Source organism: Anopheles nili, chromosome 2 (assembly GCF_943737925.1).
Source record: "Anopheles nili chromosome 2, idAnoNiliSN_F5_01, whole genome shotgun sequence".
NCBI lineage: Eukaryota > Metazoa > Arthropoda > Insecta > Diptera > Culicidae > Anopheles > Anopheles nili.
Genome location: NC_071291.1, coordinates 1,600,426 through 1,736,378, shown reverse-complemented (window position 1 = coordinate 1,736,378; position 135,953 = coordinate 1,600,426). Strand labels below are relative to the sequence as shown.

Genomic DNA, 135,953 nt, shown 5'->3' with positions numbered 1-135,953 from the left:
ACACATTTTTAAGATTTTCCCTCTGCAAACGATTTTTTTTCTTTCTACAAACGCTTTTTCGGTTTTATTGAATCGTTAAAATAAAACTACGAACACTCAAGAATCACCATAAAACTTGATAGTTGTTCCGCACTGATGGGGGAAAAACAAGAAAATAGTTACACAGTTGAACTTAGATTTTAAACATGGAAATTGGGGGATAATTGTAGTCATAGTGCAACGATGAGGAGAAATAATTGCTTCTAATACTAAAATCGATTTGATTTCGATAAACCACCACATAAGAAGAATACTCTATTCTATGAGCAAGGGTAGCAGCTTCCTATGTTTAACAAAATTATTATTTTATTATTAAGCAACAAAGGATTTGTTTTGCACCATTTAGCACCACAACGAGTCCAGATTGTCCTAGCTCACACCGTCACCAGAATGAACCAACAGGTCACAATTTCCTGAATAGAGTAGAAACTTTCTGTTCGTATGCACTGATGAGGAATGCGTTCACAATTGCTGCTAAAATTATGAATCACACGATAGTTACTCTAGATCGTGAAATGTGCGGATCACTTCCATTTTTGGACCCATCTCGCAAAGTTTGATTTTTATCCTGCCTATGAATTTCCCCAAATTTCAATATAACACCATATTCGCATTACGTAACGCAAACCGTAACATTTGCTGAACATCAATACAACGCTACCGGAGAGGGTGCTAAATAATAGGGAAATGTAAATGTCGCTCTTACTTTGTACTTCCGACGAATTTTGTTCCACCATCGTCACAATCATTTTGTCAGCCTCCTCCTGCATCGCATGATCGAATGGAACAGTTTCGTCTATCTTGATCCATTTTTGAGATCGTGCCTCGAACACTAAAGTACCGTTTTTTTCGTCATTTTTGGCTGTGATGTTATCTGTAGCTGGTTGGTACTCTTCAGTACTACGCTGTATTCTTTTACTGTCTGATGTAACGTTATCCATTTGGAGCGGTCGGTCCGCTTCCGATGAAATGCTCTTGGCTTCAGATCGTGATTTGCTAGACCCTTTTGAATTATCATTCGAAGAATGATGCGTAGAAGACTTGTCCGAAGTCTTCTTTTTTGCTGGAGAATGTGGGGACTTCCGACCCTGTGGAGAGCTATCACTGTTGCTTTGTGTGCGTTGCTTCCGCTTCTCGGCGCTGTTTCGAGGAGAAGATGATGTTTTACTTTTCCCAGATGTTCTGCTGTTCGAGGAGGAAGAAGAATGATCTTTACGATCTTTCCTGGATTTAGTGTCATGATCGTGGCGCGATTTGTGTGGTGACGTTGAACTGCTAACAGAAGATGTTTTTTTGCTTCGGGAAATTCCTTCTTCCACAGCGGAGTCAGCTCTTGAGTTTCCTCCACTAGATGTTTCATTTCGACGAGGCCTTGCTCCAAGCCGATCTTTCACGTGAACGAACGATTGATTTGATGACGAAGAACCATGAGCCGGTGCTTCCATCATACCAGCCGCAAGGACAGGAGGAGGTAACGTCATTGGTCCCAGGGTGCTTTGGTTGTTCGCATTCGTTATTCCCATCGTTGCGGACGGGCCGACAAGCTGGGCAGCTTGTTGCTTAGCCAAACGAGGATCACGAGTCTTCACCATATTGATCATACTTTGCGGAACGGGAGCTATCCGACTTTTCGCATTAACTCCCGGAGGAGGAACAGCCGTTGAAATAAGGCCACTTCCTGTAACAGGACCGGCTATTGGAAGAGGTTCTAAATTTTTTCTAAATTCCGAAGGTGACTAAAAAATAAGACAACGGATGACATGCACAAAGGATGATTAAAATTTCTACTATTGCAGATTCAAATAATTTCAATCGTACCTCTTTCGCTATGCTAGCCGTTTGGATGCTCAATTGCTTTTCCTGTTCTGCTATGCGTTTTTTTGTTGTCAACAGTTCGAGCTCTAGCTTTCGAGCTTGCAACTCGAGCAACTCACGATGTTTGTCTCTGAGCTTTTGCTGCATTGCTGCTGCTGGTTCTACCGTCTGTATAGAAAAAGATAAAAAATTAAAAATGTTTGAAGGAGTTTTCGTTTCATTTCATAGTTACTTTTAGGAACATTGGATTAACATGAATAGTAGGGGCTACTTTTGGCTTCAACTGCGCCGTGATAGGCCACCCTGGATCGATCGAGTTGATCTTTACATCCAGAGTATATAATTTAGGCTGTTGAAACACTTCGTTCCACGTTTGTCTCAAGCTGAACATTTTTTCACGTATCTTTTCATTGACCTACAAAAAAATAGGAGACAAATACGACATAAATACGAATAGATACATTATAATTACGGTTGATTTAATATTTTCACGTACCGTTTGAAACACTCCGCAAAACATATTTACTATGACCTGACTGAAGAGCGTCTGATATTGCTTCCCCACATTCTTAACGATGGAATCGACGAGATAAAGTATTGGTAGTTTTACATCTGGAGTAACCTATATCAAAATCAATGCACGTTATAACAGAAGATGTGATGATTGCATTCTAGGGTTTTTTCTCTCTCTTCTTTTGATATCAACTATCGACAAAACACGTTGAGTTGAGATGAAAGATGCAAAAACCATACCGCCAAATTAACGACCGTCGACGTCGATCGGTGAAAAATAAACCAATTGTGCAAAGAACAAAACGATAAATGAATGTTGTGTGTGAACAAGTAATACTTATTATCCAAACATACTATGCAATTTTATCTCTAATTGTTTTCATCAAATACGAACTTTTCTTAAAGTCGCATAAAAGCACCACTTCCTATCGGGAAATACATTAACAAAAGGTATAAAAAACGAATCCTATTCTTTGATCTCATATTATACATGTCAAAATACATTTTAAACAATTAAGCTTCAACATAACATTAAACTTTCGATTTAATAACGACAAATTATTATTAGAATTCTTCTAATGAGTCTGCTGTAAGAAATGACGAGAAACTGTGAGCAAAATTTAAAATAAAAATGACAAAGCACCTATGAAGAAAACGAAAGAATTACGTTATTTTAATGCTAGTTATATTAGTTACACGTTTCTCACATAAATATCTACGTACAGCTTCCATAACGGAGTAAACTAAAAATCTATCGAACATAGCAAACACCTACGCCAATAGTCGTTCGGCAAGTTATGACTATGTATTTTATGAGTCAAAGAATAGTTTATTTCGTCCTGCCCATGTTCCGTTCTGCATGATCGACGGTAAAAATTATAAAAATACCATAACAGAAAAAACTGAGCAAATCGCTTTGTGACTAGATCGTAGGGAATTAAAAGATATTTCAATTCAGAATGATTTATTTTTCAACAGTCATTAAGTATGTCTTGTGATTTTACTATCTCTTTGGATCTTACTATTCCACCTGTTCTATATAGATTTGATTTATTATTTGTTGATATTTTTCTCTATCATCTTGCAGTTAATACTAATGAATTTTCATGTATATCTCTAACTGATAAGATCGCAATTTCGTGCTTTCTTATTTTCAAACGAACTATTTTCGGGTATTGAAAGCGAACATGTACGGTGTTTTGGTTTGCAAAATGGATTTAAACGTTCTATAAGCTCGTCACTATTTATTAGGATCACGATATTCTATTTGTAGACTGCTCATTGATGTTCGTAATTTTCCATCCGTCTTTTGTTGATCACATGTGTGGTATCATATACAAACACATAAGATACCGAAATGTGTCGATTTTACTAAACATAATTATTTTGGACGCTAGAAGAACATTCAATTTAGTAAAATCGATCATCGCTTCTTTGTGCTCAAATCCTTAATTTACATCATATTTGTAGTTTAAAAATCTGTAAATACGAGTTCAGCTTTAAAATCTGTAAATACGAGCCGATATGTTACGGCATGAAATTGATTATCATGAGAGCAAATAAAACAGTTCACAAATTAAAACTAATTGAAATGTGTAGTAAGCAATCGAGGCATCCGATTAAACCGTAAGTGAAACATTATGCATTTCCCAAGTACACTTAACGCTTTGATTTTTTTCGTTTGCTGAAAAATTTTGCACCGCACGGCATACAATTTGTAGTTAAATAAAAACTCCCGGTGCTGGGTTTGCCGTGATATATGTGCTTCAACTTTACGCAACTGATTAAACATCGAGTACTGGTTGTACTACTATATAATAAAAAATATAGAAAAATCTTCAATTTTGAGTTAGTTTAACTACTCAAAACAAAAAATCCTCTGCATTTGTGACTTTATGAATTCGTCTAGAAAATGTCGTCAGACATTTCATTTTCACAACTCTACTGTAACTTATTTTAAGTTGTTTACTTGTTTCATCTAATTGTTTCACAAACGTTTTATCCGATTTAACCCGTGAGCCACTCTCGTATCATTCTGGCATTTTTTTTACTTATATCTTTGCTGTCTTTGACAGAATCACCAATAAAACAGTTCACAAGGAACGATTTTATTTTAACATCACAGAACGTTGATTGCATATGAAGATTTAATACTAGATATTTCAATTGTAAGTATCGACATAAATTAGTTAGTTAACCTTTGCCAGGTGTTTTTCCACCGCGTTCACGATGATCTGTGCATACTCGAGGTTTTCCTCGGCCAGAATCGTCAACATGTTTATCAACGGTTTACTGTTGACATTCAGGTCGGCTAAACTGGAGAGGTATTCTTTCTCGATCTGCTTCGCCCGACTCTCAAGTACTGGTGGTTGTTCCATAGCTTTACTCCTTCCACAACTACCACGAACTCAGGCAAGCTGGATATAAGTAAGTAGATCGCCACACGGATGATATTGCCTTTCGACAAAGCAGGCCAGCTAAAAACAGGCTCCACTGCAATTCCGCTGTACGCTCCGTTACAGCGCTGTTTCCTTTGCGGCAAACGATGCAGTGGACGAAGGCCCTTGCTGTCTGCCGTGTTTGTATCTATTCGAAGAAAGAAAAAAGTAATATTTTAAGCTGCATAATTCATTGAATCCTTGGGATGACATTTTAGCAACACTTTCTGGAGTACGCGTCAATCTGTTTCGAAACCAAATAGTGTATATATGTTACTACATTTATCTTTTTCATTTTCTACTTTACATTTCTACATTACAAATTGCACTACAAGCATTAAGACCGGTAATTATTGTATTCGCAAAACCTCATTAGTATACAAACGAGGTATGGTAAAACCTTTCTATAAACATACGGAAAATATTGCCTACGTTCAAGCAATGTAACGCGCAAACTCGGCACACATTGACAAGCTTGAATTGTTGAGCGATCGCGCTTCTGACGCGGCACGTAATAATGATGAAGGTGACACCAACATCAACACACAAACTTCATTTTACATCTTGCGTGCTTGATAAATTGACGATTTTAGGTAGCGATTTTACATTCTTAATGTATATGGTTGATTCATCACACTTTCTTTTAGCCTCCACTGACTCATCCCGTCACAAGCCAATTCTACGCGCATATAACATCGCATTTAATCGCATCAGCGATGCCATCGACTCCACAGTCCTAAGTTGCTGTTGATTTCTTATTCTGTTTCATCTTCTTCTTTTAGGGTTGAGTCACACTGCTACACTTTTTCGATCAATATTTCACTTCAATAACACACTGTGAGCACAAAATAACATCATTTTCATAACTTACCTATGCCACAGATCGGATTGAAGGTACTTTTAATAAAAACTGGTTGAATAAACACATCAAATATCATCAATTATTTTTCAGATAATGGAGCGCGTGTCTGCTTGCTGTGAAAATTTTACTACCACCTTTCTGAAGCTCAACCCATCATTAGCTCTTTACTGTTTTTTTATATATGACGTCATTGTAGCTCATAAAAGCCAATTTACCATGTGTTAGAATGAAGCAGATGACTTAGAAAATGACGTTTGAAAGTACAGAGCGGAAGCTTAGATTTCACGGATGCTTTTCAATGGACATGTTGGACCATTTGTTCTAAACAGACAAATTCCTAAGCACCCATAAAGTTGCAATATTTTAATAAATTTCTAAGAAAAAGGACTATCGTAATAGTTTGCTAGTATCACATACTACAACTCAAATTTAATGGTAGAATTTCTTCTTTTTTGCTGCAAACATAAATACGGTTAAAAAAATCGTTGCTTCAAGCACGAAGGAATTCGATGTACTCTACTCTAAATGTTCTTTACCTATGAAAAGCATTAGAAACAATTATGCCGATATCGCAACAATACAATGATTATTTTATTGCTTGTCTGGGAATTTCCATACGTGTACAAGCAATTGACGGAAGCACAATTTCTTAACGTTTTTTGTGTCATATCTGACTTTTACTTTGAAGAATGGTAAGTGCGTGCTGTGCGCGTGTTTCTACTTGCACGCGGTTGTTTTGGTTCTTTTTTTGTTGACAATGTGCTATGTTCCATGTTTTCCCTCAAGTTACACATAAAATCGTATGTTTTAAAAATTTTTGTCGAATTTAAAAGTTCGGAATTACATTTGAGTGTGAAGGTGAGTTTTGGATTGACAATCTGTTAATCAGACAGGAACAACCAGTACATTTTTGGTATGAAACTACAAAATAAATTTCGTTCAGTGGTCTACGTTTTCTGCGTTCTACGTTCGTACAATTATCTGCCTATTTATTAATTATTGATCTCTATTTTCTAGGAACATCACGACTGCAATTATTAAAATAAAATTGTAAAAATGGTCATAAAATCGCATCGCCTTTTTATTGGAAATATCCCTGCGGGAACTAAAGAAGCAGAGTTGAGAGCTGAATTCACTGCTTATGGAACAGTTGAAGCTATAGAAATTAAAACCAAAGCTAATCCTCTCAATGAGTCAATCGACACGTTTGGATTCATCACGCTTCAGACCGACGATTATGTTGTGCCCCAATGTAAGCTGCCGACACATGTAAGCGATACATTTAATCAGTGTACATTTTACCATTTTAGGCATTCAAGAGTTCAAAACACAAAAGTACAAAGGTGTGTATTTGAATGTTTCAAAGGCTAAAGAATCTTTTTTAGATAAATTGAAACGAGAAAGAGAGGAAGCGGAGTCACAGAAGAAAAATACCTCGCTATCCAATTTTGACAAAAAGTCGGCGGAAAAAAGTAGCCAGAATGAGAACAAATCTCTGCCCGCGTTGCCGACCTTGTGGAATAAAAACGATGATGATTCGTCGGAGAGCTCGGAATCGGACTCGGAGAGCGAACATGATTTACCGGCAACTGATAACAAACAAAATACCAATTTCTCCCAAGACTCTCGAAGAGGTCAACTACAATTGGCTAAATCTGAAAGTGAAATTGTTAAGAAATGGAATCAAGAAACGTACATTGAGTATGGAAAATTAAAAATTGTTCCCATAACTGGCAAAGTAGCAGAAATTATCGATCGAACGAAATGCTATCAAAACCGTATAGAGGGAAAATCTCTTGGTGAAAACGCTCGCATAGCGGACGAAAAACGAAAGCAGGGCTTGAACAAACTAAAATCGGTCTACGAACAGCAGAAATTGGCCATTAAAAATGCTCTCGCCGGTGAGCTGCCCAATGATAAGAGAAAGATTACGTTTGACAATGAGGATACTCAAGAAGAGGAGTCAAATAAGCTTGTCCTGTTTGATGCACAAGAAGAAGACGATGACTTCGAAGGTAACTTCACCATGCGCAAGCAGTTGGGTGGAGAAGCAGGCCAAAAGTTGTTTGAAATGCAAACGACTTATCAAGCAGACAATCGATTTCGTTTGGATGCACGGTTCTTGGAGAGTAATCAAAACATGAATGAACCTCCAAATCCTCAATCAAAAATGAAGGATAAGGAACGAAGGAAACAGTTGGAAATTCTCTCCAACGTCACAGGCAAACCAATCATTGCAGAAAGAAATGTTGATAGGTAAGAATTTTGCCAATAAATTCTCCTACACATAGCATCAATCTTACTTTTCATACATTCCCTAGTAAAAACACTTCGCAAATGCAACGATTTGATCCCGTTCAAAAAGAAGAAATTGATAATGATCCCGAACCGCAAAAAAATACAAAGCTGCCGAATAACAAAAGAGCAGAACGTCGAGAAATTGATTATAAAGTTTCTGAGCAAAAGTTTTACACTGTATCGGATACCTTTACAATGAAGGTCGGGAAACAGGAGTCCAGTCAAGGATTCAGTTTAATTTCGATGTTTGGTAAAACTCCTGAAAATAATGTTCACAATAAGAAACAAGAAAACACCACTGAAAAACCCTTGGGAGACAAACCGTTTAAAAGCGATGCACGGTTTCAATATGAGTCATCGGACAGTGAAGATGGCGATAGCAGTGATAAGCGGAAGAAGCAAAATAATTTGAATTGCAAAACCGCAGACGATAGAAATGCACGAGGCGGTAAAAAGGCACGAACCGAAAACGTTGAGCAGAAGTCTTCCGGATACTATTCGAAACAAGGAATATGGAAAGAAACTTTTTTTTTCCTTCCCAAGGATTCACGATTTGACGGTAATGTAAAAAAAAAACAGGACGTAAAGTAAAAATCATTAATCCGATTGTTCGGTGTTTTTAGCTGGAAGAATGTTCCTCGGGTTTGGAGTTGCTATTGAAAATGAGGAAAAATCAAATGAAACTGAAAAAACGACTATAAGTTTAACCGTGAATGATGTACATGATATTAGGAAACTCTACAAGAAACGCCGATATCGCGAAAGCCGACTCGTTCAAAAGAAAACTAAAATTGGCATTGCGCGTATAAACCGCAAACCTAGAATGAAATGAAACGGTTTAAGCAAACTAGCTTAATTGTATTAGATTTTTTGCTTATCAAAATAAAGGACACCTATCTGTGCATATTGTTAAGCTACCGCCCTCGATGGGCAGTGTTATCAATGATTGTGATTGTGATTGAAGTGTCAGCCCTTGTAATACAGTAGGATTTGATGTAGTCTTTAACAGATTGAATAGAAATTTCTATCTTGTCCTCATACCGGCATTGAAATCAGACTTTATCGTTCACATTTTGCTTTATCTTGTCATTCTGGGTGGCCCGATTGTCAGTAGTCTATTGTAGTTAATATTTTTGAGTGGTTTCTCTCAATCGTTCACCATGCTTCGGATGAAGTTGACTTTCTTGAGTGCGCTCTGCGCGACGTTAATTTTGGTAGGCGTTGTCACGGCTCATGAATCCAAGTGCAAACTTCCTCGTGGTATTCGAAACGAAATAAGGCAGTATCAACCGTTGGTTGAATCCATTTTTAACCAAATTGTATCGGGTGAGTATGCCGGTAAAACGTGGGAAAGTTTACTGGATTTTACCGATCGATTCGGTCCGCGTCTTACGGGATCGAAACAACTGGAGGATGCCATCGATTTCGCTGTGGAGCAAATGTCCAATGAAGGACTCGATAACGTACACACGGAGGAAGCCATAGTGTCTCACTGGGAGCGTGGCAGAGAGTGGGCACAACTCGTGGAACCTTTCCATAAGAATCTACCGATGCTCGGATTAGGCAAGTCCGTAGGAACTCCTGAAGCCGGTATTTTAGGTGAGGTGATTGCAGTGGAATCCTTCGAAGAATTCGAAAATTTACCTGCACAGCTGGTACAGGGAAAGATAGTCGTTTTTGCTCCAGCATGGGTTAGTTACGGTGCCACTGGTCGCTACCGATACGAATCGGCCTCTTTGGCGGCTGCAAAAGGGGCCGCCGCCGTTTTGATTCGATCCATGACCCCGTTCTCGATCGGAACACCGCACACTGGTACCACTCAGTACGAACCTGGCGTGCGACGTATTCCCGCTGCCGCTATTACGGTCGAAGATGCAATGCTACTTTTACGCAAATTCCGGCGAGGAGATAAGATGGTAATTCATCTAAAAATGGATGCGATCAACCTTGAGCCAACAATATCTCGCAACACCATCGGCGAACTGGAAGGAACAATGTACAAGAACACCTCTGTGGTTGTGGTTTCCGGGCACATGGACAGCTGGGACGTGGGTACAGGAGCATCAGATGACGCAGGCGGTGTGTTCATATCCTGGAAGGCTGTCTCCTTCCTTAAAGCTATGGGTTTACGAGCGCGAAGGACGATACGTGCTATTTTTTGGACGGCGGAAGAGCAGGGATTGGAAGGAGTTGGTGTCTACGAACAGCAACATGCCGATAACGAGAAGAAAGAATTTAACGTATTCTTCGAATCCGATTCGGGGACGTATGAGCCAACTGGACTCGACTTTTCTGGAAATGAGGTCGCTCAGTGTATTTTTGGAGAAATTGCAAAGTATGTTGGTTGTATTTCATGGTTAATGATTTTTCACTAACGTTGGTTCCATGTTCTTGTCAGGTTAATGCCCGGATTCGAAGATTTTCGGTACACTGACGGAGTGGTAGGATCAGATATTGGAAACTGGGTCGAACGAGGTTTTCCAGGCGTATCACTTCGTAATAAGAACGAAAATTACTTTTGGTATGTCGTAAAAAGTGATTTTTTATTAAACACACGAGTAGTTAACTCTTTTACGATCGTCCCCTAGGTACCACCACACTGACGGAGATACGATCGAGCTGGAAGATTCCGGAGCTTTGGACAAAAGCACTGCCCTCTGGGCAGCTACTGCCTTCGTGATCGCGGATTTAAGCATCGATATTCCCAAAAATGTCGTAGATTATAGTTACAACACTGATAGGAAATGAACAAAAACCATCAAAATCTATGGGCTGTAAAATGTCGTTCAATGAATAAAACGAAAATAAAAAATATATTTGATTTTTTGCAATAAAAGCTGCTAGACAACTTAAAATAAAAATTTGAAAATATCTATATGAATTTTAAGCACTTGTGAAACATTGCTAGTGGATCACTTAACGAATGTATCAGAACGAGTAGCCGACCCTCCAACATTTCTTGCGAGTTCAAGAAAATGTACTTAGTAAAAGAGAGTAGGAGGAGTGAGCATCAGTACTTAAAAAAGCTCGCCCAATAGCATTTGGCCCATGAGAAAATTGATTAAAGGAAGGAAAGGGCAGAAGATCCATTACTCACCATTATTCCTTCGCACCGCGCGAATCTCTTCAATTACTTCCTCTTCTTTTTCCTCCTTTCTCCTGTTTCAAGAAAAGCTTGATGCTCGCTTTATTCGATGATTCTTTTCACTATCCCGTGAGAAGCTGAGGAAATCGGCAATCGCCGTTTTTTTCATTTCAGATTCACTCCAAGTTCACCATTATTTAAGGCTAATAGATCAAATCTTTTCTGCCATAATACTCGCTTTATTTAGCACCTTTTCTAGCTGCAGCGAAAAAAGCTATCCGGGCGAGATTTATTCTGCCTCGAGATATATTACCGCCCACCACATTCAATGTTTATTTTCGTTGCTGCGACAATAGCTGTGGAATGAAATTTTCATCGCCTTGATGTCTGAAAAATTAGCTATTGAGGTTTTCCTTCTCGGGCACGCTTCATTCAATCATTTCCTCACTATTGCGAAAAAAGCTTGTGAACGAGGCTTTCACAACTCGAAGCTCGCTCACTTTCACTTGGTGCTTTTTTCGCGTTATTGCGAGCATTCTTCCTTGCTGCCACAAATCCTTGATCATTCAATGTATTTTCTCGCTGTAGTGAGAAAGGACATTGAGTGAATTTTTTCTCCCTCAACGTCTGCATCATTCGGTGCATTTTCTCGCTGTCACGAGGAGAGATTTCGGACATGCAACTGCACTGTGCCATAACAAAAGTACCGCTTTCATACCCCAAAAAAAAGCATCCTTCCTATCTTCTTAAAACCATATGCGCCGTCTTACCCATGGACACATTACCAAAGAGGCCACATTACCCCACGGATGACACACAGATATCATGCCACAATATCCCTCCTCTGGCCCATTCAATTCTTTCTCCGACTGCTGCAGTAAGCCTGCTCATATCTCTATGCGCTTGGCGCACGCATAACGCCGACCAGCACTGTACCTACTAATCTACCATGTAAACGCCCAATGACTACGAAAGAGAAACAAAGCCAGAGAGAGAAAGTGGCCGGCGTTCTTCTTTGTCCTGCTTCCATTGTAATACGCATTAGTTACACTATACGACACATCAGCATCCCGGAGCAACTGTCATTATTAATTGTACCGCCTGTTGAGATAAGCAGTATAAATGCTTCTATTAAAACTGGCGATCGCAACGATCACCGATTGCATTTGTGAACGTGTTGTGGCCAAGATGGTTTCTGGTTTACTGTTTCTATACGCCATAGGATTGCTTGGATTTTCCAGCGCTGGAGTGACCAACAACAGGATCGACAAGTTCGGTTTAAACAACGATGGAAGCTGTAAATTGCCCGACGTTCTTCTGAAGGAGATTCACGGATATCAACCGATCGTAAACAAGATCGTCGATAAAGTTGTGAATGGTGAATTTGCCGGCCAAACCTGGGACAGGCTAGCGGAGCTAGTCGACACGTTTGGGTCAAGGGTTGCTGGTAGCGTGCAATTAGAGAAGGCAATTGACTTTGTGATCGAAAAAATGCAAGCCGATGGGCTGGAAAACGTGCACACCGAAAATGCGTCCGTACCGCACTGGGTGCGTGGATACGAGAGTGCGCAGCTAGTAAAACCCTTTAGTAAAAATCTTCCTTTACTTGGGCTTGGCAGCAGTATTGGAACACCTCGGGGAGGCATAATTGCAGAAGTGCTGGCAGTGGAGTCTTTCAGCGAATTTGATAAAATCTCTGAAGAGAAAGTTCGTGGAAAAATAGTCGTGTTTTGTCCACCTTGGGAAGGTTATGGTAGAACGGTGGTTTATCGCAGCCAAGCTGCATCCGTTGCATCTCGGAAAGGGGCCGTAGCAGCGCTCGTACGATCCATCACACCCTTTTCGATAGGTTCACCGCACACGGGTCAACAGCACTATCAGGATGGCGTAAAAAAGATTCCAGTCGCTTGCATTACTGTTGAAGATGCCCAAATGTTGTTGCGAAAGTACCGCCGCGGAGACAAGATGGAAATTCATCTTGAAATGGAGGACAGGCCGATGGGATCAGTTATTTCGAGGAACTCGATCGGCGAACTTGTCGGAACAATCTACACGAACACTTCTGTTGTCGTTGTGTCCGGTCACCTAGACAGCTGGGATGTTGGAGTCGGTGCAATGGATGACGGAGGCGGAGCTTTGATATCCTGGAAAGCTCTTACGTATTTGAAAGCGATGGGATTACGACCACGACGTACTATTCGTGCCATTCTGTGGACTGGTGAAGAGGAAGGGCTTTATGGTGGAGCGGCTTATAAGGAAGCACACAAACTTCAGGAACAAAAGGAGTTTAATTTTTTCTTTGAATCAGACATAGGAACATTCGAGCCAAGAGGACTTGATTTTGTTGGCAACGCAGACGCCGAATGTATTTTTCGAGAAATTGTAAAGTAAGCCCATGCCTATAAGCTAAAGCTGCAGTCAAACGACCGTACATTTCTTACCCGTTTTTGTAATGGTAATTTCTTAACTATCTCATTCATTTTTGTTTCACTCTTCAGGCTCATGTCCCCTTTGAACGCGACGGAATTCGAAACCCCTACTGATGGAGGACCAGACATAAGCCACTGGACTACACGAGGGTTTCCAGGAGCATCATTGCTCAACAAAAATGAAAAATATTTCTGGTAAATACAATATTGTTTCTCAGCCGTTTATTCCTTACACGTGCTTTCAAATACGTGTATTGTCGAAATTGTAGGTTCCATCACTCTGCAGGAGATACCATGGCGGTTGAAGATCCAAGAAATCTTGATAAATGCGCGGCTCTTTGGGCAGCTGCGGCATATGTCGTAGCCGACCTAAGCATTAACATTCCAAAGGATATTCAAGAGTAAAAGAGACCAATTACAATAAGTCTTGATATGGAAAACAAACCTATAGACATATCTAAAGAGATTCTTACATGAAATAATAAAAAAAACATTGCAATTTGTGTTTCACATTGCACATTGCAAGTTGTAAGGTTAACAATCAAAAACGTATATTTGTTATAAAGTGAAAAGTCGGAATGGGGGTTTGATTTATTGCATTTTATTTTTTCCTCCATGTTTTACTTTTTAACTTAGTAATGTACTTTTAGTGTTTCTGTTGCTTCATCTGTTTCCGGTACTCTGTTTCGTTTTAAACCTAATCCAGCCGCATTGCACTAGTATGCAAGGAAATACTTAGATTTAGATTTAGGTTCAATTATGAAAACTGCAACCCGGTAATGCAAAATTTTTTTTCACAATAATGTCACCAGCGTTGATTCACTGTCGATGTTTCAATATGATAACTCAACAGACATGTATGTATAATGTTTTTTGTTTAAGTTGAACTGTATAACCTAGTTACACGTCTCTGAATTTCTGTCCTGCATCTTCTCCGTTGCATGCCCGATCCATCTTTCCAGTGTGCTTTTGTTTGTAATAACTTTTACATATTCCTTTGCTTTCCACTTACTTTGTAATTCTTTTTTTACAATGTTGCAGAATGTTTTGTTTGTCTTGGCTACACACGTAAAGAAGTACACTGTAGAACGTGCGCATAGGTGGGTAGCGCTACGAGAAAAAATTGAAAAAGACGTTCTAGCTATGAATGTATATATATATATATATATATATATATATATATATATATATATATATATATGTATATATTTATGTATGTTAGGTGTATATTTATATAATAACTGGAGCATGATTTAGTTGGTTTTACTCAGTTGCGAAACACATTGATCGCTGCTGGTTAGGCTAATATCATATTTCTAATTCTTTGCTGTGATGCTTTGGGTAATTTGTGCTTTTGCTGTCGTCTCTATATCGGTTGGAATTGTAATAACCGGTAGTTATAGATGACCTATCGCTGGTAGACAAGCGGTCTGTAGTATTCCTTGCATTTGTATAGGTTTTTGTACGTTGAATCATTCTGTTTTTGCATGTTCGGTATACTACTTGTAATTGTTTGAATTGTGTTCCAGCGTCCTGATTGCAAATAGTTTCAGTGTTTATGGTTTGTAACAGTTTATTGCATATTTATCCGTTTATTCTATTTAAATTCTATGTATAATATGTATAGGTAAATATCACACTTAGAAAAGTCAAAACTTTTGTTCTTTATGGCCACCATTTTCAAGTCGCTGAAATGGCGCCATTCCGATGTGGGATGATAGTTGAATTGTGCTGCCAGCTGTTCAATGTTTGCTGGTAATGAATATATCGCGTTGCATTAATCGTAGAAATCGGATTTCCAGTTCAAAATATTGTTTGTTCTTCATCCATTTATTCATAAACATCATACTCACAATCATATCGGTAGTGAAAGTTTAGACTAAACTGTTGCTAACAGCATTGGTGGATCCATCGAAAGAAAAGTTGATTGCAACTTTGGTTCTTTAGCGGAAATAATGAACAAAAAGAAAAGGCTGTTTTTTAACCACAGCAGACTTTTGCGAATCATTAGAGTGACAGTGTTACAAAATTTGACAAATTTAATTTTCAGTTTGATGTTTTCTAATGGATGAATGGATTAGAACGTGATTGCATTGATAATGACTTTGCTTACAGTTGGTGGATGTGTGTAAATTAGTTTCAATTAAAGTATACAGCTCAACATTTGCGTAAATTTTTAATAGTAGTAACATTTCTCCTATCCTTTGGATCCCTTCGAGATTTCTCATATTCGGCGCTGATGTTTATGTTCTATTTTACCATTATAATTTTTATGTTACTCAAATAACAGCTTTAACAGTAAAATATCACTTAATTTTATGAAAGATACTGATTTCTCACTTGTTTATGCGTATGCGTACATAATGTCTATGCATATATATATTTACTGAATATGCATTACCCTTCAAATGTATCATGTCTCAAACGATGTTGAATAATTATGCAGTTTTTTATAGCTTTGAATGCTTGCAGCATTTAGAAAATGATAAAATACAATGTTATGTTCTGTTCTTCTTCTTGTTTTAACGCTTAACTAGTTGAATTTTTTGAACGATGAACATTGTAGAGGAATGGATATCATTGGGCGTTGAAACGGAAGCAATGAATAAAAATTCTTCTGATGAATTTTCAAACGATTACGAGCATTCTCTTCACTGTAAGTGAAAAGGATCCATGCACTCATTAACGGAAGAGACACATATGCGTCTCGCTGTATAAACCGCACATACATACGGTGCGTATGCAACTTAAGTAAAACAAACATCTTTTTTTATATATATTTTAAACGTAACGTGATGAGCTTTATCTTATGCCATGTAGCTGTTTTAGAACGTCATACCATCTAAGCATCCACTAAATACACTAGTTTTACTCATGGCACATGCGTCTATATCTTACAGTGTTTAAACATCTCTGTATAATCAATCGTTCCTATGGCGCTTCTGCGTAAAGTATAAAAAAATCCACATGAGAACTCATTCGCTTTTTCGGTTTACATTTTCGTTTTCTTACACTTCTCTTATATGCCGGATAACTGTCAAAGCCATCATGAATCCTTGATGGCCTAACTTACTATCTACGTTTCCCAGATGAAATCCATCAAATCGCTTATGCTCTCTAACAGGATTGATTTTTTCTTCATTCTTACACATTGTCGTTCGTGTTAATTTTAATGAAAGTTTGTGTGCCGCAAATTGCATTGCATTGCACGCTTGCGCTTTTATCAGATGAGATGAGATAATGAAAGTTGTTAGTGTACATCAGGATCAGAAAGAGGAAAGTGTGCAGATTTTACAGTGCCATTGAACGCGTTTATTCGTAAAAGAGAATGGTGGTCTCTGTTTTTCTAGATTAAATTACACACGATTCGGTCTGATTGCCTTTCCTATATCAGGTAGAGTTAGCTGAAGATCGTAGCATAAAATCGTCGCTTGCATATCTCATTTCTTTATACGATTTCATATATTGAGAAGAAACCCTATGCATCCTGTGCGTAGAAACGTGTTCCATTTCAGAGTATAGTAAGTCAGGATTCGCTGGGAAACAATCTTTCATGTACTCTTGTTGTTCAACATAACACGGGATATGGATGAATGAATTTTAAATTATCCATACATTCCTAGAGCTACAGTAAAATGGACCTCTTTACAAGTACTGATGAGGATTTGAAAATAAGTAACCTATCGTTACGAGATACAAAAAAATAGAATATACACAGATTGTCCACAGCTTCCGATGAAAATCAAGGTTTATCACCTAAAGTTTAGATGCTAATAGAATGGTCTAACTTAACTTAACGATATGTCGTTACCTGTTGTGTGTACGTTAGCTAGAGTGTTTTTTGCATTTTATCACATTTTTCACCTGCACACGTGGTATCGAAATCTAGTTTGGACATTTGAAAACACGCACTGCGATGTGTTTCTAGAGCTCTCATGGGAGAAGAAAAAGGATAACAATTTGTGAACACATTCGCGATAAACGCACAAAATCGACGGACGTGATTCCTGCAGGAAGGATGATGGTTAGATTGCACCGGAGAACAAGCAACTCGAACGGCTCCAACGTGCAATATGTACAGCGGAAGGGTGAGAGATTTGTTTGCAATTGGCTTTAGTCGTCCCATGTCGGATAGGAAGCTGATTCATTGTAAAACATTCCAAACCCGTCCTTTTTCACCTCAGACGTAGCACTGTTTGTAGCCGCTGGTGTTGGAACCGAAGGAGGAGGTTGGAAAATGTTGGTAGACTGAGGAGGAGGATCGTAGATCGTCCGATCGCCCCACGCATCATTGGGATTCCAACTGTAGGAATTGGTGGTGTTATTCTGCGGGTTTGATGTACTCCACTGATACTCTCCGTCATCATTCGTGGCCATGCGGTTTTCGTAGCCATGCCGATCCCAGACAGCAGTTGGTTCATTTTGACGCCGGCTGCTGGGCTTTGCGGTGGCTGAAGGAACATTGAGTTTCTGGTTCGGAGCAGACGAGCCATTGTTTTCGATCGTTAGCTCGAACTCTTCGCTGGGATTTTCCAACGAGCTGTGTGTGATGCCGTAGTAGAAGTACATAATTAACCCCAGAGTCATCCAGACGGTGAACCGCACCAAAGTCAGAATACTGAGTTTGAATATAAGATATATGTTCACCGTGATCGCAATCGTAGGTATAAATGGAAGTCCTGGAGTCAGAAATGAAATTGCGTATCTAAAAAGCAGAAAACGGTCGTTGTTGATCAAACATCAAATAATAGACCATGTGCAAATCAAGCAACAGAACAAACAATTCTGCATGTGTACCTATTTTGAGGTTGCCGGGAAATGGTAATCAGAATTGCGATAATTCCAAGTACCAACACTGTGTACATTAACGAGTAGAACGATCCTGTCAGCCCGATGGCCATAAAGAGATCAAGTAGAAATATGCAGACGTACATCAGCCCCACCAGCTTTGTCACGAACATCCCTGTAAGGTTAGGTATTTTTATCATTTTCTCGCCCACTTTCATGAATAATGTGATTTACCGGTTTCGTGAGTAGCTGGTCCTGGTCGTACCCATGGGAAAAATCCAGGACAAAGATAGGAGTACTGTTGAACTTTACGTCCAATGAAATCACACCCCCAGCAAGAGAAAGAGTTGGAGGTCGCTTGTGAAGCACCGTGCACAGCACCTGTAAAAGCGTTAAAATGAGTTCATCCGATATGAAGACAATCCATAAGCAATTTTACTTTGGCTAAATACTGGGCGATCACGTACCGTAAAATTTATTCTCCGAGCGATCTGACACCAAGAATTGATCGTCGCGGCCCATATACCCTTCGGGGCTATCTTCGCCGAAGCTGTCGTCAGAATCGGGAGATCCTCGGATGACTTTTTTCACCATAACGTTAGCCTTGACACGTTGCTGTGTGGTGGGATCTGGCGTGCTGGGTGGCTGTGGAGTACGTAGCTGTGCGGGTAAAAGATCCACCAGGGACGTACTGTGCGGCTGGTAGCGTAGAATCAGAACGCAGGTCGATACAAGCGTATACGCCAGCAGCGTTCCGATGGACATCATCTCAACAAGGACCTCGAGCTGCACAGTGAGAGCTACTATGGACGCCGCAATGCCACTGCCAAGCGTTGCGATTCCAGGAACACCCGTTTTTGCCCAAAGCTGAGCGAGCTGCCGGAAGACTAAACCGTCCTGGGCCATGGCGTAAATGACACGCGGCATCGGAAACATCGATCCGAACATAGCCACGCTAAGCCCGGCCGTGGCACCGATTGCAACCAACGCTCGACATTTAGGTGCTCCAACATAGGTCCACATTTGAACTAGCGCCGAACCAGTGTCGATGTGATCGTAAGGAACTAGTGGAAATATAGGATGTGCAGTGTAAAATAACAATAGCAAAGGGTTTCATTTGCGGCTTCAAAGACAAATACTCACCAACGAGTGTAAGAATAAAACTGCTGCTAACGTACACTATGAGGACGATCACTAGTGAGCCGACGATTGCTTTCGGAATGCTTTTCTGTGGATTGTGCGCTTCCTCACCGGTGGTTGCTATAATGTCAAATCCGATAAATGCGTAGAAGCAAGTGGCAGCTCCGGTAAACACCTTTACAGAAGAGAAACAATTCTCACTTTAAGGACCCTGTGTCACGTGGATGATTTAGGACGAGAGCTGCTACGCAGCGTCTGTTGTAGTCTACTTAAAAAATCTATTTCCAGTAGGACAGTAGCAGTACAGTTTTGCTAAAGTGGTTCTCTACACCAAAACCCAGTGGTTAAAAACGGAAAAACGAGATGCACGGCATGCATCATGAGCGATAAGGTAAAAACGAATGAACCAAAAAAAAACACGAATTTGAAAAACGACATAACTCAACCTACCCCACTCCAGCCAAATGGCAGAAAACCTTCGTGCTCGGTCCAGGTGTTGGTATCGACGTAAAACAAGCCTGCGGTTAGTATAAATACCCACGATGCGAGATTCACGGTGTTGAGGACGTTATTGAAGAGCACCGATTTGCTGGCCCCTAGGGCCAGTATACATGTCATTACGAGTGTAATGCCAAATGCGATGAAATCCGGTGGCCGCCCTGCGGGTCGGTGCAATGAGGAGCATGATTGGTGTTAAGCGTAAACGATTTTCAAATGAAAAACAATGTTCCAAAATCGCAACGAAACGTTCATTGAAAGGAATAGCCCCGTCGCAAAACGTTACATAAGTTACAGCAGTTATAACATAACTAGTAGCAGTTAAGATAGGATTAGTTGAGAAAGTAAAGAGTAAGGAAAAAAAGAATTGATGTCAACAGAACTTTGTATTAGAGAAAGAAAACAAAATTCTATATCAAAAAATCCGAAAATAGCACTAAGTAAAAAAAGGTTGAAGTAAGAACGTAGTATAAAGCAAACAAATAAGAAAGAGTTTTCATTATGTACCGCGGGTACGTACCGAATATGGTCCCCACAGAGGCCGCTATGCTCCTACCGATAGAACCGCCTGATAGCGAATCGAAGCTTGCACTGAGGGCACAGGCACACGCGCTCGTACCTTCACGATTTCGAAACAATTTACGTGCGGGAGATAGAAACAAATGAAAGAAATTAATGCGAGGCCCAAATTAGATTGCACTTGAAACGTGCCAAACTTATGGGGCCGTGACGAAACTGGCTATCGCGACACTAGACATTGCAGCAGAGATCTAGGGAAACCGCGAAACTTTCAGCATTCTCCCAACGTTCTACTCATTGTCCCATTGGAACGCTCGTAACCGAGCTGTCATGGTGCAGCTGGATTTCGTATGGCGAAAATTAGCTTAAAAGCTCTTTCATGCATTATGTGTGCCAACATGGGTGCCAGCGTGTGGTCGGTGAAATGGTGCCTACAGCGTCTGTAGCAATTAGTCACCGTCATGAGGTTGCATCCGTTGCATTGCACATTATACTTAGTCACGTTTCAGTTTGACACACGCCAAGCCAGTAGCGGGGGTGCTTCACATTTCAGTTATTTTTGCACCTGGTTCAGCACAAACACAAGTACGAACTCTGCAAGGACCTCTAGCGATGGGAAAAGAAGAGCTACCCTCACTACCGGCTGTTGGGTGGAAAACACTGGTCACTAGACACCGATGGGGTCGACATCGTTTTGAGCTAGAACTCATTCACAGTTATGGTCACTTGATGCGGTGCTGTTGAGCATACAAGTTGCGTTGGGATAAGAAGTCCTACAGTCCTATAGTCCTTTCAGCATCGCAAAGTCGACGGATTGTGATTGTGGGTAGATTCTTGTTAATATGTGTGTGTCGGATTTTTTTACATACATCGTTTTGCCTTCTGCCTTTGGAAAGCTTCCGTCTTTGGAAGCTTTTGTTACTCTGTCCAACAGCCAGCGAAATTGGTAAAGTAAATATTTTATTTTCTTCTGCCGGTCCGCACCACAAGTGTATCTGACCGGTTGAAGTGATCTTTTGTTCGATTTCCCCCTAAGGCGAACCCATCATCTTCGCCAGTTGAACGGAAGGTATGCTTGCCTAGCGCGAAACGCTGCTCTGCAAGGATTCAGGGACGACCGGTAAGCACAAGCATGACACTGTCCTAAAGTCAGTTGACAAGTGGGTTTGCTCCAATGAGGGCTGATTATGGGATCAAGTGCATTATAAAATATTCACACCCGCTGCTGACGGGCTTGTGTACCTTTCTGGAAGGGCCAGTTTCGAGTGCAGCACGAATCTGATAAGGCATAATGCGATTGGCTTCTTTGCACAGCTTCACACCATGGTAGAGTGTGGCCAGCGAAGAGATCGCCAACCAAAATGAAGCTGTAGACTTACCAATTAAATATTCTAATATCATGTTCCAACCTATAACAAATGCTACGAACTCTCCCACCGAAACGTACGAGTACATGTACGCGGATCCAGACGTGTGTGGCACTCGAACTCCGAACTCGGCATAGCATGCGCCTGGAGAATAGGATGAAACGGAGAAAGATTCAGCGCGGTAGGGCCACAGTCTTTCCGCGCAGGCTGGACACGATACTCACCGGAAAATATACTAGCTACGGCCGCTATGAAAAAACTAAGCACTACTCCAGGACCAGCGATGTTTCGCGCAACCATCCCTGCCACCAGATACATGCCGGTGCCGCAACAGGAGCCCACTCCCAGCGAGGTAAGGTCGAGTGTGGTGAGACATTTCTGCCCCAAAGAAAGACAAGTGGTCAGAAGGATTCGGCCAACGCAACAAGTGCGCTGCGAGGTATTACTCACGGTTAGCTTGGGTTTTGTACTGTTGGGGTCTTCCTCCTGCAGTTTACGTAGATCTTTGGTGCGGATAAGTTTCGAGAAGAGAGCTAGCCCGCTGCCACCGCCGGGCATGGGAATGGAAAACTTCATACTGCCGGCGTGGCGTCAGGCTGCGTCCTCCCGGACAAATCTCTACACTCGCAATTCACCCCAGTCGGTGTGGTCCGGGACAGGCGTGTTCGATTCAACAAAATGCGGCTGTGGACAGAAGAGAAGACAAATTAATTACAAATATTGTGCAAATAGTCGGCAATCCAAAGCTAATCAAAACGGGATCAGCCGCGCCACTCGAGAACCGTCAAGAGCAATGCCAGTTTCATTCAAAGGATTCGACAGCTCTACCCATTCGAAGGTGGTGGAATGCGAAAATTGGTCCTGGCAGATACCGGTTGCTGTTGGATCGCTCACATTTTCTTGGCAGAACCCACCGGCATTTGCACAAGCTTCTCGTTTTTGTCGGGCTCAAAGAACAAGGCGGTTCGAGTGCGACCGAGCTTCGTTATCGAATGGAGCATCCCAAGGACTCCGTAACGCTAAGGATGTGAATTGAACCACGGTTCGTGGTGGAGCGCCTAGCAGTACGGATCACTGCAAACTCGGTGGCTGGCAGATGTCAGACGCGTGATAACCATTTACCATGCCATTATCGCACTCGCGCTGAAATAACATCCAAACCTGGACCTGGATCGATATGCAGGTCGGGACCGCTGTCTTCCGGCGAACAGCGGTGGCTGGGTTGAATCTTACGAACATCTGCCTCGAATAAGAAAAAAAACCCTTTCGCAATGGTACCACTTCATTGTTCTACGTGTGCGTTGGCTTGTGCGAGAAAAGCACGTAGAGTGCTTCCACTGCTCGTGTTCCCGGAGTCACATCATCCGTGTTCTCGGCGACTTGTTGAGCAATTTTTAACAGCAATCGATTCAATTAGGTTCCACACATGGACTTTTGACTGGTGACCGCAAACGTACGTGCCGACGAGCGACGCATACTGGAACGTATTTACTTGGGGAAACGCAACAATTTCGTCTCGTATTTCGGCGATGCCGATCGAATTGACGCGAATGGCTGATGAGATAACGGCGTTATTGTGCCTTTATATTGGCAAATCACATTAGAATTTCAGTCGAAAGGAGCAGCGAGAATGTGGCCTCGATAGCTACGAGCTCAGGCGTGTTGTATCAATCATTGGAGCATGGGGCTTATTTTTTTGCTACAATTACCAAGCTGTTTTCCCATGCATCATGGCGCCGTATTGGTTGTATCTTAATATGCAAGACTTGATAAAAGCTTTTGATGTAAATGACTTTTTAAAAATTCAACACTATAATTTATAGTTAACTTTGATCTCTCAAAATTCCTCAACCAGCAAACTTTGAAAAATAAAGCCATTTTCTAATAGTTGCGCTTTTGCTTATCGATTCGAGCCGATATTCCTTACAGTATGGCAAGCTGTAACGTCTGTTGGATGGTGAATATAATTTAAAACGGCAGCCTGGACTTAGATTAGTAAAATCGTTTTCGTTTCCAGGACGATGGTAGACGCAATGGGTGCGGTTCCCAGGGAGGGTATGTTTCACTGTGTCAAATGGTCGGGCGATTCGGCAAAATGTGCATAACAGGGAAAGTTACTCTTTCTGGTTGGAGCTTAAACACTTTCAGAGACATCCGAAAATGGCCGCCTACGCAATTAACCGAGCGGTGTTTATGTATATGTGGTATATTTTTAGCAAAAGCCCTCTTTTTCGCTTCTATCGATTTTTTGCTGCGGGTAACTCTCGTAGGGATTTACGTGTTTGGAAGTTGGAGCAGACTGCAATTTATACTGTTACAAAAGCAAAACGATCTGCAAATGACCCTGCCAGTGTACGAAAAAATCACGGTCGACTGAAACTAAAAGACCATCACTATTAATTCACTTTGCTGCGACAGGCATGTGGAGAGTAATGCAAAGCAGACATTAGAGATTATCAGGTGATGGAGTCGTTCTGGTACGAGAAGGAGTCACCAACCACGACTAACTCAGAAGCACTATTTATCAAAATTTAAAACTACAAGGAGACGCGTTTGTACAGCTGGTTTCTTCAACAGTGGAAAAGTCCTACACCACTCGTCGCCTTCGTTGCAAAAACATTCCCACGGGCAGTACGGGTGGTAAATGTCTTGCACCGTAAATGAGCATTACTAGATTGCTTTCCATTTGCACATTCATTAGACAACGGTTTCAACGTCCGTCGGGTTTTGGTGGTTTTCCCTTATTTCTTTAGGATAAATTGTTTTACCTTCTCTAAAAAAATAGAAACGTATTTCGCAACGCAATCTTCATCGTTATTCCGAATGGTCACAAACGAGGGAATGCATTTTAAAATGAAATAACTCACAACGTCGGACGCAAAGCGGACGGCTAAAAGAGATTAGAGAATTTCATGGCAATTTGAAGCGTAATTTCTATTAAACCGACCACAACTCTGTCCCAGCCCATCTACTCTGACACCTGCGATAGTCATCCCAGTTATATCGTGAGACCGCTGGAGAGCAGCGCTTCATTGAGGTAGGTAGGAATTTGAGGTGTGTTATTGATCCAGCTTTATGCTAAGCCATCCGCCAAGGAGCTGGGCTCCACAGATCCGATATCAAAAGCGTTCATGCGAGCGCCAGTGACGTGTAATTTCAGACAATTTTCATCATGACTGAATGGGGCAATTATTTGCGACGGGGAACGGTGGAAAACATTGTGAGGTATTAATTATGACCGTCCCACCTCACAGTTCTGGCTAGGCTAGAGCAGCCTTTCTTTCTCATCCTTGCAGCCCCCTGTGGTTGTAATGAGGGAAAAGAAAAAACTATGTACAAATTTATGCCACATGTATGCCCCTATCACGTAGGACGGTAATTTTTACGGACTTCGCTGCATCTAGCACCGCGATACTGCAGTTTTCCCTAGCCCTACTGCCAGGCGTTTTCCCATTCCCAAGCGAGATTATTTCCCAATGGGATCGAAAACGAGTCCCACGGCGTTGTGGTACGATTTTTCATGAATGCACTTAACGATGCTGTGCAGTGCATGCTGCCGTATCGTGAATAACAAATAGATTGCGATGCTTCATTCGCATGCTCCGGTCGCTGAAAAGCGGTCCACTGTTTTGCGACGACAAATGGAAATTCGTCCTCCAGGACGCCATTTGGTTTGCCGCGGTAGCACAAGGACGATATGTGCCGTGAAGTGGTTCGAAGACTGGTTCACAATTATTGACGCGGGGACGTAACATACTGTCCATGGTCCAAGTTGTGCATGCAACGGCAACTAAGAAAGCTCAATCTCATCTAAATTGGGATGAATGCTCGAAAAAAAAACCGGACAGTAAAACAAAAATCACCATACCATCCAATCCGACCTGCCGTTACCGGTGCGACTTGCAACTTCATCGTGAACTACTGCAGCCTGCAGATGTAATGGAAGGAAAAACTTTACACGCTCTTCTTGCCACCTGAATGGAAGGCCACAATTTTTTACACCTTTGTTTCTGGTACATACAACCCGGAATGCCAGTGCCGATGGACACACTTCGGAACCCGTGTTCGTCGCTCCCGGCACAAACAAAAGCCACCGTTTTCTATATGCTCATAAAAAATAACCGCCCTCGGGAGGATTTCTTCATTGCCATACCATGCCACTGTTCACTGCCGCCCAGAGGCAATTGAACTACCGCTAGCAGTTTAGGGACCCAGAGCCAAAAGAAGTTTCGTCAGACCAACGGGCGGCGAAAGACACGAAAAAGCAACTGTAGTGCGAGAAGAGGGGCTAGAGCTGTGCTTCCTGGTGGCGGTTGAGTCCAAGTTTTATCAACGCCTGTGTGCGCTATGAATGGATGCATGCAGCGCTGCCATTTGACACCAACACGATACTTTCGGAAAGGAAGCAAACGAAGCTACGGAGTATGACATAGAGACATGTTTTAGGTTGTTGTTCCTGTTCCTGTTGTCCGAAGATAACCAATTCAAAAGCATATTTTCATTTATCAACTAGGCATTTAAAATGTAAACTAAAAATGCTACATCGTAGATTGTGAAACGTGCCATATTAATAAAAAAAGTAGTGTAAATGAAATGAAAACATAAACAGTACGAATGTCGCCGCTGAGCTAGGTTTACGAGGAGATAATGGAAGTCACCCCTCCCAGGCCACATGGCCCAGTTTCATCGAATCTACGCAAAGAGGGATCAAATGAAATGTCGATATTGTGTTCGAATCTAATGACTTTCTGTTTGCCTTTCCACCGGACCTTAAAGCAGTTGTTTATTTTTCCCCGACCCGTGCCTTTTTCCAGAGGAAATGTAGTTTTCCTGAGCCATTTGTAAATGCATTTGCTCGATCAATTTTCACCCCGTCAAATGCCTGCTATGTATCGACTAGACTTCTCTTTTGCTTCGGCTATATCCGTCGGCATAAAAACATTTTAAAACTTGTTGCGAGCATGTCATTTGTTACACAACCTCCCAAGTCTACACGGACAAGCCGATGTGATTGCTAAGGATACGAGAATGTTATGCCTTTCTCTCGGTACTCGAGCACGAAGTTTTAATATTTTACATCATGAAAATTGAGCAATATCGTCTCTTGCAATTGACAAAAAAATAATGGAGAAACGGAGAAACATAAAAGCCTTCTGTTCGTTGCTTTTGCCTCGGATATCCGCTGCGACCAAACCAACGTACAACTCGTGGGCATGGGGGTAGAAGAAGATTGATTGCTAATTACTCCAATAAGTCTCTCAGCAAAGTCTCTTCTCAATCATATCGTCACAAGGGCTTGTGGTGTAACCCGCCGCAAGTAACCGCAGGCAGAGCAAGAAGTGTAATGGACACAAGCGACCTCGCTTGAAGGAGTAATTGTTCCGTCTGCTTCCAAGCCGTTTTTCTTTCCATGTCCCATATATGTTGATGTTTCAAGACGCTTTTGCTTTGCATTTAACTTGTATCAAGGTAAATGAATCCTTATTAAACGCTTAAATGTCTTTCTGATGCAACTACTGTTTGAGCAATTGAGTAGACATTGTCCTCTCGGTCGACCAACAATACCTCGACAGCGGGACAGTTCTCCCTGACGACGGTGATGACAAAACTTAACGGCTTTAGATGTTTGTCCAGATGCAATTCAAGGACCCACGTCACTTGGCAGTTCTTCCTTGTGTCGTTTGGATGCCAATTAATATTAGCAACCTGCTACTCAGTAAAGGCGACATCTAACGTGTGATTTTCTCGTTAGTGCATTAGATTAATTTGCTGAATCTGGCAATCCTGCAAGCATCTGGCGATTTTGATAGGGTTGTTGATGAAGCCGGCCATATTTGTTATTTAACTATAACTCATGAATAAAGATATAAAAATGAAAGTAAATTAAATGAATAAATAACAAACACGTATATTGACAAGGTACTTTCAATGGATGCAAACTTAAAAAAATATTTAAATAATGCAGTTGGCTTGATACTCTTGATAGCTTGCAAAAAGTGTGTTTTTGTCTGGCAAAAAATGAATAGTTATCGGATGATTTTCCATTTAGAAATTCACCGAATATGATTGGTTGCGTGACAATTTCCGTATCAAAATTATCCTTGGTTAAGATTGAAACGTTTCCCATACATCGGGGAGGAGTTGTTCCCACCAATGCATGCACCGCCACCAGACGGAAGAGATTCATTTTTGTCTGAAAAATTGTCTGAACAAATTTTATTGCATAACAACTTTTTACTATTGGCCGAGGCTGGCAAAGGCGATATAATTTAATGTCATCTCGATAGGACGCAACCTTTTCTGAGAAATAGAATGAACAGTTTAAGTAGGACCTATTTTTCGTGCTTGTGATACCGATAATTTCTCAACAAATAAGCGAAAGTCTGAAATAAACAGAGATGTAGTTTCGCCGAAGGTCCGGAAGGTTGCTGCAGAACAAGACATTATTTCTTTGCCATTCCTGTGTTTTTGAGATCAGCTGATCTTCATCGAAGAATTGACGGGTAGGTGTTCTTCTAACCAGATAAGCTACCAAAAACGACAGAGCCCGAAATGCCTCGAGCCGTTCGCATGGAAACAAGACATTGTCGAAATTCGTCCTTTCTCCGGGTGTGGTCGGGTTATGTATGGTTTATTTGTTAGGCTATGTTTAGTTCGAACCGCTAAAGTGATCCCTGAGTAACCATTCTGTTCCGAGGAATACGCGGTGTGTTTGCTTCCATGGTGTACACAGGCGCTCCTAAGCTGATGGATGTTAACCTTCACATTCGGATAAAAGCGGCTTTTGCCATTAGACAAATCGAAATTCAATGGCAATGCGGGAAGAAAAACAAAATACTCCATTGCATCCTGGAAAACCAACCTATGAACCGACCTCAGAAGAGGCAAGCGATCGATTGTAATTCGTTTATCGCAGGCGCTTGGTTCGGATTTAGAAGCATTTTAAAAATTTATTGTAATGACACGGATTAAATTCAATCCAATTTGTATCAACGTTGTGGCTTTTCCTTCCATTTTCATGTTGTTCACACCACTGCTATAAAAGAGTGATGTTTTTTTTACTATTCCTTTGTAAATGCTTTAACGTGTTTGGTTTATTTTTTGTAATGCATGGAATTTTAATATTATTGTTCGACTTCTGTGACAACTTGAAGGGTGAATGGTAGCTTCATGTATTTCAAGCCCAACATCGTCGCTTGGATAGAGCTTTCATCCCTTAGGCGAGCGCATAATGTATAATTCAAACTGTCAATATACGGGAGGGTTAGTAAAACAGTGCCAGTAGTAATGTATATTAACATATACGCGATTCATCGATTGCTTCTTGTCGAATGACACTTAGGCAGTGGAACGAGAAAAGTAATTGCGAAAGGTGTTGGAGACGCAACCACATCACCTGAATTAAGTTATTTTCTATCAAAGTATCCGGAAAGCCGGATCTTCTACCCAAAGTGTGATGGTAGTAGGGCGGATGGTTGTACAGTGGTAATAATTCAAACTGAGACAATAACTTCTCGTAGTAATCCTCGTATAAGCTGCTCAACTGTTGCGTACCAAATATGAACAGTAATATCATTTAATTATGTTTTTTTCTATTAGAGCATAAATAGAAAAAAACATAATTAAATGATTATTATTGCTTTATTACCTCTATAAGTAAAATTATTCAAACTAATATACTCCTGATCCATGATACATTATAAGCACACCATGTAGGTTGACACTTGTTGCCTCAATCGTTTTGTCGTCAGAGTGAGTTCATATATTTGACCGATGTACTCAACCGGGCCTTTTAATCGATAACACCATCGCACTTCAAATAACCATAAATAATTACATCCAAAAGGTGAAAATCTAGCATGAAAATAGACTGTATCCTTCTTAACCGACGATGGAACATACATGGTGCCATTCCATTACACAAAAAGGTCAAACATTTTCGAAGGCGAACTACCTCAACCTTCTAGTCTTGGTAAAATGCTACAAAAAAAAATAAAATATAAATAACATAGAATAGAAAAAATTGTTGCCAATATACAGTACCGAAATATGGACCTAGACTCAAGAGATACTTCCGATTCTTCCATTACTTGTGTTAAGGATCGCCGTTTAGCAGTTTTTCAATACTCGCAAAACAAGGACGGGCTCCGAAACCATATTTCATATTTAACTCCTAAGTTAGTCATAATTTTTTTTCGATGTATACATTAAAATCGGTAGAGAACGTCGTTTTCTTTTCGGAAATGTTTCCATTTAACATGCAAAGAAATGTACTTATATTAATAAGTAGGACATTTTATTTGTTGCATTATAATTTATTTTATTTTCTGACGCATGAATGTATCTTGTCTATATATACGATTTATACGATACGAAAGGCTCGACAGGCCACTCGGTTCGATCGTTGGTAAAACCATCAAAAGTGTTTCAGCAGAGCCACCATCAGCATGTAAGTGAGAAGAATCTCAAAACTAGGAACATGGCAAATTGTTCGATCTAACAGACATCACTTTTCATGCGCCTGATGACGGTAAAAACCACTCATCGGATGTGTAAATGGAAAAGGTCGCTTAGAGGTGGCTGGATACTATTTATCATTCGTAGCGAGGGACATTGCCGTAAGAAAAGCATGTCCTCTAATGGGTGAAATGTTGATTGTACTCTATGATTTGCTTGAGCCATCTTATCAATATGAAGCATTTTGGAGAGAGTGAAAAGAGTGAGGCTAATGATAAATCTTTATCCAAGTGAAAAATACATGCACGCCCATCAGAGCATTCGAAGTCGAAATAACCATACTATCCTCCTTCAGTGCATGAAGATGGCATTTCAAAAACAGACAAAAAGTGTGCCACTAATATAAATATAAGTCATAAATCGAGTATAAAGCCTGAAACGTGAGATCGTTTTATGGACCGTTTTGAAGCAGTAAAGTTCATCGTTACTCTCTGTTTGATAAGTTTTATGTGAAATATATGCATTCTCTTTACATCTAAGGACAACAACATATCGTCTCAAATTACATCAATAAACCAATAACAGGTCGCTACTATATTGATGCTTTAATAAAAAAAAGCAAGTGACGTTATAGTTAGTCGGATGCTAAATGCAGGAAATACTTTAAAACAATTTTGTTTCATTTCCTTTCCACGCTAGCTAGAATCCGGTAGAACTAACAAATTGTTTCATGGAGGATAGTCATACGAGTGAAATATCTAGAAATATTTCATTGCATGCATAATGCATTCTTCATACACGTTTAAAACGATGTACATTGTTAAGCAAAGGGTATGATCAAAATTTAAGTAAAAACTACCATAGGAAAATTTGCATTATTTAAGAAAATTTATGATCCCTATTTTTTTTATAAATATCATTTGTTATAAATTTTAAAAAGGATGCAAAATAGATTGTATTTGCTCTTGCACCGGTTTGCATAGCTAATGTTGGGTAAGGTCTGCGTCCGGATACAGGATACAAAAAACGTCAAATAATGTTGGAATATACAACGACAAGATCGCGAGTATGGAGAAAAGCTTGCTCCATTTGTATCCACGACGGCACTTCTTCGCTCCGGAAAAGTTCTGAATGTTCCGAATTTCCTAAGAGTAATTCGATTTGAATTTCGGGGAGCATTTCAGTGAATAAAATGCCAGCGCTTGTCTTAGCAATTGAGGAGAAGAAAACAGTCACTCGACCACTGGAGCAATATATCAAGCAAAATTTGAATTTTATGAAAATTCTACCTACGCACAGATTTCGTATTTTTGCTCAATGAAGCAGTATTATTTCTGATAAACTAACCGTTTTTTGGCGTATGGTAAATCTAATTGAATTTCAACCTGCACTGTACCTGTCGAAGACGAAGTTACATTTTTTGAACAGACATCACAATCGCCATAGCTGAATAGTCTTTTTTATAGCAGTCATTTTTACTGCTTCGTTCTGATTCATGTCGTCATCCGCTCTGGACGAACCTATTCAAGGCACCCGTTGGTCTTGTTGGTGCCGCCCTGGCACGAGAACGATGACGTAATGTGTCTGGTGTTCTGTTGCGCATACGGCTTGTAAGAGTGTATAGCACATGCCAATAGCCGTGAAACTCACATTACTTGAATGGAAAAGTGTGAATGTTTTGTGATCCAAACGACAACTATTAAAATAAAGGGAATTTTAATTTAAGAGACCACACCAAACTTCGCAGCAAGAGTTTACAACCCTGTTTATTTGGGAACCAAACTGTTGATTTTTTCTATCGAACAACTATTCTAAGTCGTTCATTATAATCAAAAAAGGTACGAATGTTTTAAAGCATCAATAACGTGGATCCGATTACTACCCCAAAAGGCGGTATTTTTTTGTAACGGAATGTGATTCAAATATGTGCTACACTTTAATCCTCAGTTACATTTCAAAGCTGTTGTTAGATCTGGTTTATTCACGTTCAAATACTGAACTTTTCTTACTAGAGAACGTCCTTACTATAAGTCATAGGAAGACCGACCTCCTGGTTTGATTTCGAACGGTCAAAAATTATTCTTATAAACACAGTATCATTCTCAATGGGAGCACGGTTAGACGCATGCACATTTTCCATTCTTACTACACTGAAATCTCTCTGCCGATGAGCACCGATGGCGTGGAAACGTGCGCCCAATATCTCTTTCTCTCCTGTAACATTCTGTCTCAAGAGTTTTCCTTTCCGTCGTCACCGTCGACAAAAGCTTCATTCTTTCTTTCGCGTTCCCTCTCCCGCGCGTTTATGTATTCCTTTTATCTACTGTATGCTGTCTCTTTTCTTACTTTCGCTGGAAATCCATTTTACTTACACGTTCGGTCCACTGTCAGCAACAGCTTTGTGCCTCCCAAAGAAAAATTCACTCGGTTATTCCACGCCAACGTCGGCTTCGAATCCGGCCGTTCGGTTTTTGATCACCAGCACCCACGCACGCTCGGAAGAGTTTCGCTTTTCGTTTTTATTTGCTTTTTTCTCTTGTTTTAACCAAGCTTTCCTTTGATGAAATTGGCGACGTTACGCGCCTCATGCGATTTTCCTTATTCACTAATTTTCATGCACGTATTCCTCCACGCCATTCATTATACGTTCATTCCTAGAAATACGGGAATACACACACAAACACGCACACATCATCAAAACATAGCAGAAATTTACGCTGGGGAGTGGTATTGGACATGATTTTGAAGCAATAACCATCTTATTATAGGCTACACACATATTTTGTCATTTGAAAAACTTTCTTAAACAAAAGTAGCAAAAGAGGATCTGCAAGCAAAACACAAAAATTCGAATTCCTCAAAACTGAAAAACAGTACCACAGCTAGTACCAGTACCGAACGCATTCGTTACAGACTATGTTTTAACGTAAAAAATGCCATTGTTAGGTAGTCAGGTTTCAATCATGACCTGTTGTTATATCACTTGTAGTTGTGCTTCAAAAACATTAGTTACTCACTAAATACACCGATTTACATCCCATTAACCCATAACTGAATCATTTTCATAAGCAGGAAAAATAAGCTTTAAGGAGTACTGGCTATTTTTAGGGAAACACTTTTACCGCTTCGAAGGGGAATCTGATTCAACGAAGAATAAAATCGCGACAGGCCCAAACGACGTTCACAAACCATCCCACTACAAAGATTGAAATTTCGCCTTTGCGAGAGGCGACAGGGACTTGGAAAATTGTCAGGAAAAACACAGAGTGTGCTTTGCCTTTCGCTTTTATCCTAACGCTCAGAGCGATCCAATACCCCCCAAATATGAATAGAATGAAAGAGATAGAGCTTCTACAGAGAGCCGAAGTAAGAGGAAAGAATGGGAAATAGAGAGCTAGTACATGCTAGAAAGAGCAATGAGATATTGAGAGATATGAGAATCGAGAGCTTTTACGAAATCCTACGTTCAGAATTATATCGATGAAATAACAAAAGCTCTCTCTGGATAATCCATTTACATCAATTCGCACTAAGGAGCATAAAATAAATTTGCTTAACTATCGACAGTAAAACTTATTCACGTATGAAATAATTAAAAACCGCTTATCAATTATGCATATTTTGTACTCGAATTCATATAAGGCGACGACTAATAAAGTAGAAATGGCAGTTTTGATGTTGGAAATATTTGCATTAAAAATCTTTAAAAACAATTGAATGCAAAGTTCCCAAACTTCTTAAACACACACACGTTGACGCAACTTCAAAAAAATTACTTTAAGATATATATACTAGGCAATCATATTACTTTTTCTTCATGCAATATAGTAAAGTGCTATGTTTTGTGAATCATGAGAAATCATCAATTGATTCGTCTTAATTTTAAAGGATTAAAGAATGAATTTCCATATTACTTTTTGATTAATGATTTATTCCTTTTTTAACTCAAGAAAAATACGATAAAGTGAATCAAATGTAGGAGTCGAGTTTGGACCAGAAAATCTGGGTCTTGTAACGTAAATATTCAACAGAGAACTGCGCATAAGTTTGATATTTGGAAAGAGTTTAAGCTACTGAAATGCTAGCTGTAAACGCAGCTACCAAATGTCAAATGTGTCTGTTAGTCAATGGTGTCAGAAAAAAAATTAATGAAAGTGCGCTAACACTCTGTAAAAGTTAAAGTTAAAAAGGTAAAGTTAAAACAAAGATTTGAGAACTTGTTCTACGAGATATGGAACCATAAAACATCAACTTTGTGAAAGTATACGTCATGATAGTAATGTTCCATTAGCGCTGAGTGATTAGAGAGACCAAACTGTGCAGGCATCAATATCGTCATTAGCGTAGATTAGTTCATCGGAAAAAGAAGAAGAAGACATATTTTCGTAGGTGATTTAATGTTTAATCGAATAAACTTGATTAAACTAATCATAATCTTTGTAAACCATAAAGCTTAAAGTATTCTCTAGTTGTCACACGGTTATCTTATCACAATCCATAACATATTCTGAGTTCAAAAACTGTAGTATTCCGGGAGGCAATCGATTTTTCGTTTCTCTGTAATTCAGCTCTGCTGATGTGTGTGTTGACCGTGATATCAATTTCTCTAGTTTTATCAGCACAAGCGGCGACCAGTTCGAGGCTGAGAGCCACATCGGCCAATTTTTAAGGCCTCTTTGTTGTTCGTGCGAGCAAGATTAAATCCTCCCCTTCTCGTCAAATGATTATTTACAGGGTTGCGAGCAATATTTCGCACTTTAGTTAGTTTCTGCATTACAAAATTTATGATACGAGCGCCAGCAAGTCTCTACGCAAAACGGCGCCTATTTATATTTAGTCAGTTTTTGAAGCGATTCCAAAATGCTTTTCACTAGCAAAACGCTTGCTAAACATTATTCATGCAGTCTTAGTAATCCACGCTTACCCGTAGGAGGCATAACTTGCAAAATTGTTCGCTTGGCAAGATCGTGCTAAAGCATCGGTCGGTTATGCGCATGTTAGAGCAAGACCAGTGACGACCATCCAGTCGTCAACATACATTCGTTATTTACGGTTGGTTATCGTCCTTCTGTACTTCCATAGACGTAAATTGTGCCGTAGTGTAAACGCTAATTGTAGTTTTGAAAGACTTGCGAGTAGTATATATTTGTGACCATAAGCAAAATTTAAAATACAACCATGATACCCGTAGCCCCGATTCAGTAATGCAATTCTTGTTCGGCAGAAATGCCAAAGCACTTCTGCGTTGCAGTAACAAATCTGTTTTTAAACATATTTTCTTGATCTCTTTGCTTTCCCGCCAGGCTTCGTATATTTCATTCGCCCAGGATGACGGACTCAAAATACTTCACCACAACTAAGAAGGGTGAAATTTTTGAACTCAAATCTGAGCTTAACAATGACAAAAAGGAGAAGAAAAAAGAAGCAGTTAAGAAGGTACTGTGTTAGTTTTATTCAGCCGTGTTCGAGTTCTACAGTGACTATTGTGAGTCTATGTTACTCCAAATTTCTAGGTGATTGCCAGCATGACTGTAGGAAAGGATGTATCGGCTTTATTTCCCGATGTTGTGAACTGCATGCAGACCGATAACTTGGAGCTTAAAAAGTTGGTTTATCTATATTTGATGAATTACGCAAAGTCGCAACCCGATATGGCCATCATGGCAGTCAACACGTTTGTTAAGGTAAGTATTTGTTATTCAATCGTCTAGGCACATGCTCTATGCTCTTTCGAATCTTACCTCAAACCGAACTATTTTAACTTCTTGACTGTTCATGCCGTATCAATCTCATTAAATTTTTGTATGTTTAATTTTATAAACAATTGAGATTTATGTTTAATATTATCATTATCGCTTCTGTTGCTTCAGGCAAGGCATTTCATATCTCTTACTACTTGTTATTGGAAACCGTTGATAGACAGTTTTCGAAGTTAGAAACATTTGTGTTTACACTTCCCAATATTTGCATTGATGTCGGTAACACTTTTCTTTGTTGTAATGAAATGTTTTTGATGCAATAATGGATATGGAATTTTAGGAACGGTCTTTCAACAAAAGAAATTCAAATAGAAACAATTTAAATTGTGCACATAAGAGTTTTCTGTTGATGTCACCGGTATATGTACATCGGATATCTAAAAAAACAGTTAACTATAATTGTTGGTTTCACGGGCACGATGGAAAAGAAATCGTTATCTTTCACATTTGTTGTTTGTAATGAAATTCAGTTTTCAGCTTTTGCATTATGTTACGTTTATACAAGATAAAAAAGTTTTTTATTCTATTATTGCACACTAATCTATGAATATTGTTTTATGTGTATTTTTCTAACGTCGCCTGTGCTTAATTTTCCTATGTTTATTGAGAATTATTTGAAATATCAATAATTTGCTTCGCTTAGATCCATTGTTCTTCTGTCATTCAAATAATATATTCACTACAATGTTTCTAAATTTCTCTTCATGCTTATTATGACTGTTTCACTCGATATTTCAATATCTTTAATAAATTTTTACACGCTCATAGAACTAAACTCGGTATCTTTCTTATCTGTCTTGTTTTTTTTTATCTTCCACCAATTGCTAATGCCATCGCTCCTCTCCCTTTAAATAAAACTTTGCTCATCCGTTAAACGAATTTTTTCGTTTCTTCTGTCGAACCGTTTGAATCTACCACCTCTTCTATGATGAGATAACACTAAATCAAATAAAAATATAAAATCTATGTATTTGTTAAAATCATTGTTAAAAAACTATGTAAGGATTTGCCACATTCTCAACTCGTTAAGGTAATGAAATAACCAAAAATCATGCAAACAGAGTTGTTAGCTTTCAATTCAATATTATTATTTAAAGTTATGATCGTTTGCCTATTGGTTCGGTTTTTGGAAACTATAACTATTACCTTTATGTGTTGCAAACTTTTTCCCGAACATTTGTTGAAACAAACCTAGGTTTGGTTTTGAATCGATTTATCGAATTAGATATTTGCTTGTTAACATATAATAGTTGTTTGTGTAGTTCACATAGTCGACTGATAGCATATATGTTTAGATGCTAGTTTCACGTTTCAGCACACCGTAAAGCTGCAACAAATTTTTCGTTTCAAACTGTAATGGAAGAGAATGTTAGCTTTTAGTATTCATAGTACATTTTCATTCGTTCTTGGTCTTAAAATAGTTTATCTATTTTGTGTTTTGCTTTATTGCACATTACAACTTTAGATATAAGATGTTTTATCATTTATAATTCCTAGACGAAGCTTATTTTCGCAGGATTATTTCGGTGCACATGATATGCTGCAAAATTAAAATTTCATCTCGTGAAGTAGCAACACATATATTACTTAAAAATGTGTTTTTTTCGTTGCTCACTCTTTTCCTACATGGTGCTTGAACAAAATGCGTCTGTTGATTTCATGCGCGTTTTATTTGGCGTTAAATAAGTTATTTAATTTGAAATTGTATATAAAACCATATTGTTTAAATTTTTGTTTAATTTTTTTGAGAGTGCTTTTAGCTGGTTTTTGTTCATAGAATGTTTTGATATTGTTGCTGGCCGGAAGTCTTGGATCACCGTGAAATTAAACTAAAACTCGTGTTCGAAAAAATAGTAAAACCCAATATTTCATAATGCAGGACTGTGAGGACACGAATCCGCTAATCCGTGCATTAGCCGTGCGCACTATGGGTTGCATTCGAGTGGACAAGATTACCGAGTACTTGTGTGAACCACTGCGGAAATGTTTGAAAGATGAGGACCCGTACGTCCGCAAAACCGCTGCGGTGTGTGTAGCCAAGCTGTACGATATCTCCAGCTCGATGGTAAGCGAGAAAAAAAATCCACCAGACTAGCAATTGATTAATATTCGAATTTTCTGATAGGTGGAAGATCAAGGATTTCTGGATCAATTGAAGGATCTCCTATCGGATTCAAACCCAATGGTAGTGGCAAACGCCGTAGCTGCATTGAGTGAAATCAATGAAGCTAGTGCTAGCGGACAACCACTGGTGGAAATGAATTCTGCAACCATCAACAAACTGCTGACGGCGCTGAACGAATGCACCGAGTGGGGCCAAGTATTTATACTTGATTCACTGGCGAATTATACACCGAAGGACGAACGCGAGGCCCAATCGATCTGTGAACGTATTACTCCGCGATTGGCCCACGCTAATGCCGCGGTTGTGCTGAGCGCAATCAAGGTCCTCATGAAGCTGTTGGAAATTTTAGCCGGAGATAATGATTTTTGTTCAATGCTGACTAAAAAACTCGCTCCACCATTAGTAACGCTGCTCAGTTCCGAGCCCGAAGTTCAGTATGTGGCTCTCCGAAACATAAATCTCATCGTGCAGAAGCGTCCTGACATTTTGAAGCATGAGATGAAGGTATTCTTTGTGAAATACAATGATCCGATCTACGTGAAGCTGGAAAAGTTAGACATCATGATTCGATTGGCGAACCAGAGCAACATCGCTCAGGTTCTGAGTGAGTTGAAAGAGTATGCCACCGAGGTTGACGTAGATTTCGTTAGAAAAGCAGTTCGAGCAATTGGACGTTGTGCGATAAAGGTGGAACCGTCTGCCGAACGATGTGTTTCTACTTTACTTGATCTCATCCAAACAAAAGTAAACTACGTTGTGCAAGAAGCAATCGTCGTGATAAAAGACATTTTCCGCAAGTATCCTAACAAATATGAGAGTATCATTAGTACGCTGTGTGAAAATTTAGACACTCTTGACGAACCGGAAGCACGTGCTTCGATGGTATGGATCATTGGAGAATACGCGGAGCGAATTGACAATGCGGATGAACTGTTAGATGGTTTCCTGGAAGGTTTTCAGGATGAAAATGCCCAGGTACAGCTGCAATTGCTCACAGCCGTGGTTAAACTATTTTTAAAGCGCCCCGCAGACACGCAGGAACTTGTCCAACATATCCTTTCACTCGCCACACAAGATTCGGACAATCCTGATTTGCGTGATCGTGGATTCATTTACTGGCGCTTGCTTTCGACGGATCCGGCCGCAGCGAAGGAGGTCGTTTTGGCCGACAAGCCGCTCATCTCAGAGGAAACAGATCTGCTTGAACCAACACTGCTAGATGAACTGATCTGTCACATTAGCTCACTGGCAAGCGTATACCATAAACCCCCAACGGCGTTTGTAGAGGGGCGTGGTGCAGGTGTCCGGAAATCTCTCCCGAACCGTTCGGCGTCCGCAGCAGGCGAGGACAACACCTCCGTGCCGGAAGCCACTGTCATTCCCAACCAGGAATCATTGATTGGCGATCTGCTTTCAATGGACATTGGGGCTCCTGCAGCTCCAGCTGCTCCGGCTCCGGCGAGCAGCAACGTGGACCTTCTCGGAGGCGGACTTGACATTCTGCTCGGTGGAGGTACTGTTCCGGCTAATGATACCGCACCAGCATCAACTGCAGCTGCTGGGGGATCGGCTGCTGGAGGGTTACTTGGCGATATTTTCGGTATTGGCCCGGTGAGCAGCACAAATATGATCCAGATTCCGAAAATCACCTGGTTGCCGGCAGATAAGGGAAAAGGGCTCGAAATTCAAGGAACGTTTTCTCGTCGAGCCGGACAAGTATTCATGGACATGACGTTTACCAACAAAGCAATGCAAGCTATGACTGGCTTTGCTATTCAGTTAAACAAAAACAGTTTTGGACTGGTTCCGGGTGCTCCATTACAGGTAGCTCCGTTACAACCTTCACAATCAGTGGAAACGTCTCTCCCTCTGGCCACAACCGGACCGGTTCAGCGGATGGAACCACTGAACAACCTGCAGGTGGCTATCAAGAACAACGTAGACATTTTTTATTTCGCCTGTCTGGTGCACGGAAATGCGCTTTTCGTTGAAGACGGACAACTAGATAAGCGCGTTTTTCTGACAACCTGGAAAGAGATACCGGCTGCGAATGAGATGCAATATAATCTGCATGGTATTGTCGGCACGGCGGATACTGTTGCCGCAAAAATGACTGCTAACAGCATTTTCACTATCGCAAAGCGTAACGTAGAGGGCCAAGATATGTTGTACCAGTCACTCAAGCTGACAAATAATATTTGGGTACTGCTGGAGCTGAAGTTATCGCCCGGAAGCTCCGACGCAACACTCAGTTTGAAAACGCGTTCCGTTGAAGTTGGTTCGATCATTTTTGCAGCGTATGAGCAGATTATTCGTTCTCCATAAATTTCTCCAATTTCACAATGCGTAGAATTTAATTGAAAAATTGTTATATTCCAGTAGAATGTAAACGCTAAGCAAATATGCAATAGGGTATCGTTATGAACATGAACATATACAAAAAATGTCTGGGAATACCCTTTCTCTCCGTAGGGGAAGAATAGTTATCATGCAAAAGATCTATTTAAGAAACTATACTATTCTACGATGCAATTGTTGTACTCATTCATAGTGAACATCATAAATTTGAATATATATACTAATAAGCGTCTATCTTCGTAGCTCAAGATAAAAATCGCAAGATAATGCATAAAATAGTAATGATTTGATATGTAATGAGAGTCCAAATAACATCATGCGAAACAAAATAAAGATTATTCCAACGTATATACAAAAAAATGAAAAAAATGTTGTGGGTTTCATCGTTTAGAAATAATAAGATTCATTTATTAGTATTGCTTATTTAAACAGTTCAATTCATCACATTATATGACATGGGGAAAGTCGTCAGGTGTTCGATAGTTCATAAAAATCGTAGTTTGCTTGCCATATCCTAAATGAAAGCGATCCTGATCGGTTTACATTGCTGTTTGATCTCTAGATGTTAGTCGTGAAAATTGACTCCTTGAAGGAATAGAACATGTGGTCGAAATTTGGTTGTTTTATGACTTAACGATTCAATTTTATTTTTATCACCAATTTTCTCTTATTATCTTTTGGTTTTTTTATGGGGTTCATAAATCCTAACAAATGGCCTCGCTGCAGACACAAAAGCTTGTATGTTTTTCAAATCTGTCTTGATGAATAAAGTTATAAAAATACGATTCGTCTGATGGAGAGCTAATTAAAGCATTACACATCAGTTCAAAAGACCATATGCAATTGCGGTTACATTCTCTCTTATTGCAGTCTGTTCATACGCTCAACATACAGTTCGTATAGGACCTTATTTTTCGTAAAGTAATGGGGATTTTCTTCAGCACTTAACACTGGGCAATATTCGCCTAGAATTTCTCCGTTGATCGAAATCGTTGATGCTGGACTGGTGCTACCACTGTTGGCTGGGATTCCAAGTGACCCGTTACTGCTACCGTTGCTACTGCTGCTGTTACTGTTGCTGTTGGAACCGCAAGCAGCCATAGCTGTGATGAGGTGATGATTGTTGTGCAGATTAATAGAACAAGATGTTGCCGTGCCGTGCAGGTGATGACATTGGTGGGGCACACATTCATGTTGCTGGATCTGGCTTGTCACAAAAGGCACACAAGCTCCTACTACTTGCTCGGACAACACACTCCCAATACTGTTTTGGTTATTGTTAAGATGCAAATTGTTAATCCGTTTCGATAGAGGCATGAATTCGTTCTGTTCCTCTTCGCGAGATCGCTTTCTGGAGGGAAGAAAGGATTAATACACAAATTATAATAATTACTCGTTATCGATCCGTAGTGATCATCAACAGTGGGTGCAGCTGGTAGCATGTAATCGCCGTGAAGCATGAAGAATACGTTGCGCATAAACAAAGAGCTCTAACTTATTTAGCATTACTCTGTCTTACCTTGTGTCTACAGGTCCTGCCATTGTGCGTTTTGATTATTATAACATAGATGTCTTCGTATCATTTATGATTCACAAAAATCCAATAACTCAGGTAAACTGGTAAAATAAATTCTGAAGATAACAAGATACACAGTAAAATTGTTAATAATTCTTATATATCCTTAAATCTTCTTGCTTTCTAACTTAGTATAGATGGCAAAAAAATCCTGTGCTATATTTGTGTGTTAACAAGGATGTAGCAATTGAGGCAATCAAATTAAACGTAAATATAACAAGACTGTAAAAAGTCCCTACTTATATTTGATATTTGATAAACACAGTTTATCTATGTATGTAAACACCCTAAATTGCCACGCGAAAAGAAACCTCTCATAATACGATATTGCTTAGTGCACAATGAAAACGTTTTAAGACGTGCCTCAAGTTCAGTGTATTACATTCTTAAATCAGATTTTTACTAACAGTACTAGCCAGAAAAAAGAACTTTTCCACTCCCATGCTACTTTAGCAGAAGAAAATAAACTGATAAATTGTATCCCTAGTACGTTGGTCGAAAATTGAACGCACAAGAAAAAACTTCGCCCCAAAAAAGCTTTACAAGACACGCATTAAAAAAACAAAAGAAACTAATATATAAACTGTGTTTATGCTCACGCAACACTCGCACTTCTCTCCACGCATATGATATTCTCAAGTGATTCCTTCTGACACAGGGAAAAGCATCAACATCAGAATCTAAGACAGTGGTGAATATATCGCATGTGCAATGCAAGTGTATATATATGGATTCAAAACAGCAATACTTTCTTCTAAATCTATAATATTATTGAGTATTTCAATCATATTAAAAGAAAATGGTTTATTCGCTCCGTAATATGATCTTTCATAATAAATAGTGAATAATATCTATTTGTTTGTTTATGTCTTTCATATTAGGGTGTAATTCACCACAGTTTTTTCATAAATTATGGCATTTCTTTGTAAGGGCTGGAACAAAACCCTAATGGATGGGAGCTCTTATTTTAAGATTTTATATTTTAATAAACACCACCGGAAAATAAGTGACAAAAAACGAATCAATCAAGTAATTGAAAATATGTTGAGTCCAATCAACATCTTCCACATCGGAGAACAAAACTTTGCTAGTATAAACATTTGCTTCATCTACATTTACCATTGTTGTTGATGAGGAACTGATATTTTGAACCCAGATGTATACACTTGCATTACAATGCCATGTATTCACCACAGTCTTGGAGTCTGATGTTGTTGCTTTTTCCCTATGTCAGAACGAATCGCTCGGGAAATCATATGCACGGGGAGAAGTTCGAGTGTTGCGTGACCATAAACACAGTTCATCCCTTAGTTTTCTTAGTTTTTTTTAGTGAATGTCTTGTCAAACTTACTTTGTAGTGATATCTTTCTTGTATGTTTATCAAGGACCACTTGTTACCTGTTAGGGCAGTGCAATCGCTATGCGAACAATCGATCTATTCTATTGTTTTGACCGCAGTGTGTTCATTTAATCTGCAGTTTTTATTCTCATTTCTAAATATGGCAAGCAAAATAGAATTGTTAGTGAACGTCTGCTAAATAGTGAATTGAATCAATTATGTGTGCGTATACCTTGAAATTGTTTTGTCTACCCTTGCACTAAAAGTGTTATGCATGGGTTAAAATATTCAAAATATGCTAGTTTTCCGCTCATTGAAAGTGTTTATGCTTCTATGCTGTGAGAATTTTTAATACCCAACCAAAAAATGATTTTATGGCTACCTGTTTGCAGAGCGTTGTGAAGCATGTGAGTTAACGTTTATCACATGGTACGCGAAAGAGAAAAGCCATACTTTATCAAGAAGCTACTAGCTGCCTAAGTCTCGTGACAAGTGAACCAAAACAACACATTAAACTCTCGTTTACCAGCGACGGCGCCGGCATTGATCGCATAAGCATAGTGTAAACGAAGAAGAAACAAATAGGAGCAAGCCCAGGCGGCCAGGCGGTGAGTTAGAACATTTTACCCTAAAATAGTAAACATAAACATACCGTTTCCATAATCGTATCAGGATTTGGGAGAATGATCAATTCAGCCAAGCAAGTTGAAAAATGCCACGTTTCCATTGTATCAATTATTTTTCTCTCTGTACCCATCTCACCGATTGGCTATTCTGGCGTTTAAAACTCATTAATTCACTGTGAGAAATGTCGCCAGGTGAAATATATGCATTCTAAAATATACTCTCACACACACGTGTTCAAATAGCACACACACACACACGCACCCCAATAAATAACTAGATAATTAGTCCATTATAGCACGCACTGTCTCTTGTTTGCCACTGATGATGTGCTTAGAGAACTCCTATGCTTTAAGCGATTTGTGAAAAACATTTCGGTTTTCACTAGACAGATTATGGAATGCGAATATTACATGGGATAATTGCTGCAGGTATGCAGTGGTAAATTCCTCGACCAGTTCCTACCTCTATTTGATTCACGCGACGTCATTCGGTGTCGTTTGATTTCGTCAGTGCGTTAGAGGTTTATTTTTGTCGTACGGTGGTCGTATTCATTAATGTAGGGCCCGGTATGGGATGTGTGGTTGTATGTGAAGTCTCGATGTTTGATATCACCCTCAACAGGTCCCCGTGGAATATGCGTTCGATTAAAATTGTCCATTTTCTATGTTTTCAATACTATGATGCATTTTAAATGCAGATCGAGGCATTATTTCTGTAACATTACATAATAGAATAAGATTATGGATGATAAATCATCGTGAATGTAATCTTAATATTTTGTTAATGTGAAAATCTAGTGAAACATGCAAACAGTATCGCAAAGATGTGCTTTTAATGAAAAATGAACAAAAATTCAATTTATAAACTGTTATCAATTATATTTTATTAAACTTTCCCAATTTGGATACATCAATTAAGTACAAATTAGAAGCATTAATGCAGCCGTTATGATGTATCCCCTAAATTATACGTATGTGTTTCGTGCAAATTATCTCAATCATTATAATCATATACTTTTAACGAATGCAAACCATATACTTGAAAAGCATCTAATAAATATACGAAAGACATCTGTTTTATTTAAAAGTATGGAATAATTTTGTTTATTTTTCTACTAAAGTGGTATAGTTTTTGTAAATTTATGTTAAGGATATCTTAGGATATTTTTCATTCATTCATATTTTTTTTGCTTGTTGTTGAATTCATGTAAATTTGTTTTCCGCTGCTAACATTACGTCCAAAGAGCTTTAACAGATATCTAACTTAACGTGAGTGAGGTGGATGGAATTGGAGCGAGCTCGAGTTGAAAACGAAAGTGAAACTTTTGATCTTTCACGACAGCGAAGATGAAGAGGATGACGATCATCAAGCGTGTGAGTGGTACTGGCACTTTAGTCTGTGTTCTGCTGCAAACAAGCAAACAATCACAGCTTGTGGTAGCACATGCCGGAGGATACGGTGGCGCTGGTCTGAATCCGTGCATCAACCGATTCACATAAGTCTCTTCTTCTGGCGTAACGCGTAGACCTTTCGCATTTGTAAGTACCGTGCGAAAAAGCGACGTCCAAGCCAAATGAAATCGACAGCAACATAAAGTAAAACAAACAAAAACATCACGTTGATATTGCAAAACATACTATGCTGCTTTTGAGGTATACAATTTTTAGGCTTACATGATTCTGTTTTAAATTTAAACTTACAACATATTATCAGAAAAATAAAACTGCTGCCCAGTCATCTAATCGTCTAAAAGCAAATTGTAGTGAGTTGGTTGGAAATTTAGCGGAAAAATATTGGCCTCCGTTAAAGTCTCATCACATGTAACGGTAGGCAGGGATAGCTGAGTAAATGTTCTCTATTAAATGGTAAGAAAAGGGGAAGGGAGGACAAAAGTACAAATAAATCAAAATTAGAAAGAGATCAGTACAGAAATAGAGTGAAAGAGAGAGAGAGAGAGAGAGAGAGAAAGAGAGAGAGAGAGAGATAAACACACACACCGTGAGTAGATACCGAGACCTAAGCAACTACCAGACCGTCTACGATTGAATCGCGATTTGAGGTTTTGACCAGCAGCAGCGTGGATTATATAAAACTCTCTCCACTTTCTAAATTTTCTTTCTCGTCGCACGCGTTGCTTGAGTGTAAGGCGAACTGCACAAAGCATAAGGCATCGATGTGGCGTAGCTCTGGCATGAAGAATGAGAAAACCGTTGGTAAGGCAATGGGAAAAAGGGCCTCGCACAACAAACAAACAATCACGAGCGGAGACTTAGACGTATCCAATGAACCAATATCGCTGCTGGTGCAAAAACGCGATGTGCCTGTAAAACGCACACTTGCACCCCTATTTTAGCGTTGTTCATTGTTTTACCAGAAGGAAAGCCATAATTCTAGGATGCTGATCACCACCATCGCCGTTGAAAATGATGTAATGAAATAAGTCAAATCCTTTTTTTTATTCGTACTTTTTTCATCAATTTCAATTTAATTTAATTTTTCATTTTATCCTTTACTCGTAAATGATAACATTTGAAAAAGCTTGAATCAAAGCCTTGATGCCACATTGTACAAAGCGTTATGGACGTCTTTTACCACGAAGCCTCGTGTTGACAGAATGAAAGACTTCAACGACAGTGTAAGCAACGAACCTCGGTTCATGAAACACGCTCTTTGGTATGGTGTGCCGTTGATCGATATTTTTTGTCGTTTCTGTTATCCAAGCTTAACAAATTTATCACTTAATTAAAATCATTTGTATATATGTAGGATATTCTGCGACATAATCTCAATATTAACACACATATCTCTCAAACTATTCATGTTACGATATTTGCAAATAATGTATATAATGTAAAGCAGTACTACTTTATTTTTTTCCATCCACTTGTTGCTAGTGGTAAAGATATTTCTTCAAAAACGTCTGATGGGTGCAAGTCGGACGAGTGCCAGATCGGAAAATTAGTTTTTCTAAGAGTTTACTCTTATGACAGAATCATTATAAATTTCGAATCATTACGATGAAGGATAAACTTTAACCATTCTATGATCGCTACTATACTTTAAAGACATAGGTAGTAACCATAGATACAGTAGATGCAAGAAGTAAAATTATATAAGTTAAGCAAGGTAAACTACGTACAGCTTGTTTGTTTTTAAATGTTATGCTAGCTAGTAAAGTAATATTAGAAGGTAAAAAAAATTACACCAGGAAAACGCTGGTAGCTGATTCATCAGAGCCACTGGTCAGGAGCTGCAGAACCAGGCACATACACCAAATACATACAATCTAACCACTACGCCGTTATGATGAACCGATAGAGGTGGTTTATGTAAACATGAGATCCACTGTGCGTAGTACAACTTAGGTGCTTTTAAAAACTAGTGGCGTAGGGTTGTGGTGGTAGGTTCGTCTAGTAAAACGACTACTAGTGGAGTACTACCTTACTAGAGGGAATGTAAGTAGTTTTTGCGCTTCTCGCTCTGGTAACTGTTAAGCAACAACCACTAGTACACAATGGTGCGTTTGTTTCCATGGTGAACGTTACCGTGGGATCTTTATCACCACTACCAGCAGCGACCGAAGATCACCGTGTATAGTAATCAAGAAAAGCTCACGGACTTTGGTAGTACATGCAAGCATGATCCATCTTAAGGCAAGCATTTTCCATCAGCACGCTGAAATGCTGTAATTTTTTTATTTTTTCGTATGCCAGCTAAAACCGTATTATCAAATGGATCGTACTCGCCAGTGTACAAATCGTGGGGAATGCCCAAGTTGGAACATTTCACTTTCCTCTATTTCCGTTCGCCGAAAGTGCAAGAATACTATCGCCTTGCACCTCGCAGAGCGGGTTTACTCTTGCTGTCCTCGCGGGCAAACGTTCAGCACAGCGTGGCGCTTTTAGTCCTCTACATCCAAGCGACAGCATCTTGACGAGCTCTACAGCAAAGGGAAAGCCTGGCCAAGCTCGAAGCCACTTCGGCACGGTACCCGACGTAAACTGGTGGCCTCCATGCCACGCGCTGCATTTGGGGATTGCTTCGTGCCGATCGACGACGACGATTGCGATTGCCGATCGAGCGGCTACATCCGCATTCGCAGGCCTGGTCTGGAAAACGGTCTCGCGGGCGACGACGTCATAGTGGTTGGATCTGCGATCCGGGTCGGTTGTGTAGTTTTCAGATTTGCGTTGTTTTCGATGCCAGCTCGCTTGTGGCCCCTTGCGCACAAGGTAGACAAAATTGGTGGTGTTTGTGCATGGCCTCGGTGTGGTAGTGCTTGTTGAGCGCTTTCCTCCGCACGAAATGGAACGTGCCCCAGCATTGCGCATCGCGACTGAAAGTAGTTTCACTATCGATGTGAAAGCACTCGTCCTCTACGGGCAGTTCATGTAGGCTCGGAAGTGGCGTCTCACGACGATTGCAGCAGTACTGTTTTGTGTTACATACGCAGATTACTTTATAGTTCTCGTTTTAAATGCGCCACTTGAGCTGTACACCAGTCTCTTAAGTGAACAAAGTTTGATCATTCAAATCAATGTCGATTTAGTGAGGTTTGTGGAGTGCGGAAAATTTAAGCTATGACGCAAAAAACAGCTCTAGCTCCAAGTTGAAAATATTTCAAATTAGTCGTTTTAAGTTGTTCTAGTGATCTTCTAAGGTTTTGAAAATGTTATTGTATTGTGATGTCCTAAGATATCACATGTTAAAATTGTTCCCTGTTCCATGCAATGATCGGTTTTCTTCAATACAAAAAAGGTGCAAGTGTGACCGTAGTCGAAAGCGGAAATACAGCATAGAAGAGAAAGGGTTACGAAATGCTGTTGAGATTTGATTTCACACTTTAACATTTCCTCTCTATGGTGTCTTGGTGGTCAGTGAAAGGAAAGCAAAACAGCCTGTGCCTATGAGCTCAGTAATGTGTGAAAATGTGCATGGAAATGATACATCCGTATGTGCTGGGGTGCAGGAATCGCTCCTGAACAAATGCTATTGGTTGTAGGATATGCACGTGTACAATCCTTATAGGCAGTGCTTGCAATGTTTTTGAGAGGTTTTGTCTACATTTATTCACGTGAATCCTAAAAACTCAAGCTTGCAAACGTTGAAAGCTTAAACTGTTAAAATTCTGCCATTAGGAAAATTATAATGTTACGTGTTATGATTAAAGCGATTTCTTTTTGCAGTGAAATTAAAGCAAATCCAGTTAGATTCTACTGGTATAGATGCTGCCAGATAATGTTATTTGCTATGACAATGCTATTTGTATAAACTGTTGCATGTGAAGTTGCATGCATACAATCAAGCGTGGGCTAGTGAAAAATGATGAATAAAGTAAATGTGTCCTGAAAATAAAACACGACTTTGCCATCGTCCTCGTAGGCCTCAATGTGAATTTGAGAGCGCGAAAGAGAAAACTACCGCCTCCCGTGTGTACGTGTGTTCCATAGTTCCATGGTTCGCTTTTTCGCTAACTAATTGAAACCTTCAATCTCAACGCATGTGAATTACACCCATTTAAGTAGCTAAGGCTGCGCGAAACGGCGACAGCAACAACGGTTGTGAAACACAACCCAAGGGAGAAACAAAACGTTGATCGTTGAACGGTTCCATCCAAACTGAAACGTAAGCCTATAAAACCTGCGGTCAGTCGGGACCGGAATTTAAATTGAGTTAACAGTTTGCCAAACAAAAGCATTAATGAACGAATCGAGCATAACCGTCGAGCGGAAGGGAGCAGACGAAAAAATGGATGATAATGAAAATTATATCGAGGTAAAATTAGAGTTTTACTAAAGAAAGCACACAGCACAACACACTTTCATAATGCGTTGAGGTATACATATTTAAACTCGATCACTTCCTGCTCCATCTCTACTTCTAGTGCTCAAAGATGAACTTTTCGCAGTTCGCTAATCCGTTTGCTGGTTCCAATCAGTTTGCGGCTGGCAAGTTTCCCCAAAATCTTTCCACATCGGCATCTAATGGACAGGTAAGATGATATTGAATTAAAATGTACGCTTAAGAAAACCACATCAAAAACCATTGCAAATGGTAGTTTGAAAGATGGTTTAAGAACACGACAAATTCCACAGCGTCGCGATTCCCTGACCTGGGTCAGCATGATGCATATCGCCTGGAAGCTTTACAATCGACCTCCTTTGGCATCACAAGGGCTTTCAGCGCTAGTTGAAGCTTCATCAGCCGGTGAAGGTGGCGTATGAGAACAAAGAATTGGCACACATTCGCACGGAAGGCGAAAGATTTTTTGTACGCCATCAGTTCACCGTTTCCCATAATCTAAAGCTCTCCATGCTGAGATACCGCGGTTCTTCGGAACGAGTGATTTCAACGCCAGACGAGAACGCAAGCGAGAAACCTACGGTTCAATTGTTCAGATTTGCGTGTCTTACTGTTTGCTGTAACATATGGTACCTCATGCAAATAAACCGTCAAATAGTTCTGCAAAGAGAATTGTGTGAAGGTTATATAAAACAATAGCGTAGCAGTGTATCGAGTTGCTTATGTGAGAAAATCGATAACGAGTGCTAATAATGCAAAGAATAGGAACCGAGCCGTATGTTTCGATATCGAACGTACATAATTTATTGTAGGTCTCTTTTTATTTAATATTTCACCGTATGTTTGGCTCATGGGTAGTTTACAAATTTTGAATATTTGCTCCCATATTACCTGTATGTCATATTTTGCGAAATGTTACATAAAGTCAAACGGACTGTTAAGGAACAATTGAATTGATCTGTTTACGTTTATAGTTTTACCGTTGTAGTTTAGTGCTTTTAAGGTCTTTTAATAACTAAAGCATCATAAGCGCGTAGGACATCTACTCGAAAGCAGGATGCTTGGGTTTGTTGGTCTTAAGAAGGCGATCGCCATGTTGCAGTGGTTGGTTTTTTAGTTGGTGTTTTTTTTTTTCATGTAGAGAGTATAATATTCGGTACTCCATGGTGTAGCAACAGTGCTTCGCAGTATTACATTTTACCATTTCCTTTCAGGTTCCTTTCCGTTCCGGTCTATCTTTTACTCTTTGCCCCTGTCCCCTTTCAAACCATGCTTCCCCTCTAGCCGTGGTCGTTTTTCTTGTTCGAGTGCGAGTAAAGTTCATTCCACGATTGAGAGAGAAAACTTTCACTTTTGCTCAACTTTTTGTTGCTGCTGCGGAAAGCAATCACTCTAGCAGCAATGCAAAGAAAGAGAGAAAGGAGTGGAGACGGAGGGGGGGGGTGCCTGGGGTGGAAACCGAAACAAAGAAGAAAAAGTTCGCCACAGTGAAGTCATCGAAAGATCGCAGGGTACTCGGGGCTATCGCATCAGTTTATTTTCCTCGTCTTGGTAACCTTTGGGATCTGCTTTTGGGTAGATTGCACGAGTTCCTTGGCGCCAGTTCGCAAGAACCGTCGAAAGTGAATGTCATTTGCTAGGGAGCGATCCGAAGAAGCATGCAGCGAGGACCGTTTTGATGCACTTTGACATTTGCAAAGCTTTGAAAGCTCTGCTTAGCACATAACAGAGTGAAACGTGCCACCGACAAGAGGGGTGAATTCGTTAGTAGCAAATCTAAATATCACTAGCTGGTAGTATTGTGGAACCTATCTATCTAAAGCGCCTGTTTATCTAAACGCCTTTACATGAAATAGTTTTAATAAGTCATATGTGTTGCACTTTCACAGGTTCTTGGATTAGTATCCGGTGGTGAAGGAGCCATGCAGTTTTTACGACCAATGGACGGAACGGCAGTCAGTACGGCATCCGCGATGTTTCAGCAGCAGCAGTCCGGTCAGCATGGTCAGGTCGTAACGGCAACCGGTATACCACACCCTGCAATGGCATCGCCTGCGTACATCACGCTTCCAATCACCATGCCCGGTGCGAAGCCGGGCGACGCACAACAAACCGTACAAATACAGGTGTTGAACCCAAATCCTATGCCGTCGCAAATGGGTACAGGGGCGAACGGGCAAGGTCAAGCGGGTTCGGCTCCGCCAGGGGCACTTTCGACACCCAAATTTCAGATGGGACAAATGCAAATACCTATCCAGGGGTTTCAGCAAGGAACGACTGTACTGACGGTGGCCTACAGCCCCCAGGACGAGGAGATGCTACATAATCAAGGCCTCCCCGAGGGCATGACGATTGTGGCTGCCCTGCAACCGCAGGATTTGCAATTGCTAGCCGCGCAAAATCCAGGTACCACCACAATTCTTCAGCAGCAACAGCAACAACAGTCCAACCTGTCTGCAACAAGTGCTGCAACTACAGGTGGAGTGAAGATAGATAGCGAAAATCCTCCCCCGTTGCGACAAATTAAGCAAGAATCTCCGACGCTCTGGAACCAACCGTCGCTCGTTCCAACCTCCATACATTCGAATAGCGATCTTACGGAAATTATCCATCAGCAACAGCACCACCAGCAGCAGCAACAACAGCAACTACGACCAACGCAAAATCTCAACCTACAGCCATACCTAAAGTTTAACAGCAGTAACAACAGTGCTGCCAATCCCTCGTTAACGACGCTCATGAACGGCAGCCATCACCTCTCGCACTTGGTGCTTCCGTCGGGTGTTGCAATAGCTCCTGTCGGGATCATCAAGCAGGAAGTGACGGACGAACATTCGAACGAGAACACACAGTACGGGCCGGCGGACAGCTCGAGCCAGATGGAGAACGGTGCCAATGGCTCGCCGGATGGTGGCAGCGTGGGGGTAGGATGTGTCGACGGTGCAGATAACAAAAGTGGCAAGGGCATGAACGAGGGTGACAATGGGACAGACGGCGCAACGGCCAGCGGGAAAGCGCGGAAGAAACGCAAGTACAAAACGAAACTACCGAAGCCCAAGAGACAAAAACCGGGACAAGTGCACATTGCAACGGCCATCGATGGGACGGTGCTCTTCTGCTGCCCGGAATGTCATATGGCTTACCCGGAGAAGGAATGCCTGGAGCAGCACTTGGTGGTGCATAAGATCGAACGACGGTTTATATGTGATATCTGTGGGGCTGGGTTGAAGCGCAAGGAACATCTCGAACGACACAAGCTCGGCCACAATCCCGAGCGACCATTTATTTGTAATGTGTGCGAAAAAGGTTTCAAGCGGAAGGAGCATCTTAATCTGCATTATGTCATACACAGCGGTGTCAAGACGGAGGTAAGACAGGAAGAAGTTGCGTTGGCTGTTTGTTCGACTGTAAATTTTCACGTTTCTGTTTCTTTTCCCCAGATCTGTAACGATTGCGGGAAGGGTTTTTACCGGAAAGACCACCTTCGGAAACACATTAAATCTCACCTCACGAAGCGGTTAAAAGAGGAGAAAGCTTCCAGTCGCAACAATAACAACAACAACAACAACAACAGCATTAACAACAATCGAAACGCAAGCAGCGGTTCAATCCCGACGTCTATTACCAACGGGATGCCTAGCACATCGATAGCGACGTTAGCGACTGGAATCCCTCCTGGATTGACCATTACTACGACGAGTGCAAATATGCACAGTGGAGATGATGCCGACGGTAACTGTGTGCAGTCCACGGTCAGCCAGAATCTGCTCCAAAGTGCAATAAGTCAGCCGCAGGGTGTAACGATACATGTACGAGATAAATCGAGCATACATCCGTTATTGAGAGGACATAATTGAACGTTTTTTTTTTCTTCCTTCAGATACCAACGGCTGACAACCAAACGCTACCGGTACAAATTTCCCTACCCAATCTGGTGGCACAGCAGCAGACCGACAATGACGGTAGTACAAGAACGGTTTTAGTGTCGAATTCACCGGAGAATTTGCATCACCTGCACCTCCCTACTAGCAGCAGCAGTAACAACAGTATCACCACCTCCACTACCACCGTCAATAGTAGCACGGCCGTTGTAGCATCGACGGTGGCATTATAATGTAGACCGGACGTTGACGTTGCTGTAGCACAATTACTCGCGAAGCTTTCCCATCGCATGATGTACAAAACCACGGTTGCCAGGACCGAGGAATAAGCAGCCACGGTCTGGCAGAAATACTCAACCTACAGAGTAGGATCAACGAGCCAGGATACGCATTAAATCCGAATGAACGGATGAAACAATTCGCTGTTTCAGATAGTGGCATTTGTTGGTTTTGTCCGTTCTGCTGGGGTGCATAATATGCATGGTCGGTAAAAGAAATGTTCTCCCATTTTGTAGGTCATATGTTTTACCATCTCCCAGCGGTAATCTTTTACAAGAAGTGTCCTATTGTTTCTACCGTAGCATCGTTGAGCTGCAGTTTTGCTTATCAACGATAATGCATATTTTTAAGTATTTAACGAAGTACCATCTTTTATCATCACGGAGACTCATACATATATTTATTTTAGCGCAAATACATCACAGATCCGATCATCATTTGCTCGTGAAAGTTTAAGGAAACGTGTCGACCGTCCGCCAAATGTTACATGACCCAAAGGTTTAGCTCGGAGTACATTCGTTGAGGTTGGTTGTGTTTGATTGTTTCCCTTTTTATGGTTATTATTTTAATTTATTCACGCATATTGTTGATGAAAATTCGATGCTCTGAGGGGTTGTTGAAGGGCACGCAATATATGAGTAGGAATACGAGCAAACATTAACGAGGTGCTTTGATAATGATGGATGCAACTCTGGGAGCAGTGTAAAGGTGCCTCTTGTAAAGTAGGAAAGGCTAGGCAATCATTTAATACTCTTTCCAGTTTTATTTTTATATGTATTTTGTTCTTTCGGACTTAATGTCGCACAATAAGGAAATTTTGTACAATGTGAAATTGTATATATATACATATATAGGTAAGAAAAAAGAATGATATGGATGATTTCATACGAAAGATGAAAATAAAAAGAGAAGTATTATATTTTGATAAACAGTGTGTATTCTAATTGTGGTGCACGTAGGGGATTGATAACACTATTTTTGAAACTTTGAGACAACATAAGCAAGAAAGAAATCTATTTTTTTCTGACAGTTTCTTAGCACCGGACCATGGATGTGTTTTACATCGGCGACATCGCTGTTAGTTTCTTTATTCGCTCCGTCATTCACTACTTCTGCTCCCGGCTTCACTAGAGTCATCGAATTCGTTTCATTGTTCAACTGCTTCATGTCACGATTTGCTTTGCCTAGGAGACTACGAATATCAGAGAGCGCAGCCAAGAGATACAGCTTCCTGTACTTTTTTCCGCAGCAAGCTGGACCAGCAAAAAACATGCAGACGTCGGCTTTCAGCACGAAGTGAGTATTTTCGTCTGTGGGCAGTCCCTCAATTTGACACTGATTTACAATTGATTCAATTGCAAGTGCCTCAGAGTCAAACACCGCGCCACTTTTAAGGTTCAGGCAGATGCTTAACAGACAGTCTGCAGATTCTAAGGAATTTTCATAAATGTCGCCAAGAAAATACCGATAAACGAAAGAGTAAGCGGCTAGGACGTTGGCAATATTATGTCGTACCGTTGGTGAAGGCTCCTTTTTGAATATTTCATCGAATTTTGGGATGGTGCTGTAAATTTTAGGACAAGCGTTTAGTAATTCTCGTTCCTGCCGAGAGTTTTCTTCAACGGGCTGTATGAGGTCCACTTCATGGGTCTTTGTCCACCAGATGTCCGGTTCTGGAAGGAACTTAGTAATATCTCCGTTTTCTACAAGGCATTCGAACGTTTGTTTTTCTGCACTGGTGAGCCGTTCCCATACACTTTCCATGTCATCAAGATCCACTCCTTCCATCCTAGTTGCAAGCTCGCTTTCGCGTTCATCGTCATCCGAGTCTATTTGCTCTTCAGCATCGTCGAGTTCCACCGTTGAATCTTCAGACGAATTATCACCTCCCCATGGCTCCTGCGGATCCAATCGCTTCAGTATTTCAAGCATCGATTTTGTCGAATTAGTGGCGTCATCATCCGCTTTTCGTAAAGCGAGCTCTTGAACCACGTTTTCACGGAAGAACCCCTCGGAGCATTCTAGGTGCTGCTGGGATTTGTAGCATTGTACGGAACAATATAATATATTGCATCTGGGGCAAGTATAGCTCGCATGTTTGTTTTGGCAACTGTAATAGATAAATTGGATATAGCGTGAAATGTGGCTTCTAATTCTCGTGTAATAAGTACATTTTGCACAGCTCTTTATCCATGTGGATGATGTTGCATGGAGCACACCAGACTTTACAAACTTTCTTTACTCTAGATTTATTGAATGACTAAATGAATTATTTAGCAATCTGCAGTAAAGTGGTAACGAAACAGTCTGTAAACAAACAGAACGATCCAAACAATGCTTTCATCCGAAATTATACCTTATTTGAAATACTGTGGTGAAAAACAGATCATTTTGACGTTTCACTGATTTGACAGAATCTCACCACACTTATGCGAATTTCAAGCATAAACATAGCTTATTTCATCGAGCAGATTTTTTTATAGGGTAAATTCAAATTAGATAGAATATTATTTATAACACACCAATGATTCTTTAATAATATAATAATAAATATTTAAAAAAATATTTTTAGTACGTGAGGACATGTTTTCCTCGTTACTGTTAGGCAGTTCTGTCGAACGACCCGAATAGTTCTAAGCAATAAACACCAGAGAGTATGTTATTGCGAACGGCTATTGCTTTTGCCTTCCAGCGTACTTTCAGTTGTCCAGCCAACGTTCGTTTGAGAAATATGATCAGTTTCCCAAAATATCCTTAGAATTTTATAAAATACATACTTACCTACAGTTCAGAGTATTTCTAGTCGACGACATGCAACAACAACTAAAGTAATCGTAGAAGATCCAGAAGGTTTTTATTGCAACATTGTTCATTCATTCAAATCCACATAGTAATTTTGTTTACTGATTGCATTACCTGTTTACTGTAGTATAAGATAGTCAGATAGTCGGTAACATAATAAGCAGTTTTTGTTACTCGTTGGCCGAACAGATGAGGTAGATGTAGTTTCGCTTTTCTTGATACAAAAAAAAATATATATATATATATATATATATATATATATATATATATATATATATATATATATATATATATATATATATATATATATATATATATATATATATATTTATATATATATATATATATATATATATATATATATATATATTTATATATATATATATATATATATATATATATATATATATATATATATATATATATATATATTTATATATATATATATATATATATATATATATATATATATATATATATATATTCCCGATTTCATTTCAACTTGTTATAAATTTTACTTCAATACATTTTGTCAATCCGACATCATTCCCTACGAAAGGAATCGTCCTGGTGACTTCGCTGACCATTGCAAAACGGCAATTGTACGTGCGGTCAGGGTATACATGTACCTTTTTTCCTTTGATGCATTACATTCCCTCTGGGGTGTTCTCCTTCCGTGTCCGTCCTTCGTTTACGTTTGATGAAGGATCTCTCATCGCAGGTAGCGCGGAACACGAGGCGGCTCGTTCCTTACGGTTTAAGCAGTAGTACGTCAAAAGGATAGTCATGGGGGCCTTCATGCTTTCGAATTGCTTTGTCGCACGGTGCATCATTGCCAAAACAATGATCGATGCCCTGAACATCTCCTCGGGTCGTCCTTCGTTGAAGTGGGTGCGGGCTTGTTTGTAACGGTCGGAGATCTTTGTTTGCGATTTTTCAGATTTTCCGGAATGTACTTGAGTTTTTGAGAAGATCTGTAAGCTAAAAACTCAAGCAATTCGGTTCCTGTAGGCGATTTTTACTATCAAATCGCGTATTCAACCTCCCGACAAGCGAACATTATTACTCTCACTTCTATCGTCTGCTAGAAAAAATCTGATACTTTTCCAAGTGCTGCAATCAATACTAGTAGAAACAGATTGAAGTGTGATATAAAATAGCTCTAAGGAGCGTTTCGAGGGAAGCTTTTTTGTCGATGGCCATCAAATGAACAGAAACTGTGGAACATTTGGCTTACGCATGTTTTGTTGTGACCTCTCTTCGGTTTCCTTTTCTGCTCGGTAGGTGATATATGCGGCACTGACGATTCTAAGGACCTTTAGAAATAGGAATGAAAAATGAGCAGACCCAACTGTAGACCTCCTGGCTCCATTTATATATCCCTTGATTCGATGTGACGATCCCTTCAGTCTGGTAGGGTTCTGCATTTCGAATTCTTGGGTTCTACTTTTATGCTCTTCATACGCTTGCCAACGATCATTTCTAGTTCATTTCATTCTAGTGAGATTTTGGTTCGTTTCGAATTGAGAAAAAAAAACAGACGTCGAGCTGCGAATACAATAGACGAGGTGCTTCGGAATAGATCCTTCAGTTTCCTTCATTTGCTGCGCGGGACTACATTCAATACGAATGAGAGATATTTTAAAAGTCTATTAGCAAGCACAAAACCTGCCAGGAGTGTGTAGGATAGGCCTGAATACCGAAAGCAGGATGCCGTACTCTCCTCGAATTCAGTAACCGACCGTTTGTTTACGGACATCATGGTAAGCAAGTAATAATAAATAGTGAAAGGAAGCGAGCGAGAAAGAGAATATAAGAATAAAAAAAGCATGAACAATGCAATAAGCCACTTTACGATCATTGATGGGTGAAGGACTTTGGTTCCTACTGCTCATATTCCAAATTTTGTAGCTTGAGAGTGAGATCCAACACAGGAAGAAATCCCTTCAGGATGCACAAACAACACCTTTACGACAAATATCACATCAGACACATCGTTGTGAAACATGCTGCACTTCAACACGTTTTTCTCACATATGGATCGCGCCATCTTCATTCGAGACTCGTACAAATCTTCCACTCCTGCTCCGAGAACGACGAGGGTGACGATGGAAAAACAGAAATTGACAAGCGGGCGTTTAATGAAGTGACAGTCAATTATTTTTCCGCTTTCTCTTGCAACTCACGCGCGCTGCCTGCAATCGGTTCGTCGCCAAGAACAGCACGGGAGCCGTCGTCGTTCCCGAAATCCCCAGCGGTGCTTTGCGGGAAAGTTCTTCTTGTCCGAGCAGGACGTTATCTTGATGTGTGTATGTTGTCTTCACACGATGGTGGTTCTTCCTTTGGATGTTTCGATACCAGTGAAATCGCCCGTTGTATCAGGGTGTCGTTAATGATGTCTTCATCGCATATTATCAGCGATGGAGAACCTGAAATCCCTCATTTATCGCAGTAGCTCGATTATTTGGCCAACAAAAGATGCTCTTCCGTTGCAAAAGCCGTCAGAATTTGTCACATGTGCGAATCGATCTAAGTTACTGTCAGCGCGAGACGAACCATTGACGTTGGAAAATGGATGACCGTGTGTTTTGTCCGTTTTCGAGTGTTCAGCACATCATAAACGCCATGAAGGACAGATCGCTGGTTTTAGACACTCGTTCAAACGTCGAAACGCCTCGAAGAAGCTGGCAAAATTTTCCCGCCATTCCACGAAAAAAACCTCTCAGGCTCATCTAGGTCTAGCTTGTGATCCGTTAGTCTTCCACGTCTTCATTTATTCCACATCTGGTTTTCGTTCGACGCGGTCCCTTGAATCGTCCATATGCTCTTTTCCAAGGAAGATTAAACTATTCGTCGCTACATGGTGGTGGAACTTTTCGGGCCAAAAGCGAAATGGTGGGAACCGGCATCGCACGTCGGAGAAGAAGTAAGAAAAAAACGGTCCACCGTCAAGCTGCTAGTCGTAGTTACGCCGCATTGATTTAATTTACGACAATATGCAGATGTTTTTTTGTTCCTTCCCTACTTTGGTGTTTCTTTCCCATCCCGGCTCGGGTGCTCATTTTGTGTTTCTTGCGGTTCAAATGCGGGTTTTCTGTGCTCTTCCTGTAACGCTCTGCGTTTGGTCTAGTGCCCTGAACACCCGCCCCTGAAATGTGAATCCAGCCCAGACGCACACTTTAAACCAGACTCAGAAAGGACTGCTTTATGTGTGAAATCTATGATTTCTCTCGGTGGTTTGTAGTGTGTGCGCCGTTGGCTAATCGGTGGAAGTTCAAGTGGATTTCCCAGAGAGTGCACTCACTACACGGGATGATTACTAATTGCGTTTTGATCACATCCACTTGAGCCTCCGTCTGCTGGTGGTAGAAGACGGCGTTCGAAGCATGAGACTGGCCCATTTGTCCCAACACAATCGAGGATATGGCACAAAACTACGACATCACTCGAACGGACATCTGCCGCCGCCAGGAACTGAGGGTAAACCGTGACCGCTGGTTTTCGACCACAGATCCATCGTGGTCAGATCTCGCGATCTCGGCTTACATAAGCCTGCCTCGAGGCGTCGTTATTACTTCATCATTAATGATGACCCTTGCAGCATCCCCTACGAGCCCGCATAATTATCTATCGACAAATTTCATCGTGAACATCGGGATCGGCGTTCTGTTTCGTCCCGCCCTTACGATGCACCGGTCTACCTGCCGTGCCCACGCACACCGGAAACTGGGCCTTTTTGCCGGCGATCGTCCTGCGGCGGTTCGAGTATTTAGCGCCCCGATCCGGCTAGAGCGGCTACACCACGTTTTAATGATGGCCTGTGTGGATTTTTATGACCCTGTCCCTGCCCTAAGAGATGCATGCGGCCCTTCCAAAACGCCACACATTTCGGGCGTGGGCCGATATTCCCCCTGACACAACCACCTGATAATGAGGCGCATCGGTCCTCTGTTTCCTCTCTGTTCGGATGAAGCTTGCGTCCATTTCCCCGGACGGACAGCCTGCAATTATGCGGTTCGACACTCCCGCCACAAAACGCGCGTCGAGCTGGAGTTGTAGCTTTTGTAGAATAATTTATTTCTCATCTCATAATTACAGTCATTTCGGGGGAAAAGGGATAACAAATAGCATTTGAAAAGAAGGCTGAACTAAAAATAGGATAATCTTTTGGTAATCGCTGCGGAGTGGCGGCGTCTGACCTAACGCTGCGCCGTCTTCGCGAGGTCGAACACGGTCTCGTAGTCATCCTCGAACTTGGTCTTGACTACCAGATTGACCGGACGTGGCACGGCGAGCGGAACTGGCAGCGCTTCCGGCATCACCGAGTGGTGCACAATGAGGGCCCGCAGCGAGCTGAACTCCTTCTGGAAGCCCTTGATCCGGAACCCGTTGGCGGCCGTCCGTACGATGAGGTAGTGTGCAATCCGTGGACCAGATCCTGGCGGCACACGCAGCGACAACGCGTAGCAGTCGGGTTGCGTGGCGCTCTTGCGCACCAGAAAGCTTCCAGGCTGTTTGTCCATCAACAGCTCCAGTGATAGGTTGCGAGGCAGGTCCTCGTGGTACCAGCTTTCGCCGAGCAATCGCTGATACTCGCGTGCCTCCTCCAGGTCGCTCTGGATCGAGCTAGTTAGCGCGAATGGTTGCTCTCGTCGCAGGACCTCAGAACCGTCGCGCTTTTCATCACCGACCGCGGAATGCAGCATGTTGATGGCGATCTTCTTGATCTGCAATGGAACACGACGGACGCATTTGGCATCAGTACTTTGAGCGGGGATAGCAGCATTCACGCATGCAGCAGGATACTTACGAAGGCAGGCTTTTCGACGCATTTCGCCAGATTGACGTCGTACTCGAGATCGCGATTGCGCTTCTCCAGAAGCGTCTTGATCTCGCGGTAGTCGGCATTTGGCGAGCGAAGTACGACCGGAAGTCGCTGCCGTCCGGCCCCAGCGGGTGGCCCCCGATGGTCCTTGGCTGTGGTGCCTCCGGTGAAGGTGTTGCGCCGCAGGATGCGCTTGATGCACTTGTAGATGCGCGATTTGCAGGTGATCTTGCGCTTGCTGTCGATGGCAAATTTTCCACTCAGCAGCTTGAAGTTGGTCGAAGGCGATGATGGCTGGACGGCGGCGTGTGAAGACACTCGGGACGGATCGCTTTCGGACTGGTCGTCCACCACTAGCCGGAAGTTGGCGGTCGCGTGCCTCTTCTGCTCGGTTGGGCAGGACACATGAAAGGTATTGGTCTGTGAGCGGATAAACAGGCAACAACGTACAGGACACATTTTTAGTAATGGAAAGCAGTAATTGAAGAAAAAAGGGCAGGGATCGTCTTTTGTTGAAAGTGTCACAACATCGCTTAAACGCACTCACATCCGGGTGCGAAAGAACCGAAAAGGAAGCAGAAAAAGAAGGCCGGAACAGTGACAACCACAGGATCGACGGGAATGTTTTTGCAACGGTAGACCCGGGGATTGGGTTCCGTTTTCCGGTCGCAGTCATGTCACCGAGAGCGGATTTCGAAGAAGCGTCGAGCGTGGAGTTGTGTACGCGACCCTCCTCCAGAAATCAAACCGAGAATCGAGACGATGTGTGGCTCCGAAATTGAAGCATTTGCAGACAGACAAAACACACAAAAACGTCCTCCTTGTCGGGCGGGCCTTTCGATGCACACGATGGCCACGGAACACGGGACGCATCCTGGGCTGTGCGGGCTGTCGACGAGCATGAGAACTCAGCACCGGGCATTTTTGAACAGGCCATGAATGTGAAAGTGTCAATGGAAACGAGGAAACGGGCGCCGGAGCGTAAGTAGGAGAAATTCCTTCCGTTCCCGTCAGCACGGTACGTGAAATGCATATCGAACGATATTTGACGACGGTGGCGTCGCGGCTTCGGGGTTGTTTGTTCAACTAAAAACGGTAGGCCCATCTGCGCGCGTTCGCTGCGGTAAATAAATAACAATATTCCCGAGAACACCCCCGACCGCCCGTTGGAAAGCTGAGACACGGACCGCGAGCGAGATGACAGCCTTTTCCGCGTTCTTTTCCGCCCGCACTCGACGATTGGAATCGCATCATATCGAATTCCCGCCGGCGTCCATTCTGTCGTTCTCCCGGTGGCCCGGTGGCCCTGTGGCCTTGTGACTCTGCGCTATCGGTAGAAAGAGCGAATGGCAAGGGACGGAGGAGCCCAATGGAATGGAAACCCAAATTCGTATCGAATCAATTCGAAAATGCGCACGATAATTGAAGAAGAACGACCCTTTTTTCCTCCCGAAAAAGGGCCCTCTTTTCCATTGTTTGGCCGCAACGCAGCTGGTAGAGGCACTTCAGCTGGAAATGCAAACCCCTCGCGGAAAGGTCTTGCCAAGACCCCGACGGCACTTTTTCTCGAGTGGCCTCATCGACGACCGCTGGGATTTGCTCCGTGCGTTGTTATTTCAACAGCTCTCAGGTCCTATAGACTATAGTCCCTTACTCGGCTACGGGACAACGATGCAGGGAGGCCCGAAATTTTCACCAACACTCAACATTCGCAGACAAGCAGACCTGGCCCGGAAGGAGCGGTAATAAGCAGCTAATAATGACCCCGGATAGAATGTTATTCTTAAATTAAATGCACCACGACGACGGGTGAGCGAACGGTCTGTTTGGCCACGAGTTAATCGAATGGCTAATACAATTAAGTACTGTTTTCCAAACATTTCCCTCCCATCGGGCCGTGGTGCGCCCTTCCCAGCCCAGTTGCGGGTTTTCGGGGGTTGCTTTTTTTTTGTTCTCTTCCTCTTTTTGCGTGCGCCCATTCACTTCGGTTCGCTTTCCCGAGCGTGCGACAAGGCCGAAGGGTGCCGTGGAAAACCACGCTGACGGACGCCTGACGTGAGCGTCAGCAACAGCATCAGCATTTTTCGGGCGTCTCAGCAACCAGCACCGGGCTTAATTTGCTGTACGCCACGGACAGATTGTTTCGTCAAGTCACCGCACCATCATCATCATCATCATCATCATCATCGTCACCGTCATCACGATTGTGGAGGGCGTCATGGCGTCATCGCACCGACGGAAACGGGCGGCAAATCGTGTATCCAACGCCCGCATCGTGCATATTTGACGACGAGCCTGGCTGCCACGTGTCGATGTGATTTCACGTCCGAATGGGCGGTTCCCAGGAGAAATAGACTCGAAATTACATTCCGGCCCTGACGCTTGTCGGTGATGTCGTCGTGTTTCAATTTGCTGCCGCCTAGCGCGAAGGATGTGCCAGTTCCTTTGCGTCCGCACGTGTGGCAGAAAACACGCCAATCCTCGATCCAATTCGGTCGCCGACGACGACCAACCCAGCAACAGGCAAAGGGCGTTGCATTCATCGACCGGTGAGCCATGTTCCGATTGCGCTATTTGTTTACTTCTGTCCGCGTGTCCGTGTTTCTGTCCCTTCTTTCCTCTCTCTCTCTCTCTCTCTCTCTCTCTCTCTCTCTCTCTCTCCCTTTCCAGAATTCGCCGGCCAGAAGTCGGGAAAAACTGTAGAGTGCCCGCGTGCAGCGCCTTGTTTTTTCGCCGAAATTGCCACCGAATATCATTTCAACTTTGTTTATTTCCATCCGCCTTTGATGGGGCGGAACCGGGAATTAAGAGCATTCCAAGATGTTGCCAATCTGTGGCAGCCAGGAAGCGCATCCATAAAAAAGTGCCCGTGCTCCACCACATCGGCTGCTGTCAAATGTTATTAATGGCCCCATTTCGGTCGGCGGAAGCACCGGAACCCCGGATCTCTTGCTCCATCTCGCGATCGAACGCCGAATTTTCGGTATTTGGTCGGTGTTGGGAATGATATCATTTTCGTCTTTCTTTGGCTTTCTTCTTTACTGGCAGAACTAGCAGAAGCATTTTAAAAATAGTTCCATCACGCCCGGGTGGAAATTATTCATGCCCGAGGGTGCTAAAACATTTGCTTCGTGGTGGTGAATGCGCGTGATTGGCATGCTTGGGTGGCGCATTTCTCTCGTATCGCACTCCAACTGGTTGGACTGCCAGTCAATTAAACGAAGAAGGCATCCTCCGAGACGGCACGTTTGAGGAAGCTGCCCCTGGTGTGCGCCATGTTAAGTGGTTATCTTAATTCCTGCGCCATAAATTCGTTCCGTATTCGCTGCGGCCAGAGTGGAAACAAAAGCCAGCGGCTCGGCGGCGATTCTGGCAGAATGTGGAGCATGCTTGGCTCGCGCTGCATAGATTGGACTCCTAAAACCAAATCGAATAATTTATTGCATCGTGAAGATAAACAATTTCTTCGACGCCCATGTACGCGGGCGCGATCCTCGCCGATCGCCCAGCCCTTCGGCCGTATACACTCACTGCGATATGCAGCGTCGCGGGCGTAGGGAAAACCCCATATACTAAAGGCCCACGATAAGTCACAGCGAGGCGAGATTGATTGGACCGAGAGCAGGAAGAATGCGGCCGGGAAGAATGCGGCGGGGCATTTCCATGCTGTAAAAAGAAAGTGTCAACGGACAAGTTGAGCCATAAATTAGTCCCCAAGCGCATTATCACGGGTGCGTGGTGCACGAGCGACGGCGATAGGGAATAAAAAGGTCCCCTGTTGTCGGGGCTCGAGGTGCCAACCGCAATCGAGATACTGGCGCGTGAGGTTTGACCATTTTCGTCTCCATTCCGATCGGGCTGCGGGTCGTAAAATATATATCCCGTTGGAAAAAAAAACGCCCGAATGTCTGATGGTCTGCGGGATGAGTCCTGTTCCTTGTCGGCGACCACGTGAAGGGTCTCGCTCACTGCAGCAGAAGATCTAATCAACTTGTTCCGATCCTCCCGGCCAGTCCCGGCGGCGCAGAACACCCCGAGAACGTTATCTGAGAATTTTAATTATGCCAAGTCGTAAACTGTCACCTCCGGACGTCGCCAATAGAACAATTTGTCACGCACACACCCTTCGCGAGTGCATTGTGTATGGTGTTGAGGACCAGAGGACCAGCTTATCGGCAAGAACGATTCGGTATGACTCAACCACACAATGCTCAACGCGATAGTACGAAGGTGCTGCGAATGCACACCGCAAGAAGATGAGAATGTTTGATTTTGAGATGGGCTAGCTCGATAACGGCTCCAATGGACCGGGGCGAATCGCTACGCGCTACAAGGAGCGAATTGGAAGAGCTTTAAAAATGGATCCTGGGCTGAGCTGAGTCAGCGTTCCGTCCCGCATGATGCGACTCTCGGTAATCCTATCGAATCTGAATCGAGCCCAAAGTGGCCCCCAATCCGATCAAGTTTGATTTGGGTTTTCACCCATCCTTCAAAGCGTCCGGCCAACGGTGTAGCGGCAAGGACACCTCATGCAATCCGAAAAGGACGATCGTTAAATTTTATGGATTATTTCACCATTATTTCGCCTTCGCAGGCCCTTTCCAGCAACGAGTGCATGTTTCGAGCCGTCGGCTCTCCGGACGCTTGGGATGACCATAAAAACCCCTGGCCCGGGAAGAATCCCTACCGGGAATGCTCGAAAATGACAATACCTTGGAAACTCGAATCGAATAAACCGATCGTAGCGATGACCATTTTGGAGCGGCCGCTTCGAAACTGCCCTTTTTACGGGCACAATACGGGCGTCGCATGCCATAAATTATCCGTAAAAAATTCGTTACGCTAATCGACGGGCTCGTAGGTGAGTTGGTGGATTTTTTTTCTCCACCTGCCACGACCTACGGAGGCAGCCAAAAAAGCTTTCCCACCCGGCCTATCGGTGTCCCTGCGGCGAATGGGTGATGTTCGGTTGCTTCTAAAACCAGAAACATGTCAAATCTCGCCTTCGTATCACTGGACGGTCGGTTTTTGGAACGCTTTAGAACGCATTCCATCGTCACGGAGCGATAAAATGGGCCCAACATGGCATAGGTGCTGTCGTCGTCGTCCTCGGTCGGTGACGGGTGTGTGGGCATGTAAATTGAGCTTCTTTTGTTACTTTCTGTCATGGAGCTGTTGCTGCTGCTAGTGGCTTGCTAGGATTGTGCTTTCCATTACCATGCCGACACCGTACGCACGTTGCGACACGAAACCCTTCACCTGGGTCTTCAAGAAGGCGTGTTTCGCCTGGCTCGTGCATGGTGTATGTTTCTTCGCGTAATATTAAGTCGCAGCATAATTCCCCCGTTTCGTTTCCGGCTTCGATGCTGGGAAATGCGTACGGACGGTGGCGCACTTGGTGGCAAGGAAAAAAATGTGTTCGTGAAAGTCAATTTCTGTTCTCACCGCAAGCACACGCACACAGTCCCGCACGTAGCAACCGGCGGAGCGTTAAATTTTTCCATTAAATTAAATTAGAAAAATATTGTCACGAAAACCCCGTCAACCGGTAATGCTTAGTGTCAGGCAGGGACATGGGAATGGGAGTGCAGAGGATGAGAAATCTTCTTCTTTTTATTCAAGGCAAGAAGGCTCTCCTCCAACAGAGTGTCCAACGTCGAGGAATGCGCAGCTGGCGGAATGGAAAGCGAGAATGTTCCTGCCAGTTCTCGGCAATTCCGAGCCGTTGGTGCCGCTTCATTCCAATTCATCGGGCGTACAAATTTGTTTACTGATGCGTGATTTTATCCACATCAAATTTATATCTCCTTGCGTGACGCACGTGGCCGTCGCCAACAAGAGCGTGGTCTCTCGGGGGCACCACACTCGATTCATGATCGATAGAAATTGATTCAATTAACCTGCCGTTGGCAAGGGCTTCTTGGCCGCCAGGGTCGCTGCGAACGGGGATCGAGTTTTATTGGACGCAACGAATCAAATTCCCATTCGCTCTATTTTCCCTTGGGCTGGCCGTCGGTAGCTAACGAAGAGAAGATCGATGAATATTCCACTCGAGGCCAATACACCACGATGTCCAAGACCAATGCCCCATGATGCTTTCATCGCCAATCTGTACGATGATTTGACACTTTTGCTTCCACGAAGCGCTCCGCCGAGAAGCGAGTTGTAAGCAAGCAGATGAGCCTTGACAGAAAAGAACCAACGAGCAAACGAGGTAGGGAAAACATCTTCTCAAAATGATAAATCACATTCGGAGGGGTTCGTGCCAGCGGAATCCTTTCCGGAGCCGCTGAAAAACCAATTCGAGGAATAAATAAACTTCAAAAGAGTCTTTGAATGAAGTCAGCCAGTCTTGTGTGTTCCTGGTCGGCTGGGAAAAATCGAGTATCGAGAAATGATGCTGCTCATTTTTAATGACCGCAAACAGTTTCTGCTCCAGTGACGATTATTTGGCTTGTTGTTGTTGTCTTAAAATGAATGAAATGCCTTTTTCAACGATTCCTTCCCATTGATTGACTAAGACAAATGATCGTTACCGAGCTCAAGAAAGACGTTTTGGTGGATGTTACAAACCCACTGAAAGGTGTAATACATTTGCTGTTACAAGCATGGGATATTTTCGGAGTATTTGCAGACGGAAAAACGGACTAGTCCACTCAACCAATCAGTATCAAAAAGCTTTTACCGCTTTTCGCGTAATAAGCAAGTAAATTCGCGGGCCACCAGCCAGCCATAGCCAGCATTATTGCAAGAAGTTCCGCAACAGTGGAACGATAATTATCTGCGACAAACTTTTTCCCATCCACGAGTGTCGATTTTCCATCGAACAAAGTGCGAATGGGACTGCGTGGGTGATTAATTATTCGCAGCTTTGCCTTCTCGAATTCAATTACGGCCTTTTTCCAGACAAAGTTTGCCTCGGCATTGCTGCCATTCTTTCGCTTCGTGTAGTTTTAATAACTTTATCTTCTCCACGCCACACCGCTGGGCCGAGGGACTTACTTCTCGGACGACCAACGAGCTCTTATAGCCGTTGCGGGTGCGAAGAAAAACGGAGGCACATAATTATGAATTTTTAATCTACTACACACGGTACACTAGGCGTCGCTTTTTTCGGGATCTTGAGATGATGTTAATCTCGCCCACGCCGAAACCGTGGTCGGCAACTCCGCAATGCACCTCGAGTGGGAGTGAGCTATAAAAACAGATGCTTGTGCGAGGACGAAAACATGGAAGGCGCTGTAAACCAGCGCACCGGTGCAAACAACACCGGTGTAATCGCCTGGGAGCAATGGAAATGGAAGCAAAGGTGAATCCAGCTCGAAATGAAAAGAAAACCCAGCAACGAGCAACGAGCTGGCCATGCTGCAGTGGGTGTGGATCAAGAAAAGCTTCTTACATTTTTCATTGCGGTTCCATTCAGCTGATTGTTCAGTCGTTGCTGCTTCAGTGTCGTCGTAGTCGTCGTCGCCGGTGGCGTGGAATGTACCGATTTTTCCGGCTTTCCGTTTACCCGGGCGGGAGTGCTGTTTCTGCTGCTGGCATCGCTGTCCTGCGCTTCGTCGGCAAAGCCGGCATTATTCAATTTCTTATACTTTAGTCCTCCGAAGCGCAACATCCTTGGGGTGGTGCCGGAAAACGGTCGTAGAAATCAACACCCAGCGGGAAAACGTTTCGATGCTGGGTTTCAATAATTGAGCTGCTTAACGGCTGTGGTGGTAACCGTGCCTGCAGGAGAAGGCCACAAGACGTTGGTCTTTACACAGGCACACAGTCATCTACTTTCTTTTTTCACTTATTCACGCGTCCGCATATCACAGGCAGTTTAGAAAACTATTCAGTCGCAAATAACGTGATTTGCTAGGACGAGCCTTGACTACGACATTGGTTCTTGTTGGCACATACAGTAGGAACACAATACAGCAAACGTTTCGTGCGTGTATCAACCAATTTTTCTCTTTCTCTGGAAGCACCGTTTTGCATGGACGAAGACACAAGACGAAGGCGAATTTCCACGCTGCTTACACTCTGCTACTACACAAACTTCTCCGGCACGGTATTGCGAGCGTTGGAAATGGTTTCAAACTTTCATCTAACGGCGGTCGCATGCGTCGTCCGAAGCCCCTCTCTACTTCACTACGTGCAAACACTAAAACGTGCGCCCGTCCGCCAGGAATCCCGAAACGACGTCGAAAAGAACGCTTTCTTTAGAGCGGAGTCCTTGCAGGTCGCCACGCGCGTGAACAACCGTACTGCACGAGCAACAAATACCGAGTAGGCTGCGTTGGGCTGATTGAACCGACCGTACGGCGGCAGAAGCAACACATGTACCCTCCTTGGACTGCTGCGTTGTACAGTGTGTCCCGAAAATATGTTGCACCACGCGTACTGTGAAAGCCAGACATTGTAGGTCTAGTTGCCATTTGCCGTTGGATAAAGCTGTCCGTTCACACCAATTGGCATTTGGAATCAATGTACAGTGCCTGCACTGTATTATTTCACATCAAACTGTATCCTTTTCTTGTGCGGGTTTTGTGTGGAGAGCACTGTGCATGCGTTGGAGATAGGTCGCTGCTCGTGCGCTTGGAACGCGCGGGACACCAAGCACAGATATCACCGGTGATTATGGTTGGCAGGCTGGGGCTCGGTTTTTATGCTGCGTACGACCTTCCTATCCGAAGGAAAACATAAAAGCGAATCCCGGTAAAGAATGGTAAGAATGCCAAGCAGGACGAAGGAACAGCAAAACAACACGGAAAACAGAAAGGGAGCGGACTGGGTCCGTGCGCGTAAGTGAGACGGAAAGCGAGGGCCAGAGAAAGCGTGGAAAACTAGACGGGAGTTAGTAAGTTACTTCGCAGGTAGTAGACAAAAGTGTCACATTTCGTACTCATCGAAGCGTATTTACTTTGCCGATGCTCGGTAATCACGTTAATTTTACCCCAATTGGTATTGGTAGAACAGGATGCAAATTACTGTCATTGAATGTTGAACAATTTGACTTTTTTTTTTCTTTAAAATTTTTGAACAGTAAAAAAATGTACTATGTTTTGGATAGAAAAAGAATTATCTATTCCTTTTTTGGATGTTCTATACCATTTCTCTCTCTCTCTCTCTGACTCAAAAGTTCGTAAAATAACGCAGATAAAAAGTCACCACCACAACGCCTGGTTCTAGCACCAACATCATATCTTGGTGGTGTGGCAAGGGGCCGTTAGTGCACGTGCAAGGATAAGAAAATATCAAACAAGCGATATGCCAGGCATCGGAGCAATGGTGTTAGATAACAGGATTTCCCTGTTTCTCGCTGGAAAGGATGGTGCCGAGGACACTTTCCCGCTTCGGTTAGGCACCGTCCCGAAAGTGCCAAGGTGAGTAATCATTTTATGTTTATTGTTTATCTTTCGATTCCTATTTAACTTTACGCATTGCTCCCTCCCGTTTCTCGAGCTCAGGCGATAGTTCCAGGGGTTCCAGTTTCACCCTTCAATAAAAAGGATCCTCGTGCCCAGCGGCACCAGCGGCAGCGTAATGTTTTCTTTTATGCTTAGCGATAAATTTTATTACACCAAGCACGGCCCGAAAAAGACAATGTTACGTAGTAGAGCGTATGCTGCGATCTCCCAAGAATCATGCTTCCATCCTGACGTTTACATCGTCCCTGTTGTAAAGGTGCAGGCTGGCTGGTTGCTTTCAAAACATCCAGTTATGCCGATGTTTGGGCCACGCGGCAAACTGCGACTATCGTTCCTTGCGGCCTATCAGCCCATGCGCGTTATCAAACCGAAGAAATGTTGCTTCCCCCTACAAGAGAAGGATCATCACTAGACGTACAATTGGAGGTAGGCAGCTACACAAGCTCGTTATCTACGTAAATGTAATTTGTTTTCTCTTGTTGCCCATCGAATCGTCATTCCTCGGATGAAAGAACAGAAGGAGATTTTGTCCACACCCGTCTGCTAATGGACAATGTGAATCTTTCGGTGCGTCCGCGATGGTTGAAATGCAACTTTAACCTACTTCCAAAGGCTGGAGGCTTACTAACTTTATGCTAAGAAATTTAGTGAAACTAGTAGAAAGGAGTTTTGATTCACTCTTACAAATGGCTCACACGGCGTGGCGAGCAATAGAACATTTTACAGCTCCGTGTCTAAGGAAACGAGATACTTTTGCCGTGGGTTAGCGTTTCTCTCTCGCAAATGCTCATATTACGAATTTGAAATTGATATGCACCCTGTTTCCCTGGACCGTTTCCCTGGCGTATTTGGTGCTACTCACTGCTTTCCCTTTACAGCTCGCCTAGCTCCCGTCTCATAATTGTTGCTTTGCGTGGTTAAAATCACAATTGGTTTCATCTTTCGTGCGAATGCTTGCGGAACGTTTTCCAACGGAAGCACTTGACATCAACACGCTGGATGCACGGTAGCGATGGCCGCAAATTGAGGCAATTCGTCATTCGGCGATGGCTGCATTCCTTCGCGTTCAGCCACCTCCTTGCACCAGCAAGTGGTTATCAAACGGTCAGCGGAACGGCGATTCTCATTACAGTTTTTTGATATGTATTTGTTGACGTCGTAGTTGTGCGTGCCATTTTCCTATCGCCACAAATTAAACTTCTCAGAAAATGTGCGACGCATATAAGGAGACGTTGAACGGGTTGAAATTACGCTGCAGAAGCGTTTGATCGAGTTGGCCACGACCGCGGTAACGGAGGTTGCTTTATAAGGGTGTGATTTTTGTGACGGCTCATGATCAAATAAGGCAGGTTTTACAACGGCAATATAAAAATAAGCAAAACGGAACAAAAAAAGAATGCAGATTTGCATGATTTGCTGTCGTTGGTCAAGCAGCGTGCACTGAACTTGCGTGCGGTAGAACCTTGCAAATTTGTTTCCGTTATTTGAAGGGGTTGTTTACTTTTAGGAAAGAGCAAGCTTTAAAATGAAACTATTTGGTACAGTCGGTCCGTAGAATTAGAATGAGATGTGTCCCATAAAATCGGATGTTCATTAATTTATCTTTCCTAACCTCACAAATGCGACATGCGGTGAACACATGTTTTTGTCAGCGCGAGGAAAAAATACAACAATTTCACCCTTATACAACAACCATTGCAACCCTCTCAAACTTGTCTATTCCGGCAGAGGCGTTTTTCTTCGGACCGAAACCCGACCAACCCGTACCCTATAAATCTTAATCCACGCGCTAGAGCGGGAAAATGGGAAAAGGGGCCAACCGTCCCCAAAGAAAAGGGAAAACTCCAACGAACAAAGAGACTGATGGAAAACCGCACCGAATGAAAGCGTAAATTCTAGTGCCAAAAATGGCTGTGTAGGTAATGATGTTCGGCTGCTACAACAGTAGGGCAGGACACTAATGAATACCCATGAGAAAGGGGGCTCAAATTTTGGAGAACCGTGAAGATTTTCCTTCATCACACGTGTAAGGAGCTTCATGAAACCAACTCTCTCCTTTTCGCGGGCATTCACCCTAGTGAGAATATAGTTCGCTCAATGTATGGTCGAGCTGAAGTGAAATTTGTAAGCTTGGTTTCAATACCAAGCGGTTAATCGAATACAAAATTGGAATGAAAACGATTAAAGTTTGTCGATAATTTCAATGGAAGAGTTGTAAAATTAAATTAAAAATGGTTGAGTATTTACTGTGTTTTTTCGGTTTCTTAGCCTGCTCATGGCTGTTGTCGACTTTGAAATGTTTGTCCAGTCCGGTACGAAATAATAGGGAAACTTTTCGCACCAAGATAAAACATGTAGCAATCATCACAGGAATTACCACAGAGTTGCGGTGCACGTGACTATTAGTAGCAGTTGGTGCGGTTGTAAATTCGAGAATCCCCAGCGACCTCTTTAGTACGAGTCAGACATACTCAGTTAAGTAATGAAGCGTTATTCGACACGCGTAACCACCAAAACTTGGTATTACTCGCAAGCAATATTACCACGAAAGTATCACATTATTTGTGTTTTGGTTGCAATAAGGATTTTCGCATGACTTGATTTCTGTGCAACTCTCCATATGCTATTCACAAAATTCCCCTAAGCTATTCTTAGAAAAAGCTAGGCAAGTATAGACTATTTGATCCTTATAAATATGCACTACATAACTAGTGTTCTTTGGTATGCAACAGTGTCGGCTAAAAGATGGAATTAAAAATGGCTCGGTTGTCTCACCCGTAAAAGTGAGTAGCCAAGTTCAAGAGGATCACCGTCTAAGTATTACAAGTTCATCAACCGTATGTAAAGGGACGTGGTTGTCGTGTAATAAATGCCGCCATAATACTCCTGCGTGTCGGTGTATTTCCATCAGGAGGCTCTGTCCCACAACGGAAAGTTTACAGTTGAATGAAAGTTAAGTAGTGTGTTGTGCCTGTTTAATAATCTCCTAGACCCTCGTTATGCACCTTAAATAAGGATTACAGTGTCCCTGTGCCGTTCGGCAAAAAAGCGGTTGGCATGCGGTCGATCTGGCGGCGGTTATTAGGAGATTATGCTACCAATGTACACAATGTAACTCGTGTCACTCGTTCCGTGTCCCTCACGAATATTGGAATTGTGTGTCTGTCGGGATCGAAAGGAGCATGAGACAAAAGTGACGACTCGAACGGAAGTATAGCTGCATCTTCATTCGGCGGCGGTTTCAAAGTACTCTTTCTTTGCTTTTCTCCGCTGAGTTCGGCATACGTTTGTATGCTGATGCCGAAGGTCGATACCAATGAGAGTGTCCCGCTGTGACTTTACTAGGATTAAACCTTCGTTCGAGCAAAGTACGGCACGATTGATGCTCATGTCCTAGTTTTAACAGGCTATGTAAATTTTTTATTACAAACATGTAGCGATATCGCTATTTCACAATGCATCAAATCCCAACAACTGTTATAGTTATAAGTGCTACAAACATTGCTAAAGCTAACAGCTTAACAAAGTTAATATCTCCTTAATTATAACATTTTTTACAACATCATCTTCGTTTATATAATTACGATTGAGAGATATTGGAAAATATCATGTATATATATATATATATATATATATATATATATATATATATATATATATATATATATATCAAATATTTGTAAAAATATTTCTAGAATTAAAGCGTTAGAAGCTCTTCAAGTGAACTACACAACAGGAAATAATAGTTAGCTCAAATTCAAACTAATTCGTTTGCTCAAGCAAAGAAGGTTGATTATCCCTGCAACATGAGGTCTTGCCATATATGACAGCAAATTCGCCATGACAGCTGATTTGTTTGCACTTTTGTTAGCTGTTGTAAATAAAACAACATACAATCTTTTCGGAGCGTAAATTGTGGAAAATGATCGAGTTATTAAGAATGTGCTTATTTTGTATGTCATATATTGAAGTTTTCTAAAAATCTGATCCTTTAGTCTTTGAAAATGGATGCAGTTGTGCAAATCGAAACGAAATGTGCATTAGAACGATCAGATATTTGCCGTGCGTGCGGTGGGGCGAATGCCGTTAAGCCTCTTTCGGTGTATGGAAATATTTTTGAATGGTGTACTTCAGTTAAAGTATGGCATTTATTAATTTTAATTGTTAATGGCTTAATATTAGCATACTTTTCAGGTAAATCTCTCTGGTGATCTTCCCTCAAACATATGCAGCAGGTGTTTTCAAAAGTTGAAAATATCCTACAATTTTAAAATTTTATGCAATCGCACTGACAAACAGCTCAGAAAGAGTTCGAACCAGCTGCCTAGAAAAGAGAACTTTTCACTGGATGTTAGCGTTCCAACTGCAGAAAGTGAATTATCAGAACAAGCGTCTGATGATGACAATTTGGCAGAGGTGATTAAAGTAATAGTGTTGAAAGATAATAAAGTTTTAAACAGCGTTCCGATCATAAGTGAGTGCATAAAACCAGATACCAATTATGCAATAGATACGTTGGAACTAAAATCAGAACACAGATTCATTGAAAAAGAAGAAGCCAAAATAAATCAAAAATTAAATACTCAAGATCACGAACAGTATATCAAGAAAGATGTTCAGGTTGAACATGATAATGAACAAGTTTTAGCAGAAGCTGTACAAAGTGTGGAATATACGTTTCAAGGTATTCCAACCGCTGATAAGTCATTTGATAGTCAATCTATATTGATTCGTAAACGAGACATTCCGGAAACGAGAAGCAATCAAGTTGTACGTTTTAGTTGTTCGGAATGTAAAAAGGAATTTTCAACGAAAACTAATTTATATCGACACCAAATATCCCACGGAGGCGTAAAACCTTTTAAATGTAATATTTGCAACAAAGGGTTCACTCAAAGTGGATCTCTTAAAACGCATATGTTTACACATTTCAATATTAAACCCTTTGTATGTAATGTGTGTGGACAGCGGTTCACTCAGAACAAATCTGTAAAACTTCATCTTCGTCGTCATACCGGCGAAAGGCCATTTATTTGTGGCATATGTAACGCTACATTTCGTCAAAAGGGCGGTCTGGATCGGCATATGAAAATTCATGAAATATCGTAAATTATTACATCTAAAAACCGTATCGAAATAAAGGTGATTGATTTGGAGTCATTGGGTGTCTGTAACGCAAGCTGATGTAAGAGAGTTAATTTATCAATTTTGTCAGTATTAAAAATACAAGTTGTTAAATTCCAATAGATTTATGTTCTTTTGTTTCATTTAAAATAATTTAAAGAATCACGAATACTGAATTAATCAAAACGCTGGATAGCGCTAACTGAATAGACGCTATGTATACACTTGAAACATTTCAGAATGCAATTTCAAAATGTTTCGAATTTTCGTTAAGTGAAACTTGTCAGCGAGTTTTGAAATTTTAGTACAGTGGCATTCAGTTTGTGTTGTTTCGTCATAGTTTACGTATGTTCGTTGTAAAATATTTCTTTTTAATTATTATGATCTATTAATGCTTTTTGAAAATTTTCTTTGTTTTGCTAGAGAAATGTTATTCTTTTTCATATTATCTTTACCACTATGTAAGCTGTTGTGCATTTGCTTTTAAAGAGCACGTGCTCTAGAAATTAAAAATACAACAAGTTTTTTGAATATGTGGAATAATTTATATTTTGTAGACAACACAGATAGTTGGCACTTGCAGCCGTAGTGTGTACTGAAACGTAAAAGAGAAGCACAGCAAAAAATATAACTAACTTCTTTAACAGACTAACGTTTCAAAGCTTAGACGAGTATTGCAGCTCGAAATATAAACGTTGTAATGGGACAAAAGTGAAATATGTTTTTGTTTATGATAGAATACGATAGGGCAACGAAAACCTACAAGTGTTTTGTATTTTTCATCGAAAAATCGTAATGGGGCTGTGTTCGTCGTGCTTCAAAGGATCCACGGAGGAACTGATTACGCCCGATGTAGTGAGTTAAAATATAAATGTTTACGGATGTTAAGGATCATGTAAATCGAAGTAATATGTAATTTTTGATCAAAGGATGTTCGGCGACAGCAACAACGTGAAGCTGCGGAGCGACGAAGAATAGAACAGGAATCACGGGGAATCAAAGATATGGATAAAGTTCGTAGACAACAACAACGAGAAAAGGAGCTAGAGCGTCGAGAACAGGAGGCCAGTCGATTGGGTCAGATGGGACAACCTACGTTGAAGGTACCGACCGTGCATCCATCTTCTAACCCAGTTGCTGGACTCTGATTGTGGCATTTTATTTTTCATTTCATTTCAGTGGCAACAAGATTAAGTTTGGCAGTCAAAACCGATCCCCATTTTTGAAGTCTATGAAAAAGAACCAGTTTTACACCTTTGTCTGTTGTATTGTATGTATCGTGTTGTGAATTTTTGTTTGATTTCAAATATACGTGAAAGTAAATTTTAAGCTTTCAGAAATAGCCAAATTTAAGGATTTTGTTGTATTGTTAAAAAATGAAACAATCTAGATAGGTAATCACATTAAGATTTTTTTTTAATGCGATATGTTCCATCTGATTGTCATGGGCTCTCACGAACACTGGTTCAAAGCGTTGTTTACAAACGGGAATTAGATACTGCAAGCTGTCATGTTTGTTTTACTTCGGTTTTTGATTTTTTTTTCTTAACTGTTTTATTTTGGTATCGTGAGCTGGGTGCGACTTTTGCGGACACGAAGAGAAATCAGTTATCATTATCAACTAGAAGCTCTTAGACCGTGTCGTGCAAAGAAATCGCAAGGCTAAAGTATTATTCACATCGTTGGCAACATTTGGTTGAGATTCTACAGTTAATTTTGGCATTGAGGTAAAAGTTTTGGTGTTACTCCGGTTCGGCGTGATTTAGACTAGGAAGCCTAACCCGTGGGGTATACATAGCAAAATGCTGAATATTCCAAACGAAAAGGTAAGCCGATAAGATAATAAGTCATCAGATTCCGTAAGTAACTTTGATACAGTTCGCAATAATATGTTGCACAAAAGTAAGGGCTATTATCAGGGAATTCGAAGTAAGCATCGTATTCGATCCTCTCTAGATCGCACAGCAATCATCGATAACCTTGATCGACCTTGGCCATCGACTGTTTGAATCAGTCAAGGTCCCTCGCAATCTTGATACTGAAAACTAGTGCATAGGGTTCATCAAGTGGATGATCCATGAAAACAAAACAAAGTTTGAATACACTATTATTGATGATATTTCCACAAAAATAACGCCTTCCGGATCATTTACAACGTTTTAACACTGCAAAGACTATGCCTGATGCGTATTTTAAGTGTTTTTTTAATTACACTATGACTTGAAATAGATTTTGAAGACAAGTATCAACTTAATATACTCTCTACCTAATCTTTCATGATAAATTACCTGATTACGAGTACGTCCATACGCGTATTATCAGCTCGCGCGAGTTATTTACAAACATGAAGCCTCTTGCTCGTTCGATTTTCCGGTCTCTATCTGTGGCCATCTCCCGCGGCGCAAACTTTAGAGGGGAAACGGTTAAGTGATGGTGATTGCAGTGTTGTGCTGCGAGAGCTAACCATACGATGAAGCGTTATCATTCTCGTAAAACGGCAACCGTATCGCCGGTCACACGCGCCATGGGTCGCGGAGTTTGAGATTTGACCGTACTTGTTCGAAATCGGCATGCACGATGGCATTTCAGTCCCGTTCCGGTCGAGGAAGAGGCTGCACGCACCAGCGGGCTAAATTGAATCGTTTACGAGTGTATAATCGTGTCATTTAAGAGGCTGTTATCTTGGTTCTAGCATCGGCTTACAGAAAAAGGCATATAGTTGTAGTTAATTGAGTTCGTGGGTATTGCCCTTTATATTTAAAAATCGAGCGCATCCGAGCAGTTGAAAACACAATGACCGGAGCCATTGATTTACTCCTCAGTGTAAGTATCAATCACACGATAGATGATCTACGTCTCATGATCAAGAGCAGGAACACAATCCAACCAGCGCCTAGTGTGTCATTGTATTCCCAGCTGAAATTAAATAAACGACCTCTACCGAACGACAATGCATTCGGATGCGATTTGAATGCCAGCATGTCACTTATTTGAAGAACAAATGAAAGTCAAATAGCCAGAGTGTTAGAGATAAGGTAAGAACTTATTGCCCAGAAGGCTTTGGCGGGTAATGCGAGGCTAGATCGTGTGTCTGAAGAGTTTGGCGCCATTTTTGTCTAGCTCAAGATAGAAATCAATGATGGTAGAAACGTGGCAAGACTCTGATAGAAACTAAAAACATGGTAAATACTGACACCAAAAACATGTGGCCGCTGGGGATTGAAATTAACACGAGACTTTGGTATATCGTCTTGCAGCGCATATGGTAAAGTAATACCATCCAATTTTGGCCATGAATTTGATCGCTTTAGAAAAAAGTAGCTAGTTGGGAGATCAATCATTTATGCAGGAAAAGCTATCGCAAGGTAATAGTTGTAAAGTCAAGCAGACGAAGTTCAGTACACGTGAGAAGTATTGCTAACCTGCCTGAGAGGTTTATTTAGATAGCTGCCGCATGTAGCATGTGTTTAACTGCGAATAATGCACGATCATCGCTGGACAGTGGGTGTAGGTGATGTGGTCACGTTTATCACGTCCCTTCTAAGAGTGGCTGTTTATTACTCCCTTTCAGTCAACATTTGTCCCAATAAGGAAGATGGTTTATAACCCGTTGTTTTATGTCAGCTCTGTACCTGAAAGGCTTAATCTTATCAGTAGCAATATTATAAGCCAAATGAAGAGGTATTAGATCGAAGGATCGTTCAATTTCTACGCTTCGTTAATAATGACTGTTTAAAAAAACGTATCATATTTCAAAACTGGTCAGAAATGAGAGAATCTGAGACAGGTTTTAAAAAACACAACACTGCCATGTAGAAAACATCAATCATTAACATGACTAGACAGATTGAATAATGTTCGCAATCCACGGAAAACGGCTCATTCTGTAGATTGTATTTAAAAGAACCCACAGCTCCTCTCGCACACTTGCAATTTCAAACCCGAATCGCAGTCTCACAAAAGTGGCTAGATAGAACTGTTCAATATTCTTTTGGACAAGGTTCACAGTGGTTACTGCGTGTGCGAATAGATTGAAATGGCTAGCATTTATGTTGAATATACACCGCATTATGGATTTGAAAAAGCAAGAGAAGGGATATGACCCAGGTTAGCTGTCTATAAATCTCAAGCGCACGCTATCAAAAGCTCAGTATCGTTTGTGAATTGTACGCGTGTTGAGTGAAGAACGTTGGTAGTATTTGAAGGAAATGTTAACCTCGATCAGAGTGATTATCATATTGTACATAAGTTAAATTGTTCGAAAGCGTGGCAGCCTATTACTGGAGCATCACGTGAATAAACAATCTGTTTTCCCACTGTTTCCACGCAAGTATTTCGTAGCCATTGCGGTGATCGTATTGCTTGCGGTTGAACACATTGGATAAGTTTCGTTTGTGTCCATCCTCTCTGAGCTGTCGACGGTGATGCTGGGCCTACAAAACTCGTGCATCGTGCTAAACTCCAAGGCAGTCAACAGTGCAAATGGTGGAAGAGTGCATTTTAAAATGCTTAATCCACGCACCACCGACATTGGGCAGGTTTGTTTGTGATGCATGGCTGATGCAAGGTCATGGACTCACTTGTGATCACGGTATAGCGAAAAGCAGAGAGATTTGTTTATTTACATCTGTGCATAATTATGTTAAGGTTTTTCACTACCTCCTCCCATAGGTAGTGAGTGTATGTAGTGAGAAGCAAAACCTTTATCATCTTTTCACATGTACAATATATGATGCAATTGTACATCCGCAATAATAAACATAAATGTTACAATAAATAGTAATCATATTATTGCTGTTTTGATTATAAAAACTATTAAAAGCCGCGTTGAATAAAAACGGGATATAAATCTAATCGCAAACACGTACTATAATTTCGTTTCCCAACATAACCATGGAATCCATTCGTACAAAACTACATGTTTAATGACTTCCCCATTAGATCTTTGAAGGTCGTACGGTCCCCATTAAATCGTTGAACTACAATATTGAAATCAATGCAGAATGATTGTTTCACAGTTAGCAAATAAATTTAAACGAACATTAAGGTGGTTAATTTGTAGTTTAAAGTCATGATGAGTAATATAGCCGGTTTATTGCGCATCACATGTAAAATATTTATTGCAATTAGGTAACGTTTTCGCTGTTTCTTCACAATTGCAGGTTCGTGGGCATCAGCGTGTTCCGTCGGATACGAAAGAATTCCACGAAGCCACGAAACGTGATGCCTTGATGCGTTTAAAGAAGGACCTGGACCATCTGCTTGAGACGGTCGATGATTCGCGGCGGTCTGGCGTTCAAAAGGAGATGTGTGGATTCGAGGCGCTATACCACCGTTTTCTGCAAGAAGATGGTCCCTCTGTGGAATGGGATCGCATCGAAAAGCTTCCAGAGGGTGCAGTTAAGGATTACACAACTCTGAAATTGCCACAGGAAGCGCACATCCGGGACATGTTGGACAAGCTGGTTGTAGTGAAGCTGAACGGTGGTCTGGGAACTTCTATGGGATGCCACGGACCAAAGAGCGTTATACCGGTGCGGAATGACTTAACCTTTCTCGATCTCACCGTGCAGCAGATTGAGCATTTGAACAAAAAGTACAACGCCAACGTACCATTGGTGTTGATGAATTCGTTTAACACGGACGAAGATACGGAGAAAGTAATTCGGAAGTACAAAGGCTTTCAGGTGCAGATCTACACTTTTAACCAAAGCTGCTATCCACGAATCAGTCGAGACTCGCTTCTACCTGTAGCAAAGGATTTCGATATCGAAAACGATATAGAAGCGTAAGTTGTACCACCTGCCGGTGGTTAGGTAGTGTGAGCAGAAGTATTTCTAACTTGAAACATGCGTTAATGCTTTCAGGTGGTATCCTCCGGGACACGGTGATTTTTACCAATCATTCCAGAATTCAGGACTGCTCAGAAAGTTCATCGAAGAAGGTCGCGAGTATTGTTTCCTGTCTAACATCGATAATCTGGGCGCAACCGTGGACATAAAGATCCTAAACCGTTTAATTGGCGATGATCGACAGGGAGATAAACCGATCGAATTCGTGATGGAAGTAACGGATAAAACGCGAGCAGATGTAAAGGGTGGTACGCTGATAAACTATGAGAACAAGTTACGTCTGTTGGAAATAGCACAAGTGCCCAAGGAGCACGTGGATGACTTTAAGTCGGTAAAGACATTCAAGTTCTTCAACACCAATAACATTTGGGCTCGCCTAGAATGTATTGAGCGTGTGCTAAATGCAAAGACAATGAACATGGAAATCATCGTTAACAACAAAACGTTGGATAATGGTATGCGAGTGATCCAGCTGGAGACGGCCGTCGGAGCGGCTATGAAGTGTTTTGACGGTGGAATCGGTATCAATGTTCCACGGTCCAGGTTTTTACCTGTTAAGAAAACTTCTGACCTGCTTCTAGTGATGTCGAATCTTTACAGTCTAAAGTACGGCTCCCTGGTTATGTCTCCCCAGCGTATGTTCCCCACTACTCCTTTGGTGAAGCTTGGCGATAATCATTTCAGCAAAGTGAAAGAATTTCTAAGCCGCTTTGCAAATATTCCGGATTTAATTGAGCTGGATCATCTTACAGTTTCTGGGGATGTTACATTTGGTCGAGGTGTTTCGTTACGTGGTACGGTAATTATCATTGCCAATCATGGTGATCGTATCGATATTCCTGCCGGTGCCATCCTAGAAAACAAGATCGTTTCTGGTAATATGCGCATTCTGGATCATTAGAACACTGTGACGTGTGAGTGACCGGCCAGAAGGATGATACTCAGGAGCAATAGCACAAACGTGTGCAAGGAATGCGCAATGTGTTTTCTTAATGTTTGGCAAAGTTAACTAGTGGTTTGAATAATGGCAATACATATACATTAGGACGGATGTAAGGCTCTCATGTTTGGTAGATTCTTCAATTCATTTTTAAGTATCCCGTCGACGTGAGCTGCATTCGGGATCAGGTAGATGAAACGTTTAAATAGTATAATATGATGGGTTTTTAGTGGTTCAAAATTGTTATGCTTTAGAAGCTACTATAAAACATTTTCCTTTTGTATTATGAATGTTTGAATAAATCGTGCATAACCGTGAGTGACGGTTTTTTGAGTGACAAAACTGAGCGTTCATGAAAAGCGGTAATGCTTTCCATAGCTTCAGTTAATCAATAAATTACTGAATTATATTTCTCCGGGAAAACTACTAGCTCAGTAAATCTATTCGTTATTCGACATATTTAAACATGCTTCTGTACTTTCTTAAATATTTAACTTTCATAAGTTTGTAACATTCCCACCAGATGGCGCTATTGTGTTCAGCGTATAGGGGTTGTTTTTATTACTGTTGGTGTTCAATCATATGAGAAATGTCAGGTTCTTTGTGTGACATTTTGTTGTTTACAAAAATCCCGTTGCTAATAAAAAATCGTTTCGTAGGTCTTTTTTTTACTCATTTTCATTGTCGCGCTATCTGCCGGTGCGTTTTGTGGTCTACAAGTGATTCAATGTAAAAGCTAAACGTTGAACTCATTTCCGTCGATAAAATTTACTACAAAAGTTGTGTGCGAATCCATGTAAAATTACCTCACTGACGATTGCAGATACACGCAGCACATTGGAGTAATTGCTCGTTCCAACTATTAAGCAGTAATCACTAGATCGTGTACAGCAGCAGTGACATTATTGGAAGTTAGAAATATAGTGGTGCAATTTGTCCCGTACGGAATCAGGCTCGCCGCCATCAGTTGATTATGAGCGGAGAACCAGAAAATACGATGAAGAAACAAAAAACGGTAAGTGATATGGCACATATGGTAGAATAATTATTTCACTGTAGTAGCCTCGATGTAAAAGGTAGAGCAAGGGCATTCTCTTTGAAATTATTTTTGTTATTCATTTTACAGTTTTATGAAGAAACAAAATAAGATATCTGATCGTTTGAGGATCGTATCTCGAAGCACATTTTTGTGCGTCATTTTTTATGGTGCTAATCAGTTACTTAGTTATCAACTTATAATACATCACAAGAAGTAGGGCCGTGATTACTTTTTAATGATATGAACCTGAGTCTGGGAGCGACACGTGAATTATATTTCATCGTCAAGCAGATTTTCGTTTTCCATGAGTAAATGTGGCATTAACGGATATCAGGGTACTGATCATTCAACACTCACGCGAAAATGATCTTAAGTTCCGTTTTAATTCGCAAACATTTCCTGACATAAGGGTATGATAATTTGCAAACAGTTTTATTACACAATTCAGTCAACCGCTTACTGATAAGAGTCTTTCCAATTATCATCATACTCCAACAATGGACATTGGATCAAATTTTGCTTTTACAGATAAGTACATCTATCATGCATGTTTAAAATGGGTGTGATATGAATCTGCATGTTGGGAGAGACATCATACCATAAGTGGCGAGCACACATCTATTTAGCTTTAGGAATATTTATTATATTGAATGAACACCATATGGTAGTTTAATCTAACGCCCGTTTCATGGTAAAGTGGTATACAGGGCGATAGAAGTGGCCGACCCCTTTTGGAACAGTGTTAATCGTGTGGCAGGCCTGTGCTGTTCAGAGCTGTTGATAATTAGCACAACACACATCACTTACTGCCGCAACAAGTTTTTTTTTTGCTGAAGCGAGCATTTTTATAGTCACAGTAAGTCCTGCCTGCGAATCATGGGTGTGAATCGTGGAATGCAAGGTGCGCCGACGTTAAGGGTCATGCAATTTACGTCCAAATTGCATGAGGAAGCGTGGAATAGTGCTGCCGCAGGGGAAAATTGAGTTTAGCGCATAATTGAATCCCCTCACCCACTGCACATACACACCGACACAATAGGGTTGGAGTTGTTGAGCGATTAGGTTGCGGTTTGTCGCGCACGCGCAATATGCACCGAGAAAGTGTTGCGTACCAGATACTGCGACCGTTCATTTTGAGCTTTAGGCATGTTTGTAACCGGTAAGTGACAGTGGCTCTGAAGCGCTGTGCCAAGTTGCCACAACGAAAGCCATTGGGCTATAATAGTGGCGAACTTTAATAAATGCGGTCTAGCGTGCTCACGATGCGCTCACATTGCGCGAGTACCTTAGCGCAGTCGTTACCCTAAGATTGCCACGTTTCGAACGTTCGACGTCTGGCTGCCGTTGCCGTTAGTCCTGCGTTGGTTTTACGGTATTTCCTTACGTACGCCTTTGACTGACATGAAAAAAAAAACTACTAGGAAGTACGTAGAAGCGGTTATTCCACGGTGGTTATTCCAGTACATCTCGCTTCCCGTTTGCGGCGCAACAATAGGAAATCCATCATCGTAGCGTACTCGTACCCTGGTGCAAAGCAAACCCTGGTGGGAACCTCCAAAGAAAACAAAAAAAAAACAACAACAGAACGGAGAAATTTACGTACGATCACTCGGTCATTTCGGGAGATCGCGGCTCAAGGGACCGTGGTCCGCTGTCAACTTTCTCCACGATCGACGAGTGCTGTTATAAAAGCGATGATCTTCCATGACCGCCGTTGCACGAGCATCGCATAATCGGAGGAAGCAAAGCAGGCACAGCTTTTCTTGGCGCCATTGGCGATCGATCTGCCTTCGTGATCGGGTGCGAACGTTCCTTCGGTACGCTTGGTCGGTTGCTAGTGACTGTTTGGTGAACCTGTGTGGTGCTGGAGAACAAGTCAGGCAATTTATGCTACTGTGTGTTGACAATAGCGCCTATTGACTGAACAAACGTGTGTTGAATAGTGCAAAGATGTTTGTGAAACGGAGAAAAGTCGCCAATTTCAATAATAACTCTTTTCTGAGCAACTCCAACTACGAGAACGATGGAGTCGGCCGCTGGGCAGGAATGATGAAAATGCAATGCAGCAAACACAAGGACTGCACCGGCAACGTTTCGGCAGAGGTAAGCCAACGGCACTAACAACGGTGGCTGCAGTTGCAAGCCACCGTCACAGAGCGCTATGTTACGAAAGCGTTTATAATAATAGGCTCACAGCCGCGTCTGGAGGGCCCTACATCAGGATGGCTTTTAACGGATAGAAAGAGGAAGCTGTTCGTCAGACTTTCACTTCAGTTTTGTCGATCGCGATCCTCCGGTATGCAAATTGTCGAAGTCATGCTTGCAAAGTCTCGCGAATACTCTTCACATTTACTGGTCATCTTCGTGAGCAACTGCTAGAAAGGGTTTTGGATAAAAATGTAGTGGAAGAGACGGGGGCTAGATGGCAGTATCGTCTCTTTTGCAACCGACTGCAACGTTCCAACCCACAACCCATTTCAAATGTTCGATGTGTCTACGATTACGTAAGGTTGATCGGGCAGGTTATTGAACTTTGATGCTCAAAGCGTACATGTGCATACGAGCGTACGACTTTGTAACGTGATGTGAGGCACACAAATTCCAAAAGTAACCTATTATTATTGGTCGTAATAAATGGCGAATGTGATTGACATTGAATTTTAAGGAAAATTCTTTATCTTACATGACTACGTTAAGACTTACCAATCAGACATAAGCTATTTTTCCTGCAAACTACCGTTCAGCTAGCTATACAAGTAGCATGTGATAAAACCCGATAAGCTATACTTTTCAAATGATAAGCGTTGGCCTTTTTCTCTCTTTGCGCGGTTTATCATGACGGCTAATAATTGTAGCTACGACTGACGCTGTTCTCAGGCGATACATTGCAGGAAACTCATCTCATCTAATACGCCGAAGGAAAACAAACGACTTATCTTCGGACTTGCAACCGTAAATGTTTCCCTTCTGCATCGTACTTATAGGTGATGTTTCGGTAGCTCTCACGTCATTCGGTTTAAGTTTGTCGAGAGCTGTTCACCCAAAGCTGGCAATAATGCAGGAGGTAGTGTTCTTTCCCACCCCGACCCTTCCGTGGCTTCTATCTTTTGCTTTCTCTCTCTCTCTCTCTCTCCCCCTACCACCTCTGTTTCCTCTCTTTATGTATCTCTAGTGGAGTAAAGGAAGCAACCTTGAGGTCCTCGGGTTGTGCGTGTAACCTTCCAGATCCAGTGCGCGTGTGGTTAATGAATGGCTTGCTTTCTTCTCATCCGCAGTGTCTTCAGGTGGCGACGAACGTGACGGAACAGAAGCACAATGTGTCTCGGGAAGTGCGCGGCCAGAATCTTGGCCTGTGTCGTGGATTCCGCGGGTGCACCGTTTGGCTGACAGGGCTGAGTGGTGCCGGTAAGACGTCGATTGCGTTCGAACTGGAGGCGTACCTCGTTTCGAAGGGAATCCCGGCGTACGGGCTCGATGGAGACAACATTCGTACGGGGTTGAACAAAAACCTCGGTTTCTCGCAGATAGACCGTGAGGAAAACATTCGGCGTGTGGCTGAGGTGGCAAAGCTGTTCGCCGACAGTGGCGTTGTGTCGATCTGCAGTTTTGTTTCACCATTCGCCGAGGATCGAGAAATGGCTCGTAAGATTCACAAGGACGCCGATCTGAAGTTTTTCGAAATTTACATCGACACGCCGCTGGAAGTTTGCGAAACGCGTGACACCAAGGGTCTGTACAAGAAGGCTCGTCAGGGTGTGATCCAGGGCTTTACGGGAGTGACGCAGGCTTACGAGGCTCCCGACACTCCCGATTTGCGTGTCAGCACGGAGGGCATGACTGTTCGGGAATCCACCCTGAAGCTGATCAAACTGCTCGAGGATGAAACGATTATACCGAAGTTCATGAAGGAGGACGAACCGCTGGCGGAGCTGTTCGTGCCGGAGGATCTGCGAGCTGCGCTCGAGGTGGAAGCAAAAACGCTGCCCGGTCTGACGATCACTTCCGTGGAGCTCCAGTGGCTGCAGATTCTGGCGGAGGGCTGGGCATACCCGCTTAGAGGGTTCATGCGGGAGCAAGAATACTTACAGACGCTTCACTTCAACTGTCTGCTGAACGAAGATGAAACACTGCGAGTCAACCAATCGGTCCCGATAGTGCTCTCTGTCAGCGAGCCCGATAAGAAACGTCTAGAAGGAGTCAGTGCCCTTATGTTGCACTACGATGGGCGCCCGGTGGCCGTGTTGCGTAAGCCTGAGTTCTACTTCCAGCGCAAGGAGGAACGATGTGCTCGTCAGTTTGGCACGACGAATCGCGATCACCCGTACATCAAGATGATCTATGAGTCTGGCGACTATCTTGTCGGGGGTGAGATCGAGGCGTTGGAGCGCATCAAATGGAACGACGGGCTGGATGATTATCGACTGACGCCGAACGAGCTGCGCCAGAAGTTCCGCGAGATGAAGGCGGATGCTGTGTTCGCCTTTCAGCTCCGCAATCCTATCCATAACGGGCACGCGCTGCTGATGAGTGACTGTCGCCGGCAGCTGTTGGATCGTGGCTTCCGGAACCCGGTGTTGCTGCTGCATCCACTGGGCGGTTGGACAAAGGACGATGACGTGCCGCTGCCGGTGCGCATGGCCCAGCACCAGGCGGTGCTGGACTCGGGTGTGCTCGATCGCGATCATACGGTGTTGGCCATTTTCCCATCGCCCATGATGTATGCAGGCCCAACGGAAGTGCAATGGCACGCTAAGGCTCGTAAGTAGCAGCATCATCGTACGATATTGTACGGGAACCTCATGTCATTGCGTATATCTTTTTCTTTGGTGTAGGAATGAATGCTGGAGCCAACCACTACATTGTGGGGCGCGATCCCGCCGGTATGCCACATCCCGACAAGGGTCTCTACGCTGACGGCAATCTGTACGACGGAACGCATGGTTCACGGGTGTTGAAGATGGCCCCCGGTCTGGATAGCATAGAGGTAATGCAAAATATCCACTATCCCGTCCGTCAATTGCATGTTAGCATGTTTTTGCCTTCCAGATTCTTCCGTTCCGAGTGGCGGCCTACGATAAATCCAGCTCCCGTATGGCATTCTTTGAACCGGCACGCAGTCAGGACTTTGATTTCATTTCCGGCACCAGAATGCGTACTCTTGCGCGCAACGGTGAAAATCCACCCAATGGGTTCATGGAACCGAAGGCTTGGCAGATACTGGCAGAATACTACCAATCGTTGCAGAAACCACAGCAATAATAGGCTGCTAATAATGCGGGTGCGGGCAAAGCCACGAGTGCCCAACTGTTGCGCTTAGTTTTCGTACTTCGGGCCACGCAGTAGACGTATGGCGCGTTTGTTTAATTACTAACATTTTCTTTGTTATAACGCAGGTTTTGCTATGCATTTACCGAAGCATTTCTTACCAACGGAACAAAATAAACGACCTGTATCGGAATGGTACAAAGTATTAAACAGCAACGCTATTCCTCGGTTGCGTCCCGGACTTTAGTTTAGAGACGTAAAAACAGACATAATGTTATCATCTGAAGATATCTTTATTCACACAAACTTACAGGATGTCCGCGCACTATAGGTAATTAGTGTTTGTGTGCAATAATGGTGGCCCTCTGCATGCTTTCAGTTTTCCTTTTCAAAACGGTGAACTAAGGGCCTTAACGCGACCCAAAAACGGGATACATATAAACAGAGTTCTAAAAAACCATCTCCAAACTGAACGCATCTACACCGACGATGGGGCGGCATCGGTGGCCAAGGATGTTTTCCTTTTTGCTATTCGCAAAAAAAAAGGAAAAAAAGATTCAAACGTCTGTCACACTCAGAATTGTACACAGGAGACGGTTGGGCTTGGTAGACTATTAGACCTGACAATACGTAACAACAATGGAATATGCACTTTCCTCGTTGGCCACCAGCACATGTGTCTAAATAGTCATGCAGGGTAGCAGATTTGCCGTTTAGAATCTAGTATGTACAGAACATGCTTTAAATTACATTATAGACATCGACGCATCCACGCACTCGACGTTCACTCAGCTACAGTGCCGTCTGTATGATCGGGATTTGAACGCGCGCGAACGCGCTTTGCGTCGTTTCTATTTGGGAAAATCCGCTTCGCTCGAGATTATGCCTTTGTGGGCCATCATGTCGTCGATGTATTTTTTCACCTTTCGTTCCGCTGCAAAAGAAAAATCACAAACGACATTAGGCTCTGCCTGTTCGAGAACAAGCTAAAGAAACGTGCGAAGAACACGGTGCTTACCAGTTACATCGGCCTCGAAGAACTTGTGCGAAATCTTTCTCGCCAACCCTTTGAATAGCTCCTTCGTTTCGATTTTTTGATCGCGATAGTACGGCATCAGGAAGTGTATCACGCAGCTGGCCAGGTTCTTCTTCTTTTTCTCCATCTCGGCCAGCTGGGATCCAGACGGCGTAGAGCCCGCCGAATCAGGCTGAACTGGACCCGGCGTAAGGCCAGCGGACCCCGACACGAGTTGCTGGGCAGTGGATGCATTCGCCACATTGTTTACGGTCGATGTACTCATGCAGGTTTGCTTTACGCAAGCGGTTTGCATCATTCCTACACCTACCGAATTACCGATCACAGACGATCCTCCCGCTTGGGATGCGTTCACTGGCATTGACGGTTTGTTCTGTAAGGAATGGATTTGCGCCGCCGTCGTGAACTGCAGTGAGTTCAAGGTCTTCGCACCTATCACGGAGGAGGCGTTTGGTGTGCCACCCATCTGGGAGAAGGGTGGGCTTTTGGGCGTTCCTGCCAGCCGTGGGTCGAGTACACCGTCGTACGGCGACCGATGGTCGTAGGTACGCTTTGGGTGCTTATCGTGATGTATAGTAGACTGCAGTGGCAGCGGAGATGGTGACGGTGGGCGATGCGCCGGCGACGGTGGCACATATTTCGTGTGCATATATTCTGGTTCCGGCGACGGTGACAACGGTGCCGGTGATGATGGTGGCGGAGGCGATGATGGAGGTGGCGGTGATGCTGGCGGCGAAGGAGGCTGATCCTTTGTTCGGGTGTTCGAGGACGACGGCTCCGGTTCGTCGTCCCACATGTCTTCATTGTTTAATATTTGTGAATTAGCTCCGCCAGCACCACCACCTGCCCCTTTCATGGGCCCATAACTGTTGTACCCGGAAGACGACGCTCCAGCAGAACCATAGACTGCACTCTTAGAATAACCGCTGCCAGCAGTACCTGCGCTATCGACGTAGTGCGATATCCGTTTCTTGGGGGCCGCGTAAGTGAACTCCTCCTCCGGCGAGGGAGGCCTTCTGGTGGGGTGATGATGCTGCTTGTTGTTAGTTTCGTAGTCGTCATCATAGTTACGCGACTTGACTGGGGCTCGCTCGTACTCGCGGTCATACTCTTCATCCTCATATTTGCGCTTGCGTCGTCGGGCAACCTCATCTTCCTCCCAGTCCCTGGAGCGCGAACTGCCTGATCGATACGAATAGGATCGCTCCCGGGAGTACGATCGACTGCTTTCGCGTGAACGCTTGTAGGATGAAGAGGACTTTTGCTTGTTCCGAGACCTCTCACTCGAGTACCCTCTCGATCCGGATCGAGATCGCTCGCGATACGCACGATCTTTCGAAGTTGTCCGCGTATCTGACGTTGATCGTCTATGGCGATCACCGTGTTCGCTAAGTCTGTGGGATTGACTTTCCTGGTACGGTTCGTTCGATACGTACTCTACAGATGGGGAACGTGGTGACCGTGGAGTAGTTGGCGAACGCGGGGATCTCGGAGATCGTGGCGAGCGTGGGGATCGAGGTGTTCGAGGCGAAGCAGGAGAAGCCGGAGGTGACTGTGGTGATCGTACCCTTGACAAAGGAGCTGGTTCCGGCGGAGCCAGTTGAGTATTGCTCGATCGCCCACCCTCCTTTCTCCCGTCATCATCCCACATATCACCGTCGTCGATGGTCATTACTCCAGATCCTCCTCCACTCAGCATCGTAGCGGAAGAGGTGCTGTTTTTGGCGCTGAAGTAGGAATTTATCGACGGCTGGCTGAGACCGCTACGATCACGTGAGGTACCTGATTTTGACGATAGTTTCGTGCTTCGCTTACGATCTCCGTTGCGCTCGCTTCGGTGATGATGATGATGGTGGTGATGATGAGAGTCATGCTTTTTCTCGTGTCCATCCGAGCGCAATTCCTCCACGATGCTTTCGCCATATTTACGTTTCAGATCGGCTTCAATCGTCCGATAGTCACCGCCCAAGCTAGCACGGTGCTTCGGACAGTACTCTTTAACCCTTGGGTGTATCATTTTTTCTGCTACGGCCGTTTTCATCGACGTTACCTGTGAAATGTAACATTAATTATTTTAGCAACGGCATAACATGCTCTTTCCTGATTAAAATAAGAAAATTCTCTACATGTCCGAATTGCTATAACTCCGGACAACAATGTAGAAGGAAATATTCTCTTCGGATTATCTAAGTCAGGGGAAATTTGTACAATTCGACATCTCTGCTTTAATTTGATAATAGGAGACCTATCCGAAACTCAGTAATGGCTAGTTCAAAGAAAAATATTACCTCAATTTAGAATATACCATATGCTGATGATATAAAATTCTTGGTTTGAGAATCAAATAAAAATGAGAAACTGGCAAATACATCAGAACAAAACCGGACGAGCCGGTCATGATAGATCTTTTAAGCCGCTGACGTGATCAGATGACAATTGTTTTGTTCAAATTTTAATTAAGGGATAAGGTTCATTCGTTATTCAAAAACTCGCATGTTACATACGTACGACAATAAAATAGACAAAAAAGACAACAAAGGAGCCGTTACGTTGGACACGCCACTCCCCAGAGAACTGATCATATCATTAAAATGAAAATACTTATTCTGCAAAGAGTTGTTTGGCCACCGACATGATAGATTCAAATTGTAATGAAGTGATGGGGTTGGTTAAGTATGGAAGGATAATAGAGGAGTCATTACAATGATGAGCTCGGCAAACAGTCATGGCCTCTGGTGGGCGTGGTAGGTTTAAATTGAGATGAAGTATTACGGGTTGATTCATCAAAAAAGTTGAAACTATTGAATGAAGACGATAGTCTGAACCACGAGCGGTCTGCCGCAGAAAGCTTAATTCGCCAATAGGTTGTAGAGCCTGGTGAGTAAATATTTTAACTTTAAGATGGTAATGAGGAGCTATAGCAGCATGCCATAGGCTGAGCTTTCTCGGTGAGTTGTTGGCCGACGTGAACTAGCAACAATACCTGATATGCTTCTGTACGCTTATTTCAGCATTCTTGACTTTCATTGATTGGTAGTAGCGACGTGCAGGGTAAGATCGCAGATTGAACTGATCGTTGAACATTGAGCGACATTTGTTCCATTAACGGCAACGGGCAACACAAGCGAACGACAGAGGAAGAGAGTGGTTGAGATGACGATTGAAACTGAAACCAACAACACTGTTGAAGCTGATGGTGTGGCATAACGGGTATTGCTGGTTGCTTGCTTTGAGTTAAGATTTAAGGACGATAGTAATTCTCGACGCACATTAACCACCCCGAAAATCGACGCTGGTAGCAAAGTTGTGTCTTATAGTCGAAAGACTGCTGCAGTTCCACTGCTGTTGTTGCATCAACTTACACATTGCATGTGGATATAATTGTTCTCGTTGATAGTCGCAGATTGAAATGGATTGTTATGTTTGCAATTGAAACGGCCACAAAAAGCGAGAAAACGCAAATTGATTGACAGCTTTGGGACTGATAGGTGGAATGATGGTAAATAAGTATATTTGATTGTTTTAAGAGGCCATATGTCCTAGGACGTATGTAATAAACAAAAATAGAGTAGTGTGAAAAAAATAACGAGCTTTTTTTAACAATTTTTAAAACACTCTTTTGGGCCAAATATATAAATAAAGTAGTAAAATAGAAAGAGCGAATGTGTTTGTATGTGTATAAGAGAAGGTAGAGAGAACAAGAAACGTTTTCCTAACCAACATGTATTGCGTAAACTTACCAGCTTAACAATCGCACGGTGGTACAAGCTTTTGACGGTATTTTTGGTGAATGCCTCGTACTCCATTTCGACGGCTATATCCTCGTAGTCTTTGTAGACGAGACTGTAATCCGTCTCCTCGATACCTTTACAGCTTTCAATGTTTTTCTTCATCAGATCCGCCAAAGTAGTGACGTAGGTTTCTCGCGTAGCAATCGTCAAGCCACTTACTTTCACTGGCGTTTGCATGGCAAATTTTACACGCCCGATAGTGGCCGAACGTTGCATGCTCATATCCTTGGCAGCAGCTGCCTTACGCAGAGCAAATTGTTTTTGAATCATCAACGCGGATTCACTTTGTTTGCGCTTATCACGACCATCACTGTAATTGCTACTGCTTCCGTCGTAGTAGTCATTATCGTATCCTTTTCGCCCACCTCCGTACAAATCGGATGGATCATCGTCGTAGGCCGTCATCGTTTTCAGCTTTCCACTGTAGGCCAGCTGCTGGAAGTAGTCTATGGCTTTTTGGACCTTCTTCGGGTTGGTGCACACATCGCACATGTTCCGGCAATCGGGCGGATCGTCACCGAAATAGTCTGTAAATAGCCGGTGTCGACAGCGAGCGGTTTCACAGAATTCGACCATTTTTTCAAAGTTCTTTACAGCTTGCTTGGCACTTTCCTCCTTGGCTGTGTCTTTACACTTCTGTAAGTCTTGGCGCAAAAGGAAATCGATAGATTTACACTGTTCGCGGCAATGGTAAATGCGGCAATAGGATTTTTTTCCATCGCGACCCGCTCTACCAGATTCCTGATAGTAAGCAGCCACGTTCTGGGGGTTGTCCCAGTGTATTACGAATCGAACTGAGCCTTTGTCAACCCCCATCCCAAAGCTGATAGTGGCCACTATAGCGACGTACTTTCCCTCCATCCAGTCTTCTTGCACCTGATCACGTTCGGATTGCTTTAACCCAGCGTGGTACGGTACCGTCCGAAGGCCCAGCTTCGTTAGGCTTGTTGCGACGCGCTCTGTGTTTTCGCGTGTACGACAGTATATAATTCCGCATGCACGTTTGCTCTGTAACAAAACAATCCTCCTGTCAGTTTGATACTAAATGAGACAAGTAGTTAAAGTAACAATCTTACCGGTTTCACTTCATCCTGTTTACCAAGGATGCTTTCAATGTACTCCTTCAAATGCAAGTAATCGTCTTGGATAGAGTTCTTGAATACTATGTCGTAGTAAAGATTGTGCCGAAAGCAATGCGTTTTGAATTTCGCAACCGGTTCTTTTAACTTAAGGTTCCGAAAAATGTCTTCTACGACATGTTTGGAAGCAGTTGCTGTCAGAGCGATCCAGGGTATGGAGGGATATTCTTCACGCAGAATGCCAAGCTTCAAGTAATCCGGCCGAAAATCGTGGCCCCACTCGCTGACGCAATGCGCTTCGTCAACGACAACATATGCCACTTTTCGGAATTTCACCAACTGTAGCATAATCTCTTTGAAAGTAGCAGTTGTGGCTTGCTCGGGTGTGATATACAGAAAACGTATATCGGTTTTAACGCTCTTCAGATCGTTTATCACCCGTTCGCGATCTCGGACATTCATTTTTGAATTTATCGAGTCAGCCGGGATCTTTATGCGAGCAAGCATGTCTAACTGATCTTTGATCAGCGCTAGCAGGGGAGAGAATACGATGGTTACCTTGTTATCTTGCATTACGCCAGGCAGCTGAAAGCACAGCGACTTGCCGGCCCCAGTGGGCATCGAGACGTATACATCTCGCGTTCCTATTAAAGAAATGAAAAAAGAAGCAATTATTTTTAAGGAAATTCTGACGTCTTAACAGGATCGAGACAGATGGAATTTTTTTTTCTTCGGATACGTACGGGCTATTATGGTTTCAATAGCCTCCTTTTGCAGCTGGCTCTTGAAATCGCGGTGACCAAAGTATTGCCACAGCTTTTCCTGCAATAACTCGTCAGATTTGGATTCTTTTGAAAGAAGTTTTTCGTGCATACGCCTATTGGACCGTTCTGGAGAGTCTGATATTTCGACAACATCGTCCATGTTGGGAATTTCCATGGGCGTCTGTGGTCGAAGTATCATGTCATCGTAATCTTCAATCGGTGGCGTTTTTGGGGCTCGCGGCGGAACATAGTCATCATATTCATCACATTTCGGATCTTTTTCCAGCAACTCCTGCAGGGATGCATTAATAGCCGATTCACACTTGGCGCTGTACACAACGGGAGCGAGCCGCACCTGCTGTGGCTGCGGCTGTGCTTGCTGCGGCGGTGCCGTTTGCGTCTCTGGCTTCGATTCATTCTTGGGTTCGGATTTTGTATCTACTTTGAGTGCAGTGCCGTTGGCTTTACGCTCTGCACGGTTGTTTTTGACATTCTTCCAAAAGGATGCCTTTAAGCACTCATTGAACTTATCAAACTCTGAAGACATTTCGACGGAAGCTGAAGCTCCCGGGGAACCGATGCACAAGCGATTCGAAAATGCGCAGTATTCGACCGAACGGCAAATGGATACTGCTATTAACACGCAGAATCACTAGTACTGAGAATCATAATAGGTTTTATCCTATTTTTCACCGCACGTTTCACTGCTTACATCGGATATTTTATAAAAAATCGAAGAAACGCTAAGAAATCGACTTTTTTCTGGAAATGTATGCCCTTGTCAAACGTCAAGCGACAAAGAAGCTAAAGCAGTCCAGGTATGACGACAGCTTGAATACTTCCCGTTATTGCTGAAAATTTTATGGTAGTGAACGACTGTGTACCAATGTAACTCCTAAAAACAATAAAAAGATGAAAATGAATTCCTAATTATATGTTCATTACATATAGAAAATCTTTTATTTGATGGTACATGTTTTTTACGTGTATAAAGTTTCATTTGGAATAAAATAAACCATTGCTCTAAGCTATGTGAAACTGAAAATGGTTCAAGGATTTACCTTCTTATATTGATATTTTGCTCTTATTGTAAATTTTGTTTGTTTCTTGGATTTAAATCGATCTGGTTGTTGAATCTTGAGACACATTTTATTATTACTTTTTAAAAAACAGCACATTGTTTGAAAAAGTCTTTTGTTGCTATAAAAGGCCCCATTTTGTCATTTGATTAATATTGCACTATATAAACCTTGCATTCTAGTGCTTTATTTACTTTTTCCTTGATAGCTTGCAGTAGATGTAGCTATTTTCGGGGCTGTAACAAATAATAGGTGTCGAACGAAATCTTCTATAACCGCATTGCAACGAAATGCTACGAAATAAAAACATGTTGTGATTTACGAGTTATACCGAACGAGAAAAGTGTTGCAGGATTTACAGTAGCATTTATAGGCGAACTGCTAATCGAGCACATGTATTTTGCGACAATCTTCAAAGTTTGTAAAATGCTTTATCAATTGTTTTGGTTCCTGGCGACATGCTGCACATTCATTATGCACTCACTATGGATATGCTGTAACTTCGCTTCCGTTGGCATTCCTTGGTTGATGTTGCTTTTGTTGTTGGTGTGTATCGGTTCCAAATTTGTAAAGCTTAAATCTCCTACTGACGAAGTTGTCATGTCCATGCTGTCGAAGAAGGATGAAAGCGAGTTGCTGTTCTGGCCTATCGTCAACCGGGGTGGGGCATTTGATGCACCCGACAATTCACTGGCGGCGATCAATCAGTGTATGGCATTAAAGTGTCAGAAAATTTTACTAGATCTCAGCATCACGAGCGATGGAAAAGCAATAATATTCCACAAATCGACGCTTGAAAAAGCGAATATAAACGATCCCGTAAATAAGCTTGATTCTAGTTTCTTCGAAAATTTTAACATCGCCGAACATCATCCGCTAAGGTATGTTAATATCAGTTATCGCGGGTCTGCAATTTCGCTCAATATTATTTTTTTATTTTTAGTCAACTGTTCCAACCAGAAAAAGTACTGACATTCGAGAGACTCTTGACGCTGCTAGAATCTTCGAATGTTACCGTATTTCTTCGAGCTTCGCATATCAATTCTTATCTATTGGATAGGGTTCGCGAGGCGGCTGCAAAATGTTCTATTTTTACGAAACGCATTATCTTTTGTTGCTCCTCCCCGACGGCAATTTACCAGGTTTGTTTTGAATGACCTCTGCGAACTCTGCGTGTTGAATTTTAGAAGCTCCTATTTGTATGAATTTATCCTAGCTTCGCACGCATTGCCCAGATCTGGTGTGCGGTCTCTGGATGGAAAAATCATGCCACATGCTAATGCCCCGCTATTTTACTACCTCGACGATATTGCTATCAATTCTTGGTGCCATTTATCGAAACATAATCGCGCCCGTGATTGGCGTTAGTCTAGTCTTCATCCACAAGGACGAGTTTAATGCGTATGCTCCCAAATCCAGCGCTATAATCTGTCTTAATCTACATTAGTAACGTTTTTCTCTTGCAGACAAATTTCTACATTGTGGAAGATCGTCGGTGTTCGGCCTATTGTGTACACAATAAACTGGCCGAATGAAAAGCGCTATTTTCAGCAGGTGACCAAAACGCTTTATCTCACGGACTCGCTACGTTCCGAGCCGCAGATAATTTTCAAATCAAAACGACAACAGTAGTAATACGCGCACGACTTTATTGCAATCATCGGTGTCATAGGATATTATTGAATGTGAAATGTTTGTGTTGTATTAAGCATTTAGTTCCTTAAATTGGACTTTTGAGTAAAGCAGGTGCCATGAATAACTCAATGACCCCGTATTGCCGTATCACTTTTGCCAAACGAATTTCGATGGGAAAAGATTATACGGTTATTTATTTATTTTTTTAGGCCAAAGCAAAGGGCGGAAACCACCCAATTTTTGTTGGGGACGCTGAGTATTATTAGTATCCTTATTTATGCCGCATAGTCCGAGGCATTTTTAGTAATGAAGTATTGTTTTTTTTTTATTTTGTTTTTTTTTAATGGCCTCATTATTGTGTTTTATATCGAGAAGCAATCTTATGTATCGAAATAAATCGTACGATATTTCAGCTTAACATTGCTACTGTTATGGAAATTTTTCCTGTATTCACTGCAGCATGCTTCTCCTGTTTATCCGAACTCCATTACAGACAATGTAGAATTTGCACAGCTGGTACTGGAAAGTTGGTCCTGATTATCATTTAAGCGAGGCAAAATTAAACATATTATGTTTTAAATTAAAGAAATTTAGGCCAGTTTAATCGTCATACGAGAACAAATAGTGAGCTCGCTCTGATTATCCCGGTTTTATTTTATCTTTGCTGCCATCGTTTGTGGTGGCATGACTAACGCTAATCAGATCCTAAAGGAGGCAACCAAGTTAGTGATTTTTCTTGCCAACTATCGCTTTGGAATGAACGGTACAACTTGCCATGAATTTGTAGTGTTCGTTCGCTCTATGTTCATAAATTCCTTGCTGTTCTTGTGTCGTGCTAATGCGAAGCATGATAATGGCTGCATAGAATTCACGGTATCAAAATAACCATTCTCCTGGTTTATAACGATGTGAACGTGGACTACGATGTTTCAAAGAAATGCCTTTGCTTTAGCACTCCAATATTCAAATTATACTGATAATGTAAAAAAACTAATCCAGTGGTGATGAAAATACCATTTCCTGTTGGGCACTGATCTTATATCTTCCGAGGGGCCACATACGTGCATATACTGACGAGCAGATCGTTCGCCTGGACATTTTCACCACTAGATAAGAAAACCTCAGAGGCCTCTGTAATGAAACATTCAGGAACAGATTTAAGCTTATTTCTTACGCATGTGCACCGGAAATGAGATGCGTTTCTGCGTAGGAGATAACGGAGGCCCGTTACTATTAGGTCAACAGCAAATTGTATCGTTGATCGTAAACGACTGCGAAGGAACGCACGCATCTGTGTACGCTCTTGTGAAGTACACTATTATTGAGGAAAATACCCACATATGACCCGTGGTAAACCTTGACTGTTCATTGGTAGTGTATATATCTGGCTATATATCTAAAAGGAAGTACTTCAGACGGAAAAGTAAACATAAAACACTTTTTATTTTGCATTTCATCCTGGCAGTGATAAGCGCGTGCTTACTGGACGATTTGTTGTGATGTGGTTGGAGGATTTCGTTCACTTCGCGGACGTCATGATACATGTGTCGGTGGAGGGTTGCCATGCTCGAAGAGGGGCGTTATTCAGCGATGCTTTTGGAGGCCGGAGCAGCAATGTATGTTGCTAACAAAACCATCATAACGAACAGATGTGGGGCGCGTCTGATGGCGAGCCTGTCTCCAGCATCCGAAAGATAAACGGTCACTTCACGTATCTCATGTTTGCAGAGATACCTGGAAGATAAACCCAAACTTTGTTTGATAAAAGCTTTTTCATGTCCTACGTTCGTTGTCATTGTGTCGTGAATGACAGTGTTGAATGCTTGAATTTAGGCCCTAAATTTTGGGACAGTTCATTCAAAATTGTGCAAAATGAGACAATTATTGCTCTTGACAGCGCTGATTGGCTATACGCTATGCGTGACTATCGGTAAAAGTCGATCAGTATAGATAATTTAAGCTGCACGTTAACTGAAGATTTCGGTAACCTTTGGCTACATTTGGATTGCAGATCAACACCAGTATTACTACTCTCGGCAACCGAGGTTGTTTCGCCTGCTGACCAAATACAACCTGTGGCCGATGAAACACCAGTTTGAATACGAGCGACCCTCGGCCGTACCGTCACCATTTATTTACGGAGGAGAAAGCGCATCCATTGAGAGCTTTCCTTACCAATTGTCCTTGCGCCACGAGGGAACGCACATTTGCGGTGCATCGGTCATTGCAGAACGATGGGCGCTAAGTGCGGGGCACTGCCTGGACGAGGCGACGCATCCTTCTGGCGTAAGCAATACACACGGTTTGTTCTGCAACATTGTATAATGAGTATGGAATTTGCTTCCACTTCCGTGTCATAGATCACGTTTCGTGGAGGAACACCACACAGGTTGGCTGGTGGGTACATTTTTCACGCCGATCAGTACCTGTTGCACCCAAAGTTTGATCGAGCTACGCTAGATTATGATGTGGCCGTGGTGCATGTGCAGGAAAGCTTCTTCGTCGATCCAATTAGAGCGATCACCCTGGCAAGCACAAACACCTATTATCCTATCCCGTCGAGCTGCATCGTTTCCGGTTGGGGAATGGCAGAAGATGATTATACGCCTTTGATTTTACAATCGCTTGAAGTGTTTGTCCAATCGCGCACATTTTGTTCAACGATGTTTATAGAACAAATTACCGAAAGGTAAGCGAGCACTTCGGCGATCGTTTTGCCAGTAGTAAAGAGTGATCAAGCATTTGGTATTTTCAGAATGCTGTGTGCAGGTAGCGGTGCATTGGGAAAAGAAGTTTGTAACGGAGACAGCGGTGGTCCACTGGTCATCAACGGATATCAGATAGGAATTGTCTCTTGGGGCTCCACCACTTCATGTGCCATAAACATTCCAGGAGTTTACACTTCACTGACGAACGATGAAGTGAGAGCGTTTATCAAACTTAGCACCAACGTTTGAGCCCTATTTAGAGCTCCTTGATTATATCGATCGCACTGATATAATAAACATGCCGCACGAGAAATACTCGTGTGAAATTAGGAGCATTCTAACATTCAATCTCTGAGAAGAAACGAGTAGATCAGCGTATCGCAGAGAAACGACAGGACGAGAGTAAATTGTTCAGTGAAGGATATATATTCATTCACTTTTTTATTTATTTTACACTGCCTTTCGATTTGTATTTGAGTTGTATATGCGCGAGATTTGTGGAATAAATTTGATAGGTTCAATGAAGGTTTGCCTACGTTTTGGGCGCAACTGTGAATGATACTGGTACAATGAAAACTGCAGATATGGTACAGATTAATTATCATACCAGATAGCGACACCCGCGCCAATGTACCTAGTATCAGGGTCCGTTTTGCTGGTGATAAGAATAGCCGAGCGATGTGCGAGGAGTTTGAAGGTGCGGAAGAGCTCGCTGGCTGTTTTTACGGTGTAGCCGGTTGTTGAAGAAGTGCTGTTGATTTATTGCGTACTAAAAATGTTCCCTCTTAAACCCCGGTGTGCTCTTGAATGAATGCTCTGATGGTCGGGTTTGCTGTGCTGGCGAAGACCGCAGGCAAGTTTCCAGAGCAGTCAGATACTCCCCACGAAGACACGCCCATCTGGTAGCCGTTGATGACTAAAGGACCTCCACTGTCGCCATTGCATGTATCACGACCGGGCTGACTAGTGCACATCATGCTGCGGATCGTGAAGATATGGCTCAATAAATTCTTATTCGGAGAACGATCATTTGTTGACTTACTCTTCCGTTATCCATTCCGAGGGCCAGCTACTGCGACACTGCTCGATGGCCATCAAGGGCAACTCGACCCATTGCAGTTGTACTGGAAGAGCGCTGGGAACGGATTGCAAACCCCAGCCAGTAACGTTAGCCAGGGTTCCCGGCGCGAACCCGCTAGTGGCTGGCGGTAATACTACCGGAGCAATAGATTGTCCCACAATGTCGGTTCCCGTTTGCAAGAGGCTTACGTCGAACTCCATGGTGTAGTCACTGTAGCGAGGGTGATTTACAATGCGCACGACGCTAAAAATGACTCCTCCGAACAAACGGTTGGCGCTTCCGCCGCGTAAAGTCATCTAAGCAGAAATGTGAATCGCGTCCGCTAGTAGCTTCAAAATACGATCGGTTGACTTGGGGTGAGCTTACCACATTTATTTCCGGTAAGGGATGAGTACAATGCGCGGCCGATAAGGTCCATCGTAGGGCGATCACCGACGCCCCACAGGCAAGTACCCCGCTTCGAAGTAACGCCAGCTGGTAGGGAAAATTGTCGATGAGAGCGTCTCTTCCTCCGACAATTTTTGCGTTTTTCTCCGTGCTCACTAGGGGCGCTGTGGCGGTTTGGTATACTCCGCCAGGTAAGCGGCCATTGTACTTTATCCAGATACTGCCGCAAGAGCCACCGGAAAACGTGGTTTGCAGAATGACAGCGAACGTTACTAGCTGAGAAAACGACACCATAATTCAGTGGTATTCTTCGAATATCCCGGGCGCAACTGAAGCTCCCTAGTGTATGCAAAGTGAGGATGGCCTGGATCTGATCAATGACCAAATAACTTCGATAAGATAATGCCAAGATGCGTGTTGCGTTGTTCCAATTGGATGTGGTGGTTTGGAAGATAACTGTGAATCACCGATCACCTCAGCAGCAATAGATCGATTGAAATCCGGTATGTCGACCGGTATGTCATCATAACTTGTGACAGTGTATGAACACTGACTAACGTCCGATGGAAGGAGTTGCGGTTCATCGTTTTTTTTGTTTATTTTTCTCTTTCCCTACATCATCAATCGAAGCAAGCGCTTAGACTCCGGTGTTCTGGCTGATGAAGCTGCGAATAGCGGCATTACCAACGTTGGCGTACACTCCCGGAAGGGGTCCACCGCACTGCACAGCACCCCAGGAGACGACTCCGAACTGCTGTCCTCCGGTAACCAGCGGGCCACCGCTGTCACCGTTGCAGGAGTCGCGGCCCTGCTGGCCAGCGCACACCATGCTGTAATATGCGCGAAAGGAGCAAACAGTTAATGATCGCATGTCATGTACCAACCGTGCATCATCGTGTTGACGAAGGACACTTACGCGGCAGTGATACGTCCTGCTCCCCACGCCGAGCTGCAAGTGGCCTGGGCGACGACTGGGATGTTGACGGCGTGTAGGTTGACCGGGAGAGATCCTCCGGGGGTGGTAAGACCCCATCCAGAGACGACGCTGTTGGTTCCAGCACCGAAGCTGGCTCCGCTCGCGACCAGACGGATCGAGGCGATGTTGGCACCGACGAACGAGGTGGTGATACGGATGACGCACACATCGTTGTTCAGGTTGTTCGAGTTGTACTGCGGGTGGTTGATGATCTGGGCGGCCTGGAAGATGGTACCTCCGGCGGTGCGGCTCTCACTGCCACCACGGAAGGTGATCTGCAATAGGAGTAGGAATCCGGGATTATTCGGGTTACACTAGATATCTGACAACGATGACTTGCTGGAGGAGTCGCTTGGAAAACTTACGGAGTTGACGGCGGGCATCGGGAAGGTGCAGTGAGCCGCGGACAAGGCCCAGGTGCCCGAGATAACCGAGGCACCACAGATGTGGTTGCCGTTCTGACGCAGCGACAGCTGGTACGGGAACTGGCTGATCGGAACAGTCGAGCCACCGACGATGCGGCCATTGTAGTTCGCGCTCTCACCTCCGTCGACGCGGATCTGCTTGGACAGCCAAACGTTCTCCTCGACGCCGGCCAGCGCGCCGGCAACGAACAGCGACAGCAGGATGAAGGCCTTCATGGTTAACTCGATCTGGAACCGAAACTAATACCCTGCACCGGCAGCGATCGGTAGCTTATATACGAGTGTCCTTATCATTTCCACCGGCATGTTAGACATGTTCTGAAGGTAGACAAAATCTGATGGTGGCGTGTGAGTTAATCAATGAGCGATAACAAAAGGCGAAATCAATAAAATCGGGTAATTCCAGACACTGGGCTTTGATGGTAAGATAAATTTCGCTTGCCCACACTGGGTTCTTATCAAAGCCGACTTGGAGTCGTAGACTGAAATAGCTAGAGGCTATCCGAGGCAGGGGAAATCTTAACTCGTCACGGATTTACAGCCTGGGGATTTTGTGAACGCGGTTTTCGGAAATCGCGCTCGTGGCTCAGATAGCCCATGAAATGATAAATGAATTATTTTGACGTCAAAGGGTGCAACAAGAAAAATTAATAAGCCGCAATTAAGACTATTCCATTCAGTATTTGACTTAAGAAGTGCATATATCCGTTGAATTCCATAGTAGGGCAGTAGAATTCCAGTTATGGGTGTCTGGTGTATTGAACATGATCACAAAATGGCCTCTTTGGCGCGGAAAATATGTAGTGTACAGATTCCATCAATTGTCATCGTCGCATGTAACGGAAACGAATTCATATTCCTTCAAGATATCATGCCCCACTCTTATCAGGATGTAGCGCAGGCAAGTACTCTGGTGGCGTTTTGAACATTCGTTCACTAATTATTGGGTTTTCTTACAAGAACATTGCGCGGTCGGTGGAACGTCGTTGCAATCATCGCGGTAATACTGGGCGAATCTTACTGGACGCCTTTTTGGAATCCGTACGGAAAATTATTATCGTGAAATGTAGCACTTGCGCTGAGGAGAACCGTGTTGACTCAGCTGATGTGATGTATGCAGAGTATGGCTAGCAGCGGGTGTTTCAACGCAAGAAGGTCGCGTTCTGTGTGGAATTCGTCATGAGATCAGTAGTATCCGAACGAGATCAAGAGGAAGTAAGATGCGAGTGGCTTTCTTGTCGTTAGGGTTACTGTGTTTGGTCGGACTTGCGGCTGGACATGGGGAAGTGAAGGGCTTTTTTAAATTCTTTTTCGATTTCGAAAACAAGCGCCAGTATGAGCGCATTGTAGGTGGCACAACAGTGACGATCGCGAGGTACCCGTTTGCACTATCCCTGCGGCGCTACTCGAACCACATTTGCTCGGCTACGGTCATTTCGGCAAATTTTGCAGCTACGAGCGCTCACTGTACGGCCCCGCTTAAAAGTCTTACCGGTGTAAGTATAAACTCTGAGGCGATTCTCTACATCCGACGAAGCGCTACATCTTGTTCCATTCATAGCTAACGCTTTACGGTGGATCCACGAGTCTCAAGACGGGCGGTACTTCCTTCCCAGTGGCCAGCAGCATCGTGCATCCCAACTACAACCCGGAAACGTTCGATTTCGACGTAGCGGTGTTGCGCGTGCAAACCCCGTTCTCGTCGAATCCTAACATCGCGCCTGTGCAGTTGATCGCGGCCGACACAAAGCTTGCCGATCGCACCTCACTCAACGTTATCGGTTGGGGTCGCACTATGACGGGAGAATCACTCTCACCTGCGTTACGGGCAACTTCGATTCCTGCCATTAGCAACGCTGTTTGCTCAGCGATATGGTCTGACACCATCATTACCGACAAGTAAGCAGCTTCTGTGTGCTATTGGTAAAGGACGATTTCACCATGAGTTTGTTCTATCCTCATTCTCTTTCGTAGCATGTTGTGCGCCGGTACAAAGGGCAAGGATTCCTGCACGGGCGACAGTGGTGGTTCGTTGTTGCTACTCAGTAACAACTTTTTCTCACTGGTCGGAATAGTGTCCTGGGGATCCGCATCGTGTGGTAGCGAGTATCCTGGAATTTACGCTCGCGTTGCATCTCCAAATATTCGTAGCTTTTTGGCGCAGTACACTTGATATGGTATCTGATAGGAAAAAGTATGGAAAAAGAATGAGTTTTGAACTATGCGTAGCAGTGTTTCTCTTAAGCGTTGTATAAAGGTATCACAGTTTGTCGATCGGCTGCAATGTAATTTGATTTGGTGCATCTAGAAATTTTGGCACTACAAGTTTTACTCAATTGCATCTTAATTTCTGCACTCAATAAAGAGTACAATACTGTATCAATGATTAAGCTGTATCGAGCTAGCACGATGAATGAAAATAAAGGAAAACGATCGCAAAATTCTGTAATGATCATTCCGTACATTCGAGGGGATTCTTGTTATCTGTGGAGATGATCATCATCGTAAGCTACGAAGCAAACAACTTATTTCTTCCATTTTGTGAGTATGAATGTACTTTAAGTAACTACACACGTAAGCAGTTCAAGAAGTACAACGTTAATTATGTTAAACAGAGAACAGTTGAGTAACAGAGAGAGTAGTTGGACCTCTTAAAAAGAAAAAGGAAAATTGATATGGTCATTTCATAAATCTATCATCCGTTGCACTAGCACAAACTAATTTAGGATCAGGGTGTGCTTACATTAGTATACACGTTTTTCGAACAATGTTTGTACAGATGTGAACGATGTACGGCAAGGAGTGATTCTTTTTGCTCATGATCGATTATTCGCCTCTGCGAAACAAATCGCCCAGTTATCTGGTGACGGCTCTTGTTAACGCATACAATGAAGAGGCTAATTATAAATTTGCTTTTATGCGTAACCAGCGCGTTGGCGAACTCCAATGCAACCGAAATATGGCGTTCGAAGCAAGTGCGCAAAGCCATCAAGTCAAGTTTCCAGTTGGAGCCGAGTGTTTCCAGTCGAATCGTTGGCGGAACTGAGGCGAATATCAAAGACTTGCCTTTCCAGCTGTCGTTACGTTGGGATGGCTTTCACATTTGTGGAGCGTCTGTGATCGATTCGTCCTTTGCCATAACGGCGGCGCATTGTGTCAACCCGATGCCTCCTGTCGAAAGTGTATGAATATTAATATCGTCTGCCGCTTGTTCATGCAAATAAAACTTTTTGCATTTCAGATTACCCTAAAAGGAGGCAGCTCGAACCGAACGGACGATAACGGTGTCATATTCGAGGTGGAGGAAATCATAGTGCATCCCATGTTTAATGCCAACAACTATCACAATGACGTCGCTTTGGTTCGAATCGTGGGATCGTTTACCGGTTATGAAAATATACACCCCATTACTTTGCAGCATGTTCCAACTCTTGTGCTCAGCTCAAACCAGACCTCTTGCTCCGTGCATGGTTGGGGACTCACGAGCAATCAAAGCTATCTTCCAGAAATGTTGAGAATGGTACGCGTTCCGCTGGTACCGTATACCGATTGCCGACGAAAATGGAGTCCTTTGTCTGTGACGGCGTCGTGAGTAGAGCTTTTTTAGCGTGGAACCGAACTTTGTGCCTTGGGTAAAGTCCTCTGTTGTTTGGTTTCACATTCCTTAGCATGATCTGTGCCGGAGAGCTGCGTCGTGATTCCTGTATGGGAGACAGTGGTGGTCCATTGGTGTGCAACAACCGTCTTTACGGAATAGTTTCATGGGGCGATAACCAGTGTGGAAGCGCTTACCCGGGAGTATATACCAACATATCATCGAAGGACGTTTCGAGTTTTATCCATCAATATGTTACGCATTTAGAATGAGAGCGATTGGAACGAATGTAGAAATAAAATGTCATGAGTCTACTCGTGAAAAATGACCATGCTTCGAGAAGCATCCAGTGAGTTGAGAATCATTTTCATAGTGTTCACGATACTCTACAACGTGCAGCATGACTTGACGTGGATAAACGTAAAAGCTACTGAATCAATAATTTGTACAGCTGGAAATCGAACATTTTCAAAAATACTCCTTCACCTTGTCGGTGAACAGAAACATTTCGCTTTTGCTGTAGAACCTGCAAATCAAACGTAATGAATCTATTATGTTCCATTACATGATAGTTTAGTTAAATCCTTGGTCATCAACTTACGTACTCTCTACGAAAAATACAAAAAAAAGTTCCATTCGTTCCATTTCAAGGCCGTCATCTGATGTTTATTCAATTGGGGTTTGTTTGCAAATTCAACAAAGACCCGTTCTGTGGTACAATTTCACCAGCTAGGGTTTGGCACATAGGCATCGTTTCGTGAAATATGTATATTTTTTGAGCAAACGGACAAACTCCAATTCGTTGCTAGTATTTATTGCCCACTGTTAGCACATCGTACACTAATTGGTAGTCGATTTCAGACGCCACTGTTCTCTTGAATGAATGTACGCATAGCCTTGTTACCGACGTACGTGTAAATGCCTGGGTACGCGCTTCCACATTGATCGGCACCCCAAGAAACCAGTCCGATTTGTTGGCCATCCTGAACGAGCGGACCGCCACTGTCTCCGTTGCATGAATCACGACCAGGGTGGCCGGCGCAGATGGCTCTACATACAGAAAAACGAAAGCTATTGAAAGCGACCAGTTTCTGCGCCCCACAAACATGCTACTACTTACGTTTTAGCTATCCGTACCGGACTCCACTGTGCAATGCAGGTTGCCATACTGGTGATGGGAATCCTTACAGTGCGCAACGTAGGTGCCAGCATCGAGTCGGCAGCGGTAAGACCCCAGCCACTAACGGCAGCCACGCTGTTCACCTTCAGTTTGTACAGCTCGGATACCAACGGAATGACCGCCAGGTTGGGATAGTTCAGGAAAGACGAGGTCACATGTAGAATGGAGATGTCATTGGCGAAGTTTCGTAGATCGAATCTAGGATGGTTGGTAACATTGTTCACTTGGAAGATGATACCATTGGGATCGGATCGCTGAACTGCGCCGGCGAGGAGTGTGAGCTGTATCCGGGACAGACGCTCGTGATTATTTGTTGGACGAGTGTTGTTGGACTATCAACTAACCTTGCTGATTTCGGACGGCGGTGACTGACAATGAGCGGCCGTTAAAGCGTGAAATGCAGAAATGATAGAGGCTCCACAGATGTGGTTGCCGCTTTCACGCAAGGATAACTGGTACGGAAGCGCATTTTTGAGTTCCGTGCCACCGACAATACGCCCGCTGAACTTACTCGGTCTGCCAGAATTATCACCCTTAATTCGTCGTTGCTTTGAGGCCCAAGCATCTTGCGCCTCGTCACTGAACACTCCTGCGACACATAACGATAGAAGTAGCAATATTGGACCCGTTTTAAACGCCACCATTTTGACAAAAAGTACCAACGAACTGATGCGAAACTTCGATGGGAAACCAGAAATATAGAGCCCGTCATGTTGGCACGAGGGCGCAGAATATTGAAACAGGTGTGTTAATTTCCTTGTACGTGACAAACACATTCTATATCTTCCGTGTTGCTGCGATTTTTTAAAGGTTTTTGCAAAATGGAGTGTTGACAAATTTCAATCGCATTTACATGCTTCTTACAGAATACGAATCGATCGATCGAACTCGCATACCCTGAAGTTAGCTATGGGTACACAATGCAAGGGCAGATAAAGTACAGCGAACGCTGTAAAACTGTATGCAAAATGCTTGAATTGATTTTTGTGGAGAGCAACATTAGGCAACTGATTGTTTGTTTTTAACATGCTTTATTACTAAAAAGTAAGCTGTATAGAGTTTTCCATGAAATACATGAAATAATCTCAAACACAGGATTCCATGTGAGGAGAGTCTGATGCGATGGTACAGTAATTATTAAAAAATATAACATTTATTAGTGCTATGTACCAAACATACGAGTTCAATCTCTTCGTGAGAATTTTATAGGATTTTCCAATTTCAGCTACTGCCGTTATCTGTACATTGGTGCCCATTTCTGTTCGGCTGGAGCTGACAATCCGAAGGTTTCGTAAAAACCCCAACGTACAGTCATACTTAGAGAAAAAAAAGAGCAAAGCAGTAAGTCTTACAGGTAATAGATTTCCAAACCGAGGGCAAATGTGAACTATCAGGGGAGGTATCATGAAATGTATTTTTCGCTAACCAATTCTGATAAATCCTAATCGCACAATGGGGTTTAAGATAAAGGGCCCCTAAACTGATAATGGAGGTTGGGCACATTATCGGCCGAGATGTGTTTTGGGTATAAAAGTGGAGCATCGCACCGTACGCGCTAGTTGATTTCAGCCGGAAAGATGAAATTGTTTGCAGTGTTGGCATTGTTCGTTGCCGCCGTCGCGGCCTCCTCGGAAGAGGAAGTTTGGTTGCAGTACAACCGGCGCATGCCGGGAGAGTACTACACCAAGGGTCCGGCTTACCAGCCACCGTTCAACGGCCGCATCGTCGGTGGAGTCGACGCCAACATTGCTGACTACCCGTACCAGCTGTCTCTGCGTCGTGCCTCGCACAGCTGTGGAGCGTCCGTGATCACTGCCCGGTACGCGTTGTCCGCCGCCCACTGCACGTTCCCTCCACCAGCACCGTCCGTCATCACCCTGCAGGGTGGTTCCTCCGATCGCACCACTGGAGGAGTCATTTTCACCGTCGAGGAGATCCTGAACCATCCCAACTACGACGACTGGAACCTGATGAACGATGTCTGTGTTCTGCGTACCACTGTTGATCTGGCCGGAGTGAACATCGCTCCGATCGCTCTCGACCCCGCTGGTGCTAGCCACGCTCCTGGATCCCGTGCCGTTCTGAGCGGATGGGGTATCAATGTACGTGGACATCCTTCCTTTCCTTCTTTCGACAAAGCCCTTTCGATCTGCAGCGTTTTTCGACGAGTACTGAACGTTTTCTTCTTTGTGAATTTACAGGGCGCTGGCGTACTTCCCGTGATTCTACAGCGTGTCGACATCCCGGTCGTCGCCCAGGCTGAATGTGTTTCCGGATGGAATCCAGGATGGGTTACCGATGAGTGAGTGTTTCACTGACTGCACGCAGTTGTGGGCACGTACTGATAGCCGTCGGTTTGTATCCTTTCTTTCAGCATGATCTGCGCTAGCGAGCCAGGCCGTGACGCTTGCAACGGTGATAGCGGTGGCCCGCTGGTCGTCGGAGGAGAGCAGATTGGTATTGTGTCTTGGGGAGATGTCAACTGCGTCGGAAACCCGCCAGGAGTGTTTGCTCGTGTCGCTTTCCCGCTGATCCGCAACTGGATCAACCAGGTTACCGGTGTTTAAGGAATGCAATTGGCCGCTGAATGAATAAAACTGGAAATTAAATAACCAAATTGCAACATTATGCAGCATCGGTGGCACAGATGACAGGAAAGAAATGAGTGTAGAGTGTTAAATAACGCTCGAATTGGCTGTGGACTTTAAAATCATCCTGAACGGCTACAAAGCTAGTTTACGTGCGAGTTTAGCTATGCGGACATTATCATCAACTGGTTTATTAATTTATTGCTGTACTTATTGCGTGAATGTGTGGAATTACGTAAAAAGGTTGGAAATTCCCATGCTGATTTCGTCACAGCTCATATCTGAACTAACCTATATCCGGTGATAAACAGCTTCTTATCGGAGTGTTTTTGTAACTGGATTATCAATTGTATAACCGATTAAAATTAGATTACGAGAATACAATTCATGTCGAATAATTCTTGAAAGACAGATTGCTGTTGAACTAAAGCGAATCCGAAAGTTACGCTTATGAATGAATGAAGATACAGTCATCTTCAACGTATATGGATATGCATCTGCAAGTGCACTTACATGAGTTTTAATCCGAAATTCGCTTCCAAGTCCGGTTGCGTTTCTTCCTTCGTCTGTTGTGTATTTCTTTTGATTTTAAAAGAATTATTTTGCTTTGAATTTCAGTAATCAAGAATTCAACAATAATTGTAAGATGAGAAAGAGAGAAAACAAAATTTATGCCCGGTCAAAAGCCCCAAAGATCTCCATCAAATTGCGTGCAAGTTGCATGCAAGCCAATCTCCAGGCCTCAATATTTCCTTTTTTGTGTGCATTTTTTTCAATCGATCGATAATGCGAATATTTGAGGGAAAGTAAGTCGATACATTCCGGTAAGATATTACACGAACGAATACGAATTCAGGATACGATTACGGATTACGTTATACGAATTCAGGATCAAATTGTTGCTCTGCCTAACTTTGGTTGTTGCATATGCCATGGTAGGTTTTGAGGAGAGGCTCTCGGTGAAATACAATCGGCATATGCCCGGAGCCTATCATAGCCTTTTGTGGAGCGTCGATAATTTCGGCGAGATGGGTGCTTTCTGCGGCACACTGCACAGGTTCAGCTGTTGGGAGTAACATCCGATCGTACGGCTGGTGGCGTGATGTTTGAAGTGAAGGAGATCATCAATCATCCGGATTACGTCGATTTTACGGCAGAGTTCGACGTTTGTGTGCTTCGTACGATTATGGATCCCAGGCTCCCGCGCAGTTGTCAGCGGATGGGGTCGCTTGTCCACAGGACCTCATCTACAGTTTGCTTTCCGTTTCCAGGGTGCTGGAGTCCTTCCCATCATTCTGCAGCGCGTTGATATCCCTGTCTACTTTGAAGCTGACTGTGCCGAAGCCTGGCCCGTAGGATGGATCTTTCCAGACTACGTTAAAAGCATTAACCGTTTATCATCTATTGGCATCTATTAGTGAGCCTAGTCGGAACACTTGTATTGCTGACAGTGGAGGTCCACTGGTTGCTGGAGGTCACCAGATAGGTATCATCTCCTGGGGAGATATCAACTGCATTGGAGCCTCACCAGCCGTGTATGCCCGCATTGCATATCCCCTGATTCGCAGTTTCATTGCCGAAGTTACAGGAATTTAAACAACAACGAGTCTATGTATTATGTTAAGAAAAAAACTGCACTGATCACAAGCAGCTAGAAACAAAATAAAGGTCTTTCGTAATGCACTATGTATGTGGCTCAATTTGGAGAAACTTTCGCCTGAATCGTAACGACAACTCAAAAATACTTGAGTATGAACATTGTGAACATACTCCATCACTGTAGAAGGGGCTTTGCAAGTAATCGTTGAATATGTATAAAGCGAATTAAAGTTCGCACACAAAAGCACAAGGAGCTGCAGTTGTTGACATGGTTCCATTCTTTGGATGATGTTGCGCAAATTCGCCAACGCGAATATGTGTGTAAAGCACCAAATGCTCGAGATCGTTTCCCTATCTGGCGCTACTGTACAACTATTACCCTGTTCGATACCTGGAACATTGTTTTTATCAGCCAGGCCTGTTTTCAGCGCGACCCACGCGAGCGACTTGCAATGTGCGTATAGTTCGCGTATTCCGATACGTGTTTCGCTGTCAGCTGCCTGATTGCACTTTGATAGTGTCAAAAACGGAATTGGCAGCAGTCACTGCTAACCAGCTAGTGGACAATGATTGAGTGGTCGCTGAGGTCCAGAGTTGTTTGGCAAGCGAGCGAAAAAAATGCATTTCTAGCATGCATCACCTATAAATATCCGAATCGAGTGTTTACAAAGCATTTACGGCAGCGACCGGGTTAGGCAGTGCAGTAATGAAGATTGTTTTGGTAATTTGTGCGATTGCTGTCGTCGTGGCCAGAGCCAGCGATGTGGAGGGCAAATGGCGCATGTTGCCTGAAGGTGCCGAAGAGATCGATGCTCGTCAGCAGAAGATGAGTGTTGGAGGGCTGAAGAAGATCGTCGGTGGATCGCCGGTGACCATTGAAACCCATTCGTACCAGCTTTCTCTGCGTAACTTCGATTACCACATCTGTGGGGCATCGATCATCTCGAGCGTTTGGGCGCTTACTGCAGCGCACTGCCTGTACCCGGACCCGGACCCGAAAACGGTAAGCAATGGTTGGAATGGTGAGGAGTCTCGGTACAAAGAGGGAGCTTGAACCTTGTTTGGCTCGTTTAAAGATCTCATTGCGAGCTGGCACGGGTAATCAGTCGCTTGGAGGACGTATCTACAACGCGTCTCGTATCATCATCCACCCGATGTACAACCCAAGCTGGATGGACAACGACGTGGCCGTCATTCGTGTGAGTAACGAGTTCAGCGGACGCAATACCGGCCCGATCGGACTGGTGCCGTTGGGTTACGAGCCGGTCGCTGGAATGCGCGCGATCGTCACCGGATGGGGACGCCAGGTAGGTCACGCACTGTAAACGAGCCCGGAGTGACCATCGAGTGACTTGCAATCGTGTTTCACAGAGCGAAGGAGGCAAGCAAGCCATGACATTGGCCGGAGTGGATATTCCCATCGTCGACAGGGAGGATTGCTTGAGTCAGTGGGACGGAGTGCAGGTGACACCACAGTGCGTAACGCAAATGTGTTGAGGGTCAGGCGAATTCGTTCACTAACAGTCACATCCCATCATTGCAGGATGATTTGTGCCGGTGAGCTGGGCCGGGATTCGTGCAACGGTGACAGTGGTGGTCCGCTGGTTTCTGGAGGTCGGCAGATCGGCATCGTGTCGTGGGGATCTACCAAATGCGGTGGTCCACTTGCTGCTATCTATACCCACCTGGGAAACGCAGCCATTCGCACCTTTATCAGCTCGACGACGGGCGTCTGAGACGGTTGATGTATGTATGAATGAATGAAGCAGAATAAAGGTGTCTTCGCATTGATCGGTTGTTATCGGTGAATGATGTACACAAGCTGGACTCGCGTTTGTGCTTGAATTAACCTTTTTTTCGGGGCGATGTGAGCAAAGGTCTGTTTGTTTTTGCTCCAGTGCCCATCGCACGTGCTGGGGATGGAGCTCGTTTAAAGCTCTCGGCTGTGTGCTTTTGCTATACGCGTTTGAAAGCTCACTGTTTAAAGCAAAAGCTTATGCTGGAAACTCGATGAGCTTTGTTGGGAAAGTTGGCTAGCATTAAAACAAACCGTGTCCTTCCTATTCCCTGTGAGAAGGTTCACTTTCACGAAGAGTGGATGGAATAATGCTTATAAAACACAATGTTGGGAACTATCAAAATCGCGAGCCATAAGCTTTTAATAGTTAAATCCCAGAATTATAAAGTAACAACGCTGCTCTAGCCACATGACATAGATGCATTCGTAGAGGTCTCACTGCTCACATCAGATCATGTGTGGTGTTACACATTCACAGCCCGCAGCCAGGATTAAACAGAAATCCGACGTTGCCAGTCAACACGGACGTGTGGCAGTGGAAAGCTCTTACGAAGCCACATCAGCTGCAGCGTAAAAAAATCAAAATTCATCTTCATCCACACGGGCTGTTCATTTATCTTCCTCGTGCACACGCGGATGTCAAGCCTGTAAAATGTTGCACCAGATGCACGGCCAATATCGTCATCATCATCATCATCGTCGTTAAACAGCCACATCATCATCGCAGTGGTCGTTTTTTTTTGTCGCAAGCACACAAAAAACAATCCTTGGAATAGGGTATGTCGCCGTTTCAGTCTTGTGACGAGCGCGATGACAATGAAGTGGAAAATGTACATTATCTCAGCCGGATAAGCGTGGGCCTTCGTTGCGAATACACACTTGCTGGGGCGTGTGGGCAGGCGGTTGGGCTCGCGGATGTAACATTGACGATATGGTTATGAGCGGCGTTTGCCGTGGACGTCGTTTATGGCGTTTGATGCATTAATTAAACCTTGTTGTGGTGTATGTGCGCGTCACAGAGCGAATTCATCCGCTTGAAAATGTTCAACATTACGCTTTCATTTCACACAAAACGAAAAAAAAATACAGTAAAGCGCTAGTTTGTGGTGTGCTATATAGATTTACTAGATGTTTCTTGGGCATGAGCGACAAATGCCTCGATACTGGATTTAGAGAGATGTTTGCGTACTAATTGTTGTACTCAAGTATACAAATGCCGAACACTAAACACCAACTTATTCAACCAAAAACCCACCAATAGGATGTAGTTGTGGAATGAAGTGTACGCCCGGAAAGCGTGGCTGAGTTCAGGTGGAAAACTGCCATGCAGCGATATCTTGCACACCTCGTCGCAGGCGTGTTGCGGGACGACGTTAGCGTCATTTAGTTTTACGACTGCACTCGGAGCACCTTGATTGCAAATTGATAATTACCCACCGTGAGGGTGTACGAGCACACCGACCAGGTTGAGGTATGGTTGGGTCTCGGAGGCTTTCCCAACGAGCTGTTTCGTCGAAAGAGATGTGATCGGTATGGCCCTGCAGTCATGAGCGGTCTTACCGGTTGATACGGCCACGCTTGTTGAATGCTAATGTGGGTTTCGTTCGCTAACTACTCACCTGGGAGAATCATTCACGCTGGTCACCACGCTGGTTGGTGCGAGGAATGACGGCATGGTCATCTCGGTTTCCTGGTCGGTGGGAATGCGGAAAATTGGTTGTTAACCCGCAGCGACCTTTCCGACCGAGCGCTGGAGGTTTAAACGCCATAAACGAGAGCTTACCCAGGGCTTAAGTTAAGCGTGAGGTAATTGTGATTTAATTATTTACCAGTAGTTGCAAACAAAAAACCCAAACTTGTGCTTCGCTGCGCATTTGAGAATGGTTAGAAAGATGGATACCGTCTGGCTTAGGAACGCCGTTTGTTACATATTAAACCCGTGATCGAATGCTCAAAGGTTAAAGGAGCTTAAAGCACCCCCAAGAGTAATGAAATCGCCATCATTGTTGAAAATTTATTCACCAAAAAGAATGACACGATTAAACGCCCTTCGCGCTTTACGTTGGAGGCTGTCGTTGCCCTACGTCAGTTATTTTCCGAGCGTTCCCGCGAAACTGATTTACAGCTAGCGAAATGCACCGGCAGAAACCCGGACAGGGTGAAGCCCGGAATCACGCGATACACCCATTCAGGATCCTCTTGTGCATGTAATCAGAGGCTCTCGCGTACATTTCGAGTCATGTGGAGCGGAATGTGAGCCTCGGGCGGCGTGAAGTAGCCCTCGCCTTGTAAGATGAGTTGGGCTGCTGAAGATTGTACGAGCGAAGAATGGAACCGAAAGAAAGAAAAACACACACATACACGATGCTGCTGGCAAGGGCCGTCGTACCGCACCCAAATCGCAGCTGGATCGTGTTGATAAAGTCTACCAGCGGCGGTCCTGACGGTGTGTATGATAGGGAAATCCGTTAGGATTTTTTTCCTCGCGACACTTGTACTCGTTTCCTTGCGCTTGCTGGCTTTGGATCCGGATGTTTCTTCGTCCGCTTTCAAGCATTACCATTGTGGTTCCTGCACGAGAAAGCACCGAGAGGCAAAGAAGCAGCTCGCGCATAGAGCTGGGAGCGAAGGCGCGAAAAGGATGCTGCTCGGGAGCCGGAGGCTTGTACCGATACGCTTGTTGTACAACTGTTGTATCGTTGGTTTATGCAATCAGTTCAAGTGCCCACTAGCACGGTGTACGGCGTGCATCCGGGTTGGCTGCATAAATGTGGATGTAAACGCGGAAGGAATTAGGCTGCGTGAAGGGAAATGGAATGTGCTGGGAAATGTGGGAAAAATGTTCCGGAAGCGGTGAAAAATGTGCCCAGCTCAGCGGTGAAAGGTTGAATATTGCACCGGGCAAGGACATGCGACGGACGGGCATCTAGAGTGGCTTTCGTGGCCTGTCTGTGATGCTTTCCGCCTTTGCTGCTGCTGCTGCTGGTTGGCTTCCAGGCGGGCCTTGGTGTCTTGGGGTTTCCCGTTTATTTTTTTTGCGAGCTCGAAAGAAGCACCCGGTGCTCAGATAGGCTGTTCAGAGTTTGGCTGCAAACCTCAGAGGGCAAGCGACGACTGATGCGGCTGGATGGGATGGCCGGAAATTAGCGTCACCCTTCGTTAGTCGGTCCCGCTGCAATTTCTCTGGGACCGTGGAAGACGAGACAAGCCCAAGTGACGATGCAATTTAGACGTAGGTTTCTGCTGCTGTTGACTGAGTATGATTTAAGTGGATTATGCAGACAGCAGCTGAATCATGATTGTTATTTTGCGCTAGCCAGATTCGAAGAAATCTGGTGGTCAGAATGAACGCGGAACTATCTGTCAGCTACGGTAGGGCAGGATTTTGGTTTTGAAATGCATTTTTGGGCTCGTATCTAGCTGCATCAACACAACTCTTGCACCTACAGAAGCTGGCAGTTTCGAGCACGCCGATAACGAATACATTATACCCCTAACGAGCCTTCGGGAGTGCACCGGAATGGATCGTTTTAAGCGCGTGAGAGACACCACATTGGCACGTGCCAGTAATTGGTTCAATCCCGTAAAAAAGCTGCTTACTCCATGTTGTACGTGTGGTGTTTTTTTTTTCTTCGGTTTGGATATCTTTCGCTGAGTGCGATTTGATTTTATTTTCCCCGTGATCAGCGCAAGGTGCTTACGGAGGTGCTGGTGCCGTGCGACAGGGCAATAATTCATTTGGAAGTTTCGCTCGATCCGAGTGCCAGCAGCAGGAAGCCCGTTCACCCGGGCTGCCCGAGAGAGACAAGTGTAAGAACGCGGACGACAGCGACCGTCAAGATCCAAATCCTGTCGGTATCAATCAAACGAAGTGCGAGGAATCGATATGATGGCTTATGAAATAAATTACTCGTCGATGTCCTTGCAGGCTCCGCATCGTCCGCCCGGCCCGGACTGGCAAAGGCGAAAGCGCACAAAAAGTTTCTCCGATGACAAGTGGATTTTGGGTTGATTTATTTCGCTCCGAGGCGAAGGAGCACTGCGCCACAAGCGCCAGTAGCCGGTATGAAGGATTCCAAAGTTCGATCCGCTATCCCCGGAGGGCTCCCGAGGAGCCATACCATTCCATTGCAGTCAATGAAGACCTCCGGAGGATGGGAGAAAAACCCGGGAGCCAGCATTTTGTTGTCGATTTCTCCTCACCGAGGCGATAAAGTTTTGCGTCAATGCGAGCTGCCAATGGTCGGAGGGTTGGGAAATTATGATTTGTGTGATTGGTTTCGAGAGTTCTCCTGTAAAGTGTGATGGACTTTTGATTTGCGTGGATAATCCATTGACATTTTTGAAAGTGTTTGTGAGCCGGCTTTGAGTGGTCCGCAAGGAGGAGCGAATAGGGATTCGGGCGCTCGCGATTAGGGCTCTTGCTCGTTGGTGTATTTTCTGCGCGTTTAGTTGGTGTGTTTTAGAGCGTCTCGCTTTTCGTGATGGATCCGCAGCGACATACATAAATCTGCGGCAAAAACCAGCGAGCGATTCACTAAAGTGCGCCGTTTGATTGCTCGTCCAGCTTCACGCGGGTCGCATGTAAATTCGCCCGATTGCTCACCATGACGGGAGCAAATTGTGACTGCATTGAATACGGCTGGATTCATTATGATGAGATTCGAAGGAGATTCGCATGCCGAAATGTGCGCTACGGGCGTGCTGCGAGCGCTGTGCGGGAAAATGTGTATACATGAGTGAGCAAATATTATTCATAAAAGGGAACAAATTCATCTATTCCAAGCATCGTCTCGCTGTATTGTGACTGTTTCATGTGGCTCATGTTTGCATTGCTCACCGAAAGCAGCGCACTTGACGAAAGGAATTCGTCATAAGGCTTCCAGGGCTGTGCTGGGCCAGACTACGTCCTTCCACGCGGAGCACTCGAAATCACCCCACACCCCCCTCCACCCCCTTAGCCCACTCTTTTTCCACAGTTGGAAAGGCTGGAAATTGCGTTCTCTTTGAAGCTCGGCTTGCAAAATGCCGTATCCACGAGGCGATTGAACCAAATCTTCTACACAGAGCAGCATTGTGTCGGCCAGCAGCACGAGAGGCGAATATGTTTCAATTTGTTTTTATTGTCGTAATTGGGTGTAATTTAGTAGGTTCTTCATCATGCCCGGGACGGATATCTAGCTTGAAGCGCTTGTGTGAAAAAAAATCATAGTTTGTCCAACATTTTGCTATGGGGCCATTCACACGAATATAGAAGAGCTTAAAGCTCATGCGAGCTAATTGGATGGAGCTGAGCTGTGGATGGAATATTTTTCTGCATAACTTCAGATGTTCGAGAGCTTTCGAGAATTTAGCCAGGAAACCGTTTTATGAAACGAGAATTAATCATCGGCACATTACCCCACGTCGTTGAACGTTATGTTTTGGTAAAATTGGAACGTTTCGACATTTGATGTATTTCTACGGTGCGTTTTTCAACAGCAGCAGATTTCACTTAGACCACCCATACTATCGGACCATGGATGGATATTTTTTGATGAATTACGATTCCCATAGAAGAGTGTGCCAAGGACAGGAAACCTTAAACCAGTCCCGGGCACATTGATGGGTGTTGATGACTTTTAAACCCATGCCCCGATGTTCCTGCCCTTTTTGGTACCGTTTTATTTCCCACCGTATCGGTCATCCTACCCTCCATGGGTGATGCGTGGCTATGTGTTGTACGGGCTTATGGCATTTTAAGTGGCGATTATATCTTTATCTTTTTCCGAGATTTGTGCTGGCATCAGCAGTGGATCCAGTGGCCCTAGAGCAGGATTATTAAATCGAAATACGTACAAGCGATTCCGGTGGCATTTCGTACCATTAGAACACATCCATTCAGGGTGGCCGTGTGACGTCGCCGTAACTGCCCCGTTATCCTTACAGCACAGCAAGCTACTAGGTGCAGGTTGCTTAGAAGATGGCCAGCGGCCAAATGGGCATGTGCGACAAAACGGATGGACACGATGGTTAGCAAACCGCGCGTCGGAAACCATTGACGTCGGCCAAACTCACCCTCTAGGGGTGGATTTTCCCGGGATCCCTTCCGAAGCTGGTTCGTTCTTTCACTCCTCCTTTGGTAACGGCCATTGCTGTTGGGGGTTATGATCCCCCGGTCCACTTCCCAGCTTCCGCTCTACTCGGAACGACTCGTCGGTATCCCGCTACATCTTCATCATCATTTGCCGCTGGTGGCCATAATCGGAATGGGTTTTATCCTCCGGTGCACGCTTGTACATTCACCCATAAAAACACCTGCCACCCTTGTCCGGCGTCCCCACGGAGTGTCCGCAGTTGGTAGTTAGCCAGCATCGCGCCGAACGGCTCGCACGCGTACACGTTGGCTAGGAATGACTGGGCGCCTCCATATCGGCACCGCCGGAGGAGGCGCTCCGGTTTGATTGTTTTTATTCGACCATCGGAATGTGTCGGTAAGATACTGTTCGGCGATCAGGGGCGCAAAGTAGGCCGAAAGAGCAAACGACCGGAAAGTGTTGACATCACGGTGTGGTGAAATGTTCGGCAGCTTTCACAATCCCAGATCGAGCTCTGGATGTGAGGATGTAAGGAACGTGTCCTGCGGCTGATGTTGTTATGGTTATGGAGTTTTTTTTCTTTCTCTTTCTCTCTCTCTCACACACACATACACACGCTGAATGCTCACACACAGCGGGCGAGAGTTAAATTGTTTATTGGGTGGTGAATTTGTTTTTTCGTCGTTTTTGCCTTTTTTCTACCCCTTATGAATGTCGCTAGTTTATGGCACTGAGCACCATGCAGCGATTGGGTTCCAGCTTTGAGGCAGGGATCGTGCAGTGCGCTGGCTGTATTTCATGCAGCTCACAGCACCATGCGTGTAATGGCTGTTGGCCCGTCGTAGCTGTGTTCGTTACCAGCGGCTCGTCCAACGCAACCGTGCAAGGTAAGCGGCACCAACAGGACAGGCCTCGACGAGCTCGAAGTTGAGTGTCCTGCGCGTGAGTCTGGGACGGTTCACGGTGGGATAGGTCACAACAACGGGGAAAAAAATTGGACGAAAGCACATCGAATCATTTTCCAAACTGGATCACAGTCCACTGGGGTGCTGTGCTCAGCTGGAACGAAGCCGTCGTTGGGACGGAGTATTTTATGAGTGTTGGCATCAATAAATTTGCACCTAACATGCCGAAGCAGGGAGTTTTTTTTCTCCGGTTCTGTCTCTTTTTCACTCGACGTTAGTTATGGACCATGGAACGGTGCGTGGTGGAGATAGCGGACGTTGGGGAAATAAAAATGTAAACATGTTTACACTCTGCACAGTCGGCGCACAGTCGGTTGATAGGACGTGATACGATTTGTCGATGTAAAACTTGTTCGCCGATGATGGATTAGTCAGCATGGTTTGCACTGGAAAAAAAAGGTGAATTTCGCCCACTGCGTTCATTCGTGGGCCTTGCATTTCCCTCCCTTGGAACTGGTGTGGCCGATTTCCAGCGAAAGGTAAACCGCAATGGCGCATGAATGCACAATAAGCTCTTTAAGAGCAGGGATTCGGTGCTGGCAGCTTCTTGAGCAGATGTTTTGTTTCATGCGTCACGTTTAATTCACAGCAGCGTACGCGCACGGAACTTTCCCAGCGGTGTTTCAAGGACTTTGTATTATTCGTAATGAATGCAGCACACCTCCGAGAGGAGAATGTGTAATAGGAAAAGCACTCTGGCGTCAGCTAGTACCGGCAGTATCACAACCAGTGCTTTGGTCGGGTAAATTCCCCAAGTATGGCGATGAATATAAGCGGCAGATGCATGATTGCTGTAGCTTGAATTGCAGTTGGCAATTCAATTCCTTGCGAAAGCAAATCAGAGTTCGTATTCACATTCGCAATTACTTATTTATTTGCTCTCCTATTGTCTATGCCAATGTACGACGCACCAGCCTCCGTTCGCTCTTAATCTATCAGAACATTCGGCTTTTCCACTGTTCTACTGACTATCTCTCTCGTTCTCGCTCTCTCTCTCTCTCTCTCTCTCTCTCTCGCTTTCTGTACGTCTAACTCATTCTCTGTCTCATTTTATTTACGGTACTACGGGGAATCTAAAGCTCATAGCATACACTAGAACAGCCCTTCTCGTGTGCAACTACGTGCGAATGAGTTGTGCTGTTCTTGTTCCATTTGGTTTGCGCAAACTTTGCACTAAATTGTGCCGACAGGTTTTGGGTAATAAATATTCCACTGCTACCACGCCCTTCGGCTTGTGCCAGTGTAGTGTTTGTCTGTATCCTTTGTTTAATTGTCGGGCGAGTTTTTGAATGCATTTTGCGCGTGTTGACTTACATTGGCTTTGGTTTTGTAACACTTTCTAGCTGAGAAAATAATCGATTTCAAAATAACTGCTGAATTGGTGCTTCTGCCACAAAATGCATTTTTCCGTTGATCGTTGTGATTGTTCATTTTTAACACAGTCAGCACGTAGCAGGGCGCAAAGTATATCTTGACATGTTGATTATCGGAATCAGAAGAAAAGTACATCAAATGTCACGTGAGTGAAGGTTGTCAGCTATTAATTTATTCGTTGTGAGATTTAATCATACCCTACTGCCATAGAACAGGAGGTTTTCGAGAAGGATCCACATGTCCCTCGTCAAGCCGTTGTTCGATGTTGGGAACGAGGAAAACGTTATCACATTTGCGAGCTTTCGCTCGGAATAGTTCACTTTCTAAGCCGTAACATTTACTCCTTCCTTCAAAGGAGCGAACCTTGCTGGGAGCGATGATAAGTAACGCTGGCAACGGTCGAGCAGGAGAAGAAAAAGAAGAGCAAAACGGCCGCCCTGTAACGAGCCTTGAGCCTTAAACAACGAGCGAACGGCCGTGGAATAAAGATAGAACCGTGATTGCTAACGAACCAGCGCCAAACAGCAATCGCGTGTTGCAAGGGGCGGCTGTGTAAGTTTGGAGTGAGACATAAAAATTATGAACAATGATAAAAGCAAGCCCACGCTGTCGGTAGCTGCCGGTTCCGCGAGGTAGTTCCTTAATTCTTTGGCGTTTTTAATGGCGGCTGTTGCGAGTTTCTTCCGGCCCCGGCAATCATGGTAGAGGCCGAAGTGCGATTACTTCCCTGGAAGTAGAACCTCGAGGAGTGGTTGCTTATTGCTTTCAGATTTCATAATGAGAGGCCGCCCTTCCGGGGGCCCCGTTTGCTCGCCTCGCAGTGCGAATCCCCAGGAGCAAGGAGTCGCAATACCCGGACACGGATCCGACTGGCCTGGCTACCGTTTCCAGCCGCGCCAAAGAGCACAAAACACGGTGCCACCGGTTGGGGGAGCAAAGAATTCGCTCTCAAATGAATATGACTGTTCTTGTGGGAACGTAAGAGGTGTAATAATTTGGCGAACACCAGCTCCCCTTGAAATCCCCACCAGATTGGGGCTGGCACGAACGAATCATCCTTCCTTCGTAATCATTTGTAAATTTCTCTATTTATGGCTGTTAAAAAGTATAATTCTTGACGGAGTGGTCGTTGGGGCTGGCGAGGGATAGCAAGGCCTGGCCAAGATGAAATGAAAACGATCATGCACACAATAGCCTTAGCTGCCATCGATGGACATTTGGAGGGGAAAACTTTTTTCCAAAAGCACGCTGTTTGTATGTCGTATCGGACAACGGAGCAGACTGGACGTGACGGCTACGGAATATCGCTACGGAATTCAATTAAAAATAAGCTTGAAATCCATCCATTGGCTTCCTGTCCGCTCGCAGGAAGGCTGTGATGTTCGAATGGCGAGCGAACCGTCACGGCTGCCGGGAGTACTTAGAACTTTGTGAGCTTCACCGGCAGCTGCTGGGAAGGCGCTGTCCGTTAGCTTGACACCGAGAGCGATATCGGGACCTGGGCGACACCGTAGTTGGCATATGCCAATGAAGTGCTTTGACAGTAAGGCGGCTAAAGTGGACAGCGTGTGCTTGCCGCCACATTGGTTCACGCTCAAAGGTCACCTTTGTCGGACAATGCGAAGAGAATGTGCCGCAATCTCACCGGTGACCAGAGATTTTTGGGAAGATTGGCGGCTCAATGAAATATGTAGCATCTTTGACGGGGCGAATCTATGGCTTCAGAGTGGCGCTAGAACTTTGCTTCCTGCTCGTTATGCAAATATCATCGCGTGTGTGGAAGTTCCGATGAAGCTTAATGCGAGAAAAGGACGGCGAGTCGATCGAATAATTTAGTGAATTGAAGAACTCATCCGTGTGCTTTGGGTGGACGAACGTAATTTGATTCGCGATATTTCCATCACAAATGTCACAACCCTTGTTTTCCGGGTCGCTCGGGCCCGGGTCTGACGGATTTATTGATTTTTAAACCAATATGGGCGAGGTGGATATTTTATTCAGCACGCTATTAGATGGCAACGATACCGCAGCACTTGTTGCTATAATTCCGGCTGGTTTTGATGCATTTTTCAGAGACCATTTATCCGATTAGAAAGGTTCACCAGAAGCGAACCAACTTAGTTGGAACGTTTGTTATTGTATCCATACAGGTTGTAATTCAATAATTGTTTGTTTGGCATCGATTATTGTGTTTAGCATCATAAACATTTGCACGATTATTGTGTTTAGAATCATAAACACTCGCTGCTGGATGTAAACTACTGTTTCTATAGTTTCAGTAAGAATGAGTAAGCCACATAATTAGTTGAATACAAACAGGCGCTTGAAAAGGCACCTGCGAACAGATAAATGAAATATTAAACTTGCTCAACGTACTTGGATTAGTTGAAATAGCAATTTTAAATTTCGTGTTCGTTGAATGCTTTTTACATCCAACTTTTGCCACCCATTTCAGTAAAATGGGTTTGCGCAACTCAACACACCAACACAGCAGCTTGGCAGCGATTTTCGATTCGATTGTCAAGTCACATGTCTTTAAAGTAAAGTGAAACATTTTCCCCAAAACCCAGGGCCCTCGCACCGGCCAATAAGCGTAGTTTTTCTACGGCAGATTTATGTGCCAAGCCCGGAAGACTTTCGCGGGCCGAGAAAAGGGCGCCTACCGCCAACGCGCCCAGTTTGACACGCAGGGTTGGGCGGTAGCTGTTGCCTTCAATAGACTGTGATATGTTCGGGGCAACGTTTATTTGATGTGAAATGTTTGCCAAAACGAGCCTCGAAGGGTACGGGGTTACGTTGACTCGTATTAGGCTGTAACAGCCAAAACGCATTCGTACGTAAAGTCCTTCGACCCTGCCGCAAGTTCCTCGACCCTTTCAAGGCAGCTTTGTTGGGAATTTCATTTCGCAGCCAGGTCGCGAAGGACACGTTAGGCTGGTTTTTGTGGGGGAGAACCTAAGGCGCCCCAATTGCGCTGGTGCTTGACTGGCTGGTGCCGTTTTGGTTTATTGTATTTGAAGCGTTTGTCGTGCAGGTGAAAGGAACGAACTTACCATCATCGTTATTTGGCAAAGAGCGCTCTAATAATCTTTTCATCGTTTCGAAGCCGTATGTTGCCAATAAAGATACCGTTCAAAAGCCCGTGCACGTGAAAACGGCCATGAAGGTTTAGCCGGTCAAGCACTTTGCATTACACATTCAAGCTGTGAGGCTGTTGGAACGGAAATCGGTGGGCCCATAATGGGAATTTTTAATCAGCACGTTGAGGAAAAGGAATCGGATACGGACACGCATAACGCTTGAAAGGCACGGAAATACCTCTAGCTTGTGCTGTTGTTGCCTTCTTTGGGGAGCCGTACTAGCCGTACTTCTGGGCCAAGAACTCATCAATTATAGAAAGTCCGGCGTTTGGAAAGCGATTATTCGCCACATTATTGGTGCTGCGGGAGTGAGGACCAGACGGGGTGGCCATTAATGCCTTTCCAATTCATACGAATGCTCCCGTCCATGCGAGGCCCATGATTCCTGGCGAGTGGGAATTAAACCCACGACGGACACGGTGTTAAGCAGACAGCGCCACCATAAGGGTGGAAAATAAATTTTCCTAACGGTTCCGGCCATTCCTCCTGCAATTAGATTTTGCTCGTTTTGTGCGGGAAAAAGGAACCAGGACGACTGAGGGAGATGGCGCATTTCGGTATCCGTATCGGTTTCTGGCTGGATCGGGAACATGAGAGATGCTTTTTTTGTTTGATAAATGGTTTCTAATTAAAAGCATTCAAAGACGGTGATCGGCCGTCTTCGGAGGCGCTGCCCGTCCCGGATATAGCACCCGGAAGCGATGGTCTATGGCCAATAAATTTCAGCTTCTGATTTCTGCAATGGATTTTAATGATATTATTGCCGGCTCGAAGTGCCACTTGGCACGATGGCTCCGGTAGGCCATTATTTCGTTACGCAACGGAACATGTGTATTCGAGTTCGTCCTTTGATTAGCCCTCCGTCGAGAGCGCTAGTCCGTCTTGAGGTGTTCCAGCATCCTGCGCCCATTGTGTCGACGGCAGGTCGTGGGCCAGCGTCAGGACGAGGCCGGTTTAGTGGAAAGTATTATTAAATTACCCTGGCTACCGTTCCATCGAGGGTGCGTTGGTTTGCTTGGCCGATCACCTCAGGCGTCTCGCAAGACACTCTCGCCAGGACTGGCCAAGATGCCGGCCTCTCGGGGCGGTTGTGTGCTCGAGCAAACACGGCGCACACATAGTTTAATGCGTTTATGGCGTCGTTAATGAGGATAACGAGTGGTTTTGCCGTGATTATTGCTTAATCCTGATCGTGCGCCCTCATTCATCATTTACGCATTGTGACTCGCCCTGACACTTGCCCACATTGCAATGCACCGCAACGCACGGATAACGCTTCGAGTCCGTGGCACAATCTCTTGTTCGAGTTCGAGTCGGATGGAACGGGAAGCTTAGTGAAATGAGCCGCTTCTCGAGATGGCAAGCGATCGGGCCACCGGGATTCGTATGTAAGTATGTTTGTCACGTTCCGGTGGCGCTGATCCTGCTGGCGGTGCGTCCTGCTGGCAAGTTTACCGTCTTAATTACGGGTGCTTGCATCAGCGTTTCGGTGGTGGCCTGCGGTGGCGCTGGGCACATTGGGTCAAGGAGACGAACGCGGTTCCGCCGATAAACATGGGCTCTGACGTGATTATAAACCTATCTGTGGTTGAATCATTGAGTGTCCGGCACAACCGATGGTTTGACAAATGACCTTTTCGGTGCATGCTGATACGTTCAAACCCACTGGCCAAGACGATTCTGGTCGAGTGCGAGGCGATAGTCCTGACCAAACGGTTACCCTTTTATCGTCGTCGTTGAACCGAACGAACTAGGGCGCGTGACCGGCATGCGTTAGCATTAGATGTTTGAAAATTATTGTTTTAAGCTCGTCTAGAACGACCTAAAGGTCAACGAATGTGAGTTACTTTTTTTTGGTGTAAATGCTCGTTCAAACGTTTGCCTTTAGCAGGTCAAAGATATCAAAGGCCAATGTTGCATTTGCACAAGGTGGTCTTATCATGTTGGAATGCGGTTGCTTTCGTACCCACTTTCACGGCAGTGGATTGTAAAGTACTTCCATCTTTTATGTAGTGATTTTGTGTAACGGAATATGAAGTATCAGCAGGATTTCTGATCTCTGTGTGTTGAAGATAGCATTTTGCACAGAATAAAAAGGATTGTGGGTTCAACTGATAACTGTTTTATAAAAGCTAATAGAAACGAATGTACGGCCATTCTTGCTGCGTGTTATGATAATGGTGCGCCAAAGAAAATGAGGGTTCAATCGAATCTTGAGAGATAAATCGAGTCGAAATGAGCCGCGAAACGGTGAACGCCAAGTAAGGGAAAAGAATTCAATAAACGAGACATTTATCAAGGGATTAAGCAAACGATAATTAAGCATATAATAATGATAATAAAAATAACCACTTGTCTCAATTAGTGAAGTTTCTGCGAAATGGAATAAACCATTCTGTGGTGACGGTTTATACCACACCGCCGGGCCGAAACGATCGCCGGAGTTGGCAAACAAAATGGACGAAAGTTTTGCAATCAAGATTTTGTCGAGTTTGTTTATTATACGCCCGGACCGGACCATGTACAGACAGTGTCCGGTAAGGATGCGGCGAAAAGCGCTCATTAAAAATCAGGTGTAGTTTAGTATGCACCCCTGAGTAATCCTCGGGATTAGAGCCCTAGTTTACAAGCTAGTCTCAGCACCACGGGTATGGAGCATCACATTTTATGGACATGCTATATTAAGGGGCTGATTTGTCGCCTTCGAGATTCCGTGTCGCGTTGGAGATAAGCATCTCCGGTTTCCCGCAACGCGCGTTATCGTTCGGTATTAATTAGCTAGTCGCTCATCCTCGCCCGGGAAATCGTTCATGGATGGTGGGGTTTTCACGCTGACAGAGAATGTTTGTTTGGAACGAGTTTTCCCAGCACTCAACTAGCACCTTTGCAAATTTGTCTCTCTCTCATCGACTCGGCTTCCAGACCCGAGATGCCGCGGACAATAAAACACGCATTACTTCATAAAGCCAAATGGGCTGGTTGAATGGGGTGAAGCACGAAACACCGCCGGTACTTATACTTACACTTGGTGTGATATTACAATTTGGTGTAATTAATATCTCGGGCGTAAATTGAAAGAGAGAGCAAAAGCTTGACATCGATGAAACGTTCCCTGTCACTTGGTGGCGTCCGGCGGCGTTGACAAAATCTCGCTTCCCGGCTCGACACCGAATGTCAAGTGAAACTGTTCCCGCTAATAGCCAACGGGGATGTAAAGGGGCGGTGCTTTCATAATTTCCTCCGAGAAGAACATTAAAAAGATAATTTAAAATACTGCCGTAACGAGCCACGGGAAGGTGTCGGGAGATGATTCCGATCCCGGGACCGGGTCAACATCAGGTGCGACAGAGGATGCAAGAATGCTGAAACTTTTCCGTCCGGTGTTCCGCCTGCTGTTCAGAAAGTGATCATCCATCCGACGACGAGGCAATAAGTCAGACAATGAGAGTGTGAGAGCAAGCGAGAGTGAGAGTGAGAGCGATCGAGCGCCACTGGGAAAAGGTAAACGTTGTAAAAATTCATCACTTCCTGTCATGCCACGTCGCAGGCGATGTTGCCTATTGACAAAGGGTGAAAATGAGCCAACCGATTAAAGCGAGAGTTGGCCCTACACAGGAGACGCAGGGCCAGGTGGATAATTAAGGAAAGGGCTTTAACTTGATTGCTGAAACATTGAGTCGGTGCAGGACCTTCGCTGCCGTAATAGACCTATCAAAATGGTTTGCCGTTAGCCGGGGCTGTTTAGTTCGTTAATGTTGAAAGTAAATAGCAAATAATTTGCTATTTTTATGCAAAAGACATACACAAGCAAAAGGTTGACGTTGGATGGTGAGGAGACGCTCAACAGTGTTTCGGTGTTGCTGACAGTGTTGTTAATGACGGTATGTCAATGGCTTGATTGCAGATAATGTGCCCTGTTGAGTTACACTAACAGTGCGTCGTTTTCTTTTTCCTCCTAAAAGCTCATCAACTTCTTCAAAGAATGATAAAACGGTTGTCTAATTTGCTCCCGAAATCGATTGAATAGGCACGATTACCATGCACGTGTGAGTCGCTGTCGCTTTAATCAGAACATGGTTGCATTGGAATGTCTGTTGCTCGAATCGATGTGCCTCGTCAATGGTCCAGCCTTCGTAGGCGTATCAGATTGCTACCTACCGAGCGCCTTTTGTTGTGACTGCTCCAATTCTGCATGGGCATGCCGGAATGAAAGGTTGGACCGGCATTCTGGAACGGGGACCAATCAACTCCAAAATCGGCAATGGAAACGGGGGCGCTATAATCAACTTTCGTCAAACTTTCCCCTGTGCACCGTTGGCATGGAAGTATTTTCCAACGTTTCGATGGTCCCTAGCATGCCATGCAATCGGATGGAGCAGAGGAACAATTAAGTTTACATTGGCAATGCCTCACCAGAGAAGAACCCCCAGTGCCACCGGTGTGGTCATATTTCTTGGGCAGAATTTTCCTCACCAATCTCACCGACCCAAACCCGATGCCTTTGGTTCGTTGGTACGGTTTTGGTGGGAATTCGAATCGAATTTAGTCAATTTAAGATGGGTCCAATGACGGAAAGGCACCAGGCGCCTCCATCATGGTACAGGCGGGTCCTAGAAGCGACCCCGAGAGCAGTTCCCGGAGGGTATTCTTTGCACATTCCGGGCAGATGCTACTGTCTACACTGCCAGTTTGTTTGCCTCGCTTGGGCGACATGTGTCGTCGAATCGAATCCACTCGAGGCGTGTGGGGTGCTGGTCAAAAATTTATCTACCACATCCCAGGGGTGCTGTTGGCATTCGCCGGCATGTAGCACGGTGGACTCGAAGCTTTCGGGCATAAAGCCAATTTGAATGTTTTTGGCGCGTTTGGGGGCTGGAAAAATCATGAAAGAAGAATTATTTGATCGGAGCAAATTGACTGAGCTGCAGTTGTGGCCAGTGATAAATGCAGCAGGGAATGTTTGAAGAATCCGGTTCGGGTTCGATCGGCCAGAAGCGATGCATGACATCCGTCGGCCGGTAGTTGTCGAGATTCATCAGCCGATCGGAACGTTTGTTGTAACAACATTTGTACCGGTTTTATTGTCATTGCAAGGATCAATCGTAAACATGCTGCATTCTCCGTGCAACACCTCTGCTGTGACATACGACAGGTTTTCCGGCAACATGTACTGCTGGAAATTGGCAGGATTGGCGTCTGTGGCCCTCGCCAAGAGCGTGTCTGCAAGCTGCTCCTTAGAGTTTTCACGTTCATTTATATTTCATGTCACACCGAGTGCCGTTTGGTAAGCCGCCGGAGAGATTTCCGATACCCAGCCGGCCCTTGGAATGGGCTTTGGCTAACCCCGCCCTTTTTTCTGACACCCCCTCCTGGTTGGGGACTGTCGATTGCTAGCAAAACGGACACTTTTTTGGTCGAGCTACCGGTATCGATTCGAGTATGAAATGTTTGGAAAATCTTGGAACGTTCTGGGCATGAAACGGTCTGTGAATGGCTCGGTCGCATCGGGAGGGCTGAAGGAGAGAAAATGTTCAAAATTCATGAATATATTGGATAATTTTGTCGGCATCGGCCAGCATCTCGTTTGGGGACCGTTTTATGATTGCAATGAGCTTGCCCGGGTACGGATGCCACCCTTGGTGTGAGGTGTGCAACTCTGAAGGCTAACGGAGCGTGCTGGGTGGCCATGTTTGAAGTAAAGCTCGTGCCAGAGCTGGTGCCCATTTCATCTCCACGTTTGACCAACATTCATCAACATGAAATTGTCACTATGCAAACCGAGGGTGGTTTGTTGACACGGAAGCCGACGGCAAACTAAGTAGGCTGGGAAATTTAATTAAAATTTAATCAACATTTTTATCCAGCGACAACGTTCTTTGAAATTAAAAATTGATGTGTACTTGCGATGTATCGAACTACGATTAATGGTTCCGGGAATCCAAAAAACCAACCATTGAATGACAGCCTTAGAAGTAAGGCTGGAGGTCGGCGGTAAATTGTTTCTCAAATTCCTAGTATACACCTATTACATAAAAGTACTATTTAATGAAGAAGTGCATTAGGCAAATGAAATGGAATTTTTATTTTCTTCTTTTAGTGCGTCGACTAAACTTCCCTAGAGTATTGAGAAATTTTGTAATAAACTGCTTCCAAATTTACTCCAGACATGATGGCTGTAGATTTTACCAAACTTAAAGCTCACGGTTATTTGGCAACACAGTTGGATGAACCTTGTGTTGGAACACCGGGCTCGGGGCAATCATTTCGGTGTTCTAATGCAATAAAAATTATGATCGGTATCGAAGGGTGCCCGGAAATCGAGTCTGTAATCGAAATGGCTATAGCTGCTCGCCATCATCGTTTTGCAATCGATTCCGCAATATGACGTCCCAATATGGCGCCGAATTGCGCTGGAGCAGCTTTCGCACGGTATTCCATTTGTCTTGGAGTCCATCCCGGAGGGTTTTCTGGCCGACTTTGGGCCGCAGCGAGAGCGAAAGCCGTGAGTCACGACCTGCCGCAGATGGACTGTGTGCACAAGGTGCAGCATTTCTCGGGACCGTACTTGTTGCTTTACCGCAAATCATCACGCAAAAAGTGTGCAATGGGCGATTGTGCGGAACTTGGCCGTACGTGCGACCATTACGTTGTGAGGCTCGAGCACGAGACGCCGGAGGGATGATCAAACTCGTGCGGTTACGTGCACCCAGGTCCTGCTGGTGAGGATTTCGTATTTCGACATTGGGCGTAGCGGGAAGCAAACCCCCAGAAAGGTGGTGAAGGTCGAACACGACGTTCGACGGCTTAGAACGAGTGTTGGCACCACATTGCCGGCACTCACCGAGCGTCTCGCAGCTTTGCATAATGTTTTTCGCTCCACGAGACATACGCCTACGTAAGGCTTTACGTAATTGGCATGAATTTTGAACGAGGTCGCTTGCTAAAAACCTCCGGCAATTGGAAGCCACGTTCTGGGTGGATTTGGTTCAACCACGAGCGAATAGTTGCGCGGGTGCAGAGAAGCCAGCTTGGCAATGGCTAATGGGTTCGGTGTGGTTTCTGGGAAGACGGATTCGCTGCAGATGCCAGATGTTGAGTGGAGTCGAGTCGTGCGGTGTGTGATTTCAACTAGCAGTGGTTGCGTTGACATTTTTCAAACACCTTGATAGACTGCAGCCACAGCCGTCTGCTAGAGCTCGGGCCCGATTTCCAGTAACAGCCTCAGTTGCAAATGATTCCATAGACGCACGTGCAGCACTCGTCAGCTGCAGCTGTAGTGCTTGTGGCGCTAAATAGCCGCGAGACACGTGGCGAATTCGACGGCAGGCAGGAAGTTTGCCGATTTATCAAATCACTGGCGCAAGAAAACACGGGCTATGTGCCAAGCGTATGATGAATATTCAGCAGCTCCGAACGAATCTATCGTCACTCGGGGCCGCTGTGTTCGGTGCTCCAAAGCCGCAAGAATTCGATTACATGAGCCGCGGTTGAGGGCGTTGGCTTTCCTTTACCACTGCCGGAAGCGACGTACGAGCAGATGAAGCTGCCGCTGATGAGAATAGAATGGCTGCTGTGGGTAATAAAACTTTCCTGCGTGCAGGCAGCCATCGACGATCTATTAATTGAGCATTTCGGAACTCGCAAACTCGCTCGCCCGGGCGGAAAGAACGAATTGATGGCTATCATATTGGTGTTTTTCTTCCCACTGCTAATGGGCTGAGGAAGCGCCCGTCCGCTTTTATGGAATGTTTCCGAACCACCCGGCCAATATGTTTACGGTAATCAGTTTTATGAGATTAAACATCGTGCACGCTTCGCCACATACGAGGGAGAACCATCTGCAAAGTGAAATAAAAGGGATTTGCCTGGTTCGGGGAATGTGTGTGTGTGTGTGTCTTCGTTTGTTGCCAGAAGGAAGCGGATGTTGCCAAAGCACACAATCAGCGCCATTCTCTCGGCACTCGTTGCCCGTGGGTAGTGGATTTTGATTGCAAAACTAGCTTCAATCGAAGATGCCGCCACGCCACGAGCTCCCAATCGAGCGCCCATTGATGTTGCATCAGCGGGAAGCACTGATTGAAAGAATCAAAGGCGCCGGATAACACAGGGCCACAGTGGACCGCAAACTGTCACAGGACGCAGGACACAGGACGAGTACGACGTGAAACGCTGGAGCTGTGAGGCACGAAATTTGAATACAACCGCGCTGCGCTTTCATGTTCCGTATTACTCATGTCCGCTTCGTATCCTTATCGAGAGGAGGTGGAAGCTGGGATGTGGCTTCTCGAGTGAGCCAAGGACACCAAACAAATCGGGGCTGTTTGCACCGGCATGTTGAGGGTGGAATTGAAATCTGAAATTGTAGTAAGTACGGACCGGTGCAGCCCCCGAACGCGATCGAACTCGATGGACGCTGGCAGGCTTTGGTGATGTCCTTCGATCAGGAAGGGAAAGTAGCCGATGGTAACGCCAGCAGGTCTACGTGGAGCTATCACCCAGAGTGCTAGGGGAAACTGAAAAATTTGATTTACCGTCAAAAGAGCGATGGGTTTCTTGTTGCTGTCCAGAATGCTTTAAAGAAGTTTGCATTCAGTGCAGCGAACCGAAATCCATAATGCTGCAGGACGGCAGAGAGCCTTCACGGTTGGATGGTTTGAGAGACTACACTGCGGTCCATTGCAACCGTTGCAAGGATTGCGACTGGCAGAATGCGAAGGGTTTCATTCGAGGCTGGTGCATTATTCAGTGGGAAGGGATTGAAAAGCTTCAGCATCCTTTCAATGGTATCCTTGATTGAGCTTTTGAGCTGGGCGAAATGGAAACGAGTTTGCAAATCCACTTGCACGTGCAGAAGGATTTTTCAGCCGCAAAGTATGATTTTTATTAACGAGCTTGCTGCGCAAGAGTCTGAATTACATAGTCTACAGGAACTATGGGATGTGTTGTGTGCAAAGCTCGTAGAACCATTTCTGAAAGCAGCATGTTCAACACATGAATTGTTTGCAGTTCGGTTTCGTAGAAGCATGAGGAGGAGTAAAACACGGTTATCACGTTTGACGTGGCACACTTAATCGGATCATTCAATAAAGTTCCACAAACGGCTATTAGCCAGTTCGGCAACTTGTTCGAGCATTCAAAGTGGTACAAAAAATTGAAACATTTACGTGGAAGCAGCGCTTTGGTAGTCGTTGGTTAGGCCAGGGAAAAAGAAAACTTCCCAACAACGGTTTGCTTTTATTTTCCTACCACTTCGACGACCGATTTGCAGTCACGCATTGGCTGTGGAGAAATTTGGGACCGTTTACAGCCGCCCGAGCCGAGAGCTACCTTGAGAAAGTTTCCTAATTAAAAGAAAACAGTTTGCACCGGTGGAAGGAACAGCAAGAAGACATGACGATAGAAAGTTACCACACGTCCTC

At 43.6% G+C, this 135,953-nt stretch overlaps 24 protein-coding genes and 1 pseudogene across 27 annotated transcripts in view; 16 read left to right on the top strand and 9 right to left on the bottom strand.

The window, feature by feature from the left end:
- LOC128721574 (uncharacterized) overlaps positions 1-4,797 on the bottom strand; it is an 11,380-nt gene extending 6,583 nt beyond the window's left edge. Inside the window, exons 1-5 of the mRNA XM_053815343.1 lie at positions 4,566-4,797; positions 2,351-2,476; positions 2,087-2,269; positions 1,858-2,022; positions 746-1,775 (exon numbers count right to left, since the gene is read on the bottom strand). Coding sequence (XP_053671318.1) covers positions 746-1,775; positions 1,858-2,022; positions 2,087-2,269; positions 2,351-2,476; positions 4,566-4,745 — 1,684 coding nt within the window. The 5' untranslated portion in view covers positions 4,746-4,797. The remainder of the gene's footprint in view (positions 1-745; positions 1,776-1,857; positions 2,023-2,086; positions 2,270-2,350; positions 2,477-4,565) is intronic.
- A 1,926-nt stretch (positions 4,798-6,723) lies between these two features.
- Positions 6,724-8,831, top strand: LOC128721403 (probable RNA-binding protein CG14230). Its single transcript, XM_053815154.1, has 4 exons — positions 6,724-6,919; positions 6,978-7,923; positions 7,989-8,524; positions 8,589-8,831. The coding sequence occupies exons 1-4, from the start codon at positions 6,724-6,726 to the stop codon at positions 8,795-8,797; spliced, it is 1,887 nt and encodes a 628-aa protein (XP_053671129.1). The 3' UTR covers positions 8,798-8,831.
- Positions 8,832-9,125: 294 nt separating this feature from the next.
- LOC128721281 (carboxypeptidase Q-like) lies at positions 9,126-10,713 on the top strand. The gene is made up of 3 exons (XM_053815018.1): positions 9,126-10,300; positions 10,364-10,486; positions 10,554-10,713. The coding sequence occupies exons 1-3, from the start codon at positions 9,126-9,128 to the stop codon at positions 10,711-10,713; spliced, it is 1,458 nt and encodes a 485-aa protein (XP_053670993.1).
- Positions 10,714-12,195: 1,482 nt separating this feature from the next.
- Positions 12,196-13,922, top strand: LOC128721404 (carboxypeptidase Q-like). Its single transcript, XM_053815155.1, has 3 exons — positions 12,196-13,437; positions 13,549-13,674; positions 13,749-13,922. The coding sequence occupies exons 1-3, from the start codon at positions 12,239-12,241 to the stop codon at positions 13,882-13,884; spliced, it is 1,461 nt and encodes a 486-aa protein (XP_053671130.1). The 5' UTR covers positions 12,196-12,238; the 3' UTR covers positions 13,885-13,922.
- Positions 13,923-17,592: 3,670 nt separating this feature from the next.
- Positions 17,593-22,597, bottom strand: LOC128731631 (probable cationic amino acid transporter). Its single transcript, XM_053824763.1, has 11 exons — positions 22,563-22,597; positions 22,242-22,368; positions 22,016-22,169; positions 21,804-21,935; positions 20,426-20,524; positions 19,858-20,066; positions 19,411-19,582; positions 18,735-19,331; positions 18,502-18,648; positions 18,277-18,442; positions 17,593-18,184 (listed from the first exon to the last, which is right to left on the bottom strand). The coding sequence occupies exons 1-11, from the start codon at positions 22,595-22,597 to the stop codon at positions 17,593-17,595; spliced, it is 2,430 nt and encodes an 809-aa protein (XP_053680738.1).
- An 11,788-nt stretch (positions 22,598-34,385) lies between these two features.
- LOC128721463 (AP-1 complex subunit beta-1) lies at positions 34,386-40,907 on the top strand. Its single transcript, XM_053815220.1, has 5 exons — positions 34,386-34,438; positions 35,552-35,684; positions 35,762-35,932; positions 37,887-38,072; positions 38,133-40,907. The coding sequence occupies exons 2-5, from the start codon at positions 35,577-35,579 to the stop codon at positions 40,455-40,457; spliced, it is 2,790 nt and encodes a 929-aa protein (XP_053671195.1). The 5' UTR covers positions 34,386-34,438; positions 35,552-35,576; the 3' UTR covers positions 40,458-40,907.
- Positions 40,908-41,093: 186 nt separating this feature from the next.
- On the bottom strand, positions 41,094-42,588 carry LOC128721465 (uncharacterized). The gene is made up of 3 exons (XM_053815221.1): positions 42,474-42,588; positions 42,010-42,122; positions 41,094-41,841 (listed from the first exon to the last, which is right to left on the bottom strand). The coding sequence occupies exons 2-3, from the start codon at positions 42,030-42,032 to the stop codon at positions 41,352-41,354; spliced, it is 513 nt and encodes a 170-aa protein (XP_053671196.1). The 5' UTR covers positions 42,033-42,122; positions 42,474-42,588; the 3' UTR covers positions 41,094-41,351.
- A 7,144-nt stretch (positions 42,589-49,732) lies between these two features.
- On the top strand, positions 49,733-53,948 carry LOC128721278 (transcription factor Sp4-like). Its single transcript, XM_053815015.1, has 5 exons — positions 49,733-49,807; positions 49,917-50,024; positions 51,724-53,202; positions 53,275-53,643; positions 53,715-53,948. The coding sequence occupies exons 1-5, from the start codon at positions 49,733-49,735 to the stop codon at positions 53,946-53,948; spliced, it is 2,265 nt and encodes a 754-aa protein (XP_053670990.1).
- A 974-nt stretch (positions 53,949-54,922) lies between these two features.
- LOC128730468 (zinc finger HIT domain-containing protein 2) lies at positions 54,923-56,188 on the bottom strand. The gene is made up of 2 exons (XM_053823516.1): positions 56,166-56,188; positions 54,923-56,104 (listed from the first exon to the last, which is right to left on the bottom strand). The coding sequence occupies exons 1-2, from the start codon at positions 56,186-56,188 to the stop codon at positions 54,967-54,969; spliced, it is 1,161 nt and encodes a 386-aa protein (XP_053679491.1). The 3' UTR covers positions 54,923-54,966.
- Positions 56,189-60,907: 4,719 nt separating this feature from the next.
- Positions 60,908-69,239, bottom strand: LOC128730467 (uncharacterized). Its single transcript, XM_053823515.1, has 3 exons — positions 69,021-69,239; positions 61,607-62,041; positions 60,908-61,523 (listed from the first exon to the last, which is right to left on the bottom strand). Exons 1-3 carry the CDS (start codon positions 69,237-69,239, stop codon positions 60,996-60,998), a joined length of 1,182 nt encoding a protein of 393 aa, XP_053679490.1. The 3' UTR covers positions 60,908-60,995.
- Positions 69,240-75,041: 5,802 nt separating this feature from the next.
- Positions 75,042-76,146, top strand: LOC128721270 (zinc finger protein OZF-like). The gene is made up of 3 exons (XM_053815005.1): positions 75,042-75,176; positions 75,232-75,511; positions 75,722-76,146. Exons 1-3 carry the CDS (start codon positions 75,042-75,044, stop codon positions 76,144-76,146), a joined length of 840 nt encoding a protein of 279 aa, XP_053670980.1.
- Positions 76,147-76,588: 442 nt separating this feature from the next.
- On the top strand, positions 76,589-77,492 carry LOC128721266 (small VCP/p97-interacting protein). Its single transcript, XM_053815001.1, is given in 4 exon segments — positions 76,589-76,622; positions 76,874-77,016; positions 77,091-77,264; positions 77,341-77,492. Coding segments are annotated over 4 exon segments (366 nt in total). The 3' UTR covers positions 77,356-77,492.
- Positions 77,493-77,963: 471 nt separating this feature from the next.
- On the top strand, positions 77,964-83,271 carry LOC128730481 (UTP--glucose-1-phosphate uridylyltransferase). Of its 3 annotated transcripts, none has more exons than XM_053823532.1 (3): positions 77,964-77,987; positions 81,324-81,949; positions 82,029-83,271. In XM_053823532.1, the coding sequence occupies exons 1-3, from the start codon at positions 77,964-77,966 to the stop codon at positions 82,912-82,914; spliced, it is 1,536 nt and encodes a 511-aa protein (XP_053679507.1). In that variant the 3' UTR covers positions 82,915-83,271. The 3 variants fall into 3 exon arrangements, with proteins under 3 accessions (XP_053679507.1, XP_053679505.1, XP_053679504.1); XM_053823530.1 differs by lacking the exon at positions 77,964-77,987 and adding an exon at positions 78,730-78,984; XM_053823529.1 differs by lacking the exon at positions 77,964-77,987 and adding an exon at positions 80,540-80,699.
- Positions 83,272-83,926: 655 nt separating this feature from the next.
- Positions 83,927-89,445, top strand: LOC128730698 (bifunctional 3'-phosphoadenosine 5'-phosphosulfate synthase). Of its 2 annotated transcripts, none has more exons than XM_053823775.1 (4): positions 83,927-83,968; positions 87,268-88,750; positions 88,825-88,976; positions 89,039-89,445. In XM_053823775.1, exons 1-4 carry the CDS (start codon positions 83,927-83,929, stop codon positions 89,249-89,251), a joined length of 1,890 nt encoding a protein of 629 aa, XP_053679750.1. In that variant the 3' UTR covers positions 89,252-89,445. The 2 variants fall into 2 exon arrangements, with proteins under 2 accessions (XP_053679750.1, XP_053679748.1); XM_053823773.1 differs by lacking the exon at positions 83,927-83,968 and adding an exon at positions 85,943-86,095.
- Positions 89,446-89,537: 92 nt separating this feature from the next.
- LOC128730934 (uncharacterized) lies at positions 89,538-96,474 on the bottom strand. Its single transcript, XM_053824026.1, has 5 exons — positions 95,907-96,474; positions 95,161-95,807; positions 94,034-95,092; positions 90,276-92,343; positions 89,538-90,191 (listed from the first exon to the last, which is right to left on the bottom strand). The coding sequence occupies exons 1-5, from the start codon at positions 96,472-96,474 to the stop codon at positions 90,109-90,111; spliced, it is 4,425 nt and encodes a 1,474-aa protein (XP_053680001.1). The 3' UTR covers positions 89,538-90,108.
- Positions 96,475-97,225: 751 nt separating this feature from the next.
- On the top strand, positions 97,226-99,012 carry LOC128731484 (glycerophosphodiester phosphodiesterase 1). The gene is made up of 4 exons (XM_053824606.1): positions 97,226-97,887; positions 97,950-98,148; positions 98,223-98,407; positions 98,473-99,012. Exons 1-4 carry the CDS (start codon positions 97,400-97,402, stop codon positions 98,636-98,638), a joined length of 1,038 nt encoding a protein of 345 aa, XP_053680581.1. The 5' UTR covers positions 97,226-97,399; the 3' UTR covers positions 98,639-99,012.
- A 1,501-nt stretch (positions 99,013-100,513) lies between these two features.
- On the top strand, positions 100,514-101,598 carry LOC128730687 (trypsin 3A1-like). Its single transcript, XM_053823762.1, has 4 exons — positions 100,514-100,571; positions 100,653-100,927; positions 101,002-101,330; positions 101,397-101,598. The coding sequence occupies exons 1-4, from the start codon at positions 100,514-100,516 to the stop codon at positions 101,596-101,598; spliced, it is 864 nt and encodes a 287-aa protein (XP_053679737.1).
- A 536-nt stretch (positions 101,599-102,134) lies between these two features.
- LOC128721264 (trypsin alpha-3-like) lies at positions 102,135-103,111 on the bottom strand. Its single transcript, XM_053814999.1, has 3 exons — positions 102,797-103,111; positions 102,392-102,726; positions 102,135-102,327 (listed from the first exon to the last, which is right to left on the bottom strand). The coding sequence occupies exons 1-3, from the start codon at positions 103,109-103,111 to the stop codon at positions 102,135-102,137; spliced, it is 843 nt and encodes a 280-aa protein (XP_053670974.1).
- A 343-nt stretch (positions 103,112-103,454) lies between these two features.
- LOC128730691 (trypsin alpha-3-like) lies at positions 103,455-104,434 on the bottom strand. Its single transcript, XM_053823767.1, has 3 exons — positions 104,159-104,434; positions 103,734-104,068; positions 103,455-103,647 (listed from the first exon to the last, which is right to left on the bottom strand). Exons 1-3 carry the CDS (start codon positions 104,432-104,434, stop codon positions 103,455-103,457), a joined length of 804 nt encoding a protein of 267 aa, XP_053679742.1.
- A 991-nt stretch (positions 104,435-105,425) lies between these two features.
- Positions 105,426-106,439, top strand: LOC128730688 (trypsin-3-like). Its single transcript, XM_053823764.1, has 3 exons — positions 105,426-105,714; positions 105,780-106,117; positions 106,193-106,439. Exons 1-3 carry the CDS (start codon positions 105,439-105,441, stop codon positions 106,389-106,391), a joined length of 813 nt encoding a protein of 270 aa, XP_053679739.1. The 5' UTR covers positions 105,426-105,438; the 3' UTR covers positions 106,392-106,439.
- A 667-nt stretch (positions 106,440-107,106) lies between these two features.
- On the top strand, positions 107,107-108,085 carry LOC128721252 (trypsin alpha-3-like). The gene is made up of 3 exons (XM_053814987.1): positions 107,107-107,400; positions 107,460-107,806; positions 107,887-108,085. The coding sequence occupies exons 1-3, from the start codon at positions 107,107-107,109 to the stop codon at positions 108,083-108,085; spliced, it is 840 nt and encodes a 279-aa protein (XP_053670962.1).
- Positions 108,086-108,670: 585 nt separating this feature from the next.
- LOC128730686 (trypsin beta-like) lies at positions 108,671-109,637 on the bottom strand. Its single transcript, XM_053823761.1, has 3 exons — positions 109,338-109,637; positions 108,934-109,274; positions 108,671-108,863 (listed from the first exon to the last, which is right to left on the bottom strand). The coding sequence occupies exons 1-3, from the start codon at positions 109,635-109,637 to the stop codon at positions 108,671-108,673; spliced, it is 834 nt and encodes a 277-aa protein (XP_053679736.1).
- A 933-nt stretch (positions 109,638-110,570) lies between these two features.
- Positions 110,571-111,560, top strand: LOC128730689 (trypsin beta-like). Its single transcript, XM_053823765.1, has 3 exons — positions 110,571-111,095; positions 111,195-111,295; positions 111,368-111,560. The coding sequence occupies exons 1-3, from the start codon at positions 110,571-110,573 to the stop codon at positions 111,558-111,560; spliced, it is 819 nt and encodes a 272-aa protein (XP_053679740.1).
- Positions 111,561-112,367: 807 nt separating this feature from the next.
- On the top strand, positions 112,368-113,177 carry LOC128721251 (trypsin 3A1-like; annotated as a pseudogene).
- A 709-nt stretch (positions 113,178-113,886) lies between these two features.
- On the top strand, positions 113,887-114,916 carry LOC128730690 (trypsin alpha-3-like). Its single transcript, XM_053823766.1, has 4 exons — positions 113,887-114,183; positions 114,257-114,487; positions 114,552-114,655; positions 114,724-114,916. The coding sequence occupies exons 1-4, from the start codon at positions 113,887-113,889 to the stop codon at positions 114,914-114,916; spliced, it is 825 nt and encodes a 274-aa protein (XP_053679741.1).
- Positions 114,917-135,953: the final 21,037 nt, after the last annotated feature.

Coding starts and splice junctions, on each gene's coding strand:
- LOC128730468 (XM_053823516.1), bottom strand. CDS start 56,188: ATGGATAAAGAGCTGTGCAAAAT. Junction 56,105..56,165: donor GATAAAGAGCTGTGCAAAAT/GTACTTATTACA, acceptor TATCTATTACAG/TTGCCAAAACAAACATGCGA.
- LOC128721281 (XM_053815018.1), top strand. CDS start 9,126: ATGCTTCGGATGAAGTTGACTTTCTTGAGTGCGCTCTGCGCGACGTTA. Junction 10,301..10,363: donor ATTTTTGGAGAAATTGCAAA/GTATGTTGGTTG, acceptor TGTTCTTGTCAG/GTTAATGCCCGGATTCGAAG. Junction 10,487..10,553: donor AAGAACGAAAATTACTTTTG/GTATGTCGTAAA, acceptor ATCGTCCCCTAG/GTACCACCACACTGACGGAG.
- LOC128730698 (XM_053823773.1), top strand. CDS start 85,943: ATGTTTGTGAAACGGAGAAAAGTCGCCAATTTCAATAATAACTCTTTT. Junction 86,096..87,267: donor CCGGCAACGTTTCGGCAGAG/GTAAGCCAACGG, acceptor TCTCATCCGCAG/TGTCTTCAGGTGGCGACGAA. Junction 88,977..89,038: donor CCGGTCTGGATAGCATAGAG/GTAATGCAAAAT, acceptor TTTGCCTTCCAG/ATTCTTCCGTTCCGAGTGGC.
- LOC128730481 (XM_053823529.1), top strand. CDS start 80,586: ATGCTGGGCCTACAAAACTCGTGCATCGTGCTAAACTCCAAGGCAGTC. Junction 80,700..81,323: donor GCACCACCGACATTGGGCAG/GTTTGTTTGTGA, acceptor TCACAATTGCAG/GTTCGTGGGCATCAGCGTGT. Junction 81,950..82,028: donor ATCGAAAACGATATAGAAGC/GTAAGTTGTACC, acceptor TAATGCTTTCAG/GTGGTATCCTCCGGGACACG.
- LOC128721270 (XM_053815005.1), top strand. CDS start 75,042: ATGGATGCAGTTGTGCAAATCGAAACGAAATGTGCATTAGAACGATCA. Junction 75,177..75,231: donor AATGGTGTACTTCAGTTAAA/GTATGGCATTTA, acceptor CATACTTTTCAG/GTAAATCTCTCTGGTGATCT. Junction 75,512..75,721: donor AAACAGCGTTCCGATCATAA/GTGAGTGCATAA, acceptor ATACGTTTCAAG/GTATTCCAACCGCTGATAAG.
- LOC128730690 (XM_053823766.1), top strand. CDS start 113,887: ATGAAGATTGTTTTGGTAATTTGTGCGATTGCTGTCGTCGTGGCCAGA. Junction 114,184..114,256: donor CGGACCCGGACCCGAAAACG/GTAAGCAATGGT, acceptor GCTCGTTTAAAG/ATCTCATTGCGAGCTGGCAC. Junction 114,488..114,551: donor TCACCGGATGGGGACGCCAG/GTAGGTCACGCA, acceptor CGTGTTTCACAG/AGCGAAGGAGGCAAGCAAGC.
- LOC128721463 (XM_053815220.1), top strand. CDS start 35,577: ATGACGGACTCAAAATACTTCACCACAACTAAGAAGGGTGAAATTTTT. Junction 35,685..35,761: donor AAAAAGAAGCAGTTAAGAAG/GTACTGTGTTAG, acceptor CCAAATTTCTAG/GTGATTGCCAGCATGACTGT. Junction 38,073..38,132: donor ACGATATCTCCAGCTCGATG/GTAAGCGAGAAA, acceptor ATTTTCTGATAG/GTGGAAGATCAAGGATTTCT.
- LOC128721404 (XM_053815155.1), top strand. CDS start 12,239: ATGGTTTCTGGTTTACTGTTTCTATACGCCATAGGATTGCTTGGATTT. Junction 13,438..13,548: donor ATTTTTCGAGAAATTGTAAA/GTAAGCCCATGC, acceptor TTCACTCTTCAG/GCTCATGTCCCCTTTGAACG. Junction 13,675..13,748: donor AAAAATGAAAAATATTTCTG/GTAAATACAATA, acceptor TCGAAATTGTAG/GTTCCATCACTCTGCAGGAG.
- LOC128730689 (XM_053823765.1), top strand. CDS start 110,571: ATGAAATTGTTTGCAGTGTTGGCATTGTTCGTTGCCGCCGTCGCGGCC. Junction 111,096..111,194: donor TGAGCGGATGGGGTATCAAT/GTACGTGGACAT, acceptor GTGAATTTACAG/GGCGCTGGCGTACTTCCCGT. Junction 111,296..111,367: donor CCAGGATGGGTTACCGATGA/GTGAGTGTTTCA, acceptor CCTTTCTTTCAG/CATGATCTGCGCTAGCGAGC.
- LOC128730688 (XM_053823764.1), top strand. CDS start 105,439: ATGCGAGTGGCTTTCTTGTCGTTAGGGTTACTGTGTTTGGTCGGACTT. Junction 105,715..105,779: donor CGCTTAAAAGTCTTACCGGT/GTAAGTATAAAC, acceptor TTCCATTCATAG/CTAACGCTTTACGGTGGATC. Junction 106,118..106,192: donor GACACCATCATTACCGACAA/GTAAGCAGCTTC, acceptor TCTCTTTCGTAG/CATGTTGTGCGCCGGTACAA.
- LOC128721264 (XM_053814999.1), bottom strand. CDS start 103,111: ATGGTGTCGTTTTCTCAGCTAGTAACGTTCGCTGTCATTCTGCAAACC. Junction 102,727..102,796: donor CCTTACCGGAAATAAATGTG/GTAAGCTCACCC, acceptor ATTTCTGCTTAG/ATGACTTTACGCGGCGGAAG. Junction 102,328..102,391: donor TCGGAATGGATAACGGAAGA/GTAAGTCAACAA, acceptor CACGATCCGCAG/CATGATGTGCACTAGTCAGC.
- LOC128731484 (XM_053824606.1), top strand. CDS start 97,400: ATGTATTTTGCGACAATCTTCAAAGTTTGTAAAATGCTTTATCAATTG. Junction 97,888..97,949: donor GCCGAACATCATCCGCTAAG/GTATGTTAATAT, acceptor TTTTATTTTTAG/TCAACTGTTCCAACCAGAAA. Junction 98,149..98,222: donor CCCCGACGGCAATTTACCAG/GTTTGTTTTGAA, acceptor AATTTATCCTAG/CTTCGCACGCATTGCCCAGA.
- LOC128721252 (XM_053814987.1), top strand. CDS start 107,107: ATGAAGAGGCTAATTATAAATTTGCTTTTATGCGTAACCAGCGCGTTG. Junction 107,401..107,459: donor CGATGCCTCCTGTCGAAAGT/GTATGAATATTA, acceptor TTTGCATTTCAG/ATTACCCTAAAAGGAGGCAG. Junction 107,807..107,886: donor CCTTTGTCTGTGACGGCGTC/GTGAGTAGAGCT, acceptor CACATTCCTTAG/CATGATCTGTGCCGGAGAGC.
- LOC128731631 (XM_053824763.1), bottom strand. CDS start 22,597: ATGAAACTGGCATTGCTCTTGACGGTTCTCGAGTG. Junction 18,649..18,734: donor CTCGGAGAATAAATTTTACG/GTACGTGATCGC, acceptor ACGCTTTTACAG/GTGCTGTGCACGGTGCTTCA. Junction 18,185..18,276: donor TCCCGGCAACCTCAAAATAG/GTACACATGCAG, acceptor TCTGCTTTTTAG/ATACGCAATTTCATTTCTGA.
- LOC128721278 (XM_053815015.1), top strand. CDS start 49,733: ATGAACGAATCGAGCATAACCGTCGAGCGGAAGGGAGCAGACGAAAAA. Junction 49,808..49,916: donor ATAATGAAAATTATATCGAG/GTAAAATTAGAG, acceptor CTCTACTTCTAG/TGCTCAAAGATGAACTTTTC. Junction 50,025..51,723: donor CATCGGCATCTAATGGACAG/GTAAGATGATAT, acceptor GCACTTTCACAG/GTTCTTGGATTAGTATCCGG.
- LOC128730691 (XM_053823767.1), bottom strand. CDS start 104,434: ATGAAGGCCTTCATCCTGCTGTCGCTGTTCGTTGCCGGCGCGCTGGCC. Junction 104,069..104,158: donor CGATGCCCGCCGTCAACTCC/GTAAGTTTTCCA, acceptor CTCCTATTGCAG/ATCACCTTCCGTGGTGGCAG. Junction 103,648..103,733: donor GCAGGACGTATCACTGCCGC/GTAAGTGTCCTT, acceptor CGCATATTACAG/CATGGTGTGCGCTGGCCAGC.
- LOC128730687 (XM_053823762.1), top strand. CDS start 100,514: ATGAGACAATTATTGCTCTTGACAGCGCTGATTGGCTATACGCTATGC. Junction 100,572..100,652: donor TACGCTATGCGTGACTATCG/GTAAAAGTCGAT, acceptor TTTGGATTGCAG/ATCAACACCAGTATTACTAC. Junction 100,928..101,001: donor AGGCGACGCATCCTTCTGGC/GTAAGCAATACA, acceptor TCCGTGTCATAG/ATCACGTTTCGTGGAGGAAC.
- LOC128721403 (XM_053815154.1), top strand. CDS start 6,724: ATGGTCATAAAATCGCATCGCCTTTTTATTGGAAATATCCCTGCGGGA. Junction 7,924..7,988: donor GCAGAAAGAAATGTTGATAG/GTAAGAATTTTG, acceptor TACATTCCCTAG/TAAAAACACTTCGCAAATGC. Junction 8,525..8,588: donor CAAGGATTCACGATTTGACG/GTAATGTAAAAA, acceptor CGGTGTTTTTAG/CTGGAAGAATGTTCCTCGGG.
- LOC128721465 (XM_053815221.1), bottom strand. CDS start 42,032: ATGGCAGGACCTGTAGACACAAG. Junction 41,842..42,009: donor GCAGGACCTGTAGACACAAG/GTAAGACAGAGT, acceptor TCTTCCCTCCAG/AAAGCGATCTCGCGAAGAGG.
- LOC128730934 (XM_053824026.1), bottom strand. CDS start 96,474: ATGTCTTCAGAGTTTGATAAGTTCAATGAGTGCTTAAAGGCATCCTTT. Junction 95,093..95,160: donor AACAGGATGAAGTGAAACCG/GTAAGATTGTTA, acceptor GTTTTGTTACAG/AGCAAACGTGCATGCGGAAT. Junction 90,192..90,275: donor CTTCGAGGCCGATGTAACTG/GTAAGCACCGTG, acceptor TTTCTTTTGCAG/CGGAACGAAAGGTGAAAAAA.
- LOC128730686 (XM_053823761.1), bottom strand. CDS start 109,637: ATGGTGGCGTTTAAAACGGGTCCAATATTGCTACTTCTATCGTTATGT. Junction 109,275..109,337: donor CGCCGTCCGAAATCAGCAAG/GTTAGTTGATAG, acceptor TCCCGGATACAG/CTCACACTCCTCGCCGGCGC. Junction 108,864..108,933: donor CCGGTACGGATAGCTAAAAC/GTAAGTAGTAGC, acceptor TTCTGTATGTAG/AGCCATCTGCGCCGGCCACC.
- LOC128730467 (XM_053823515.1), bottom strand. CDS start 69,239: ATGTTGCGCTTCGGAGGACTAAAGTATAAGAAATTGAATAATGCCGGC. Junction 62,042..69,020: donor ATGGAACCGCAATGAAAAAT/GTAAGAAGCTTT, acceptor ATCCGCTCACAG/ACCAATACCTTTCATGTGTC. Junction 61,524..61,606: donor GCGTCGAAAAGCCTGCCTTC/GTAAGTATCCTG, acceptor GTTCCATTGCAG/ATCAAGAAGATCGCCATCAA.